At 43.9% G+C, this 106,974-nt stretch overlaps 1 protein-coding gene across 9 annotated transcripts; it reads right to left on the minus strand.

Annotated features, from left to right (window-relative positions):
• Window positions 1-10,951: 10,951 nt before the first annotated feature.
• On the minus strand, window positions 10,952-80,972 carry LOC144694842 (uncharacterized). Of its 9 annotated transcripts, none has more exons than XM_078565473.1 (24): window positions 79,469-79,726; window positions 71,534-71,643; window positions 60,612-60,737; window positions 59,119-59,247; window positions 56,316-56,445; window positions 52,973-54,267; window positions 51,413-51,561; window positions 47,662-49,454; window positions 43,109-43,316; window positions 41,816-42,033; window positions 40,036-40,197; window positions 38,044-38,139; window positions 36,185-36,312; window positions 35,456-35,639; window positions 34,943-35,133; window positions 33,339-33,584; window positions 32,732-32,903; window positions 30,602-30,692; window positions 29,570-29,700; window positions 28,874-28,993; window positions 27,422-27,561; window positions 11,840-12,016; window positions 11,552-11,680; window positions 10,952-11,082 (listed from the first exon to the last, which is right to left on the minus strand). In XM_078565473.1, exons 3-24 carry the CDS (start codon window positions 60,663-60,665, stop codon window positions 11,014-11,016), a joined length of 6,012 nt encoding a protein of 2,003 aa, XP_078421599.1. In that variant the 5' UTR covers window positions 60,666-60,737; window positions 71,534-71,643; window positions 79,469-79,726; the 3' UTR covers window positions 10,952-11,013. The 9 variants fall into 9 exon arrangements, 8 of the variants coding, with proteins under 8 accessions (XP_078421599.1, XP_078421597.1, XP_078421600.1 ...); XM_078565471.1 differs by having other exon boundaries at window positions 71,534-71,718; XM_078565474.1 differs by lacking the exons at window positions 71,534-71,643; window positions 79,469-79,726 and adding an exon at window positions 80,743-80,972.
• Window positions 80,973-106,974: the final 26,002 nt, after the last annotated feature.

The following is a 106,974-nucleotide window of genomic DNA, read 5'->3' on the forward strand; positions in this document are numbered from 1 at the left end:
GGTTGGGATTGTAAAGGGCAAGACTATGAACAAAGGTGCCCTTGGCCAATTGATCGATTGATCAGGGTTGTGATGAAGATGTTAATTGCCTGAGTGGGGTGTCAGTCAGGGCTAGTTGCAGATTGCACATGCTGGTGTTGCGCAACACATGACTGGTCTTGCTGAGCATTCATTAAAGAATAAAAATTGAAGCTTTTCTCCAATTCGGAGTCTGGAATGAAGTCAGGATTGTCAATGGAATATGTGTCAAGGTTGGAAAGAATTGATGAGGGAGATGGAATTGACTTCTGCCCCCTCCATGGTGACAAAAGCAGAGTGCTTGATCTCTGAGTACATCTGACCTGAAGGCATAGGTGTGATATAGAGTCCAGTAGACAGCTCTATAACTGATTTAATGAAGGGTACAAGGTTATCTCCTTTTCCTGGCCCATTCAGCCAGGGAGTCTGTTGCAAATTCAGTGCTGGCTCCTGGAAGGTTAAGTCTGGAGATGCAGGGTTAAGATGTTCTTGGGCTTTGCTGGGATTCCAAAGGTGGTTGGATGGCTAATCCAGCTGCTTGTTCTGTGGTTCGCGCTGGGTTGAGAAAACATGACAGATGCCCATGGAAACGTGCAACAGGAACCTTGGGAAAGGGGAGGTGTGAAAAGGGGAAAAGTAAGGTTAAAGGAAGCAATGCCAAGTGTGGTTTAGGAAGACGTTGCCCATTTTTTTGTCACCGTACTGACTGCCCAGGAATTTGGGCTCTAGAAGAATGGAATATAACTGAGAATATTTTGACAGTAGAATGCAGAGCTATCATGAAGATTGAAGTACAAAGTTGCCCATGAAACTTTGGAACCGGCTGCATACAAAATGACTCATGTCTGCTATTCTCAGGCTGTCACTCATAACCTGGGGTAACTGCAAGCAGCTGTTTGCCATTACACCATGATCCAAAAACCACTGGAGCCTGAGAAACTGTGGCCTCTCTAGTCTGTTATTTGCTCACTGTTCCCATTCTCTGTTTCACTGTCTTTCTCTGTGTATGTTTCTCTGTCTCTGTTTGTTTGTATAGCTCATGCTTTCTTGCCTGCTGTATTTTAATGTCCCTCTTTGGCAGTGTCTTTGCTTTTCAAATGTGACTCTCGTGTGCAGAACAGTGGTGAGTATGTATGATGGGAAGCTGGGGATGTCCTGGTGTGCTGAACCAGTGAAATCTGTGTGGGACAGCAGTTTATAAACTGTGCATAGGACTATTTGAAATGACAGCATAGAGCCATTGGCCACAGAGAGTTTTTGAGGTAGAGGCCATTTATGCAGAAGTGGATAATTAGAAGTAGGGTAGGATATAGACATGCTGGGAGGAGAGTGGGGTTGAAGAATTACTTGTGGATTGAACCAAAGGACCTCATTAGTTTACATCTCACAAGAACAGTTTCACTGTCGCATCGCTTCCCTGTGAATCTAACAAAGGTCAGGCTGAATGGCTTCCTGTGGTACAAGATATTCGCATGTTCTTCAGAATGGAGTGCAAGCGATTGATGTGCACAGATTATGTAAATGTGATCATTTCTGCACACCTTTCCATTCTCTGGGACTCCAGTGATGATAAGTGATGTTGTTTGTCTAAGATGAAATAGTTGTTAAATTATTAAACTGGCAAAGGTCAAGTTGGATAACTTTCTTGCAATCTAACCTGTCAAGGTCAGTTTTAAGAATGGTCCTGCAGTCCAAGTGGCTGATCTCATGACATTTGGGTGGTTATCAAGTAACAAATTGTGGTGGGTGTAAAGAGCAGTCAGAGAAATTTCAGTAAGTTGGTATCTTTCATATCGGTTTAGTCTAAGACAGATGTGCATAGCTAAAAAGGTGTATTTAGGAAATTTATCCATTTGGCCATAGGCAAGAGCGATGGAGAAGTTTGAAGTTTGCCTTGTATACAGTCTTTTAAGTCTTGATAAGTCAATAAAGGCGCCATTTATATACGGTGAATGTTGTCATGTAGGAAATGTGCACAGTCAGGTCTCAGAAACAGCAGAGTGATCATGATCAGATGATGTCGAATGACAGTGTGTCCCATTGTGTGATGTCACAAGCAGGATTTACATGTTTTCATACAAAACACACTGATCACGGGTAGTATGTGACGTCTGTGTGTTTTCTTACCCTTAGTGATTGTCCCAATTTAAATTAACCCAGCAGCAAGCTTTTTGTGAGTTCTTAAATAAAGGTTATTTATTATCACACACTTAGCCTGGAGGTTTAAAACGTCAAGTATCAGTCATTTGGCTCTCGCACACTATCTCACACATAAAGATCAGATCAAGACGATGGTAAAACAATACAATTAGAATGTACATAAAAGCAAAATACTGCGGTACTGAAGATCTGAAATAAAAACAGAAAGGACTGGAGAAACTCAGCAGGTCTCGCAGCACCTGTGGAGAGAAAAATAGAGTTAATGTTTCGAGTTCAATATGACTCTTCAGAACTAGAGAGAGGTAGAAATCTGTTGGATTTTATGCTGTTGAACAAAGAGGGGAGGGGCAGAATAGAAGATCAGGGATAAATTGGAGGGCAGAGGAGATTAAATGACAAAGATGTCATAGAACACAAAGGGAGTGGTAATGACAAAGTCAAAGGGAGTGGTAATGACAGTATTAAAGACCGAAGTCTTTTCCAAAATGAGCGTTAATAGCAGAATCAAGGACAGCACTATCTGCAGGCAAAATATGAGAACAAGATACAGACTGGCACTCGGGGTGGGGGGGGGGAACAAAATCAAAATGGAAGACAGAGTTCATGGTCTGAAGATGTTGAACTCAATGCCCACAGAAGACTGTGAAGTGCCTATTGGAAGATGAAGTGCTGTTCTTCCACTTTGCATTGGGCTTTACTGGGACATTGTAGCAGGCCGAGGGCAGAAACTTAAGCAAGATGGCGAATTAAAATGACAAGCGACAGGAAAGTCAGGGTCATGCTTGCAGACTGAGCGATGACATTGAGCTTCTTGAGTGTTGCTTGAGCTGCACTCATCCAGGCAAGAATTCCATCACACTCCTGACTTGTGCCTTGTAGATGGTGGGCAGGCTTAGGTGAGTTAATCTCTGCAGAATTATAGACACAGTGTTTCTGTGGCTGGCCTAGTTCAGTTTCTGGTCAATGATAATGCCTAGGATGTCGACAGTGGGGAATTCAGTGGTGGTAATGCCATTGAATGTCAAGGGGAGACGGTTATATTCTCTTTTGCTGGAGATGATCATTGCATGGCACTTGTGTGTAATGAATGTTACTTGACACTTATCAGCCAAAGCCTGGATATCATCCATGTCTTCCTGCTTATAGACACAGACTGCTTCAGTATCTGAGGAGTCACGAATAGTGCTGAACCTTGTGCAATCATCAGTAAACATCCCCACTTCTGACCTTATGATGTGGAGAAGGTTATTGATGAAATAGCTGACGATGGTTTGGCCTAGGACATGACCCTGAGGAACTCATGCAGTGACATCCTGGGATTGAGCTGATTGATCTCCAACAACCACAACCATCTTCCGTTGTGCTCGGAATGACTAATCAGCAGCGAGCTTTCTCTCTGATTCCCATTGACTCCAATTTTGCTGGGGCTCCTTGATACCACACACAGATGCCACCTTGATGTCATGCACAGTCATTCTTGCCTCGAGTTCAGCTGTTAGTCAATTTTTGAACTAAGTCTGTAATGAACTTGGCATCAGTGAACAGGTTATTGCTGTGTAAGTGTACTTAATATCTCTGTGGACGACATGTTCCATAACTTTGATGATCAAGAGTAGACTGACAGGGGGGGGACGGTATTTGGCCAGATTGGACTTCTCCTGGACAGGACTTAACTGGATAATTTTCTAGGTCTAGCAGGATTTGTGGAAAGAAAAACAGAGTTAATGTTTCGAGTCCATATGGCCCCTCTACAGAGCTCTGAAGAAGGGTCATACGGACTCGAAACGTTCATGCTGCTTCTCTCTCCACAGATGCTGCTAGAGCTGTAGAGTTTTTCCAGCATTTTCTGTTTTTGTTTCAGATTTCCAGCATCTGCAGTATTTTGCTTTTATCTATGGACAGTTTTTCATATTATTGGGTTGATGCCCGTGCTGTTGATGTGCTGGAACAGTTTGGCTAGTTCTGGAGCACAGGTTCAGTACTACTGTTGGAATGTTGTCAGGATCCATAGTCTTTGCCATATCTGGTGCCTTCAGACATTTCTTGATATCACGTGGAGCGAATTGAATTGTCCGAAGAGTGGAATCTGTGATGCTGGGGTCGTTCAGAGGACGCTGAGTTGGATCAACCACCCAGCACTTCTGGCTGAAAGTAGTTGCAAATGCTTCATCCTTGTCTTTCGCACTGACATGCTCAGTTCCCACATCATTGAGGATGGGGATATTTGTGGAGGCTCCTAGTCATGTTGGTTGATTAATTGTCCAAACCATTTATGATGTGGCAAGGCTGGAGTGCTTTGACCTAATCAAAGTTGTGGAATCGCTAAGCTCTATCTATCACATATTACTTCAGCTGTTTGGCACACAAGTAGCCTGGTGTTGTAGCTTCAGCAGGTTGACACCACATTTTTTGGTATGCCTGGTGCTGCTCGTGACATGTCCCCTGCACTATCCATTGAACCAGTGTTGACTTCCCAGCTTGATGATAATTGCAGACTGAGGGATATGCTGGGCCATGTAAGTACAGATTGTGGTTGAATACAATTCACTTATTGCTAATGACCCAAAAGTGCCTCATGGGTGTCCAATTTTGAGCTGCTAGATGTTTTTGAAATCTTTACCATTTAGCATGGTGGTTCCCTACACAAAAGGATGGAGGGTACACTCAATGTGAAGACTGGACTTCATCTTCACAAGGACTGTACAGTGGTCATTCCTACTTGTACTGTCCTGGGCAGATGCATCTGCCATGGGTAGATAGGTGAGGAGAAGGCCTGGTAGATTTTTCCCTCTTGTTGGTTCACCATCTGCCACTGGTTCATCTGCCATATATGTTCTTGAGGACTCGGCCAGCTTGGTCAGTAGTGGTGCGACCAGAGTACATTCTGTTCCCTTACAACCCTTGGTACTTATTCTAAGTGGTGTTCAACATAGAAGAGTACTGATTCATCAGCTGATAGAGCGTGGTATGTGGTAATCAGCAGGGGATTTCCTTCCCCATGATTGACCTGATACCATGAGACTTCATGGGGTCTGGACTCCATGTTGAGGACTCCCAGAACAACTTTCTGCTGACCCTAAACCACAGTGCTACTGCATCTGCTGGGTCTGTCCTGCAGGTGGGAGAGGATATAACCAGGGATGACGATAGTGGTGTCTGGGACATGGCCTATAATGTGTGATTCTGTGCGTATGACCATGTCAGGCTACTGCTTGACTAATTTGTGATCAGCTCTCTCTCAATTATTCCACAAGTCTCCAGATCGCATTTGACCCGTTCTCTGTATAACTGAAGTGTCAATTGCTGCCTTTTGACTTCTAGGCCCCTGTAGACAAGGGCCTGCAGCTTATTGCAGTGTTGGAGACCTGTCTATTAGTGCATTGACACAAATCATGAAAACTTTTGAAATCCTTCTCAACTGTTGAAGCCGAATGTTGTAGCGGTGCTGATGATTGGCTGTCAAGCAGGTAAGTGGGGTCTGGGGTTGGTGAGGTAGCAAGGTGGAGAATTGACATAACGAGTGACAGGAAATTCAGCATCATGCTTGTGGAGTGAATGCAGGTGCTCTGCAAAGTGGTCACTTGGACTGCATTTGGTCTTCGCAGTGTAGGGCAGACCACTTCATGAGCAGGCAATACAAATGGTCATAGAGTTATACAGCACAGAAACAGGCATTTTGCCCCATTGTCAGTGCCGGCCATCAAGCACCTATCTATTCTAATCCCATTTTCCAGCACTTGGCCCGTAGCATTGTATGCTATGGAGTTTCAAGTGCTCATCTAAATACTTCTTAAAGAGTTCCCGCCTGTACCACCCCCTCAGACATTTGTTCTAGATTCCAAACACCCTCTGGGTGAAAAATATTTTTCCTCAAATCCCCTCTCCTGCCCCTTAGTTTAAATCGATGCCCCCTGGTTACACCTCTGCAAAGGGGAAAAGTTTCTTTCTATCTACCCTATCTATGCCCCTCATAATTTTATATACCTCTATCAGGTCCCCCCTCAGCCTTCTCTGCTCTAAGGAAAACAACCCCAGCCTATCCAGTCTCTCTTCATAGCTGAAACACTCCAGCCCAGGCAACATTCTGGTGAATTTCCTCTGCACCCTCTCCAGTGCAATCACATCCTTTCTATGGTGTGGTGACCAGAACTGCACACAGTATTCCAGCTGTGGCCTAACTAGCATTTTATACAGCTCCAACATAACCTCCCTGCTCTTATATTCTATGCCTCTGCTAATGGTAAATTTTAACAAGTACAGGTCACTTTTTCACTGAGAAGGAGCGTTTGACGTCTTGGATGGTGAGAAAGAAGGAGGTGAAAGGGTAGGGGTTGCATCGCCTGTGTATGCGTGGAAAGGGAGGGGTGCTGGTCAGTTCTCCACTTGGCTCCCGCTGTGAGCTTTCTGTCCTTGGCGTACTAGAGGGTACCAGTTAAGCTTGATGAATAGCAGCTCATCCTTTGACTCACCAGTTCTACAGCCCTCTGGACTCAATATGGAGTTCAACAATTGAAGGTCATCAAGACTGCCTGCATTTTGTTTCATGTTTTTGTTGGCTGGCTGTTGTTCTGTGTGATTTTTTTTTCTCTTTATTCCATTACTTGATATTTGGATGACTGTTGTCCAGCTATTCACATCTCATCAGGATGGATTTCTTTCTTTGTTACCACACCCTTTGGTTCTTTCTCCTCGCTCTACCCTACCCTTTTCACTTCATCAGAGCCTGTGACTAAAGTTTCACATTTTTCATTTCTGAAGAAGGGTCAATAAAGCTGAAACATTAACTCACTTTCTCTCTCTACAGATGCTGCCTGGCCTGTTCACTATTCCCAACATTTTCTGTTGTTTCAGGTTTCCAGCATCTGCTGCAGTGTTTTGGTTTGGCATTAAACGCAACATGTTATTCCTGATGACTAATGTTCTGATCATATTCGCTGTTTTCACTTATTCCTCTGGTTGACGTCAAGTATCCATCTAACAAGTGTTCGATTACGTTATTGTTCCTTTTAATGTCTTCTGCATCTGTCCTGAATGGGTGCACATTTCACCCCCAACATTCTTTCTCTTGAGATAGCGGGGGTGTGGGGGAAGGAAATAAAAGTCTTCCTTAGCTTTGAAATCTCATATTTTTTTTATTGGCTGTTTGTGTTCAGCACCTCATTGCTTTTATGGTATTCCTTCATCTTATTTTTGTTGGTCTTGCAGTCCACTGCCTTTGGACTTCACTTGCATTTGTGTGAGAAGCTTTTGAGGTTGATGTGGCTTCTCAGCTGAATGGCTGGCCATGGTTTCTTAATACACTAGTGGAGTTTCTGTCTTATCAGCACATAAACATTTTGTATTCTAGTATAAATTGTTACTGGGTAAATGTAGAGACAAGCAGCGGCAAATGGTGTGACCAGATTATTGCGGTGGAATGATGCCTCATGGCTTTCAGGTGTAGTCTTTGTTAAATTGAAACCTTTTGTTTCCTATTCTTAAATGTGCGTCTTCAAGCTGCTGTCGCATTCACATAATTGTTCTGTTTCCAAGATGTGAACTTCAGGTCAGATGGTGACTAAGTTTGGTTCATGAGCCAAGATGAAATACAGCATGGGTCTGATCCCTTGTTCTTTATAAATAAATGGTTCTACAAACCTGTTCATCAATGTATTGTGGCAATTACTTGCGTGCATGAATCGAGCTGTTGTGTTTCTGCTTGTCTCTGAAGATTAAAATCTTGCTTTGCAATTTGATTCTTTTTGCATCTTGCCTAGGTACTCTGAGTTTAGACATTGCCCAACTCCATCACTGCCATCAGGAGGTATTTGGAGAACTGTAACTGAGGTATTGCATCATTGCCTGACAAGATAAATAATGAAGTTGATTAAACTAAATACAGAAAATGCAGGAAACATTGAATAGATCTGGCAACATCTGCAAAGAGGAATGGACTTGATATATCGTGTCAGACAGTAAACATGAGTTGAAATGTTAACTCTGTTGCTCTCCTTGCTGAGTGTTTGCATCATTTTCTGTTTTTATTTCATGTTTTCAGCCTCTGGAGTGTTTTGATGTTGGTAAAAAGACATACTGCTGAAGCTTTTTGTCTTGCACTCACCAGGACAAATGCAAGAATGCCAAATTTCAAATCATCACGACAGTTTAGACGACAGGAGGAAAAGGTGCAGATTGGTTGGCAAGTTCACTCTGGCTCAGGCATTGCCATGGAGAAACTTTAGGCTTCAACTATTGGTTATCTGTGCAGAGAGTGGGTACATGTGTATGAATATATGTTGATTCAATTGAGGGTCAATCAGACAAGTTATGAGCTTGACTGATTTATCTTAAATTGCAAGATATTAATTGAATGTTGTGGGACAATGGCTATCCTGATCAGATTATTGTTTGCTGTAAACTTGAAAATGGGCCAAAGGCTGCCAGTTCAGAGCAGAAAATTATGTTGTAAACACCAAGTTGTCAAAAAAATTTGAAGTTAAGCCAGTGTTTCATGCCGCAACTATGCAATGATTACCTGCGTGGTATTATCCACTAATAGGACGTTGCTGTCAGTCCAAAAAGACATTCTGCCTGCCACATAATTGAGCAACTAGGTGTGTAAGAATCTCATTACCGGTGTGGTGCCAGGTATGTAGGCCGTATGTACTGGCATGTTCCTTTGATTGTTTGTGATAGGCAGAGTAGACACCAGACTGAACCAGCCCACGCATGCAAACTGCGAAACAAAATGTTGACTGTTAGATGTGATTCAGTGCTTGGGCAGGATTTGTTGAACAATCCTGTGTGTATGTGTGTGTGACTAGTTCTAGTAACAACCAACTTAGGATAATCAGTTGAGCTGGTAACACAGCTCATCAACACTAGCGAGAAGTGATATTCTAATGCATGGATTCGTTCTCTGAAAACAGAAGGAAAAAGTTTAAAGCGTGTGCCTTTTTAAGAATTACCCCAGGAGCTGGGGGAAGTGTAGAATTTCTTGTTGAAATCTGAGCTGACTCGTCAACAAATCAGCATACCGTTTACCATGTAACATAAATTGTCATCTTCATTTGAAATTTGGCATTTTTGCCTTTGTCCTAAAGTGTGCAACATGAAAAGCTTTGGCAACATGTCTTTCTTTTCCCCAGTACATTGTTTTTGTATTGGATTTTTACTGTTTGCAACAGGATGAGACCATTCAGCACCTTGAGTCTGCTGTGTCATCTCGGTTAAAATACTCAAAAGAAATCTCTCATTTAGCTTTGATATAACAAATTGCGAGAGTCGTATGAGTGACAGCTCTAGAATTATTCTACAGTTAAGGGAAGAAGTGCTATGGTGGTGTTGTAATATCGGTAATAGTGCACATCTTATGAACTTACAGGTCCTTTTTCTGAAGGTGCTGGAGCCTAGATTGTTTGGCTCCTCATTTGAAGCTGTGTCCTCGCGATAGGTGCTGCAGTTTCACGTGTTGAAGTAAACTTGTGCTTCTAACGTACAACTTCAAATCAGGTGGATGCTGAGTGAGGGACACAGCACTGCCTGGGCCATAGTATGAAGTTACGCAAGGGATTGCTTCATTTCTACTCTACCAGATGTTGGTTGACTCACTGTGCAATTGGGCTTGTTAAGTGTGTTGTTTTGGTCATGAATATGGGATGCGGAGTTTGGAAACAAACTTGTCTTTATTAGCATCTGCACAGGCTATGATACAGCCAGCTTCTTTCGTAACCCCTGTGTCACCTCTTCAGATTTCTATTAGAAAGGTCTGCATAAGAATTATCTGCTCCCCCATTGTTGGAGCATGCATTTGGAGTGTATTTTTTGTCTGCCGGATTGACTGACGACATAGTTGAACATAGAAATGGTGTTCCAAACCCACTCCCCTCACCGATAAGCTTTTGAGCAGTTAAATTTGATTGTATGGTTGTGTGCTTCATTGTATGCCTGCCTTGTAAGGTGCAATCTGATTGCAACACAGAATCTTGCGTTTAGCTGGCAATTGTGAAGGACGTGAAGAGACTGGAGGGTTGTGCAGTTTGTAGCGGGCTTATGTTCAGATTAAATGGGATTGAGGTATTTCCAAGGTTGCGAGGTTAGAGAGGAGTCCAGAAGAAGAGGATGTTGCCTGACAAAGGAAAAGCAGGCAATAATGTGAAGTGCACCATGGAAATAATTTTTTGTGCTCTCTGAATGTATTTTGAAGTGCTTCCTAATTGCAGCAGTGAGGTCAGTGGAAATTAAGAGTAATGAAGTGACTGGAAGTAAGTTGATCATGTACTGTACAGGAAAGGCAAGATTTAATTGTATGGCCTAGTTGTGCTAGGTGCTAGACACCATCAAAGTAACATCAGAAAGCCCTTGTTGCTGAATGTGAGCCACAAGGAACACGGTGTTTGTAGCTCATGTACTTTGATTTGTGAGATAAGAACATTTCTGTGCGTTTTGCATTCCATTCACTGAGTCCTGAACACAAAGTAGTGGGCTGAGGAAAAGTGACTCAGTATTGATGGATCTGGCTGTTGCTTTTTAGCACCCTCTGGTGCTGAGGAGAAGTCATGGTACTTGCAGTGGTTGGATATTTGCACTGACAGATGATGTTACAATTGCCTTATGGCTCTGAGAATGGAGGTTTGGATTTTGTTGGGTTTGGGTGTTACGCAATGTGAACTGAGTTTCTTCGATGATGCTGTTTTGCACCGTAAATGTCGTAAACTAATTGTCAATTGGACTGTTGTCATGAAAACAGTGCCACATAAACTGTCCAGGAAGAAAGAAAATCTCAGTCATTGGATATTAGAAATGTACATAAATTTAATTTTTAAAGTCAGTCCAACAGAAGGGCTTCTTCCAGTTTCAGCTGACTGGTACAACGTGAAGAAAATGCACACAGTCCTTCACAGTGTTGTAGAGCAGAGTCTTCATCTGGAGAACGGGAGAGGAAAATTAGTGCATGGAGTGAGAGCGAGTGCTCCTTTGCCACAGGTGCCCTTCTGCTACCCCTATGCCTGAATGCCCTGTTCCCTCCCCTGCCTGTGTATCCTTCAGCCCCACTCCTGGTCCCAGGTGCCCCTCTGCCCAATTATTCCCCTCCGGTGCTCCAGGTGACGCTCTGTCTCAGTGCTCTCCTCTGCCCTGGGTGCCCCTGTCGCCCCTCTGCTTCTGGCACTCCTATAACCCCCTCTGCCCTTGTGCCGCTTTGCCAACCTTCCCTAGGTGTCACCCTGTCTGAGTGTCCCACCTGACCCCATTTGTCCCTCTGCCCTAGTGTCCCCCCACCCCTGGTGCCCTTCTGCCTGAGTGTCCCCCAACGCACCCCCCCCCCCCCAAACCCCAGCCCGTCCGTGTGCCCCACGTGTCCCCCCGTCCTGGGTTGCCCCTCTGCACCCCTCACCTGCAGCTTCTGCATCTCTGCTGTCCAAGATTCACGTTCTGATATTGGCTGCCTTTGCAAGGAACATCTGACATGCTCTGAAGAGACAAACGCTTTGGTCACAGTAATACAATTGGTGAAATAGTGTACCTGAGAATAAAACACATGGTTACATAGAATCCCCAAGCACAAAAACATAGAAACCAAAACACTCACATCAATTGCCCCTTTCCATGTGAATAAATATTCAGTGTATGTTAACAAGATGCTGAGTTGTCTGTTAGCCACCCTTTAGCATTAATTGCATACCTGATAACTAGTTGCTGCAGGAATGAGGACTGCATCACCCCCAAACTGTAACACAACTCTGCTCCGGATTCCACATTCTTCGAACAATCTTGTCCGTAGAACCTGGTCCAGGTAATACCTCTGTCTGCATATTTGATCCTGACCAGGAACAGCCTTGGTATCTCCCTCATCCGTCACCTAGTCACAACATAAGACATTGTATTTACAACTGTTCACCAATTCATCTACAGCCACACACACACACAGACACACACACACCCCCGCACGCACGGTCACTCGACACTTCCACTTGCAATACAATTCCACTGTCCCCACTTGACCAGGGTCAAGGGGACCACTGAACAGCTGGAGGAGGACAGTCATGACCTACCTCTGCACCAATAAAAGAGGGAGGTCGTGCAGCCCAAACTCCGGCAGCTAAAAAAAAAGGATTATGAAGCAGTACCAAAGGTTTCAATCTCTTGATTACTCCCAAATTAGTGTTGAGATGGTGTAGCTGGAGAGATAGGGCAGGAGGGAGGTCTTCAGATTCTTGGGACCTGAATCTGGTGGAAACAGTCCTGGTGGAAACGGGACCTGTACAGGCCAGATAGCTTGTGCCTAAACACAGCTGGGACCAGTGTCCGTGAAGGGCAATATGCGAATTGTATTGGTGATGGTTCCAAGTAAATTACAAGGCGTGGGAACCAAGAAGTAATATTGAAAAGGAAAACCAAGAAGCACATATCTTTTGCACTGATGTAGGAAAATTATTACAGGCAGCAGAATGTAACGTCATGTATTAAGATCTAAATTAGGGTCATGTTCTATGTGTATGAATGCATGGAGTGTGTGAAAGTTTCTTAACTCCAGCCTAGCTGCAAATATCATGTCACAATCAGAGATCTGGCTCAAAAAGGCACAGCTGGGTCCTAAATGTTCCAGCACACAATGAGTTCCAGAAATAGAGGGAAGAAAAGAAAGGCAAAGGAGTAGCTGAGTTAACTGAGGAGAATACTGTAATGCTGCAAACACAGGATGCCTGCCAGGAGCGGACTAGTGTATAATTGGCTGAACTTAAGTAACAATAAATAACAAAACATACACCACTATGTACTCTATTGACCACCAAGTGGAAATATGGAGAGGAATAAATTTGGGAGGAAATTACGGAAAAACACAACAATTATATATTAGTCATATACTGGAATTATACTACCACAGACTGGGAGAGTAATAGTGTAAAGGGCAGAGAGGGGTCAGAGTTCCAAGAATGTGTTGCGCTGTATTTTCTATATCATTATGGTTCCAGTTCAACAAGGAACATAGGAGCAGGAGTAGACCATGCAGCCCCTCGAACCTACTCTGCCATTCAACTAAATCATGATTGATCATCAACCTCAACACCATTTTCATTCACATCCCCTTTGATGTCACTAGTATCTAGAAACCTAATGATCTCTGTCTCGAACCTTCTCAGTGACTGCAGCCCTTTGGAGTAGAAAACGCCAAAGACTGACAGCCCTCCAGCTGAAGAAATTCCTCATCTCAGTCCTAAATGGCTTTCCCCTTATTCTTAGACTGTGTCAGTGACGGAGACACTGGTGGATGTGCCTCAAGCTCTGAGGTGGGTCACATGGATCCACTATCAGAGAGGTTAAGATTTAGTGGCCAGTGACCATGGTATCAATAGGTTGACATCATCCATGACAAAGACAAGGAGCAACCCGCAATAAAACTCATCAATTAGGAGAAAGCAAAATTCAGTTGGGTGACTGCAGATCTGTTAATGGTAAAATAAAAGCAAAATATTGTGGATGCTGGAAATCTGAAACAAATACAGAATAGGCTGGAAAAACACAGCAGGTCTGGCAGCATCTATGGAGAGATCTGTTTCTCTGCAGATGCTGCCAGACCTGCTGAGTTTTCCCAGCTGATTCTGTTTTTAAATCAAACAAGGTTTGGGTACAGTGAAGGTGGGGTGGCAGGGGTGGAGACACGTAGATCAACATCTCACAGTATTACAAAATAAATAGAGAGTAACCTGAGGCAGCGAAAGGAGTCTCAGAGCTGGATATTACAATTGACAATCAGGCTGCTTGTAGAAGGTTCACAGTACAAGTTAAAGAAAACAAATAATAAAGGCAAAACAAGAGTCTGAAAACATACCGCCATCTAACATAATACGGATTCCAGAAGTCTTCTGTCAGTGTATACATAGTAATAAGGTGTGAGACGAGGATTGAGCGAATGAGGGGTCTAAAAGGGGATTTATGCATGGAGGCACGGGCAAGGTACTAAATGTATACTTTGTATCTGTCTTTACCAAGGAAAGGTGATGCCCTAGTCATAATGCAAGAGGATCTACTGGAGACACTCAATAAGCTAACAATTTATAAAAATTAGCTAGTTGCCTGTACAAGTTGGTAAGTGGCAAGGCCAGATAAGATGCATCCAAGGAGACTGAGGGAAGGAATGGTGGAGGCATTGGCCATAATCATACCGTTTTCCTTAAATCCAAGCGTTTTGCATCCTTGTTCGAAAAAAGGTCCAACAAGAAGCCCAGCAACTACAGAACCAATCAGTTTAACTTCAGTGCTAGGAATGACGATAGAAATGATAATCCACATCTGGCCAAGAGCCGGTTACGTTTGTGCTGAATTAAGGAAAACCAGCATGACATTTTTGAGGACAAATCATTTTTAACATCACAGAGAGAGAAGTTCAGTTCATGTAGTGTACATGGGTTTGCAAAGGCTTTTGCTCAAGTTCCACACTATAAGCTTGACCATGAAGTTCGAGACCTTGGAATAAATGGGGCAGTATCAGCATAAGAAATTGGCTGGATGACAGGAAACGGAGTAGGAATAGATTTAGGAAGGTTTATGGTGGGTTTCCACAGGGGTCTGGTTTAGGATTCCCTACTTTTATTCATGTACATCAAAAAACTACACTTTGGCATGCAGGGCACAGTTACACAACTTGTGAAGGACACAAAACTTGGAGGCATTGTCAACTGTGAGGAGGAGGAGGAGCTTCATGGGGACATGGACAGGCTTGGGGCAAAGGTGGACAAGTCACTGATAAAATCTCTATCAGAGAACTGTTAAGTGATTCATTTTGGCAGGAAAAACACAAAGACATTAGAAATGTACACTTGATCTTACAAAGAGGGTTCTTGAGCAGAGGGACCTGGGGTAGATGTGCGCAACTCACTGAAGGTGGAAGGGCTGTTTTCAGAGCACTATGTATGAATGAAGCATACAGGATCATATATTTCATAAAGAAAGACAGAGTACAAAAGCAAGGAAGTTAATAACTTCTAAAACACTAATTCGGCCTCAATTGGCGTGTTCTTTCCAATTCTGGCCACCACACTTGGGATATGCAGGCATTCAAGAGGGTACAGATAATATTTCCATGACTAGTTTGCATTGATGACTACACACAAACATACAGGTTAGGGGGAGTAGGCCGTTCAGCCATTTGAGCATGGTTCATGCTCCACCATTTGATAACTTCATGGCTGCTTGTGGCCTAAACTTCCTGCATGATTGGCAAAGGAGTCAAAGGGTATAGGGGGCAATCAAAAATCTGTCTAACTCAGCCTTAACAATATTCAATGACCCTGCCTCCACTGCTCTTAGGGGAGGATAATTCCACAAACTAACAACACTCAAAAGATTTCTCTTCATTTCTGTCTTAAATGGCAGACCCCTTATTTTAAACTGTACCAGTTTCGTCCCTCCCACAAGGGGAAACAACAAGTCCCCTGAGGGTCTGTTTTCATCAGATCACCTCTCATTCCCTTCATGCCAGGAATCGGTGAAGTAAACCTCCTCTTAATGGCTTCTACTGCAATTGTATCCATCCTTAAGTAAGGAGACCGAAGTTGTATACGGTACTCCAGATGTGGTCTCAGCAACAATTGTATTAAAACTTCCCTACTTTATTCTTTCTGCTAAAGTGGATTATTTCACATTTTCTCACATTATACTCCATCTGCCAAAATTGTGTCTACTCACTCAACCTATTGATATCACTTTGCAGAGTCCTTATATCCTCTTCACAACTTAATTTCCTACCTATCTTTGTGTCATCAGCAAATTTAGCAAGCATACATTTGTTCCCTTCATCCAAGTCATTGATGCAGGCTGTAAATAGTTCAGCCCCATCACTGATCCCTGTGGCACTCCACTAGTTACACCTAGCCAACCTGAAAATGACTCATTTATACCTACTGCTTGCTTACTGTCAGCTCACCAATCCTCCATCCATACTAATATGTTAACCCCCACACCATGAGCTCTTATTTTCTGTGGTAACCTTTGATGTGCTGCCTTGTCAAATGCCTTGTGGAACTTCAAGTATACAAAATCTACAGGTTCCCATTATCCATGATGCTTGTTACTTCCTCACAGAAGTCAAATCAATTTGTTAAACATGATTTCCCTTCCACAAAGACCTTTTTGACTCTGTCTGATTGCACTGAGATTTTCTAAGTGCCCTGCCATAACCTCCTGAATAATAGATTCTAGCATTTTCCCCATGACTGATATTAGGCTGGCTGAGATGCAGTTTCTTGCTTTCTGTCTCCCTCCTTTCTTGAATAGAAAAGTTACAGTCACTATTTTCCAATCTGATGGGACCTTTTCAGAATCAAGGAAATTATGGAAAATTTCAAGCAATGCATCTCCTGTCTTTGCAGCCCCTTCTTGTATGACCCTAGGATGAAGTCCATCAGAGCCTAGGGACTTGGCGGCCTTTAGTACTAGTAGTTTTCTCGGTATCCTGGGGATTGTAATTGTTTGAGTTTCTCCCTCCCTTTCACCTGTTCATTTACAAATATTTCTAGGATGTTCTTTGTAGCCTCTACAGTGAAGACAGACACACAAAATGTCTGTTCACTGCATCCGCCATTTCCTTATTTCCCATTATCAATTCCCCAGACTTGATCACTAGAGGACCGATGCTCACTTTAGCTTGTTTTAAAAAAAAGTACCTGTAGAAAATCTTACTATCTGCTTTTATGGGCCATATCATCCGAGCTCCCCAGCATCGGATGCAGTGGGGGGTACCCCAAAGATATGCTGGGGAATCGCCTTCGGAAGTTGACAAGTAAGGTGCAAACTTCCCATGGGCAATTGCACTGCGCTGGGAACCATCTGGAAATGCGACTTAAATTGCAAACTTCAAATGATTCTGACTGGGTTACACTAGTAATTACACAGAAAAAGCTAGAAGAATTAAAACCACTTCTAACTTCTACCGTACAGACCCAGACAAACCCCTCACTGGGTTTCTCCACCTCCCCGACCCTCTAGGGGATCCTCCTAACCCCTGAGCATCCCCCCATGGGTCTCCCCCACCCACTCCCCCGACGACCCTCCCCACCCCAGGAGTCTCCCACTGCACACCCACCGCCCCACCTACAAATGAACAGGATTCCCAACATCCGCATGGGACTGCTCCTCCAGCTCCCCCTGCAGGCCGAACTCAAACCCACACGCTCCCCAGGCCTGACCTGACCAGAGGAGACGCGACACCCAAATCCCCCAACCCCAAGGCCCTCCCTGACACCCCCTCCCCCCAACACCGGCCAGGCCCAACCCAACCCGAAGCCTAACATTGTGACACCACCCCACCCCAACCTTCGATTCCCCCCATACCTCAAATCCTAGCCACCTACCTTAGACACTTATCTTCTCCCTAGCCTGTCATTGAAGCTTTAAATGTACCTAGTTTGCTAGTGCTGTAAAAAAAAAAACAAAGGGGTGTGGCCTCCTTCACTTTGACTCTGCTACACCTTGATGCTGGCACTCGAGGACTCACTGCACTGCCTGGCTCTCACCTGCTCTGAGTCTGAAGGTTGGGGAAGACAGGCTGGGAAAAACATCCATGTAAGTAATTGGGCACAACTGAGTACTGGACAGAATCTTTCTCTGTCGTTGGACTGAATAAAAGTAGTTGTGTACTGTTATAATGCTTATTTTCTGGTGGCAAATGCAGTGGAAAACACCTCTCTTCTTGTGTCACTGTGGACAAATTCAATGGTATCAGGAAATGTTCAGTGGGCAAATTTGTTTGGTCCTGTCTGAACTACCGTGGAGATTGTGGTCGTTGCCAAGTTCAGAGTCTGATGTGAACCACACTGAGGGTTTTTGGCTGTACCAGGCCAGTTGCCCCACTGTTCGTATGTCAGCACAATCTGTAGACATAGACACGCGAAGGCAGCAAAACGACAGTGGGCACCACTTTTGTCGTAGTTGCTGCTTTTACAATTTATAAGGTATAATGTTCACCGATATTGAGAGATAGGTGAACAGTTAGAGCAGGTAAGATCTTTGAGCGAGACTGGTCAACCTTGCTTCGGTTTCCTGAATGTTGCCAAGCCGTGTTCTGAAGCAGCAGTGTGTAAGAAAGAAGTGGACATTGTTCTGCTTGAGAGATGGAGTGCGAATCATGGTTTGTGTGTGATCTGTTTGATCATTGTTTCTTGTTAGATTTTGGGAGCTGCTGGACTCTCAAAGTGTACATAGTACCTGGCTTTAATCAGGTGTGTATGTGCATTGCAGGGATGGAAGCTTGAAGAGGCAAAAGGTGAAGGACACCTACAAAGAGGAGCAACAGAAACTCTACAGTAAGATGATAATGGGAAACCATAAAGACTGAAGCTGTTCATGAACTCTCCATGGGACTAACCATTGCACTGCCAGTGTGGGCATGTGAAAGGACACAGCATTGGTCGTGTTTCTGGCCTGTAATGAAATGAAGGGTACCAGATACTTCAGTTTTTCTCTCTCGCTGAGGAATAAAAAAACTCGACACAGCGGGAAAAACATCTGCCAAGGCTCAGACCAACCGCACCTGGAAATGGGAGAGTGTCTCACTAAAATGGCAAATGCATCTAGTAGTTGTAGGGATGAGGGATAAAAAATGGTACATGACTGATTGCAAGGAGGAAAGGAGTGGTGCAGCTGGTGTGGGTTATACCAAGCCCATTTCCAAATGGGACACTTAGCCATAGTCTGTCTATTTTTGTTCATTGGGTCTGTAGCATTTTATTTAGGGAGAGGGGCTGAGAAGAAGCAGAAGTACAAAACCTTTGGCAAACTGACAATACGCCCACTTAAGAGACCCTGCGATGCATGTTTTGACGGGTTTTATTTTATATCGACCCCTTTTTAAGATCTGTGCTTGCATGCTTAGTATGCGCAATTTCAAGAAAGACAAAGCTTTCATTGTAATCGGGAGAGAAGAGATTCTGCCACCTAAGCAGATATGAAAAGATTACCATTTCTTGTCATAAGTTTGCTTTACCTGAAAGGGTGTCAGGGTGAAGACTAGTGAGGAAGATTACTGGCAAATACTTATCAATTCAGTTCCTCAAAGTTTATTCCCCTGTTGAAAGACTTGGCTGCTCAGAATAGGCTATTTCAGAAAAAAGGTTTTCATTCCAGTTTGATGAAATGATGTTGTCTGTCTCCAGGTCAAAGCCCGAATGTCTCATTGTGTGAACCAGATTGGATGGCTTCAGAAGATGGCTGATGAGAATAAAATCACTTTTGGCTACAAACATTTCAGTGTGGTGTCTTGTAATTGTTTTGGACTGCTAGATTTGTTCATTGCACTGGACGTGGTGGAGGATGGCCTCATGATGGAGGCAAGAGTTGGTGTTTGGAAGAACTTTGCAGTGTTTAATGGGAAATGTGCAAATGGCAGAGGCTTTGAACAAGGCTTTTAAACTGTCTTCACCGTACAAGTCACAGAAACCATCTGAAGAATAGTAGAAAATCATGAAGCATAAGGCAGGGAGGAACTTAATCATGATCACTAGAGAAAAAGTATAGAGAATACTGAGGACTTGAGGCTGACAAATGCCCTGAAGCTGACGGCCTGCATCCTCGGGTCTTAAAGAAGTGGCTGCAGAAATGGATGCATTGGTTGTAAAGTCCCAGCAGAATGGAAAAGTGCAAATGTAATGCCTCTGTTCAAGAAAGGCAGGAGACAGAAAGCAGGAAAGTACAGGCCAGTTAGTCTCACGTCTGTCATTGGGGAAAATGCTAGAATCTATTATTGAATAGGTAGTAACAGGACATTCAGAAAATCATACAATCAGGCAGTCAACATGGTTTTGTGAAACAAAAATTGTGTTTGACAAATTTATTAGAGTTCTTTCAGGATGTAACAAGCAGGGTAGATAAAGGGAGACTATTAGATGTAGTGTACTTGGATTTCTAAAGGCATTCGATAAGGTGCCACATAAAAGGCTACTGCATAAGAGGTCATGATGTTGAGGGTGATGCACCAGCATGGATAGAGAACTGACTATCTAATAGGAGACAGAATCGTGATAAATGGGTGATTTTCAGGATGGCAAACTGTTACTAGTGGAGTCTTGCAGGGATCACTGCTGGGCCACAGCTATTTATGATCTATACTAATGAATTTGATATAGCCAAATTTGCTGACAATACAAAGATACTTTGGAAAGCAAGTTGTGAGTCAGATACAAAGAGTCTGCAAAGAGACTTAAACAAAGTGAGTGGGCGCAGATTTGGCAGATGGAGTGTAATTTGGGAAAATGTGATGTTTTCCACTTTGGCAGGAAGAACAGAAAAACAGAACATCATTACAATGGAGAGGCTGCAGAATGCTTCAATAAAGAGGGGTCGAGGTGTCCTTGTCCTTGATGCACAAAAAGTTAGCATTAAGGCACAGCAAGTAATTAAGACGGCAAACAGAACATTGGCTCTTATTGCAAGGAGGAATAGAGTATGAAAGCGAAGTCTTGCTGCAACTGCTCAGGGCATTGGTAAGACCACACCTGGGAGGACTGTGTACAGTTTTGGTCACCCTACTTAGAGAGACATAGTTGCATTGGAAGCAGTTCAGAGAAGATCCACTTGGCTGATTCCTGGGATGAGGGGGTCTGTCTTATGAGGAAAGGTTGAGCAGGTTAAGCCTGTACTTCGCGGAATTCTGAAGAATGAGAGCTGATCTTACTGAAACATGGAACATTCTGAGAAGATGTTTCTCCTAGTGGGGGAATCTAGAAGAGGGGACACTGTTTTGAAATGAGGGGACTCCCATTTAAGACAGAGGTGAGGAGGAATGTCTTCTCTCAAAGGGTCATTAGTCTATAGAATTATCTTCCCCAGATAAGAGTGGAGGCTGGATCATTGAATATATTCAAGGCTGTTAGATTTTTGATTGACAAGGTGGGGTCAAAGGTGATGTAGGGCAGGCAGGAAAGTGGAGTTAAGACAATGACAGAGCAGACCCAATGGGCCAAATGGTCTACTCCTCCTTACGCTTAGTGAGCCAGATGGCCAGCCCAAAAGAGTCACTTAGAGCTAGCATTTAGAAGAACATCTTTGTATTGGAGGGTCGTGTAGGGATGGGCGGCTCTCAAGGGATGACTGGGTTTCATGATGGCTGGCTGTTTAGGGGAGAATATGAGAATGCAATTGTGCTCAACATAAAATGGAACCCAAAAATCTTCGACTGGCCTACAAACGTTAAGAGGTGGAATGGGCCCTACGAGGGGCCAAGAAGGTGATTTATGCTTAGAGGTGCAGGACTAGGCTGGAACACTTAATGAGTTCTTAATACCTATGTTTATTAAGGAGGAGAAATCTGACAAAAGACAGAAGTGGAGATAGCAGAAGAAATGGTGTGAGATTGAATGGGAGGCAGGGTACTGTTAAGGCTGGCTATACTTAGGGTAAATAAGTCACCTGGTCCCGATGACTTGCATCCCAGGTTGCTAAAGGAAGTGGAAGGTGGTGATAGTGGAAGGGCTTGCCTTAATCTGTGGAGGTTCCTGAGGACAGAGAGTGGCAAATGTGACATCCTTATTCAAGAAAGGGTGTAAAGACAATCCTAGCAAGTACAGGCCAGGTAGTCTAACGTCACTAGTGGGTAAGATTTTGAAATCCTTAATCAGGGAAAACACCAACAGGCAGTTTGAGAGGTTTGAGTTAGAGAACCTGCATGGTTTTGTAAAAGGCAGATTGTGCTTGGCTAATCTAATTAAAATCTTTGATTAACTAAGGGGGGTGAAGGGAATGTGGTGGATGTTGTCTAATTGGATATTAAGTAAGTGTTTGAGTCTCTTGGCATGCACAGTAACTGATTTTTGTTTTTTTGATATGCAAATAAAACATTTGAAATCTAAAAAAAAAATAATAGGCTGTTGCCTTAAAAAAAAATAGGCTGATGCTACTCACCAGGTGGTGTAGTGGTATTGTCACTGAACTGGTAATTCAGAGATCCTAGGATCCCAGGGTAATACTCTGGGGACCTGAGTTCAAATCCCACCATGGCAGATGGTAGAATTTGAACTGTTAAAGAAAAAAAATAGGCTGATAAATAAAATTGAGGCTCATGGAATGAGAGGGTCAATGTCAGCTTGGATAAAAGATTAGCTTAAGGACAGAAAACGGAGTTTGGTAAGTAGTTATTTTTCAGACTGGAGGATGGTAGTAGACAGTGGTGTTTGCCAAGCATTCGTAAGAGGGTCACTTTTTTTTTGCTACTTGGATCTTGAAATATGTAGTAAAATTTATAAATTTACTGATGATACCAAACTTGGAAGAGTGGTAAACAGACAATGATCTGAATTGCCTGCAATAGGCTACCAGAATGGACAGAGAAGTGGCAGGTGGAATTTAATGTAGAGAAGTGTGAGTGATGCATTTTAGCAGAAGGGATGGGGAGAGGCAATACAGACTTAATAGCCCAGTTCTAAAGAGTGCGCAGGAACAAGATTGTTTGAAGCTGGCAGAATATTTTGAGAATGGTTAGAAAAGCATATGGGATCATGGGCTTCATAAATAGAGGTGTTGAGTACAAAAGCAAGGAACTTATACTGACCCTTTAAGACTCTGGTTAGGCCACAATGATATTGTGTCCAGTTCCCATCGCCACGCTTTGGGAAGAATGCGAGTGTGCTTGAGAGGGCCTGGATGAGATTTAGCAGAATGTTCCAGGGATGTGGAATTTTAATTAGAAGTTCAAGTTGGAAAAGCTGGGGTTGTTTTCCTTTGGAGCAAAGGAGATTAAGGGGAGATTTGGTGGAAGTGTAGAAAATTATGACCGGATTAGGTAAGGTATACAAGGAAAAGGTCTTCACAGCTGATGGTACGATGATGAGTGGGACACAGATTTAAGGTTTAGGGCAAGAGATACAGCCAGGGATTGGAGGAAGAACTTTTTGAATGCAGCAAGCAATAATGAACTGAAATTCACTGTCCACAAGAGTGGTGGATGTGGAAACCGTCCATGATTTTGAATGGAAATGGGATGGGAGCAAATGCCAGAAAGAAAGAAACTTGCAGGGCTATGGGGAACAAGTGGAGGTGGGGCAGGAGTGGAATTGCTGGATTGTTCTGCCTCCAGCCAGCAGGGACCAATGGGCCAAATGGCCGTTTTCTGTGCTGTAAATTACTGACTTTTTTTTTAAGCAAGCAAACAATGAGCTGTACTGTGCTCTGCCATCTCACAGTAGATGTCTGAATTTAAATAGAGCAGCCTGCTTTGGCTGCAGGTTTTTAGCCAGTCTGTCCTCATGTGGTCAGCAGCAGAATTACAGGGTTTTTTTTTGCTGAATCTGTGTCACTCACAGCTGTGTGAAAATGAATGATAACACACCAGGTAATTACTTCAAGCTAATGAGAATCAGCGGGTGATTGCCCCCTAGTCAACATCAGAGAGAGAAATATCAAGCCCTCGGACAATGTGTGTCCTTTAACTAAAAGTATTGTGTAGACACCTGCCCGTTGCATTTGGAAAGATGGGAAGCTTCCATGTGCAAGCCAAGCAGGCTGAGTCTGCCACTGCTATGATCCGAAGACTGTGAAAAATGTGAGTGAGTGCAAGTGTCCTGCTGATGAGACATGGCTGTGTTTCACTCACTCATGATGTCAGTGCATAAAGACGGAGTTGAAATTTGAAACAGATGTATCTCCACTGGAATAATTCCAGTTGTTTAGCTATCAATTTAATTGTAATAATTTATAATCAAATTCATTTCCAATTATAATTAATTAAAAAGTACATATTGTTCTTTGTGACAAGCAAAGATTTGAACCATCATCTCTGCAAGAAAGATGTTTGGAGCATTTTTGTAAATGCTTTACTCATTTAACCACTGGCTCTGGCCTGAGTCTGAGTATCTCCAAGTCTTTTCATCTTGTGATGAAACAGTTGTACTCAAATGCTAAGTTTAAGTTCCAAAAAATTATTAGTGTGAAAGCTTTGGTGGTAACATGTCAGAGCCATGGCTCTTAAGGAAAGGCAGGCTGAGTTCAAATCCCACAGCTGTTGTGAAATGGGATTTTAAAAATATTTTTTGTGGAGATGTGAATTCAAGTAAAGCCCAGCAGTCTCTGGTGACACTCCCTACAGTTATCATCGAGTTTGCACTTGATCTTACTCCGCACTGAATTCACTGACCCTCACCATTAAATTATTTAACCTAACCTCTCCTAGCTGAGCCTATGTCTAGGGCCCTAACTGGGACTTGAACCCAGCATTTTTCAGGTCATGTCTGACCTCTCTAACTGCATAGCCACCAGACACATGCCTGAAAGGAATACTTTTGGCAACTACTTATATGCTAGAATTTTCTTGTCAAGTTAAAAACTGAGTAACCTTCCACCACACACACTGAATTTTATCTTCAAGTCAAAATGTCACTTCTGCATACAAACAAGGGTAAGATCTGTCACTAGCCTTGGTTCCCCAGCACCATCAAGCACAGACACAATGCTTAGTTTTAAAAATTTATTTTTCTGAACCCCAAGTTTCTGTGTCATTTATTGTTTTTTCATCCCATGCACATGCCCTCATTCAGCCTCCTGGAAGATAACCTCACATTTCTAAATATTAAACTTTTCTGCCAGCTCCGATTGCACAACCTCTTCGGAAAGATGTGCAGTTATCTTGGGGTCAGGTCGTTCAACAGCAACTTCCAAACCCACAACCCCTGCCACCAAGAAGGACAAGGGCAGCAGATAGATGGGAACTCCACCACCTGGAAATTCCCTTCCCAGCCACTCTCCATTGTGACTTGGAAATATATTGCCGTTCCTTCACTGTCGCTGGGTCAAAATCCTGGAGCTCCCTCCCAAAATAGCACTGTGCGTGTACGTACACCACATAGACTGCAGCGGTTCAAGAAGGCAGCTCACCACCTTCTCAAGGGTAAGTAGGGAAGGGCAATAAATGCTGGCCCAACCCGTGATGCCCAATATATTTTACATTTAGAATACATTTTAAAAATCTCTGCTCCCAGTCCCTCCCTCGCCACCTACCTTTGATAGGAGAACATTGTACCTTTTAGTATTTGTGAATCAAAATCAACAGAGAAAATACACAAGTTCCAAACCTATTGCTGGTAATCATAATTTGTTAGAAATAAGTCTATCCTCCCACAAAAAATTATCCTTTTTAAATTTATGAAAGCATAAAAAGACTCTGGTCAGCTAAAATACTGTCAACATGTTTAAGCAAGCAACTGCACAAAAGCAGCACCAGTGAAAGCTTTCAACAACACCTCACCTTTACATTCTCTTATCACTACTGACTGATATGGGATTCAGGTGGGATGTGTGGTTTGTTTAGTATTGAGGCATTACAAAACATTACCTGCTGCAATGGAAACACCATGATGGGTGATGGAATGGACTTGTCTGCCTGAGCGAAGGTGAGAGTGTTGGAGAAAACAATTGCTAGAGCAGTATTATTGAGGACAGCACCAAGACTGGCTACATGGAACTTGATCCAGTTCTACACATTTCTAATGGAATCATGAGTCTGATAAATGACCTTCCTCTATTACACATTGTTCAAGATTGAAGGCTTTGTCTGGTGAAGTCTTAATACTCAAACCATCTTAAACAGGACACCATTTCTCACACTGGCCACCATTCTGAACTCTCTGTGCTGAGCTCAGGTCCTGGCCTGGAGTTTCAGATACCATGAAATGCATTCAATATACTACTGACCTGTTGCTTCATAAGACCTTGGGGAAACTTTCATTTCTTTCGTTTGGATTGGATTTATACGCAGTGAAGACATTTGAAAATCCACTGCACTGTCAACCGCTACCTTCCTTATCTGGTCTATAGGTCAAAAGATCAGGTTCCTATTCTAATCTGATGGACATTTCTATGAGGTACTCCTGCTGATAGATGTAGGGTTAGAAAACTATTTCTGGCTAGCTTTTTCTCATACTTTAATTTCTCCCTCATTTCTTCATTTTTTACCATTATTTGCTGGATTTTATATTCTGTCCAATCCTCTGACCTGCTATTAATCTACATGCAATTGTCTGTTTTTTTCAATTTGATACAATATTTAACTTCCCTTAACTACGAATGGTGCATCCTTCTCTGAGAGTCCATCTTTGCAGAGTGTTATGACATATCTCCTTAAATGTCTGCCACTGTATCTCTACTGACCTATCTCCTTAACCTATTTTCCTAGTTCACTTTAGCCAGCTCTATCTTCATACCCTTGTAATTTCCTTTATTTATGTTTAAAACACGAGTCTTCGACCCCACCCCACCTCAAACTGAATGCAAAATTCAATTATGTTATGATCACTGCCACCTGGAGGCTCTTTTACAATGAGGTCATTAATTAATCCAGTCTTATTGCACATTACCAGGTCTAGAAAAGCCTGTTTTCTGGCTTGCTCTTGCATGTGCTGCTCTAAGAAATTGTCCTGAAAACAGTCTATGAACTCACCTTCCAGGCTACCACTGCCAATCTGATTCATCCAGTCTATATGTAGATTAAAATCATCCATGATTATTGTTATGTCTTTCTTACGAGACCCTATTATTTATTTTGGAAAACCCTGTTCTGCAGTGCAGTTAATGTAAGGGGGCTTATAAACTACCCCCACAACTGACTTCCGAACTTGACTGTTTCTCATCTTTACCCAAACTGATTCCACATTTAGAACTTCAAAAGTAAGGTGATCTCACTATTGTCGAGTTCAACTCTGTGCACAGATTGGAGAAACTGATCTCCTTATAGAGGACAAGATTGAGAGATTTGAGAAAAATGTTCAAAATCAAGAGGGGTCTGGACAGAAAAAGTGGGGAGAAACTTTCCATTGGTGGATGGATTGAGGACCAAAGGGCTCCATTTTAATGTGATGGGGAAAGAAGCAATGGCGTGACGAAGCAAAAACACAGCGTGTGGTTAGGAAATGCAATGCTCTCTCTCATAGCAATGCAGGCAGTTCAATTGAGGCCTTCTCAAGATAATTGCATAATTATCTCGAGATAATTATTTCAAAGAAAAACATAAAACATTTGCGGGGTTCTAGCCAAAGAACAAGGGGGAGGGGGACCCAGTAAGTCACTGTTGCGCAGAGCTGGCATAGACAGTACAGGCCAAATGGCCTCCCTTGTGTTAGAAGCACCAGATGGTTTCATGATTCACCAACTGGTCCTCATCAGGGCAGACTCATGGCAGCCAAGTGTTCATTGTGGAATCACAACTAACTTTCAATATCCACCCTGACCTGCAGTGTCTCTAAGCCAATCAAGAATTCACATAGGAGTGCTCAAAATCCAAACTTACCTTCTGCAAAAACTTCCTTATCCTGTCAGTGTCCTGGGTGCTGTAAATATGCCAGAGGGCCCCAGGCCTCTCACTCGAGTCTCTCAATCTTCTCATTGCTGCATCATCCATTGTATCTCCCTCCATTCTGGTGAGAATCACTGCACAAAATACATGGCAGCTTTACCGACAGCAGGTCACACAAGAGCTGCCTTCCAAGCTTATTTCGATCCATTGCTTCTCAACAAGTACTCCTTGTCTACCTATACATATCTGCCCAAACTTCTGCTTGTCAGTTTTGGTCATGAGCAAACCCATAGTTATTGAGAAACTTGACTAACCATTACACTGTTGCCAACAGCATCGTTCCTCCATGCCAACTGCCCATCACCACTACCAATCCCAACTTCTCACTGCCCAGTACAGAAAGTAGGAATTTCCTCTGAGCTCACCCTGTTCTCCTGTTGTCAGTGCACTAGAAACTCAGCTTCCTTGCTCTATTATCACTTCTGTGTCATAGACTTCTCTACTGCATCAACACAACTCCCCATCCCTAATATCTCGAACTGTGGAATTCATTATGATCCCTTCAACCCCCATCACAACCCTACGCACCCCTCCCCATAACGCCCACCCTGCTGACCTCCAGTCAATTGGGAATAGCTTCAATAACGCAGTGGACTGTAGCTGCATATCTTGCCTCTGCCACTATGACCATCCCCTGAGCAACACAGTGAGGAAAGATCATCCAGCTGACATGCCTCAGTTTTAGTAACTGCTAACTACACCTGGGTGATGGCCCCATTCTGCTCAAACTAATCAGAGATAGCCCTGTGGCATAAAAATTGGAACAGCGCTAATCCTGAGCTGGGGTAGGAGGCATTTGGAGAGATCAGGATTACCCACTGATGCCTCCCAAAAACTGTGCCTCTGTGTCAAGCAGGAAGGCTTCCTGTGGTTAACCATTGCTTCTAGTTTTACAATCTTGGCTCAGGCTGAATTCCTTAGTACTCTGCATTGATTTGCAATGTCCTTCACTGAGTATCTGCCTTCCACTAAGTGTGAGAGAACAGGCTTGGATCCTCCTTGCAGTGCCATAACCAGCTGAGATTCCCTGGACATTCCCATGCACACAAGGCGTGCACGATAAAGCAGGGCAGCCATGGCAACACAGCGACCATAAGACATAATTTGCTGTAGAGCATTTGTGTATTTCCTGAGGTTGTGAAAGGCTTTGTAGAAATGCAAACCATATTTGGCATGGGTTTTCTCAGTTGTGATGAGAACATCACTTTTCTTAATACTTTGAGGTCAGATCAACGACGATCGACCTGCCAATAAACATGGATCCACTTCACATGACTCTGTGCCATCAAAAGACATGCTTCAGGGAATTCCCAACCCTTCATACTCCACACAGAGGTTCACACAAGTAACACGCACAGAAAAAGAGAAAGAGAGCTTTGAACGAACCTTTTTCGAGCGCATCCCGGTCTTCCTGCAGCGGCTCTGCATGGACCAGGACATGAATGGTGTCAGTCAGTTCCAGACGCAAGCTGGTGCTTCCTGCATTGCCATCATCCAGCCTGAGCCCTATGAAAGCAAGGCACTTTCCAATCAGAAAAATTACGAACAACAATGCAGTCCGAAACACAAATGCATTTCATTTTCAGTTCCACAATCAAAAAACAGCCATACTATTTCCCCTGATTATCAGACATTCAGGGCTCCAGGATCTCTCCTCCTGCTCTATACTATGTTTGCATGACATGAAACCAGGAATTTGTCTAGCCTTAAGCTAAGGAACAGCCAAGGGAAATCAGCATCAGTTAATCTTGGCTCCCAGTTTATAAACAGGGTATGATCCTCTACAAGGTGAGATTAAGCAGCTGAGATTCTCTGCGTACACACATCTACATTTAAGCCATGCCAACAGTCAATGAGACATGCACAACATTAGGATGAGGGGGTGGAACAGAATTGAGTTCTAATACCCATGGAATGTCCACCCCTCCCAAATGGTGGGCAGTGGGCAGCAGCAGGCAATGACATATCAAATAAAGCTTCTGCCATTCATATCTAAGTAGCAACAAACAGTCCTTGTGGGACTGATGCAAGGTGAGGGAAAAGGCATTGGAAAACTCTTGATAATCACAAGACATTGCTGACCGTATACACTGCACACCCTCAGTTCCAGCTGGGACTTCGCTGCCTCTTCTGGAAATCGGGATACAAGGTTCAGTTTTCCATCATTCCTGGTGTATTCCGGTAATGGCAAGTGTCTGTGAAGCTCATCAAACCTGCAATCAAACAGTGTCACAAATTCATCTCATGCCTCACATTGAAGACAACACCGAGACCCAAAGTTATGGGGGTTCAGAGCTTCAGAGGTTCCCTACTCTGAGCTTCACTAACAACATAAGCTCGTTTGTGTCACAATAGGGGGAAGAAAGTGGAACATGGTCTGCAGCTGTCAGCAGGACTGTGAAATTTGCCAGCTTTAAAACATTTCTACTTAAAGTGCAGACAAAGGCTGGGTGTGTAATGAGCAATCCTAAGCCACCATTACAACGTTTTTAATAACAGAATGAGGCCCTTTAGCCAGCATTTATGCTCCATATGACCTCCCTCCCACCCTTGCTCATACAACCCCATCAATCTAGTATAAGGGTCTGGCACAGGTAGGGTTAACGTGGGGCTGAGTACAGTCCCGCACTGTGATGTAAGAGAACATATGACACACACCTAGGGGGTCAGTGTTGGACAAAGCTACGTGCAAAGCATGCATGTAGACAGCTGCTCGCTTGAACCCTTCACTGTATTGTATGTGCATTGTTCTTGTAGTTAATAATACATAGTTAACCTTGCTAAGACTATGAAGGATTCATTAAGGCCGACCAAACGGTATCCACAACCCTACAACAATCAACATCTTCTCTTGCTTTTCTCCTTCATGTGCGTGGACAGCTTCTTCCTAAATGCATCGATACTATTTACTTCAACATTCTAACCACTGTCAGGGTAATGGCAGAAATTTCTTTTGAATTCCTGATGATGCATGACCTTATATTCAGGACTCTTTCCCTGCTCCACTGCATTGCAACAGATTATCACACCCTGTATTTACTGAACAACAAAACATGACTTCATTCCCTCTAATGTTCGTAGAAGCAGCCACCATTTTAGGTGGTCCAGACTTACTGAGCAGGCATCCGTTCATCGAATTCCTTCTCTGAAGTGCAATAATCTAACCGCAAAATCTTTGTGCCTCTAGATTTGGGCCTGTGGCAGTCTGCAGGAAAAACAGATTGTCTTCATAAATCTGTGTCTGACAGCAGGAGAGTCTGCAACTCACTTCCTCACAGCACCAGTTTCCTTAAGAGTTCATTGGATTCATTTCACAAGCAGAGAGCATCAGGAGTGAATGAAATGCTGGAATCAAATCGAGGACTTCAGAGGGTTTATATTTCTGTACTTATACTAACAGAAATCCAGGAATTAAAAACAGAAAATGCTGCAATTAATCAGCAGCTGTGACAGCATCCATAGAGAGAGAAACAGAGTTAATGTTTCAGGTTGATGGCCTTTTGTCCATGTTTCCAGCATTTTTTGTTTTCACTTAAGATTCCCAGCTTCTGTGAGTTACACACTGAAATCTAATGGGTGAGTTGAGACACTTCAAAAATAGAACAGTAATATACTCAGGTGAGCGTTAAAACTTGTAAAGAGCGGTAAATAAGGAGTAAAACTAATGAATACACAGTTCAGGATAGGATCAGGTATATTGGCATTGATCAAGTAATTTATCATTATATGCCTTGTTACATTAGATGTGAACTCTTGTCCATAAGACCATAAGACATAGGAGCAGAAATTAGGCCATTCGGCCCATCGAGTCTGCTCTGCCATTCAATCATGGCTGATAAGTTTCTCAACCCCATTCTCCTGCCTTCTCCCCGTAACCTTTCATCCCCTTACCAATCAAGAACCTATCTATCTCGGTCTTATATACACTCAATGACCTGGCTTCCACAGCCTTCTGTGGCAATGAATTCCATAGATTTACCACTCTCTGGCTAAAGAAGTTTCTCCTCATCTCTGTTCTAAAAGGTCTTCCCTTTACTCTGAGGCTGTGCCCTCGGGTCCTAGTCTCTCCTACTAATGGAAACATCTTCCCCACGTCCACTCTATCCAGGCCTTTCAGTATTCTGTAAGTTTCAATCAGATCCCCCCTCATTCTTATAAACTCCATGGAGTATAGACCCAGAGTCCTCAAATGTTCTTCATACGTTAAGCCTTTCATTCCTGTGATCATTCTCGTGAACCTCCTCTGGACCCTCTCCAGGGCCAGCACATCCTTCGCCCGGGGCCCAAAATTGCTCACAATATTCTAGATGTGGTCTGACCAGAGCCTTATAAAGCCTCAGCAGCACATCCCTGCTTTTATATTCTAGTCCTCTTGAAATAAATGCCAACTTTACATTTGCCTTCCTAACTACTGACTCAACCTGCAAGTTAACCTTAAGAGAATCCTGGACTAGGATTCCCAAGTCCCTTTGCACTCCAGATTTCTGAATTCTCTCCCCATTTAGAAAATAGTCTATGCCTCTATTCTTCCTACCAAAGTGCATGACCTCACACTTCCCCATGTTGTATTCCATCTGCCACTTCTTTGCCCATTCTCCTAACCTGTCTAAACCCTTCTTCAGCCTCCCCGCCTCCTCAATACTACCTGTCCCTCCACCTATCTTTGTATCATCTGCAAACTTAGCCAGAATGCCCTCAGTTCCTTCATCTAGATCATTAATGTATAAAGTGAAAAGTTGTGGTCCCAACACTGACCCTTGCGGAACTCCACTAGTCACCGGCCGCCATCCTGAGAAGGACCTCCTTATCCCTACTCTCTGCCTCCTGCCAGACAGCCAATCTTCTATCCATGCTAGTACCTTGCCTCTAACACCATGGGCTCTTATATTACTGAGCAGCCTCCAGTGCGGCACCTTGTCAAAGGCCTTCTGGAAGTCCAAGTAGATAACATCCATTGACTCTCCTTTGTCTAACCTGCTTGTTACCTCCTCAAAGAATTCTAACAGATTTGTCAGGCATGACCTCCCCTTGATGAAACCATGCTGACTTTGCCCTATTTTACCATGCACTTCCAAGTATTCTGAAATCTCATCCTTAATAATGGACTCTAAAATCTTACCAACGACCGAGGTCAGGCTAATCGGCCTGTAATTTCCCATCTATTGCCTCAATCCCTTCTTAAACAGGGGGGTTACATTAGCAATTTTCCAGTCCTCTGGGATCCTCCAGTACTGAGGCACTTACCAGAGTTGGTTTTGAATCCTTGCCAGAATTCCTTGCTCCTCGCCCTGGTCAGGACAGACTGGTCCCTGCAGTTAACCAAGCTGACACTCTGTTCTCCCAGCTTCTCCTTCAAGCATTCAGGTGTCCAGGAATTACTGTCAGATGCTGTCAGGACCCCTGATACCAACACAGGCTTCACAGGAAAACACAGGAGAAACGACAAGAGATTCATCAATTTTGATGGGGACAGTGTAAAGGGAACATTATCAGTATCAAACCTGCGTTATACCATCCTGACAGTGTTTGACAGGACAGTATCTGCTGTAGCAGTGACTGATATTATACTGCAGAGGGAAATTAATGTTAATTCATTCTGAAACCAGTTGGTGAAGTAAGAAACCAGACTTCAATCTTTTACTTCATACTAGATTTATTACAGAATGCAACATTACGTATTTCTGCGTCCTCCTTAACCCACATCCCGTGTCCCAGAAACCTCTCTTCAAGTTTTCAAGGTACTTCAATCAATCAAAACCCTCCACCTGTATTATCCTTAACCTTCATAATACAATGAATTTACCATTAACAATTTAATATCCTTTAGAAATTTCATAAGAACATGACTCACCAGGCCCTTTATCCAGTATTCCTGGAACAGCTTCCAGTTCTTCTTATTATTGGGGCTCTGAAACCAGGGACAAATCCCTTTGGAAAGCCATGAATGAGGACTCTTAGCATCCTCCTCTTGGGTCTGCTTTGGAACTGCACCTTCCTTGCTCTGCCTTGGTGATTTGGTGATTGGGATTTTCTGCTCCACCACCGACGCAATTATGTCATCCAGAATGTTTGGCATGCTCTGCTTTGCCATATTGCCCTGCCAATCCCCAGAAAACAATTCATTAGACAGTGACATATTGAACAGCTACAAGTTATGGAATAACATACTAGGAAAGTTCAGCAGACTTTGCGAGACAGGCACAGGTTAGACATGGATACTGGAGTTCAGATTCTCCAGGCATTGGCTTTAGCAAGGGGAGGCTAATCAAGTGCAAGGCCAGATTGCAATAAAGATGAAACTAATTTAAATGTACGCCTTCCACATCCGCAGGAGGCCTGGAAACTCCAAAATATTTTGGAATAACAGTCATGATTGGCATTATTATGCAGAGCAACTCAGCAGCCAATTTGCACACAGCAAGGTTCCATGAACAGCTATGAAATGAATAACTGGTTCATCTGTTTGGGTTGGAAGGAGTACACTGAGAATAGGAAGATAATCTTTCAGGAATTTTGATAAGGTTTTTGTCAAGATTGAAGAGGCACAAGGCTGAGCAGAAATGAAGGCGAAGGAGACGCAGAATTCAAGTATGAGTCACCCAGCCAGCATAAGTGCAGCCCAGTGTTAGTATAGCTATTGGAATACAGGAGGTATTGGATGAGCACACCCAGGCCTCTTTACCATTCCATACTACCATCCTCAGAGGTTAACTTTCCTGGTGGGACATGGAGTGAAATTTCAGGCTGCAGCTCACCACTACTGTTGCTGGATGTGCAAACCCCAAGCTACATGATTGCTGCAGAACGGCATTAGTTAGGACATTTCTGCATCTGGCTGTCTGCCACACTAACAGCTCTTTGTGACCATTGCCTGCTGTGAGCAACAGTGCTTGCTGGTGTCTGCAGCCCATCAGGCAATGATGCCGCTTGATCATCCCACTGTGTCTTCCATCAGGTTGTCAATGCTGCTGTCTGATATACTCCAGTACTGCTGCTTGCACAGCAGCATCCAATAGCACTAGTTGTCAAGCAGCATGCTATTTTAGCTGCCTTTCGGAGTGGGAACCTTCTCCTTCAAAATCAGGCTGCCCAAGTGAGCTGTGGCTTCTTCAATAGGCAGATGTAATGGCTGCAACCTGATATAAATGACAACCTTCAGTTGGTCTTCCACTTGTTGCACTGTGCCAGACACGGCAGTTCCCATTGGTACAGTCGTGATGGGGGGGGTAGAGGGAACAAGCCACAAGTTCTCATGGTCTTGATCAATGCATTGCGTGTTGACTCAGACCCGCCACCCACCACAGCTAATTGACATCTAATGGAGTTCAACACCATGCCTTTGTGCCCTGGCATGTTCCTGATCACCACACAACTATACTTTGACTTCTTTACTCTTATTCCACGTTTGCCGAACCTGCTGAGACCTCTCAATCCTTTGCCTACACCAAGACTTACATTGCTTAATGTTGTGTAGACCGGGGCAAATGCAATGCCAGCATCTGTGGATCCCAGGCGCAGTTTCCCTGCCGTAGTGGTGAGCAGATCACACAAGGTTGAGGATTGCTCCGTTGATCTTACTCTCTGGTCAGTCGGGCTGCTGCTCACTGGTGCATTTCTGTACCTGCGATATGGTGCCTCTTCTACTGCTGTGTGATTACCATGGAGACAATCAATTTCACAGCATTTTCAGCATTCATCAGCAAAATCACATTCTCAGTATCACTCTACACTGTCCCAGCAAACACTCCCAGGGCAGATACAAACTCAGGTTAGATACAGGGTAAAGATCCTGCTACACTGTCCCATTTAACACACCTAGGGCAGGTACAATACAGGTTTGAATTTCAATTGCAGAGAGTAAAAGCATGTGATTGCTTGAGTGTGGAGATAATGCCCATTGAGGATTTTAACCCACTGTCCCCTAGTAAATCCTCCCTGCTGGAAGTGTACTTTCATATAGTTACCTACCATTTGCTTCCTGTTTGGCTTTCTGTGAAGCTAATTCTGCCAGCCAGTGTAGTGGTGATTGGGAGCTGGAGCTGACGTGGTTGCTGCTTGACTCTTGGCTGAGTTCTGCTGTAGACGTGGATTTGGCAGACTCCTCTCTAGCAGTCAGGGAATGAGTCAGTTCCACATTGCTTTTAGCCTGTGACTGAAAGTCAGGACCATGGGAGAAACTGTTAATGCTTTACAGGTCTGTGAAATGAACAGTCAGGAAACAACTATCCCCAGTAATAACTTACCAAAAAATCATCACCATTTAACACTGTTGCACCATTATTTACTTGAAGGGCCACCTCCCACTTCCTTCCCCCTCCTCTCCTGAAGGACTTGTGAACCCTTGCAAACCGGTGTGAATACTATTCTTCACCCTTCAGCTCAGGCAACAAGTGTTGCAAAGCTGTCTGACCGTGGTGGGCCTGCAAGCCAGCCCCCAGTCCCTAACCTGGCACCGGTACAAATGTTCAACACAAGTCAGGAAGTAAGAATACTGTGGGAAGCTCACAGTCCATTGTGCTTGTGCTGGCTCTTCGTGAAGAGCTGAGAGAGTAACCAAGCCATGATTTTGCCTCCTTGGTGTTGTGGTCAACTCATTTTTCAGTGGGAGTGGGAGCGGGAGCGGGAGATGGATTGGTCAGATAATTGCAAGCTCACATGAGCAGGAATAAATAGCCTATGTTTGAGATAAGTCATTACCTTGGGACTGTTGCTCATGCCAGATGTTTTGCTCAGGCACTTCATATCTCCATCAATGCAAGTGCAGTTTGACTTGATGCCCAGTCTCTTCTTGCTGCTGTGCATCTTTTCACATAGGCTCATCAAGGCTGTGAAAGTAACCCAAGTAAATGGAGAGTGAGTGAAGGCATTTGCCCCTTCTCCCCTCCCCAAGGCGCTGGTTCTTCCTGCGGTATGATTCCATAAAGCAGAGCACTGTCTAATACCGCACTCGCTCATCCTTCTCCATGTGTCAACTTTGACTCCAAGAGGGTGAGTTTTCACTGGGTGGGGGGGTTCATGGCCCCACTTACAATCTTCAAACAAATACTGCAAAACCTCTACCCATGAACAAGAACACCTCTTCTGGCAAGCTAATAGCTGACAAGTGGGAAAGCAGGGTGGAAATAGGGGCCTGATCCAGCCCTCATCCCACTATTCAAGAGGACTCAGCTCCATCCTTCTTCCCGTGTCCACTGTCTGCAGACACTGAGGGGCCCCTGCACTTAACAGTCTGGCACTACTTGCCTTACTTGCTTACTAGCTCTGTGAACATGCTTCCCTGAACTACAGCTTGGTTTGATGAAGAGTCATCATGCTTCCCACACAAACATGTGGCAGAAATACAGCAGGCTGTGGAGAAATTACTAGGGACATACACACACACCAGTCAGCTGAAGTCACATTCAACAACAACTTACTTTTGTATCGTACCTTCAATCTCGTAAAAGATCCCAAGGCATCTCAGAGCAGCATTATCAAATACTATTTGACTTCCAGCTATGTAAGCACCTAAGAAGCAGATTTTAATGTTTTTAAAGAAGGAGAGGAGGGCAGAGGGGTTTTGAGAGAGAATTCCAAATGCTTGAGATGTCAGCAACTGAAGGCAAGGCTGCCAATGGTGCAGCAATTACAGTTAGGGGTGTGTAACTGTGCAGAATTGGACAAGTCACTCACCATCCTGACTTAGAAATATATCGCCATTCCTTCACTGTCATTGGGTCAAAATCCTGGAACTTCCTCCCGAACAGCACTGTGGGTGTACCTACACCACATGGACTGCAGAGTTTCTAGAAGGTAGCTCACAATCACCTTCTCAAGGGCAATTAGGGATGGGCAGTAAATGCTAGCCGAACCAGTGATGCCCACATCCCATGAATGAATTAAAAAAATATTGAAGGGTCATAGGGTTGGAGGGATTTACAAACAAGAATGCTAATTTTATAATCAAGGCATTGCTTAACTGCAGTCAATATTGGAAATATCACAAACATGATGGGCGAATGGCATGTGGTGCAAGCTTAGATATGGACAACACAGTTCTGGATTAACGTTGGTTTATGCACAACTTTGAACTGGGTCATGGCCATGGATCTGCTGATGCAGACTCACTTAATGCCAACTCCAGCAACTCATCCATCCCACCTCAACCACCAGAGTGACCAAGCCACTAAACATGAATGGAAACCAACTTGTCAGGCACAATGACTAGACTCAGATGTCTCACCGTCTGCAGATTCAGCTAAACCAAGAGCAAACGTGCTGCCTCACGCCAGACCCACACTCCTCCCAGTGCAAGCCCAGTGATGGCAAGAAGCACTGAATTTCCAATCCCACAAATGCCACACATTCAAAAACACCCCATGGCTTCAGAAACATGACCACATCTTCTTCTCATTCCACGACCAACAAAAACGCCACTATCAGTGAGTGTGACGCGACATGTAAAGAAGGACACAAGCTAGGACCTTCAAGGCAGCATGCTGCAATTTCAAGCAAACTTAAATTCCATTGTTGACTTGGGAATTTGTATCAACAAAAGTGCTCTGGGAAGCTCTTACCAGAATTAGGAACTAGCTGTGTCGGACACAGGCTTTTTATGTCGTGATTTTGTCCCTTAACACATTTAAGCCAGGCTGTCACATCCTCTCCTCGTTCTGAATGGAAATATTAATGCCATTAGAGTTTGCCAATGAAATTTACATCCTGTAACCACATGTATAAGAAAGCAACATTTGTCTAGTGACAGTCATGCATTCCATCCCTTTAAAAACCTGTTCATTTTTAACTGATTCATCAGCACCTCACAGATTTAACTTTTGCCAACTACTTAAAATAAATATTACAATGTACCAGCCTTGTAAATACTGTGGCTACAAAAACAGGTCAAAGGTGAGGAATCCTGCACTGAGCAATGTGCCAGCCATGTAAATACTGTGGCTACAAAAACAGGTCAAAAGTTAGGAATCCTGCACTGAGCAACTCACCTCCTGACTCCCAAAAGTCTGTTCACCATCAGATACATGGCAGAAGTGCGACTGAGTACCCTACACTGGCCTGGTTGAATGTGGCTCCACCGACACAGGAAGCTCAACACAATCCAGGTCAAAGGGACTCGCTTGATCGGAAACCCCATCCAACGTCTTCAACATTCATCCGTTTGCACTGGCACGCAGTGCAAGATGCACTGTGGCAGCTTGCCAGCAAGGTCAAAACAGCCCACTTGATTAGAATTCCAACCACCGCCTTCAACATTTACTCCCCCGTCACTGACACACAGTGGCAGCAGTGTATGCACTGCAGGAACTCACCAAGGCTCCTTAGACAGCACTTTCCAAACCCGCAACCTCTGTCACCAGGAATGACAGGGGCTGTGGGTGCGTGGGAACACCACCACCTGCAAACTCCCCTCCAACTCACACACTATCCTTACTTGGAACTATATTGCTGTTCCTTCACTGTCGCTGAAACTCCCAACATCCTGGAATTCCCTCCCTAACAGCATTGAGAGTGTCCCTACAAAAGATGGACAGTAACAGTTCAAGGCTGTTGACCACCACCACCTCGGGGGCAATTAGGGATGGGCAATAAATTTGGCCTTGCTCACATCCCATGAATGAATAAAAATCTCATCACCCACTCCCTCCGCTGTGGCCAAACATTTCAAACCAAACAAAATGCAAGTTTAATTCTAATTCCTGTAAATAAGAGGTTCAAAGTCTTGTGATTACAGATCACACTCTTGATGTGGATTCCATACAGTTACAAAATAGGAACAATGGGGCTCAATTCAAGTGAATGACTGGATTTTAAGATTTTTGCATGTTTTAAAACTGGAGGCAATCCTGTTTTGACTTTAAGCATGAGCCACAGACTTGCCCTATTTTGTTTATCATCCTCACAAGTACCAGGTGCCACATTTAAAAGTAGTGTCACAAAAATGAATACATTTTTTGCCCTATTCGACTCGAAACGTGAACTCTATTGCTCTCCATAGGTGTTGCCAGATCTCCTTAATGTTTCCAGCACTTTTAATTTCAAATTTCCAACGTCTGCAGTATTTTGCTTTTGCTTGGGGGTTTTCTTTGGCATTTTGGTTTACTGGCTGAGCCTTCAAATCAATTCAATAAAGCATGGGGCAAAACTCGCCAGCTTTGTGTCTACTGGTAGCAGAATGGGGAAAGCAGGTGCCAGGCGCACCCACGTCGGACCACAATTCCAGTTAAGAGCCACTAGAAGGTTTGGGATGGGCATCCGTCCAGATCTGATAGCAGGATGGGGCAGACTCCACTCATCCAGGGGTACATGGGGGCTCTCCAAGAGTGACCACCTCGATTCTGCCAATGATTTGGTGCCTGAAAAAGACTCTCGGGAAAAGGTGTACCAGCCGAGGTTTCACGCTCATGTCTCTGGAGAAGGACTTGAACCCCAATCTTCTGACTCTGAGGTGAGAGTGCTGCACACTGAGCTACAGCTTTGTTGCCGGTACACGTGCACACACGTGTGCTCACAATCACACATTTACATACATGTGAACACACATGCCGTCTCACCTTTTTCGTTCCTCACGCTTTTTTTATGCTTCAGGTCAAAACAGTCCATACAAACGAAGAAACCACACCTCGGGCAGATCCAGTGAAGGTTAAACACCACAGAGTGACAGCTGTCACAGGTTTCTTCCTTCTCTCCAAATGCAGCTTTACAGGCAATGGCCCCTGTGGAACAACAGTTGGTAATTGCACTGCCTGCAACCACACTAAAGACTTGATTTCATACAATATCTGCAGCACGGCAGGTCCTAAATTTAACCTCTGAAACCTGGAGGGAAATCCTGGCATTGCAACTCCTGATTGCTGGCCAGCCAGTCTGGCAAAGGAAGGCTTTATGTGACAACCATGGGTGAGGCTTACAATGAGCTTGCTGCCACTCACAGACTATACTCATGGACACGGAGTGAGCAGTTGGATGATTTACGGGAAGGTTGCAGTGGAACTGTATCCCAGAAGAGACAGTGCCTTGAGGAAGAGGGGCAGGACAAAATATGACAGGAGTACAAACCACAAAGCACTGAAGACCCGGAGAGCACCCCCCACCAACCATGTATATGGTTCACTGATTTGATTGGCACATCCACAAAAATAGGCTTGTCAGCAAACTTGAAGCCGTGGAATAAAAAGGGAAAATAAAATGGCAGTATGGATATGAAGTTGGCTGAGTGACAGCAAACAATCCTGATGCATGGTTGTCATTCAGACTGGAGGAAGGTATTCAATGGGGTTCCCAGGGATCAGTACTTGGACAGCTGCTTTTCTCGATTGATATTAATGGCCTAGGCTTGGGTGTGGAGGGCAGATGACACACGGCTTGTTAGTAATGTGAACAGTAAAGGGATAGTGATAGATCTCTTGAGGTCACATGTTAGTGGAATCGGCAGACATGTAGCAGATAAAATGTAATGTTAGGAAGAACGAAGAGAGGCAACAAAAAAATAAAGGATACAATTCTAAAAGGGGTACACAAAAACAGAGAGGCATGGGGGTATACCTGCACAAATTATTGAAGGCTGAGAGAGCAGTTAAAAAGTCATACAGGATCCTGGTCTTTATAAATAGGAGTATAGATTACAAAAGCAATCAGGTTATGATGAGCCTTCACAAAACACTGGTTTGGCCTCAAGTGGAATATAGTGCCCAATGCTGGACATCACATATTTGGAAGGATGTGCAGACTTTAGAGAGGGTGCAGAAAAGATTTATGAGGATGGTTCCGGGGATTAGGGATTTCAGTTACATGGATAGATTGGAGAAAGAGGGGTTGTTCTCCTTAGAGAACCAAAGCTTGAGAAGATAGACATGTTGAAAATAATGAGGATTCAAGACAGAGTGGATGGAGAGAAACTGTTCCCATTGGCAAAAGGGTCAAGAGCCATAGGACATCAATTAAACAACATTGACAAACTAACTAACAGCAACATGAGGAAAGCATTTTTATGCTGTGAATGGTAAGGATGTGGAATGCACTGCCTGAGAGTGTGGTGGAGCCAGATTCAATCAATGCCTTGACAAGAGAATCGGATCATGTTTTCAAAAGAAAAAATTAGTAGGGCTTTGGTGAAAGGGCAGGAGAGAAGGATGAGCTGAGTTCTTCTTGCACTGAGCTAGCATGACATGATGACCCAAATGGCTTCATTCTGTGTTTCATCATTCTGTGATTTCTAGGATCCCTCTACTACATATGACCCCTTTGAAGAGGAGAGATTTGGCTTAAGTTGCCACTCAGTGCAATCGTTCATAAAAGTCAGGAACCATTATTGTTCCTGACCAATACTCTTACCATCATAGCTTTCGCTGATCTGCTTGAGCAATCTTTGTTCGGCCAGCACAAGGTCACAGAATGGATCGCCCACATGTGTCAAGATATAGGCGGAGGTTTCAGGGTCCAAGACAGTCCCTGTGGCATGAGCCACTGGCTCCAGTGGAGCTTCTTCATTGACCTGGTCTTCTGTGGAGAATCCTTCAACCTTCAGACCTCCATTCCTGCTGACGGACAACCTGGCAAAAGAAACAGAGACAGACAGAGAGACATGTAAGAGGGGACAACTTCTTGGTTGCAAACAGTGAATATTTTTCCCTGAGGTTCTGGGCTAATGCTGGACTATTTCATTAGCAATCCATTCAAATCACATCCCAATATCCAGCACAGTGATATCCAGGGGGCTATTTCAGCACCAAATAACCAAACCTAAGTGTAAAAAAAAACACCAAAATTCCTCCAGTCAATAAATTTATCCAAGAAGTAAAAGAGTCTTGAACTAAACATGATGGAGCAGAAGTGGAAGGACCCAAATGGTTCACATTTGCTTCAACAAATTCTTTCAAATGATCATTGAGCAACAATCTGACTTTTTGCTTGTTAAGGCCTTGTCAAGGTTATTCATGATGAGCTTACAACAGCTACATGGTGAGCGACTCACTTCACCTCGGGTTTAGTCTTGGTCAGTTGCATAGATGGGACCATGTTGTGCTGCAGCTGTGGCACAAATCAAGCAGCACCCGTGTTCAATGAGCTCCATTAACTGCCAAAACAGCAATACCTCATTTTTAAAATCCTCATCCTTCTTTACAAATCCCTCCATGGCCTCTGCCCGCCCTATCTCTGTAACATCCTCCAGCCTCAAATCTGCCCACGATCCCACCAAGATATCTGCACTGCTCTAATTCTGGCCTCATAGGCACAGCCAATTTTCATCATCCACCATTGTTGTCCATCTTATTAATGCCAAGGTTCTGACCACCGGAACTCCATCCCTAAACTTGTATACACTCCTTCAAATCCACATTTTTGTCCAAGCTTTTGGTGAAATTTTCAAATATCTCCTACGTGGCTCAATGTCAAATTGAAAATGCTCCTGTGAAGCACCTTGGGACATTTGGGGACATTTTACAATGTGAAAGGTGCCTTATAAATACAAGGTTGTGTTCAGTGGAAAATATTTGTGCAAGGTAGCATGAGCGGCATGGGCAATGGCAGATACATTGCTGTATAGCTGAGGAACAGAATGGGTGTAGTGAGTAGCAATCATAATTGATAAAATTCTGACTGAAACTTATACAACTCTTTATGTACCTCATATTTCTTTGTGTGAAATACCTGCGGAGATGCATGAACCTGCAGGAAGAGGATAGTGGAGGGAAATCTTGTCCCTTTCTAGTGCGACTCGGCCAGCAATCACGGCAGCGAGGGATGTTGGTGAAAAGTTCAGTGCAGGGGACATCTTGGAGGAAGGAATCTCCTGCGCTCTTGATAAGCATGGGCAATGGCACATCCGATTGATCTACATAACACACGAGAAAAGGCAGTAACAGCAATGCTGGCAGTAGCAACATTTCTCACCATTCACAAATGAGTCCAGTTTCAAAAAAAATCAAGGTCAATTTCCAGGTGGATTCTCCACAATATCAGTGGAAACATGGTTTCTCTATCTTTTCTGTGGTTTCTGCACCAAGGTAAAGTTGGATGAATGAGGACAAACCCCTCAGCCCCATGGAAATGCTCTCTTCTCCTCCCCACAACCATTTGCTGTGATAAACAGACTAGCCCTCATGGTTCAATGGATTGAACTATCACCTGATGCAGCATTAGCCACAAGGAGCAGAGAGATGCCCATGTCTCCATCCCATGGACAGTCCGAATTCACGTCCACAGAACATGAAGCTAGATATGCCCTCAGCACCCCTGCACATCAGGTTGCCAACTCTCCAGGATTATCTGGGAGTCTTCAGCAATGAAAGATTCATCACCAGATCACTTCTGCAAGCAATTTTGTGGGTTAGGAAAATCACTCAAGTGTTTACCATAAAAAATAGCCGGTTTTCCATTTATTCTGAGAACTGTGGTGATATGTGTATATTTTATATTTTTGTGTTTATATATATATTTTGTGTAGGTAAGGGTAAGCTGTGCCTGTCTGTGTCCAGGGTTAATCAAAGGCCAGGTTGTTGGAGTCAGATTGTCTGTAGAATCTAAGGAATGAAAGACAAAAGGTGTCATCTTGCATTTTATAATAAGGCCTTATGGCGAGTGTTAACTTATATGGAAAAAGAGTAGATCTGAAATTAGCATTAGGGATAAGTTTTGAAATTGATTGGTAGCTGTTGCATTTCAAAGAAGTCTCAAAGGTTAAAAAAAGAACATTTGCATTTTACAGGAGATTTGTGAGTAAACAGGGACAGGCGTTTTAAATTTTATTGACCCGATACAGAGGTAAAATAGGAACGTGGAAAGTTTTGATATTTGAGAACCTGAGTTTTCAAAGAGGTATTTAAAGACAATGGGGAACTAAGATGAAAGGGGTGATAAGGTGTTTATGAAAGCGGGGTTTCAGCTGCCAAAGTTGCTGTGGGAGAAGTCCTACTGAAGGCCAAATCTGCTGTTTAGGAGTCTGCTGAAAAGCGGCGAAAATCTTTCAATTGAAGAAATCAACTCAGTTTTGGACCAGGAGAATATTTGTCCTGAGAAACGGTTTGTTTTAAATCTCCCTTTGGAAAACTCACATCAGCATGGATTTGTTCTGAGAAGTCGTGGATTATACTTCTGTTTAAAGTGAAAGCACTTTCTCAGTTTGGGTACGATTTCCTGGCTTTTATGGTTAAGAATCTATACGGGCTGTTGCCAAAGAGATAGTTTGATTGTATAACTTTAATAAAGCATTTTGGGGGTTATTTTGTAAGATTTCTTTATAACTGTGCATCTTTTAACTTGAGCAAAAACAAAAAAAGCTGGAAAAACTCAACAGGTCTGACAGCATCTGAGGAGAGGAATACAGTTAATGTTAATGTTTCGAGTCCGATGACTCTTCATCAGAACTAAGGAAATATAGAAATGAGGTGAAATATAAGCTGGTTGGGGGGGGAGGTGGAGGGGGGGGGTGGGACAGGTGGAGCTGGATAGAGGGCCAGTGATAGGTGGAGGCAAAGAAGAGATTGCCAAAGATGTCATAGACAAAAGGACAAAGAGGTGTTGATGGTTGGTGATATTATCTAAGAAATGTGCTAATAGGTGACATTAAGGGTAGAAAGCAGGACAAACAAGGTACAGATAGCCCTAGTGGAGGTGGGGTGGGGGGAAGGGATCGAAATGAGCTAAAAGGTGGAGATAAAACAATAGATCGAAATAAATTTAAAAATAGGTGGGAAAAGAAAAATATATTTTTAAAATTATAAATGATTGGAAAAAGGTGGATCAGAAAGGGGGTGGGGATGGAGGAGAGAGTTCATGATCTGAAGTTGTTGAACTCAATATTCAGTCCGGAAGGCTGTAAAGTGCCTAGTCGGAAGATGAGGTGCTGTTCCTCCAGTTTGCATTGAGCTTCACTGGAACATTGCAGCAGGCCAAGGATGGACATGTGGGCATGAGAGCAGGGTGGAGTGTTGAAATGGCAAGCGACAGGGAGGTCTGGGTCATGCTTGCGGACAGACCGAAGATGTTCTGCAAAGCGGTCACCCAGTCTGCGTTTGGTCTCTCCAATGTAGAGGAAACCGCATTGGGAGCAGCGAATGCAGTAGACTAAATTGAGGGAAATGCAAATGAAGTGCTGCTTCACTTGATAGGAGCGTTTGGGCCCTTGGATGGTGAGGAGGGGGAACTAAAGGGGCAGGTGTTACATCTTCTGCGGTTGCATGGGAAGGTGCCGTGGGAGGGGGTTGAGGTGTAGGGGGTGACGGAGGAGTGGACCAGGGTGTCCCGGAGAGAACGATTTTGTGTTCAGGTTTTATTTTTTTTTGCCTTTTCTTTCAATAAACATTTGAATTCTTCAGCCTTTAATAGTTATCACTGGAGTCCTGTGCTTCTCTGTTCAGAAGCTTTCCCTCCTCATTTACAAAAATAAATTACGATCAACTGAGACAGATTTCAGCCTGAGACCTGACTAGTTCAACCTTAACTTTAGCTGCAGTCGCTACAGAACCTCCATTTATTTAAGTAGTATCAGAGATGGGGGAAAGCAGCACCTGACTAAGAAGGTCATTTGATGCTGATGCAACCTCCAGGACTGTGTCCAACCAGAGTTGGCAATGATATTACTTAAATGAAGAACGGCTGTAGAATTCAGAAGGACAGAGGGGTCGAGGTGTTCTTGTGCATGAGGCACAAAAAGTTAGTATGCAGGTACAGCAAGTAATTAAGAAGGCTAATGGAATGTTATCCTTTATTATGAAAGGAATTGAACATAAAAGTAAGGATGTTATGCTTCAGTGGCACAGAGCATTGGTGAGGCCACATCTCGAATACTGTGTGCAGCTTTGGTCACCTTATTTAAGCAAGGATTTAACTGCATTGGAGGCGGTTCAGAGGAGGTTTACTATATTGATACGTGGAATGAGTGGGTTGTCTTATGAGGAAAGGTTGGACAGACTGGGCTTGTTTCCACTGGAGTTTAGAAGAGCGAGGGGTGACTTGATTGAAGAATACAAAATCCTGAACGGTACTGACAAGATGGATGTGGAAAGGATGTTTCCTTCCGTTGGTAAGTCCAGAACCAAAATTAGGGGCCGCCCTTTTAGGACAGAGATGATGAAAATATTTCTCTCTCAGAGGGTTGTGTGACTTTGGAACTCTGCCTCAGAAGGTGGTGGAGGCAGGGTCATGAATAATTTTAAGGCCAAGGTATATAGATTCTCGTTAGGCAAGGGAATCAAAAGTGATCATGGGTAGATGGGGATGTAGAACTTGAAACACAAACAGATCAGCCAGGATCTTATTAAATGGCGGAGCAGGCTCAAGGGCCAAATGGCCTACTTCTGCTCCTATCTCATATGCTCATATATACTGGACTAGAAGAGAGTAATCAATCAACATTCCCGTTCTCTATCCAGTGACAACTGTAGTAAAGTAAATATCCTGCAAAAACACACCAGTTCCTGAAGATACATGAAACCCTGATCCAACACAGGTTAGACAAAGACAGAGAGTGAAAAATAAACAGGAAAGACAATTTATTACATATTACACAAATCACTCAAAGCATCTTAGTAAGCCCATTAAAAAAAAACAAAGCCCTGGAGGTCCACTTTTCAAGGGATGAATTGAAAAGAAGAGGGTCGTGTTAAACTTGTCTTGGACCTTTCTGAAACTACACTGAAATGTGGTGCACAATTCTAGTCTTCACATCATAAAAAAGATATGGCGAAAATGCAAAAAAGTTCTATTTTACAAGATTGAGAGGTTATACCTATCAGGAACAATTGAACCTGCTGGGGCTTTATCTCCAGCAAAGAAATGACTGAGTGAATGACTAAATTGAGATCGTCAACAACCATTTTGATCGGGTAGATATGGAGAAGATAATTTTATTTGTCAAGACCAGAATGAGGGACCAAAATATCAGATTTTGAGTGCTAAATCCAATAGGGAATATTCTGGTGTTGGACCTTTGCCCAGAGAGTGGTGAGAATGTGGAACTCTACCACTGAGAGGGGTTGGGGTGAAAAGAAGCATTTCAGGGGAAGCTAAACATGAAGGAGAATGGAAGAACAAGTCGGTGAGTCAGATAAAGTAGGGTTGAACGAGGTGCATGTAGAGCACAAACACAGAAATGGACCAGTTGGCTGAATGGCCTGTCTTTTATGTAACTCGAAATCATAAAAACAAAAAATTCTCAACACCATACCATTGCAACATACCGTTCTGAACATGGCCATTTTCTTTGTCCAGCTTTCTGCTCAGAGTTCGATCTCCTCTCAGTTCTTCGTCCTCCTTGCTGCTGTTTTTCACCTTCTCCTCCAAGGCTTGACCTGACTTGTGCTGGTCTGCAAGCTTGCCTTCTCGCCTTGTCCTAAGCCAGTGTCTATTCTCTGCCAGGTCACTATACTCACTGTCACAGCTCATTTTGGCTGCTAGCCTCTTAATGCTTTCTTCCTTCTGATTTGAATTATTTAGCAAGGCAGCAGGTTCCATCTCTAGCCCTTTGGGAACAGTATGTCCTGAAAGTGTCTCATTTTCATCGCCATGACTTTCTTGTTGCTTCCTCGTGTTGTCTTGTGCTGAATGCCGGGTGAGCCACGCTTTCTTCAGCTTTGTGTGGCAATTGTGCAGGTTGGACCGCAAAGATGGCCCAGCACTCGAAGTATTCTGGCTGGACAGCTGCTTGACCAGAGAAACACTGGGTGGTAGTATTTCTGGTAAATTCATGTCCTTTTTTACACTATTGGTCCTCATCTCCAAAGCAGAATGCAAACACTCATTGGAGAGTTTCTTGGAACAGGGGGTTTCTGTTCTGGATGCCTTGTACTTTTTGGGTGTGTAGTAATCCATGGGACTGGTTACTTGACTAATTCTTTTGGTGTTTAAGGTATCACTTAAAGGAGATAAATTGTCTTTATAGCGTCCCAAACCTTGATTGCTTTGCATGGGGGTAGGGGTGGGTGAGCTGGAGAGACATTGGTTATTAAAAGAAGTGCAGCCAGTGTTTGCCTCCTGATGTATGTTCCTGTTAACCTCAGTCCTGGTGTACGTGCCTTTGTTTATCTTTGCACCTAATTCCATCTGTGGGACTAGTGTAATTTGTTTTGCAGATGGTTGAGGGCAGGGTGTAGTGGGTATTTGATTACAAACGTAAGTTTTGTTTGAAATACCAGAAAAGTCACTTGTTTCCTCAGGCTCCAGTCTTCCATGTTTGCAATTTTCATTGGAATCTATGTTCATATCATCTTTTGGAATTTTAGTTAATGTGGGAGCCTTCAACGTTGGCATTATCAATGAGTGCTGCCCGGGGTGATGTACCTCCACTGGTGCAGCAAGTAGAGGTAAAGCTTGGACTTTGGCCAGGTCACATTTATCTTCAAGGTAACCACAACTCAAGTCTTGAAAGGTCTCTTTACTGTCTAATGAATTCCGCTGAAGCATTGAAAGGGATGTTTTATATTGGACATCGTGATCTTTCATCTTCTGGGCAGTTTCTCTTGGCAGTCTACGCAAGGACGACTGTTGTAGAATGGTATCATCAGCTGCTGAATACAAGGAAGTTGCTTCTAAATTTAAATCTCTTTGCACTCCGTCATTGGCAAACAGTTGGTGTTGAGTGTTAAGTTCTACCTTGCTGGCAAAATTGGAAGTGTATTTCAACAATGTCAAGTCCAAAGCAGAAGTGGAGCACACTTTACTGTTCCAAGATGGCCTGGGATTTGGAGAGACTGAATGATGCTCTCCAGATTTGGTCTTCTGCTCATTCCTCAGGGCCAATGAGAGTGGCTTCATGTCTCTGGTCTCTGCCACCATAATTGAGTTGTCTCTCTTACCATTTCTCGCTTCCATTGGGTCATGAGAACCAAGGTTCTGTTTGAACAGGTATTTGTTACACAGCTGGACCTCTGATACTGGCTGAATGTCAGCTTTTGAACCTAGAGTACTTTGGACTTTCAGACTATGTGGAAAGGGATGTAAAAAATCCCCACACAACTTGGTGCCATTCATATCTCTAGAAGAGAAATTACATTGTTACTTCACAGATGACAACTTTCTTACAGTTACAGTGCTTAGTGCTGTTTTACAACTTCTATAAGGTGTGGTCTCTGTGACATAAGCGCATCATCAGCTTCTCTCCACTTTGCCCTGACTGGTACAAGGGTAGTGCAGGGATCAAAGCTGTAATACCCCTTGATTAAGTGGTTAATTTCCCCACTAACCCATTTGAGGAGCTGCCACTTTTGACTCTTGTTATTGTTTGGAAGCCAGTATACCTGACTCCATTTCTACCCCCAAGTCATTTTGCAAGAATATTTTGGTGTGGCAGTCTTTTTTATTCATTCATGGGATGTGGGCATTGCTGGCTAGGCCAGCATTTATTGCCCATCCCTAATTGCCCTTGCTCAAAGGGCATGTAAGAGTCAACCACATTGCTCTGGATTTGGAGTCACATCTAGACCAGACCAGGCAAAGACAGCAGGTTTCCTTCCCTAAAGAACATTAGTGAACCAGATAGATTTTTACAACAATCGATAATGGTTTCATGGCCATCATTAGACTTCAAATTCCACAATTTGCTGTGGTGGGATTCAAAACTAGGTCCCCAGAGCATTACCCTGGGTCCCTGGATTACTAGTCCAGTGAAAATACCACTAAGCCCTGTAAAGTCTTCTGCTTATTTTGATGCCTTTCACTGGACAGCAGATCACTAAAGGCTAATCCAGGATAGAATTCAAACCCTGAATACGAAGCAGATTTCCCCTCTCCCTGACAACCTCAGATAGCTACCTATCCATGGGTCCTATATTCTCTGGAGTTTAGAAGAATGAAAGGTGATGTCATTGAAAAGTAAATAATTCTTAGAGTCTTGACAGGCTAAATAATGGACAGTATAGAACTAGTGGTAAGAGTCTGAGAATGAGGGTTCAATCATTTAGGACTAAGATGACAAGGAATTTCTAACCACTTAAACATTTTCAGATGGCAGCTGTTGCTAATAATGCTGTAGTTCCCATTTACATCGCCTCCAGACCTATCTTTTGTTTTGTTTTTTGACTTATCCCACCACCATCTTCTTTTGCCTTGCACCAAAATCCCTTGTCATTCAATCTGCCGTGTCTTCCACTCTATAACAGACCTTTCCTTTTGTTCTTTCCTCCCCCTTCTCCTTTCCCTCCTTTTTTACTTGTTTAAAATCTGTTATCTCTCTATCTTGGTTCTGATGAAAGGTCATAGAGCTGAAACATTAATTTCAGACACCGCCTGATTTGCTGACCAAATCTAGCATTTTGTTTTTATGGTTCTTTTTTTTGGTGGAGGGCAGTTTCAAGAGGGAGTTGAGATCAGAAGATACAGCTGAGTGAATGCCTTTGATTTTCTACACAAGTCCATGAGCTCTGCCATTTACAGCCCAAAATGAGGATGAGCAGAGTGGAGCCAAGAGGGACCCAGTTTGGTGGCTTGTGAAGAAATGCTTATACAGCCTTGAAATAGCAGACTGCTTCAGCCAAGGAAAGGAAGCGACACAGCTTGAGGTATACTGACAAACAAACCAGCAGGCATACAGCTGGTCAATTGCCATGCTGATTCAGCCTGAGAACCTTCAAATAAGGCTTGAGGAAGTGGACGCTACAACAGAGTGAGTAATGGCAGACGCATTAGAGGGGGAAAAAAACACAATGTAGACTAAGTCCAATGAGGTATTGAGGATAATTTTGACTTTAAATGATAAAACCTACAATATCAGCTCAGACTTATTTAACAGCTTTCCCAATTGAAGTCAACAGAAACAAGGTTCAGCATATGTATTTAACAGGCTGATCAACCAATACATTGAACAAATAAATCAATGAAGACCCTAAGCATCATCCAAAGTCATAATTGAGTCTAAATATATGTAACGAAAAGGGAAGCTTGTGAAATAGATCAACTGGTCTGAACCAAGTTCCCTGAAACAAAAATTCTACTTACTCTTGGTAAAAATAAGTGGAACGTGCTTTTGAACTTGAAGCTGCCAAGAGCTCCTTACTGTTTGATTTGCTGGCAAACTGTCCACCAGCTGGTTGATTGTCAGCAATTTGATTCTGGTATTGATGGAAGTACCATGGGTTCAGAAGGCCCTGTTCAACAGATCACAGGCAAGCATGTCATCATTCATTTCCACTGAGTTTTGCAATGTAATGAATCAATCCATCAGTCAGTAGCAGGGTCAAAGTGCCTCATGGAACTTTTTTCAGCTTTTACTGAAGCACTTGATCTCATGTCAGCAAGAGTGTCTTACACAACATAAAATTACACAATGTACAGTCCATTCAACCCACCATTCTATGCTGGTATTCACGCTCCACTTGAGCCCCCTTCATCCTTCCTCATCCAACTCTCAGGATTGGAGTTGCCCTCATTTATTCATCCAGCTTCCACTTCTATGCATTGAAACTATTCAGCTTAACTCCATGCGGCAGCTCCACATTTTAACCACTCTCTGGGTGAAGATATTCCTCCTGAATTCCCTGCTGGATTTATGACTATCTTATATTTATGACCTTTGAACTCCCCTAAAGTAAAAATACTCAGTCTACTCTGTCAAAACTTTCTCTAATTCGACAAGACCACTACAGTATTAGGTCACCCCCACCGCCCCCACCCCCCCCCCAGCTTTCTCTTTTCTCTGCCCTGACAGATATAACGGCACAGAGTGACAATACGGTGACAAGGAACAATGTTTCATTTGAAGCCAGAGCAGTTTGTTTTTTCCACTGGTTTTCACTCCATGATCATGTATGCAAGCATCACTGGATAATGACCAGGAATGTGCTTTGACTAATTTCTCCCTTTCTAGCTGAGACTAATTGCATTGCGGCCGAATATCTTTGCAGCACAGTCAGTGAATTTAGCATAGGCTGCACATGGAAACTGGACCAGATAATTCATTCAACTGAAGCCCCGAGGCATCTGAGCTGGAAATGAGAGCGCCCTCAGGATTATTTGCAGAAAAGGCCAGTTCTTGTGTGTCCCAGCCAACATATATCCCTCAAACAACATGATTGAAAACACATTATCCAGTTATTTATTTCACTGCTGCATATGGGATCGTGCTGTACATACATTGGCTACCAAGTTTTCTCACATTATATAAGTGACTGCACTTCGACAAATACTTCATTGGTTATGATCTATTGTGTTCAAGGATGGTGCAACAGAAAGGAGGCTTCATTCCTTAATGTTGAGAGAATAGAGTATTGGGAATGTCATATGATTATTTTACCAAGTACACAGCCCCTTTAGACTTTGCTCCTGCATTCTAAAATCTGTTTACAAATGATTCCACCCACTAGTGATCTCTTTGTGACAGTGTTTTGCCTCCCTCTACTACCTGTTATTGCCTTCCTCCCTCCTTGTTTTCATTGTCATGTTGGGTTCCACCACAAATCTGATTTTGTCTGTCAGATCCTGACCGATTCTGTGCATTTCCAACATTTTGTTTTTTTTTCCCCCCAAATATATAAAAGTTGGCAGAGTACAAATACTAACCATATTGATAGTGCTTTGCTCATTCACATAACCCTGATGAGGGACTGGCAACCTTGGCTCCGAGTGGATGTCCATGTTCACATTTTGCCACATCATGGGATAGGGATTGAGCTGCCCATACGCTGTGGTGAGTTGGGCCTGGCTGGAGGCCTGGAGATGCTTTGGATGATAACAACTGTAAGCAGAAAGCTGAGGTCCAAGACTGCTGCTGTATGCGGAGTCCAACTGAGGTTTTATGGTAAACACGGAGGAGAGAGATGATGGATTTCCACTGGGTAGGTTGGCGCTTAAGTGTGGAAAATTAGTATTTAAATGTGAATAGCTGCTCGCTCCCATGCCCGTGCTCACATGCGAAGCAAGCATAGGGCTACAAACGGCACTGGATACAGCTGAAGAGTAAAGTGGATGCCATGTGCCCTCCAACACTCTGGATGCATTGTATGATGACAATGGATCATTCTTGTTCAACAATAATGTCTTCTCTGATGTATCAGCTGTGTTGGCTTCAGGTAAAGGGAGTTGCAAGTTCTGCTGGGAACTCAGTCTCAACTGCAGACTGTCAATGGAAGTTGTAGAAACTTTACAAAGTGCATCTCTGGCATTCCCCTCTTCTTGGCCAGGTGATTTATTACAACCTGAGTGACTCAGTAAACTCAACAATCCTTTTGATTCAACATTTGAACAGTGCAACACTTGACCTGCAAATGAAGATTGCAAAGGGCCTTTCATGATGTCCATTTTTTGATCATCTTGCCCAGTAATTAATGTATGACTATCTCTCCAGTTCTCATTCTTTGGATTATACATGGGCAATGTCACTGGTGACTTTTCAATGTCTTCCAGGTGGTTCCGAAATGTCATTGAGTTTTTATGAATGGACATGTTGTCATCACCTGTCCAAGAAGATTGCACCAATCTGTTTTCACTTCTGCAACAATTTGGCTTCAATTCCACTAGGCCATCATTATTCTTCTTTCCTGCAAACTCTTGGGATAATGATGCCATATTTTCCACAAATTGTTCTTCTTGTGGAGAAGTTTTAGACTGGTTTCTGTCATCACATAATACCCGTCCCATCTCCTCCATTTGTTTGTGGAGTTCATGTCGAGGCAATGGTATTTCCTTTCTATCCAGTTGCTTGGTGTCCAGCGGAACTTGCATGTTGCCATTTTCTAGTCTTGCATCAGAATTATGGCATGTTCTTGGCAGCTTTGCTAAGTTGATATCACTTCCCTCATTGTGGTTCAACTTCCTCTTGTGATTTTTCATCTCTGCTTCTTCAGAAGATATATTGCCTGGGAAAAGGAAAGTGAGTATTAAAACACGCAGTATCTTTACAGCTGTTCAAACACTTGGCACTCAACTGCTTCTGTATCTTAAAAGCAAAATACCGCAGATGCTGGGAATCTGAAACAAAAACACAGAATGCTGGAATAATTCAGCAGGACTAGCAGCACCTGTGGAGAGAGAAACAGGGTTGATGTTTCAAGTCCGTGTGACCCTTCTTCAGCTCTGAAGAAGGGTCATTCAGACTCGAAATGTCAACTCTGTTTCTCTCTTCACAGATGCTGCTAGACCTGCTGAGTTTTTCTAGCATTTTCTGTTTTTACCTCTGTACCTTGGCAGGTAAATGAATTGTGCTATCATCCCAGCCAGGATTCCATGCTTCATCGAAGCAGTTTCGGCTTAGCCAACCTCAGGCAGGTTATTAGCCTCGTGCACATCCCTGATTTTTATTTTTCAACCATTAGCGACCATGTCTTCAGCTCTAAACTCTGAATGCCCTCGCTCAGCCATGATCTTATTGAATGGCAGGGCTTGAGGGGCTGAATGGCCTATTCCTGCTCCTATTTCTTATGTTCTTATGTCACCTTCTCCACCTCTTTCTGCTCCTTTTAAGATGATCCTTGAAACGTATCTCTTGGACCAAGCTTTTGCAATATCTCTTTCTGTGGCACAGTGTCAAATTTTGACAGACAATTGTTATTGTGAATCACCTTGGTTTTACTGTCTGGAATGCAATGCCTCAAATTAAAAGTTCTCATTCTTGGTGTTCAAATCCCTCCACGGCCTTGGCCTTTCATGTCTCAGTAACCTTCTCCAGCCCTACAACTCTGAGTTCTCTGCGCACCTCCAATTCTGGCCACTTGTGCATCTGCAATTTTCATCACGCCACCATTGGAAGCTAGCTATACCTTCAGTTGCTTAGGTCCCAAGCTCTGGAATTCCCTCCTTATACCTCTCTGCCTCTCTACTTTTCTTTCTTCTTTAAGGGCATGCCTTAAAACCTACCTCTTTGACCAAGCTTTTAGTCATCTGCCCTAATATCTCCTTATGTGGCTCGGTGTCAAATTTAATTTGATGACAATCTGCAGTGTGCCTTGGTCATTTTATTGTGACACTACATAAATGCAACTTGTTGATAAGATAACATGTTATTGATTCACAATGGCTCCTATGTTGTTGGGAATGTGAAGAAGGTGGCGGGGAGCAGCATTTTCCCTCCTTAGATTCACGTTCTGGAATTTGATCCATTACCTTTGGGAATCAAATGTTTACAAAGCACCTGCCCTCAGGATATTGAATTTGTGAGGTACCTTGATTGAATTGTTTGGACATGGCCTGTGGAAGGAATGGGCTTGAGGTCTCAGATCTTTTGTTTTGGCAATTCTTCTGAACAGTCTTTGCAGGCACTTCAAAGCGTTAATTCCCAAATGGGTCAACGTCTCCGGACAGTTCTCAGTAAGGGAAACTCAGATAAATTTCCTTTTCTCCATTCATGTAATGGAGCATTTGCATCAAATGCACCGTCAAGATGACACACAATATTACATTATTGTAGCTTTCACCAGCATGCTTCCTTATCTTCAGTAGACATCCACTATCAAGTTCACCACTAGTGCACTTTACATTTAACCGTTGCCCCATGTGCCACCCCCGGCTCATGCGGACCATACATCAGTTTCAGAGTAAAGCTCCCTCAACTCAGGTTTAATGCGTCTCAGTTTCAAATCTCACAGGTGCAACAGTGGGAGATCTTTCCCATATCTCATACCAGCCACTCTGTGGCATTGGAGGGAGATTGCCAATTGAATGCAGAGTTACTTTAATTTGGCAACTTATGTGCTCCATGTCCAAAAAGAGCTCGATTGACATTGCCTAAATGAGCAACATCTTTAATGTTGGGCTACATTTAGACTCTTTGGATTTTAGATAGGTAGAGGGCAGGGGTTAATCCAATGTACCATCCTGTCTCCTTGGGATCTTTCACTTGTTCATTAAAAATCTAAGTGACTGCAAAATCTTTTTTTCTTTGGCAAAGATGTCAGTTCTCTCGTCATACCCTCTCTGCTGTGCTTTGCTGAATCCTCACAGGCAAGGGAGCCTTTTCTGTTCTTAGGAGCGCTGTATTGGTCCTGCGCTCGCCTTGGAAATGTGGACTGACAGTTCATGGGCAGACTTGTGAATTGTCTCTGAAAACACAGAACATAGAATCATAGAATGATACTGCAAGGAGGAGACCATTTGACACATTATGCCTGTGCTGGCTCTTAGGTAGAATTTTGCAACTAATCTCACTCCCCTGCTCTTTCCCCATAATTTCCCCTTCAATTATATTTTCAGTTGCCTTCTGGAAGTTGTGACTGATCCTGCCTTCACCAAAATCCAGGCAGTGCATTCCAGATCCCTTTAACTCACTGTGTAAAAAATGTTTCATGTGATGTCTCCTATGGTTCTTTTGCCAATTGCCTTGTGTTTTCTGATTACTGACCTTTATGCGATTGGAAACAGTTTCTCCAACCGACTCGATCAAAACCATTCATTGTTTTGAACACCTCTATGACATCTCCTCCTTATCTACACTGTTCCAGGGAGAACAACCCCGGTTAGAACAATCTGAGTGGCTGCTTACACAGACTCGAAGGGGCACAGGAAAAGGTCCTTATTTCCCCAATCTCACCCATATGTGGTTTTTCATATTTTACTGGATTTCCATGAGAAACCTGCGATTCACAAGTCGACGCAATTTCCAATCGCCATGGAAATGGCTGCTGAGGTAATCATCTACTCCAGGAATTCAGGCGGCTATTACGTTTAGGCTCAGCTTCTTCAGCAACAAGAACATGGTGAAAGGCCAAGGAATGAAGACCAAAGAGAGAAAAACAGCAGAATGAGGAAAAGAAATAGAAGCCACAATACAGAAAGATTGAAGAGAGAAGCAAGGGAATTGTGTAGTAATGGAAGAGGAAACATTAAATTTGACACTGAGCCACATTAGGATATATTTGTCAGGTAACGTCGACATGAGTTGATGACAGTGCTATCACGTGGCACTTACTCAGCAATAACCTGCTCACTGATGCACTGTTTGGGTTCTGCCAGGGCCATTCAGCTCCTGACCTTATTACAGCCTTGATCCAAACATGACAAAAGAGCTGAACTCAAGAAGTGAGGTGAGAGTAACTGCCCTTGACATCAAGGCAGCATTTCATCAAGTGTGGCATCAGGGAGCCCTAGTAAAACTGGAGTCAATGGGAGTCAATGGGGGGAAAATCCTCCACTGGTTGGAGGCATACCGAGCACAAAGGAAGATGGTTGTGTTTGTTGGAGGTCAATCATCTAAGTACCAGCCGTATAAATACTGTGGCTACAAGAGCATGTCAGAGGCTGGGAATTCTACAGAGAGTAGAACGTTCTGATTCCCCCCAAAGACTGTCCACCATCTACAAGGCAAAAGTTAGGAGTGTGATGGAAGACTCTCCACTTGCCTGGATGAGTGCAGCTCCATCAACACTCAAGAAGCTCGACACCATCCAGGACAAAGCAGCCCGCTTGATTGGCATCCCACCCATCACCTTCAACATTCACTCCCTCCACCACCAACTCACAATGGTAGCAGTGACTGCACGATGCACTGCAGGAACTCACCAAGGCTTCCTTGACAGCACCTTCCAAAGCCACAACCTCTACTATCTTGAGGGGCAAGGGCAGAAGATGCATGGGAACACCACTGCCTGCAAGTTCCCCTCCAAGCCACATACCCTCCTGACTTATAATTATATTGTTGTTCCTTCACTGTCGCTGGGTCATAATCCTGGAGCTCTCTTCCTAATGGCACTGTGGATATACCTACACACATGGACTGCAGTGGTTCAAGAAGGCAGCTCACCACCACCTTCTCAAGGGCAGTTAGGGATGGGCAATAAATGCTGACCTAGCCAGCGATGCTCACATCCTGTGAATGAATTTTTAAAAAACTCAGTCCAAGAAGTAGGATTTTAGGAACAGCTTCAAGGAAGACAGAGAAGTAGAGAAGTGAAGAGATTTAGGAACAGAATTCCCAAGCTTAGGTCCATGCAACTTAAGACATGGCTGACAATGGAGGAGCGAGAGGCCAGAATTGGAGCTGTGCAAGGATCTTGGGAGAGTTGTAAAGCTGGAGCGATGGGGGTGGTCAAGGTCATGGAGGTCTGAAAACCTCCACACGCAAACAATTTGATTCTTTCATCACATCTTCCAATTGCAATCAGGTCTAAGTATACAAAGAGCTACTGCTCACCAGATCCCATTTGTTAACTGAAAGTGACTGCACTCCAAAGTCACTGATTTGATGTCAAGTCTTTCCGTGTATTTGAAATACAGTAAGATATTAGATAAATAAGTTTTTTTTCATTATTCCAACTTCCTTAACCTTTCTTTCTAGGTTGAATGATCTTTTCCGAATAATCTACTTCCTCTATTTGGTAAATTAAACTGCGTGCAGTGCTTTGGATACAATCTAATCCCTGTTTATTTGCAGCACCAAGATGACTTTTCCCACCTCTGACTCTGTCCTGCCACCAATCAGCTCAGAATCTTATTTCTCTTTTGTTAACTGATGCCCTGAACTGGGCTGATGGTTTTATATCTCGATCCACACACCTTGATCCTGATCTACACGTTGCTCTACTCTCATATATACACATACACATGTTGTACCTGGAACCCGTTGGCTTGCCAGCCAGAAAATTCTGAACCTGATTGCATTGCTTGCTAGGCTCTATGCCTGGGGATTCATAACTTTTGTTTGGAAAAATTAACTTGGAAAATAAGATCCAAGAGTACTGAGTAACCAGAAACTAAGTAAAGAGTAACCAGATACTCACATGGCTGTTGTCTGGGCTGCCTTGATGAGGTGGTGTTCTGAAGCTGCTTCCTTCACACTGAGATGGGCCCTCATCTCCACGCACAGTCACGCGAATCAGAGTGGGTTCCACACTGTGAGCATCGAGAATCTGAACACAAGAATACCAAGCTCTCCACTAAATTACCAAGTACTCACAGCACAGAGACAGGCCACTCAGCGCTATTGTCCATGTTCCAGCCTCCTCCCATCTTTTTTATTTAACCCCATCTTTCTACTCCTTCATGTACTTAACTAGCTCATCTGCAAACTGACTGAAGCGCTGCTGATGAATAGCTTGACCAGGCTTCACTCACACTCACTTTCCAGAAGGTAATGAACCTAGTCACACAAATAGCCAGTGAATTCCTACTTCAGTGTTACCATGCAGCACTCAGTGCAAGGTGACTGGGATGACCAAATATTGTTTTCTGCTTCTCTTCACTATCTGCACCTGCCCAACAGCACTGCATTGATGCATAATATGGCGCCCAAGGCACGGTTGTAGCCTGCCTTCCCATCACTGACAACCAACAACTGCTCAAGGTACCTCTGGACCAGCACTCACACCCTATCCAGGACTTCGGTAGAGGTGGAACTCAGCCCTGTTCCTGTCTCTCCAATAAAGAAAGGATATACCAGTCCATGGACAGGAATGAAAGGGCCGATTACAATAAAACTGTTGAACTGAATATAATGAAGCTGATTATATTGTACATGTGCATAGGTGACTGGCTTTGGTCCAATTAATTAGTGAAACAGGTTTGAGTGGCACAATGGTTCCTCCTTTTTTCATATTCATCTCCTTCTCATATTCATCTGCTTGACACTGCCCCAACAAGTGAAGGATCTCAGGCCATTCACTGTGCTATAACATCCTGGGGAGTGATCCTCAAACAACACATTGATTGGTCATGTGCTCCTTACCAGGAGTTTACTGAGTAACACAACACTGAGTGAGCCATCCCTAAAGACACAGCTCATTAACCGAATATTTCCAAATTAAAAGAAAAAGAATGTTTTGTCTCATGCATTGACGATCTTGCATCCCAAAGTGCTTCAGAGCAAATTAATTACTTGAAGTGTAGTTAATGTTGTAATGTAGGAAACACAGCAGCCAATCTTCACCCAGCAAGCTCCAACAAATGACAATGAGATAATAACCAGATAATAACAATCTTTTGGTGATTTAGTGCGGGATAAATATTGGCCAGGACATCAGAGAGAACACCGCTGCTTTTGTTCAAAATGGCAGATTGGGATCTTTAACCTGAGAGAGAGCAGACAGGACCTCTGTTTTGTGCCTCATTCAAAAGACAACATCTCTGGCAATGCAGCACTCCCTCAGTGCTGCACTGGAGTGTCAGTCTGAGTATTTGTGCTCAAGTCTCTGGAGCGTGACTCACACCCACCACCTTGTGACTCAGAGGTGACAGTTCCACCCACTGAATCATGTCAAGCATAATACTCCCTCACCTTATCATTCATCACGATCATCACGCTGCTGATACTGGGTACAAGGTCATGCATCCAATGTGACCACTAGATGGTGCTGTCTTTCTGACTCAGTGAAGTTCCTTCAACAACTGAAAAGTTGCAGACCTGTGGAAAGATCACACACAAAGGTGAACACAACCTCCAGTGAACAGGCCAGGGGATTCCTCAACTGCACTGAATTGTGCAGACCAGATTCTATCACTAGTCAGCACTGACTTGAATTAACTTGGTAGGATGGCGGCAGGAATGCTTCAGTTGGCCCTCTGGAAGGAGAGTGGGTGGGGGAGGGGAACAGGTCACCTGCAGCTAGGAACTAGCAAGCAGTAAGGCCTGTGTGAGATAAAAACAAAAAGCTAAAAGCTACTGCGGACGCTGGAAATCCAAAACAAAAACAGAATTACCTGGAAAAACTCAGCAGGTCTGGCAGCATCGGTGGAGAAGAAAAGAGTTGACGTTTCGAGTCCTCATGACCCTTCGGCAGAACTGAGTATAGTTAGGACAGAAGTGAAATATAAGCTGGTTTAAGGTGGGGGGCGGGGGGAGAGAGAAGTTGAGGGTGGGGTGATTGTGGGGATAAGCAAGCAGTGATAGGAGCAGATAATCAAAAGATGTCACAGACAAAAGGATCAAAGAGGTGTTGAAGGTGGTGATATTGTCTAAGAAAAGTGCTAATTAAGAATGGATGGCAGGACACTCAAGGTACAGCTCTAGTGGGGGTGGGGTGGAAAGACTAACAAGGTATTAGTTGTAGATTTAAAAATAATGGAAATAGGTGGGAAAAGAAGAATCTATATAAATTATTGAAAAAAAAAGGGAGGGGGAGAAACGGGGTGGGGATGGGGGGAGGGGGAGTTTAAGATCTAAAGTTGTTGAATTCAATATTCAGTCCGGAAGGCTGTAAAGTGCCTAGTCGGAAGATGAGGTGCTGTTCCTCCAGTTTATGTTGGGCTTCACTGGAACAATGCAGCAAGCCAAGGACAGACATGTGGGCAAGAGAACAGGGTGGAGTGTTAAAATGGCAAGCGACAGGGAGGTTTGGGTCTTTCTTGCGGACAGACCGCAGGTGTGAGGTTGGCTGGGGTAGTAACACAGCATCCACTGCTCTGCACAGGCAAAGAGCATACCTTAGTGCTGGTGGCATTCACACTTCTCACCCCTGCTCTCACAACCACTACTGCCGAGAATCAGAAGCTTCGGCAAAGAAAGGCTTACATTTCTATAGCACCTTTCACACCCTCAGGTCATCCCAAGTGCTTCACAGCCAATGAAGCACTTTTTTGAAGTGTAGTCATTGCTGTCACGTGGGGCACCCAGCATGCCGAGTTACAAATAGCAGGCTCCCGCAAAAAGTAATATGATAACAATCAGGTTATCTGTTTTTAGTCACGTTGATTCGGGGATAGGTACTGGAGGGGAGACTGGGAATAACTCCCCAGCTCTTTTCAGAAATATTTTCATGGAATCTTGAGGGCAAATGGGGGTCTTGGTTTAACGTCTGTCCAAAAGATGGCAGCACCTCTGACAGTGCATCACTCCCTCAGTTAGTGCATCACTCCCTCAGTTAGTGCATCACTCCCTCAGTTTTGCACTGAAGTGCCAGCCTAAATTTGTTTGTATTGGGACTTGAACCCACAACCTTGTAATTCATTGACCAGCTGAGCCGACAGAGGAGATGGGGGCCCAGGGCTTAAACAAACAGCAGTTACCCTGCATTCATTGAACTACTGACTCATTCTCATCTTGCCATGGTGCTTTGCTGGACAGGAGTTCAGCTTGGACACAGCGCTGCTTCTCCACAGTGAAGGAAAATTCCCAGGAGACAAGCAAATATTGAAAAATGGTGACATGCACCAAGTGACTAATTTTTGTATTTATATAACCACCCCATTTTTTATATGTTGTGTTGAGCTGTGGCCAACACATAGCTTTGCAACCAAAATTTGTTGGTAGTGCTTAGGGGATGCTTTCAGGACCAAATCAACACACCTGTATATCCATGAGAGTCTTGCAAGGGAATTTGCAATTATCCCACCCAACGATTGTGATATCAGCCATTACCTTCCAATATTGCTCTGACAGAAAAATGAAAGAAACTAAGGAAATGCCATAGCTCAGCATTCAGTCATTACCAAAGGTCTCTGCTAAAAATATAGCCCGATACCATGGCTGTGTCTCTTGCTCTTTACTGGGAGAACTCAAGAAAAAAATACTTGGAAATCCCACTGCCAGATGAGCTGTGGAGAAAGAGAGGGGGAAATGAATGTCTAAAAGTCACAAAGGGGTGAAGTGCAAGTGTGAGAGAAAAGGGAGGTCAGGAACATTTCCAAGTGATTTCAGGCCAGTGTCCCACGTGGTCGACACAGCTTGCTATTTCCAACTGCGTGTGCAGAGCGACATGTAAGGTCCAAAGCTGCCGACTGAATCTCACGCCTGGCATTTGCCCAGTGTTGACTGCTGTGCTCAGATATGCTGAACTCTGATAGAAGCTTCCTCACTGACCAGTAAAACATGTTTTTACAGAGGTGATCGAGTAGCAATGAAATTTTCTTGCAGTATGTGCCATGCACATCAACAGAGAAACCGGACCGATTGCAAACACAAGGCCCAACAGAGAGAGAGCGAGATAGAGGGGGAGAGAGAGAGCGAGGAGAGAGATAGAACACACACAGTACAGGGTTGGGATTATCACCCTGAATTTTGGGTAAAACTTTTCATTGAGATTAAAAAGGGCATCAGATTGTCTATCAACGCCTTCTTGTTTCAAGAAAAAAACAATCTTACCTCAGCATTATGCTCTCAGCGAAACAAAGAAAACCCTCTGAGACAGTCTACGTTCTGTTGCTTGCAATACGTGTCTGGAAAGCCTGGGAGTCCAGGGGGCATGGCAGGACAGCAGTTCCCAGCCTGCAGCCAACTTTCAGAACTCTAGGCCCAAAGCCGAATTGTCTTGGCAGCCTTTCAAGTCCTAGCACAATCAAGGGCCAGTTCCATCTCATTGAGACACAGTCTTCCAATGGGCAGACAGTTGTGGAGTCTGTCAGCTCTGAGATTTACAGTCATCTCCTAACTGAACTGCAAGAATTAGCTGTTTCTTCATAACATTCCCATTCATGTTAAAGGGGGTTAACATGGGCAGAAGTCCTCTTATATGGGACTTTTGTGTCAAAGAATTATTTGCAGTCCCCCCCACACTTAATGCATGGCACATCGACTGGTGAAGGCATTGCCCCTGTTATGCTTTTGGAAAGTCGAAGGCCCAGTTTATGCTCAATTTGCTGCTTTGAGTCAGGGAGATAATCATATCCTAGGTGACCCCTGTAAGTACTTGGGACTCTTGCTCCTGGTGACCGTTTCACAAGGCCAGAAGGCTGCTGGTGGTTGTGAACTTGAACCCCAGTAAAAGCCAGAAACTTCAGTGTGCAGCAGGTGAACATACTCCCTTTGCTCCACTCCCTCATCCGCCTCCTACACCCTTCAATTCCTTTCAGTGTTTCTTCATGGGTGTAGGTTGAAATGGAAAATTCCACAAATACATTTAACCAAGGAACCTCTTCAACAACGTCCACTTTGCTTTCTGTTTAGTGGAGGAGGAGTGAAAAATTGAAACCAATTTCCAGTTTCACCCTTTCTTCTGTGTCCCTGCTTTCATCCAAGCCCTGCTCCCCAGAAAACCTGGTATTAAGGACATTGGAAATAGGGGCAAGATTAAGCCATTCAGCCCTTCAAGCCCACTCTGCCATTCAATGAGATAATGGCTGATCTTCAACTTCAACACCATTTTCCTGCACTATCCTTGTGTCCCTGATGTTTTTAGTATTTAGAAATCTATTATCTATAGAATCTATTGATCTCAGTCTTGAACATACTCAATGACTGATCCTCCACAGCCCTCTGGGGCAGAGAATTCCAATGATTCACCTACCTCTGAGTGAAGAAATTCCTCCTCATCTCAGTCCTAAATGGCCTGCTCCTTATTCTGAGACTGTGTCCTCTGGTTCTAGACACTCCAGCCAGGGGAAACATCCTTCATGTATGTAGCCTGTTGAGTCTTGTAAGAATTTTCTGTTTGAATGAGGTCACCTCTCTTTCTTCTAAACTCCAGACAATAAAGGCCCAATCTATTTAATCTTTCCTCATAGAACAATCCCTCCTTCTCAGGAATTAGTTTAGTGGACCTTTGTTGCACTCCCTCTATGGCAAGTATATCTTTCTATGGTAAGTAGACCAAAACTGCGCACAATACTCCAGGTGTGGTCTCACCAAGGCTCTATATAATTGCAGTAAGACATCTTTATTCCTATACTCCGTTCCTCTTAAATAAAAGGCCACCATAACACGTTCCTACTGAATTGCTTGCTCTAACTGCATGTTAGCTTTCAGTGACTCATGAAGGACACCCAAGTCCCTTGGAAGTTCAACACTTCCCAGCCTCTCACCATTTAAGAAATACTCTGTATTTCTGTTTTTCCTACCAAAGTGGATAACATCACATTTCTCCACATTGTATTCCATCTGTCAAATTTCTGTCTATTCGCTGAGCCTCTCCAAATCCCCTTGAAGCGTCTTTGCTGCATCCTCATAACTCACGCTTCCACTGGTTATTGTATTTTCTTTTCTGATAACACATGTCCATGCCACATGACTGCTTCCTTCTGCTCAACCTCTTTTACAGTCCCATTCTTCCCATGAGTTAGCATGAAATATTTGCTGTTGACATAGAATGCAAGAAAACTCAACACTGGGCAATCTCTCCGACATCTTCGATCTTCAACCTGTCCCTGACCCTTGCAATCTCACCAGTCTGTTAGCAGGAACCGAGGGTCATGCAATTGGTGCACTATGCTCCTGTAACCAGATTCAAACTTGCACCTGTGGTGACGCCCCCATTGTACAATTCACAGCTGAAAATCACCCAGTGGTTGGCCAGGGATTAGAGGTTGATAGTGGACAATCACATGAAGCACTTATCAGTTCAGGGAGTACCAACTTCTTTCTTAGATATCTGGGTGAGAACCTCTCTCTCCCACCTTGGTGTCTCACTGAGGTTCTGCCATGAGGAAAAGTTGACTTACATGGAAGACAGCATCCCAAAGCATCTCAAAGAGGGGAAGAATTACGGGAGGAATTAGAGGAACCACTGCCCACCCTTCTTAAGGCCAATTAGAGATGGGCAATAAGTACTGACATCATCAGCAATGCCCACATCCCAAGAACAACTCAAGATAAAAAAGACATGATGGGAGGCTTGCTAAGTTTTGAAGATCACTATAAAGGCGGAGGTTGAGGAGTTGAAACTGACAGAGCTACAAAAAGAATTCTATCAGGCCTGTGACACTTCTAATGGAACACAACAGGCCAGTGTCAGAGGAAGGGATGAAGATGAGACGGTGGGGCAAGGCCATGGAGGGATGGTAAATGAAAAGGAGAATGTCCAAGTCCATGTGCTGGGTGAAAATGAATACTTAGGATTGGGGCAATGAGCTTCAGGTTGAGTTGAAGGACCTCAATCACAGAAGCATTTGCTACTGTAATATACAATGGCCAGAATGCTTGGAGGGACTGAAGCACCAGTTTAGTCATAATCTGCATAGTTTTGGGAATAAGTGAAGCCTCAGCCGCACATTCGCACATTACGTCTTTTAGAGTCCCATTCTTGCTATGAGTTAGTACGAACTTTTTGTCGTCTGCCTGGAAAAAGAAAAAGAACCTGCAGGAAAGCAGGTTGGAACTTGTAATCAAGTGTGAGATGATTCATGAGAAGCAATACATACTAGAGTGGTACGCAGCCACAGGCTACACTATATGAAGATACTTCAGAATCCAGGATTTGCCTAAGATTGTGTGCTGTTTTAAGCACCCTACAGAGCCTACTGGGTCCATAGAGTGCCGGTCGAAGTTACTGAGAGGACAGAGCAGGAAGGTCAGTGCTTTGAGAACCAGAGGGAGACTAAAATTTGCCACAGAGAGGAAAACCATTCATACAGGTCCTCTTGCTGCTCATGACAGTGGCTGGTAGCAAGGGAAAAAGATGGCTTCATTCTCTTCACCTGCCTAAAGGTTTGACTGACTGATTAATGTTAATCATGCATCTGGCAACGCAGAGAAGTCGAGCCTGAAGTGGTGAAGGGGTACAGCTGGGTGTTATAGGTATAGATTTGGGATCTGAGTAAATGCCTGGATAATGTCATTGTGTGAATGTAGATGGGGAAGTGGGAGGGTAAAAGTACTTATATTGAGGGGCGCAGGAGGAATTAAACAGATAACAGTACAATGCGTGTGAAACAAAGTTCTTTCAAGCTACCATTTGAGATCTAAGAAGTATACCCAATAGCACAGTGTCTACTATAGAACACATGTTAGCTATTCCATAATATATTACTTAGAAATGGAATCTCCAAAGACACATTAAACACCACTCTGAAGGAGATTAGAGAGGCATGGCAAGGGTTAAGTTGTAGTTAGAAGGGACCCTAAGATTTAGTCGGCTTCTGAAGTGTGCAGTGATGGCGGTTTGAAAGAAAGACTTGCATTTATATAACGCTTCTCATGACCACTGGACATCTCAAAGCCCTTTACAGCCATTGAATTATTTCTGAAATGTCCCTTTTGCACTGAGAGAAACATAGCAGCTAATTTGTGCACAGAAAGCTGCCACAAACAGCAGTGTGATAGCAACTAGATAATGAGTGCTTGTGATGTGGATTGAGAGGTTAATGTTCGCCAGGACATCAGGGGAAACTCAGGAGATACAGATCTATTTTCTCCCACAAATCTTTCCTAAAATTCCAAGATTATCCCAGTGGTCAAACACAGCCCATTACTCGTTTTCTCCACAGTTACCCATCTTCTCAAACCTCCCCCTCCCCACTTCTCACCTCCTACACAATGACAGCTGATCTGAGAAGAGTACATGGGTCCTTTCATCACCATGAAATAAATAGGTGATCTTTGGGGACAAGAGTTGGGTGAGGAGCCAGTCAAGGGTGAGGGAGAAGGAGACATCTGCACTCAAGAAATAACCTCGGAAAAGGCAACTGAGGAGGCAGGGTCTGGGCTAGGTTTGATGGCAAAGAAAGTACAGTATGACAGGAGACTGGGCTATCAAGGGCAGCAGGGGAAAACAGGGTCAGCAGCAAAGGGAATTGCATGGATGGACTCTATCTCAGAGATAAAGAAACCAACTCTTTCACTTAGCGTTTGAAATGGAATGAAAGGCAGAGGGGTGTGGAAGAGAAAAGAAGTGGCTGACTATGAGTAAAAGAATGGTTGTGTTTATTTAGGAGCAGGGAAATCTTGGCTGGAGGAAAGGAAGGCGGGGTGCAGTTTAATGTGGTCAGATTGAATTGGAGGCGTGGTGCAGTTTAATGTGGTCAGATTGAATTGGAGGTGTGGTGCAGTTTAATGTGGCCAGGTATGATCTGGAAATGACTGATCAGGTTGACTCCATGCCAAGTGGTTGTTGTTTTCACAAGCCTTGGCAGACTGGTAATCTCCAATCTCATAGCCACAGTCACATGGTAGAACAGCAAACTTGGGCTCACTGCACTACATCCCAAACCAAAACCATGGCAGGAGAAAGGCTGAAAAGAGCAGCAGGAAGGAGCAAATCAGAAAGTTGAGAGGCCATGCTTGGGGACTGGAGGTGGAAGGAAGAGGAAGGGATCAAGAGAAGGTCAAAGAGAATGGGATGGTGAGGGGGGGAGATGGGGGGAGGGAAGAGGCTGAAAAGAGGGAAGGGAGAGGTTGTGAAGAGGGGAGGAAGGGGGGAAGCCCAACGAAGGCAGGAGAGGATCGAAGAGAGGGGTTGGGGAGGGGAGACACAAGAGGAGGGGCTGAGAAGAGGGGGTGGGAGGGAGAATGGAAGCCCAATGGAGGGGAGGAGTTCCACAGCTTTTAGCTACTAGGAAGGAACAAGGTCTAAGAGGCCATAATGTCCTGATCTGGACCAGCATTGTTAGGGTGTAGGGAGGAAAGAAGGGTGCGGCATCTGGAGTGTTGGATCAATGAGGAAAGTTCAATGGAGCCCTGACTATTGTTGCAGCACAAAAATCATGAAGAAATGAGTTCTGAGGGAAACTAAGATAGTCAGGGACAAGAGGCAAGTTCAAAACATGAATTAGACAATCCGCTTTTCCTTTTCTAACACTTCCAGGAATGAGGCACAGGCCTAAGAAATCTCTCCTTGGCTCTCCAACGCCAATTTGTTTAAAGCCTGAAATACATTCTCTCAGTGTTGGAATCTTAGCAAGAGCTGTGAATTGCTGGGGTGATTTATACCCTAATTCTAAAGTGGAGCATTCAGCACACCCCTGTCTCTGCTTTTGTCCAACACCATTCACTGTTGGGTACACCGTTACAGTATACAGTACGCCATAACACACCTGTGATTCCTGAGTAGAATTCTCCAATTTGTACTGCATAATAATATACTACATACACAAACATGACTGTATATGTCATGACTCTATATGACTGTATATATACTGGATAACAACACTCTTACTCAGTTTAAGACTGTTGTATTTCTCATTAATTGACTCACAAAGCATCAGTAAGGGAAACCATTCTAGTATACAACACACTACATGTTACTTGCACAGTGACCATTAATATATTATGGAATAGCCAACAGGTATTAGGAGAGTTCGATATCCTTTAAACACACTCTAAAGCAGACACTGTGCTACTGAGTAAAGTACTTGTTAGATTCATACAATCACAAAATGATAGAGCACAGGAGGCCATTCGGCCCTTTGTACTCAAGCCAGTTCTTCAAAAGAGATAAGTCCCAACGCTCTTTCCACAGCATCTTGTGAATACCGATCCCGCACCTCCACCCACCCCAACCTCCACTGCTGCCAACAGCCACTGACAACCCCAACATGCAAGAACTGCTGGATATCCTGCTGCATTGCTCATGAGCGGCCTACCAGAGGGCTGAACTAGCCCTTTTCTTTAATGCACTGCTTGGCAAGTTACTCTGGCAAAATGAATCTGAAGAGGCAGGCCTGAGGAATTCTAGTTGTTTAGAAACTATTGCTAACAACTGGGGCCAACTGTAACCACTTCAGGCTCCAGGTCCAGGCTGTTTATTTTTTTTAAGATTGGTGCACTTTCAAGCATGGTGTCTGGAATAAAATACTTGCACTTGGATGTCTGGAGTGTGACTGACATTTGCTTACTGTAAACCTTTTATATCAAAGGAAGAAAGGTCACATATTGATGGCTGATAGGTAATTAGATACCGTGTTATCGGGTTGTGACAGTTGGATGTACATAACACAAAAAATGTTAGTAGGTATAATATTCTGAAATATATTGTACATAACCTGTTAGTGATTTATACATATTATACAATAATATGCACAACATTAACCAACTGTGCATTTGATAAGCCAGTTTTATACAATATATCATACAATATTAATTGGTTCATTCATGAACCCTCAGTAAACATCATGTGTTTGCTATATAATAATGAATATTATACATAACCCACCATGCAATACGTTCTGATCCTGTTCTTATATTCTGCTGGCAGTTAGGTTATACCAGAGCTGTGTGTTTAACAGTGCTCTGAAAGGGTTAATCAGCAGAGCAGCTGAAATACTTGAAGCAGAAATTGAGTAAGCCTTGGCTCCTGGATGTGACTCTGCCCAGCACTGCCTCAGGATATTCCAACACTTTTCCCATTGTTTCTAGACACCAAACTATTTCCACAACAGAAACACATAGGGTAGTGTTTGCTGCTTTGGAGTAGCGCGCCACCCGAACCACCCTTACAGACTCAGCCACCCCCACGGACACACACAAACACATGCACACTGAGAGACACCACACACAGACACCACACATGCACACACCACCATCCTCCCACAGTCCGCCACTTCCCATAGATACTCCCCCACCCGACCATACTCCCACTCCAACATATAACCACCCCCCCTCCACCCCACTCACCACACACCCCGCCCCCAAGGCACCCACAGAACTCAAGCCAAACCCTTACTGTGGGATCAGCATCGGTGAGATTTTAACACAGCGTTGCTGTGAATCCACGTCACAACAAAGTGTGAGGAATTAGCTGGATTAACAGTGTTCCCTCCCTCAGCGTTTATTCAATGCTGGCTTTTTTTTTTTATAACTCAACCTACTCCAACAATAAACTCATACAATTATGGAGGTCACGGATTCAAATTCTGCTCAAATGTAAAACAAGATAATATTCCGGCTTCCATAATGTAATCTGAAAGGGCTACACTTCAATGCTCACATCCCCTACACAGTGTACCCACCCTGGCAAAAGCCGACATCTACCAGTGACAGATAATCTTAGTCCACAATGGGCTGTATTGTATCAGGAGCACACTAGTGAGACTTAGAAGGAGATTTTCTCCACTTGGTTAAATGACCTTGAGAGGGTTTGACAGAGGAGCACTCAACCAGCAGTACCTTTGGAGATCTCTTTAGGACTGAGGCTTTTAAAATTAAGGGAGGTAGCACTCGCGCCACAGCCCTGCTGTGATTAGCCCTGTCAAAACAAGCAGCAACTGCAGAGACGTCCAGATAACAATGAAAGCTGAGATAAAGTGTCTAGTCTGGCTGAGTTGTGGGATGGAGGGGTTCTTTGGTGGGGTGGCTTCGGTCAAAGATCACAAGGTTATGGGTTCAAGCTGTACACTAAGACATGAGTACATATGTCTGCATTGCAGGACTCAAGAGAACACAACACCCTTTGATGAGCCTGAAGTTCTGTCTGCCTTCTGTGGTGGTCTTTTTAAAACATTTGTCTGAAGATGAGATAGTTTGTATGGTCGAAAGAGGGAGTTAACAGGCATATCCTTACCAAAAAACAAGTTTTAAAATGAATTAAATACAAGTCAAGGCACTTATACACTCACCTTCAAGCTCTAGAAGATCTTTTCACTCAGGCAAGGATCTATTAACAAATCTGGCTACTCTCCAGAGTTTCGACTCCTCAGTGTCTTGTTCCGAGTGTTCTGGAGAAATCCTGGTATTGAAGGCAGTTAAAATCTCAGCTTTTTTAACAATGTCGAGCAGTGATTTTCAGCTACTGTTCGCACCACTTGGGAGACAGAAAAGGCAAGCTTAATTGCTTGTGGCACAGCCCTCATTAAGTGCTTGATGCAAGCACAGGCGTGGTGGTATAGGATCTCCTCTGAACGTCCTCTCTCTCTCTTCCCCTGGGAAGAGGCATGTGCAGCCGACTTCACATGCACAATCGAGCTCAGTGAGTGACTCACAAGAAAAGGAATGACATCAGCCATGAAGAGGGCAGGCTGCCATCTGCTGCTGCCAGGAGTTACTGAGCTGGGAGAGCCAGCCCCTTAGCAAGCATAGCTGTGCTGTCACAACTGGGAGGAGAAGAATAGCAATACGGGGCCACTCCGCTCTGACAGTTAGCTATGCAGAGAATGTGCTGATAATGGGCGAGGCCACAAACATACCAACGGCTGGACAACAGATGCCAGATGGATGCCGGGGGGGGTGGTGGGGGAAGAGAGGTGCTTTGACAGTCATTTGCTTCAATATGAAGATACACTGCCTTGTTTGGATGACATGCCACTCAAATGTGGGCTTCAGTTTTGTTCCCTCCTTGCCCCCATCAAAACGCTATCATCCCTATCACTCCAAGGGCTCTTATTGTTACTGCCCTGGGGGGTGGGCTGGGGTTGGGAGAGAGCAGGTATCCCTCTAGTGCCTCTTCTGAACAACTATTCAACCTCAGCAGGCATCACAGTCTTGTGCAATCCTCCCAACCTGCACACCCTTCACACCAGCCAGGCGTCAATGGATAATCTTCAGCTGAGAGGCTGCTGCTTCCCTTCTCTCATACAGGACTGCGGAGACTGGGTCAAATACACTGCCAGACTGAGATGAGTAAACTCTGTACTGTCTGGTGACGGGTTGGGGATGTCATCTCGGTCCTCACATGTCAGCCTGGCTCTGTGCCATGTCAGATGCAGCCTTCAGGCTACCGCCATTTAGCCCAAGCAAATTGATTGTATCCAGCTATGGGTCTCAGGCGACCCCTGATTAAAACCATCTCACCCACTGTTATCAGCAATTATACTTCACACTGTCTTTACCTTTCCTTCAAGAGGTAAATGTGCCACTTGGCAGTTTTACTGAGCCTCACAGGCCAGATGGTCCCAAATATGGGAGCTGTGCGAGAGATTATTATTCTCCAGACAAAACACTGGATCCAATCAGTCGTTGCGAATAAATAACAGTTCTGAAGCCAAGCCATTGACCTGAAATGTTAACTTGATTTCTCTCTCCACAAATGCTATCTGACCCCCTCAGTATTTCCAACATTGTGTTTATTTCAGCAATTATTAATATTTGACTTGATGATGGGGGAAGGGTGTAGAGACATGCAACACATTTTTCAGGTAAAACCTAATTTAATGTCTGTCTTTGGGTTGCATTTGCAGGTGTCTCTGATTTTTTTACCCCCTTCTAATCCTAACTTTCAGACATGTCAAGAGTGGAATTTGCAGATTGAGCAGCTGTGATCTTAGATGTAACTTGTGTAATCACGAGTAAGTGTCTGGTCTGCCTGCACTATTCCCTAGCCAAGTATCTTGAGTGCTGTTACCTCTGGGTCAGTTGTGGCTAGCTTTGCTGGGTGAAACTACAAATTGCAATGAGATTGATGCAGGATCTTACTGGGTGGCAATGTTCAAATTCCAAGTTTCTTTTGACAGGACTTGGAGTGGGGTTGGAATTGAATCCATGTTTTCCAATTTGTGGATCTTTCCAAAACTCCTTCAATTTCTTTCTGTCTCTTTTCACCAGTTCTTTTTGACAAACAACTCACCTTGGCTGTCAGTTTTCCTGGAAGCTAAGAGGGCAGGAGGCTTTGTTGGCAGGCCATTCCAATCTGGGGGAAGGTCACAGATGAGCTAAATCCTGGCCTCACCTGCTGGGCACAGTCCTGCTGTTTACAATTGGGGTTGGCTCTGGATGGCAATCTGGTGTATTTTATTCCCTGTTGTCTATTCGGGGAAAATGAGGCCACTCACCGTCCACTGGGGTACTGCCCTGGCTGAGTCCATCTCATTTAAGCAAGCCAAGATCCTCGCTTATCTAGAGGGTGCAGAACCACAGCAGCCTGTGCATTACGCACCCAAGCTACCCACCCTACATTAATATAGGAACAGGATAGCGGCCATTCAGCATCTCAAGTCTGTTCTGCCATTCAATAAGAACATGGTTGATCTGGATCTTAAATCGCATAGATCCACCTTGGCTCTTTCTGTACTTTACAATTTTAACTGTGTTTACACCTTTGGCACCAGGCAACTCAAGAACACAAAAAATAGGAGGAGGAGGCCATATGGCTCATCAAGCCTGCTCTGAATTCACTTTGATTATGGCTGAGTTTAGGCTTCAACTCCACTTTCCCACCCACTCCCCATATCCCTCGATTCCCTGAGAGACCAAAAATCTGTCTGTCCCAGCCTTAAATACATTTAATTCCAGAACCAAATGGCTCACAACTGAATATTTTACCTAAACCGAACAAAAACCTCTCTCCCTTTGTTAAGTTTTCAGTTGACTCCTAGCCTCTAGAGTGTTTTGGGAGAGTTCCAGATTTCCACTACCCTTTTTGCTTCCTGGAATAATTCCCTGAAGGGCCTAGCTCTAATTTCACAGTTACAGCTCCTCATTCCAGACTCTGCTATTGCACATCTCCATTCCAATCTCCTTCATGTGACAGCGCCTGCAGCTTTATCTAGATGTCTGCCACTTAAAGGTTCATTAGACATATTAAAAAAAAACAAGCAGAATGAACCCTTGGCTTCTTTTACATTGTGTGCTGCAGTGAACTCATGCCATCACAGAATACACATTCAGAACATTACCTACTATGACTCAGGCCTCAAAGCCTCTCCCATGAGGTGGGAGTCTCATGTGGGGCATTAAAACCTTGGGAGTCTCACTTCCAATTCTTGCCATTCCTTTCATTCTTCCCATGAGACAGTGACAATCCACAAAAGCACGCTTTGGTGGCAAGGGCGTCTGGCCAACTGTAAGGTTATGGTAAGATCTCTTCTGATATCGGGCCTGCACTTGACTAGAGCACTTGTAATGCAAACAATGGATGCTGGGACAACTCAGTCTCCACTGTTTATTCTCCAATAAGAGAGAAGTCAAACTGACCACTGTAAGCACTGAGGAGAGTAATGGGTAAACAGCGACGGAGAGCGGCAGTGAAAATGTAATAAAAAGAAAAAGAATACATAATTGGCAGTCCTTGAAGTATCCAGGTTTAACTTGCCAAATTTAAACATGTTTACACCATAGACACAAGGCAAAACCACCAGAATAAGGCTTGCAACTTAATATTTTACAACAACACGCGTTCATATAGCACCTTTAAAGCAAAACACCAAAGGCACTTGAGAGGAGTGATCACCAGGCAAAAATTCTGAGCCATTTAAGGACACATTAGGTTAGAGGACCAAAGGCTTGGTCAAAGTTTTGAGGAGCGCCTTAAAGGAGGAGAGAGGTATGGAAGTAAAGACCTTAGGGAGGAAACTCTGGAGCACAGGGCAATGACATGGCTGCCAAAGCCGCATGAGATTAAAAGTGGGGATGCACAAGAGGCCATAATTGGCGAGCATAGAACATTTTACATCTGGCATTGGCCTACAGTTCAGTTTTGAGCTTTAACTTTATTTACATAATGTGCTCCCTTCACACTGTACAAACAAAGGTGAGTTAGCTGTATCGTCTGAAGGGAGCCCAGTCCATCCTACAAGGAGGTGGCCGACCCAGAGTTGACTGACGTTACAGCCAAACACAAGGGCTTATCTACACTGGATAAACATGACTGAAAACCAATGACCCATAAAGCATGTTCCTGATCGGCAATGATTTCCTCCATCCAAACTTCTGACGTTATGCCTGTCACCTTCACTCTGCTGCATTGAACACAACAACAATCGTGAGAGGAGACCTCAAACAAAACCCTACTGATCCCTGGGGCTCAAAACTGAGGAGTCTGGAGTAATTCGACCCAAAATGATTTGGCAGACCATGAACCATGCCTTCTGGGAGCCAGGGGAATAATTTAGAAGTAGTTCACTATTAGGTGTTTACGACTATTGTTCAGGAATTTCAGTAGAATATATTCTCCAGGCAAGGAAACATTACAAGAAAAAAATATCAATTTTCAAGCTGACAGAGAGAAGTTTCTATGAATTCTGGTCCTTAGCTTCCAATGTAAGACTATAATCTGCTGGTGACAACACATGATCAACTGCACTCTATGAAACTACTTCCACCTGAGCGGCTGTGCCTCTAGTTGCAACAACTTGAATTTGTAGAGCGCTTTTGGAGTAAAGTATCATAAGGTGCTTCACAGAAGCTTTAACAAACAAAATTTTACACAGCCCCAAAAGGAGATACTAGGAGAGGAACCTTGGTCCTCGAGGTAGGTTTTAAAGCGTGTCTTAAAAGAGGTGGTTTAGGGAGGAAATTGCAGGTTAAATATGGCCTTGTCAACTCAAGGCATGGCCACCAATGGTGGAGCAACTAAAATCAGGGATGCACAAGAGGTCAGAATTATAACAGTGCAGTGATTCATCCAACATGAGAAATATTCATTGGCGAATAACAGTACATGTTTTTCTGTATATTCAGTTACTTTATGTTGCAGGTGCAATTGAGCATAATTTGAACTCACTGTGGGTCATTTAAAGCAGAAATGCACCAGCCAAAAATGAGAAAAGATGATGAGCTGAGGATAAAGCTAAACAACCTTTTGTGGTACTGACCAACTTAGGTGAGGAAGGTTAAAGATCTGTGCTGTGCCTGCTGACCTCTGCAGTAGGAATGTTATGTGTCCTCAGCACATCAGGGTTCAACCAGTCTTCCTGCTCTAATCTCTGTGCAGTAATCCCACCCGGAACCTGTTTGATCCCGGAACCTGTTTGATCCCAAACTGAGCTTCCGCCCTCACATGAAGATCACTTGGTCCACCTCTATCAGCAATCTCCTCTTTTTCTTGGCTATCTGTTGCTGAAATCCTCATCCATGACTCGGTCAGCTCAAGACACTAATCTTCCTATACTCTGCTTGTCAGCCTCCCATCCTCCACCCTCAAATAGGGTCAATTCTTCGAAAAGACTGGTCTACAACTTAACACGCCAAGTCCCACTCACCTATCACTCATTCCTTTACCAACCTATTTTGGTTCCTGACCCCCAAAGAAATGGAGGACACAGGGCAGACAATGACTGGGGTATAAGGTTGATGGGATTCAGTGGCTATGTTGCATGGAAGAGGTTGCGATCGAGGGAAAGGTGGAGGAATGATGGAGTGGGCACAGTAATGATGAGTGAAAATACAAGGCTCCCACTGGTCCATAGCCCTTCATAAAGAATAAAATAAGTGACAGAAGCAGAACAAGAGATCGAGAGATACTCATACACAGAGAAGTGAGAGAAATTAAACAAGACACAAGGAACTATAAAGAATGTAGAGAGAGGCAAGAGAGACAATTCTTCATTTCACTGTGAGCAGTGCCAGGTGAGGACCATGTTCAGAATTTTGCACTTAACTCTTAGACTTCCTTCAGTGTAATTTTCAAATCCCGGAATACTTTACATGTCACAATGTGTTGCTACCACTCATTGCAGAGCTCGTTCCCCTGTTCACTCAGTGCAACATCACAGGAAAGGTGCTAGATTTGATCAATAAGACTTAATCATTTTTTGCAATGTCAATCTTCAGTGACAGCACGGTACTATGAATTGTAGAGCAGCACAGAAAGATTGTTCCCTCTCCCTGCCCAGTGCCACATATGTGATCTGTCTGCTTGCAAGTTGCCACCCATTGCCACTTTTCGGAGTGCGCAGCTGCCCACCCGACCTGCCCAGCAATGTGACTGATTGAGAGAGACAGCTGTGCTGTCAGCCTTGCAATGTAAAGAGGCGAGTCTCTCGCAACATTACACCACGTCCACCTCTCTCAGAATTTAGGACACAAAAGAAGGCAATAAAATAGCTTTCCCAGTGAGCTGCTGTCAGCCCAGCAAATTACAGCTTCCACTAAATGGTACTGAACCCTGAATGAGGCTACAAGCCAGCAAGGTATCAAAGCAAGGTGCTGCAATGACAGACATCTCACTGTGGCTTAGAAACTCTCCAGTTCAACCAGGGCAGGCTGGCTTCGTGAGATGATGACTATTCTTCATAACAGAAGCTAAATGCTGCCGATGCCCGAAATCTGAAATTAAAAACCGAAAATGCTCCCAAGGTCAGGTAGCATCTGTGGAGAGAGAAACAGAGGTAGCATTTCAGGTTGATGGCCTTTCAGGGTAAGCTTAAACCCTTGATTTTCTCTACACGGATGCTGCCTGATTTGAAGAGTTTCTAGCTCACACTTTTTAATCTCAAAGCCTTGTAATCTTCAAGGCTCACAACATTTCCCTATGTCAGTGTTGTTGTTGCCTTCTACAAATGTGACTCAGTCATGGTTCAGTGCATTGCAGATTTGCACATAAGGTTAGTTCCCTTGAGACCTGAGCACAACCTAGGCTGACACTGCACAGTACTGAAGTGTTGTAAGTGACTGGTTTCAGCCAATATCTCCCTGGCACTATTTTCGAGACTAGCAGGTGAATTCACCCCGATATCCTGGCTAATGTTTATGCCGCAACTAACATCACTAAACAGGCTGCCTGGTCGTTTATCACATTGCTGCTTTTGGAAACTTGCTGTTTGCAAATTGGCTGCTGTTTCCAGCATTATAACACTGACTACACTTCACAAGCCCTCTACACTTCAGAATTGGGGAACCATTTACATTGGCTGCAGCTGTGGAAGGCACTATGTGTTCAGTACCATTCACGATTCCTGTGATACTGAAGCAGTCCATGTCCAAATGTAGCAAGACCTGGACAATATCCAGGCTAGGGCTGACAAGTGGCAAGTAACATTCACGCCACACAAGTGCCAGGCAATGATCATCTCCAACAAGAGAGAATCTAACCATCACCCCTTGACATTCAATGGTATTACCATGGCTGAATTCCCAACTATCCACATCTTGGGGGGGTGACCATGAACCAGAAACTGAACTGGACTAGCCATATAAATACTGTGGCTACAAGAGCAGGACAGATGCAAGTAATCCTGCGACGAGTAACTCACCACCTGACTCCCCATAGCCTGTCCACCATCTACAAGGCACAAGTCAGTAGTATGATGGAATACCAGCCACTTGCCTGGATGATTGCAGCTCCAACAATACTCTAAAAGCTTGACACCATCCAGGACAAAGCATCCCGCTTGATTGGCACCATATCCACAAACATTCACTCCCTCCACCACCGACGCACAGTGGCAACAGTGTGTACCATTTCCAAGATGCACTGCAGGAACTCACCAAGTTTCCTCTTCCAGCACCTTCCAAATCTATGACAGCTACCATCTAGAAGGACAAGGGCAGCAGACACAAGGGAATATCATCATCTGGAAGTTCCCCTTTAAGCCACTCACCATCCCGACTTGGAAATATATCGCCATTTCTTCACTGTCGCTGGGTCAAAATCCTGGAACTCCCTCCCTAATAGCACTGTGGGTGTGCCTATAACACATGGACTGCAGCGGTTCAAGACTGCAGATCACCACCACCTTCGCAAGGGCAATTAGGGATGGGCAATAAATGCTGGCCTAGCCAGCAACACCCACATACCATGAATAAACATTAAAAAACTATGTAAATGCAAGACTGACTTTCTCTGAGAAGTGACACAAATGATAATAGAAACCAGCTGCATTAAGTACGACACTGCCTACCTTAACATGACATTCTGAAATGAAATAGTGCCGGAGATTCCCAGAGCTCCCACCCCTGATCATGAGGGACCGGAGAGGGGTCGAGAACAGCATCACAGTGCATGGCTGTGAAGGGTGTTATGAAGCTGCTTTAGTCATATCCAGCATTGATATTCAGAACTAATGTTCAAACAAAGGAATTACAGATGCCAGTACTCAGCCTGTGTTTTAAATTGCTTAAAAGGTTCAATTACTCCTCCTCATCCTGTTCCATTCAGTGAACTCTGGTCTGCTGTGTACACAGACACACAAACACAGACACAGCCAGCAGGCCAAAGCAAAGAGGAAGGACATAAGAATTATTTTAGTTACAAGAAAAATTAAGTTAATAGATCAAACTGATCTTTTCCACAGCTCCACATCAGTCAGAGAGATTCAGGATTCTTGACTGGAGAAGGTACAAGCTGATTTCAAAGTCCAAGGCGCATCTGCCTGCCTGCGTGCATCCATCTCTGTCTGTCTGTGCACGTCTGTCTGCCTGCTTGTGTATGTATGGACATTGATTTACAACTCCTGCACACTAGTACTGCACTGCCAGGGAACCAGATAGCCCAGAAAAGGGGACAGTATGAGGGACTGATAAATTAATTTCCACTTTGAATTTCAATGCATCAATACCCCCTTTTGGCAGAGTGGGTAAATTAACCAGCCAGTGTGGGCCTGACTCTCAGCCCAGAGCATCCAAAATATCATCCCTTGTCTGTGGTGAATGAACTGATCAACAGAGTCAAGACAGTAGGGTTACTTCAACTGACCTCAGCTTCTTCCCTCCCCCAATCCTAACCTTAATGCTCCAAGTTTCTAAGCAGTGACTGTTGCACACGTGCAAATGTTTGGCTGTGACGTACCTCAGAGTCAGAGAGCTAGGTAATGGTTCTGGGCCCCATTAGGGATTCAATGAAAAAACCAAGAGCATGAGCAACATCCATGGTGCCAGGCTACAGCACAAGGAGAGGAGGAGAAAATGAGAAAGAAAAGAAACTTTGTCCTTTTAAACAGCGCAGAGACACACTGCTGCTCTTGTCTGCTGACTAAACTCATGCAGTTGCAATGGAATGATCGATGCTCCCTATGTTTAATTAACAGATAAAATCAAATCAGGGAAATAAACTCACAACCTTTGAAAACCTTTCACGTTTCTCCAAAGAAGCTGGTCTGTAAATATAAACACAAGCTCGCCAATGTGGTGAGAGACTGGCTTTAGAAAGAGACAGGCCCAAGTGCTGCATCCTTACCTCCTTTCTGTGAATGGCTTAAAAATTAACTACTGAACTCCATTGGCCTGTGGTGTGTGTGCTTTACATCCCAGATCCTCTAGATAGCACCTTCAGAAGCGTGGGTCACCAAGGTTGAGAGTCAGCTGTGGGACAAAATCCTCGGATTTCACAGGCTTTGAAACTCAAAGCCGCGTGAGCAACAAGTGGAGTGAGCAGATGGAAGGGAAGTGTGTCGCTGGCACAGGTTCCTGAGTGCCTGTTTCCCCACTGCTATCCTGTGCTTGGCAACCGCTGCAAATGTCTCGATGTGCGAACAGGCCGATAAACCGGATTTCTGATTCATGTCTGGCAGGGTGTTGTGCAACCAGTCAGATGCTCTTGTTCTGATCAGCCAAGGTTACACTGCAATAAAGGGATCTTTGAAAACAGTGCAGGGGAGATGACCTTTTGCAGAGTTTAAAGTTGTACAGATACTCTGTGTTGTTTGTTGGCGCTCTGCCAGCCCACAGCAGCAACTGCAGAGCTTCTTGACGAGTTGCCAAGCAGCCACACACACGCACACTCAGAGTTAACCCCTAACTGGCCCACACCTGCTACCCACAGACAAGCTGACCTCATTGCACGGCGGCTCCGTTCAACCTCTTCCAAGCACTTGTTTCCATTCTGGAGTTCACAGGCCAAATGTACAAAGATTAAAAGAGTAGGAGGCCTTTTGCGGGGTGCGGGGTGCAGGGTGCGGGGTGGGCAGGAAGGCAGTGTATGGTTTTTGTGACATTTAACCACATTTCCAACCATGAGCCCCAGATCAGAAAAATAAAACAAAGTTTGCATTAATATGGTTTATGTTGCCAATTTGCACACAGCAAGCTCCCACTCACAGCAATGATCAGATGATCCGTTTCAGTGATGCTGCTTGAGGGATAAACATTGAGGGATAAATATTGAGGGATAAATATTGGTCAGGACAACAGGGAGAACACCACTCCCCTTCTCCATCACATTCAAAAGGCAGCACTCCCCTCAATAATATACTGACATGCCTATCTAGGTTTTTGGCTCAAGTTTCTGGAGTGGGGATTAAACTCACATCCTTCCCCCTCAGGGGCTGCACAAGTGCTTCCAACTGAGCCACAGATGCCACTATGGCCATTTCCATCATGGCATCTGGCAAGAGGTTGATGGTCCAATGGCAGATCTATGGTGAGGGTCTAGGTGCAGAGCACAGGGAGGGGAGATCATCTACCCAACCTGTCAAAATTACAGCAACTGATATTAGCTAAAGGCTGGACTATTCTAATGTTCTCCTGTCCACCCTCCCATTCTCCACCGTCCATAAACTTCAGCTCATCCAAAACTCTGCTGTCAAATTCTAACTCGGTCCACCCATCACCCCTGTGCTCGCTAACCTGTAGTGGCTCCCTGTGCAGTAGTGTCTTGATTTTGAACTTCTCCTCCTTGTTCTTCATTTCCATCATGGCTTTGCCCCTCTTTATCTCCATAATCTTCCCCAGCCCTGCATCTCTTGAAGGTCTCCGCGCTCCTCCAATTCAAGCCTCTTGCACATCCCCGATTTACATCATGCACTACAGGTGGCCACGTTCTCAGCTCAACAATTCCCTCCCTAAACTCCTTTGCCGAACTTCTCCTCTACTTTTAAGACAATCCTTAAGACCTACTTCTTTGACCAAGATTTTAATCGTCTCTCCTGCTATCTCCTTCTGTGCATCAGTGGCAAATTTTGTTTGATAATGCTCCTGTGACTCTGATTGGGATGTTTTAATGTGTTAAGGGCACCATATAAATGTAAGTTATTTGTTGTTGTTCCAGCTTCAGTAGTGCTGCACCTGGAGTATCCAATGAGTACATGGGTCCCTCAGGCAAGGTTTCCTTTTAAACGGCTAACATCTTATTTTCCTCTTGGTTTTGTTTTGCCTCCTCATCTCCAGAGCCACGGACTCCCACTAGGATTAAGTTGCACAACTATGGCCCACTAGCACCCACGGAACTTCATTGCAACAATAATCAACAACCAGGCGAAAAAAGGGAGGCACGCAGAGGCTTAATGAGAAAATCGTCTTGCCAAGATCAGGCACATTTCAACCATGTGCCTTCAATCATGAATGGCTCTGTCAGTCTGCCACGTAGAGGGCCTGTACCCAGCTGCGAATGCGCTGCACTCCACGTGCGCACAAGGCTCGAATGTCCATTCTTAAGTAGTGGCTGCAAATTAGCAATGCCCATAATCTCTTGTTGGATTTGATGTTTTTATTATGGTGAGCACACCCTTGTTGCCCAGCAACCAGTCGCACTCTGCTTCCGCTATTGACAGTTTTACACCTATATTCTGAGGATCAAGTGATTAATCCTCTATTCACTCATCTCCCAGCGCACAAAATCAGACAGTCCTTAACTCTCTCCTTACCTTCCTGCTTCACTCACTGGATTTTCATCCTCCACCTCCCCTTGTCACAATCCCTGGGGACCCTGCACCTCCCTCCAAACTCAAGAATCCTGTAACTTCTTCAATCAGCCCATGGCTTAAACATAGACAGTCCAAGCACTGCTTCCTGACCTATCCACATCATCCGTTAGCCTTGCTGGTGTCTGTTACCAGGGTCTTTTACTTTCAGCTTCTCAGCAACATGACTATTAAAACCCACTGGTGCCACGAGTGAACTTGCAGTGAAAGTGGAAATTTATTCTGGCGTAAGCTGGACCCATCTCTGGTCACTCAAGCCATACCATTTAACTGACTCATAAATAACTAAGAATTCAACGGCACTGACAATAACACTTTAAGTTGACATTAATCAATAAGAGATCAAATGTAGGAACATGTGGTAAATCAAAGAGTAAAGACAAGGTAAGAGAGGAAGGTATTAATATGGGAAATGATAAACAGACCATGACAGGAAGGGACAGAGAGTACAAATCTATGAGTAAATCAACAGGTAAGGTTAGAGGTTACAAAAATAATAAAAGGACAAAACTTAAGGCTCTGTATCTGAATGTGCATCGCGTTCGAAACAAAACAGATGAACTGACAGTGCAAATAGAGATAAATAAGTACAATCTAATTGCCATTTCAGAGGCATAGCTGCAGGATGATAGATTGGGACCTGACTATTGAAGGGTGTGTGATATTTAGGAAGAATAGAAAGTTAGCAAAAGGTGGAGGGATAGCTCTGTTAATTAAAGATGACATTAGCACAATAGAGAGGAATGACCCAGGTTCAGGAAACCAGGATATAGAAGCGGTTGGGTAGAGATGAGGAATGATAAAGACAAGTCAATTGTTGCAGTGGTGTACAGGCCCCCTAACAGTAATCACATGGTAGGACAAGGTATCAAAGATGAAAAAATGGGAACTTGTCAGAAAGGTATGGGGATTATCATGGTGGATTTTAATCCACATATAGACTGGAAAAGTCAGATGGGGAAAGGTAGACTACATAAGGAATGTGTAAAATGTTTTCAGGATAGTTTCTTAGAACAGCACGTGCTGGAGCCAACCAGACAGCAGACTTACTAGACCTGGTATTGTGCAATGAGATAGGATTAATTTGACAAGGAAGTATTCAATGAATGGCATGGCACTAGGAAGTTCTGAGGAACAAGGGGACCTTGGTGTGTGTGTCCATAGATCTCTGAAGGCAGAGGGGCATGTTAGTGGGGTGGTGAAAAAGGCATATGGGACACTTGCCTTTATCAATCGAGGCATAGATTACAAAAGTGGGGAGGTCATGTTGGAGTTGTATAGAACCTTGGTGAGGCCACAGCTGGAGTACTGTGTGCAGTTCTGGTCGCCACATTATAGGAAGGATGTGATTGTACTGGAGGGGGTGCAGAGGAGATTCACCAGGATGTTGCCTGGGATGAAACATTTAAGTTATGAAGAGAGGTTGTATAGACTTGGGTTGTTTTCGTTGGAGCAGAGAAGACTGAAGGGCGACCTGATCGAGGTGTACAAGATTATGAGGGGCACGGACAGGGTGGATAGGGAGCAGCTGTTCCCCTTAGTTGAAGGGTCAGTCACAAAGGGGCATAAGTTCAAGGTGAGGGGCAGGAGGTTTAGGGGGGATGTGAGGAAAAACCTTTTTACCCAGAGGGTGGTGACGGTCTGGAATGCACTGTCTGGGAGGGTGGTGGAGGCAGGTTGCCTCACATCCTTTAAAAAGTACCTGGATGAGCACTTGGCATGTCATAATATTCAAGGCTATGGGCCAAGTGCTGGTAAGTGGGATTAGGTAGGTAGGTCAGGTGTTTCTCACATGTCGGTGCAGACTCGATGGGCCGAAGGGCCTCTTCTGCCCTGTGATTCTGTGATTCTGTGATTACCCGAATAAGCACCCCTAGGTAGCAGTGATCATAACATGAATGAGTTCTACATTAAACTGAGGGAGAGAACGGTGGGTCTATGGCAAGTATTTCAGACTTAAATAAAGGCAATTATGCAGATATGAAAGTAGAGCTAGTGAGAATGAACTGGCAATTTAGGTTAAGGGATAGGTCAATAGAAATGCAGTGGCAGACATTTAAGGGGATATTTCATAGTACACAGAATAGATACATTCCAACAGCAAAGAAAAAGGAAGAACCCACCTTCTGTGGTTAACTAAAAATGTTAAAGATAGTATCAAACTTAAAGAAAAAGCATATAATTGCACAAAGATGGCAGGTCAGAAAACTGGAAGACTATAAAAAGCAGCAAAGAATAATTAAAAGATTAATAAGGAAGGAAAAATTAGAGTATGAGAGAAAGCTAGCTAGAAATATAAAGAGTTTCCATAGGTATTTAAAAAAGAAAAGAGTTAACAAAGTGAGTGTTGGTCCGATAGAAATTGACTCTGGGGAATTAATAATGGAAAATAAGGAGATGGCAGACGAATTGAACAAGTGTCTTGTATCTGTCTCACTATACAGGATCCAAGTAACATCCCAGAAATAGATGTAAATCAGCAATTGGAAGGGAGAAAGGAACTCAAGAAAATTACAATCACCGGGGAAGTGGTACTTAGCAAATTGCTGGAACTGCAGGGTTACAAGTTCCCAGGTCCTGATGGATTTCAGCCTAGGGTCTTAAAAAGAAGTAGCTAGTGAGGCAGTTGAAGTGTTAGTTTTAATTTTCCAAAATTCACTAGATTCAGGGAAGGTTCTATTAGATTGGAAAATAGCTAATGTAACTCCTTTAATAAAAAATGGAGGGAGACAGAAAGCAAGAAACTGTAGGCCAGATAGCTTAACATTTGTCATAGGGAAGATGTTAGAAGCTATTATTAGATACATTATCACAAGGCACTTAAATTCAAGGTAATCAGGAAGAGTCAACATGGTTTTGTGAAAGGAAAATCATGTTTAAGTTCTTTGAAGAGGTAACATGTGTTGTGGATAGAGGGAAACTGGTGATGTATTGTACTTAGATTTTCAGAATGCATTTGATAAGATGCCACATCAAAGATTATTGTGGAAAATAAAAGCTCATGGTGTAGAGGTAACATATTGGCATGGATAGAAGATTGGCTAGCAAACAGGATACAGAGAGTAGGCATAAATGGGTCATTCTTTGGTTGGCAGGATGTGACAAGTGGTTATCTACAGGGATCAGTGCTAAGCCCTCAACGCTTTACAATTTATATATATGATTTGGATGAAAGGACCAATGGGATGGTTGCTAAATTTGCTGATGACACAAAGATAGATAGGAAAGTAAGTTGTGAAGAGAACATAAGGAGGCTATAAAATATCTGGCAAATGGAGTATACTGAATGAAAATGTGAGGTTGTCCATTTTGACAGGACAAATGAAATGGTGAGAGATTGCAGAGCTTTGAAATGCAGAGGGATCTGGGTGTCCTAGTGCATGAATCGCAAAAGCTAAGTATGCAGGTACAGCAAGTAATGAGCAAAGCTAATAGAATGTTATCGTTTATTGCAAGGGGAGTTGAGTACAGAAGTAGGGAGCTATGTTTCAGTTATACATGGCATTGGTGAGACTGCGTACAGTATTGGTCTGCTTATTTAAGGAAGGATGTAAATGCATCAGAAGCAGTTCAGAGAAGATTTATTAGATTAATACCTGGAATGGGAGGGTTGTCTTAAGGACAGGTTAGGCTTGTATCTGCTGGAATTTAGAACATTAAGAGGCGATTTGATTAAAATCTTTAAGCTCCTGAGGGGTCTTGGCAGGGTGGATGTGGAGAGGACGTTTCCTCTTGCGGGAGAACCTAGAACCAGGTGTCACTGTTTAAAAAATAAGGGGTTGCCCATTTAAGGCAGAAATGAGCAGAAATGTTTTCTCTCAGAGGGTTGTGAGAATTTGGAATTCTCTTCCTCAAAAGAAGGGTGAGGGAGAGACTTTGAATATCTTTAAGGCAGAGGTAGATAGATTCTTGATAAGCGATGGGGTGAAAGGTTATCGGGGATAGGCAGGAATGTGGAGTTGAGGTTAAAATTAGATCAACCATGACCTTATTGGACAGCAGAGCAGGCTCGAGGGGCCAAGTGGTCTACTCCTGCTCCTAATTCGTATGTTCGGAATAAATCAGTCAGGCAGGTCCCATTGTTATAAATTTCCACCTGAAACCATTAGCCACCAAAATACACTTGCATTTGATGTTTTCTTGTTTCAACCAAAATTAATGCTGGCATCCCACTGGATTGTCAGGGAAGCTACTGGCCTCTCTCTTGTCCCTCTGCCCTGGCACAGGCTGGAATCCACAGGCACCTGCCCTTGTCTGATATTTCAGACTATTTGGCTGTGGGGACATCATAAGTGAACAAGCTCAGATCAAGGGTATCAGCTGCAAGGCACTTTTCTGTTTCTGAGCCACGGAAACCAATTTTTCCTCTTTGTGGCTTCAGTGGATACAATTAAATTAGGGCAGAATAAGGTTGGATCACAGACCCGTGAATAAACTTGACTCACCAAGCTTTGGATTATCATTACCTTTTACTTTTCAACTGACCCAAAAATATTCCCGTCTATCCTCATTAGTGAAATGCAGACCCACGATACTATCTGGCCTTACTCGTTCTTTTCCAGACCTTTGAACTCAGCTGTCCCCTCACTATCTCCTCAAATTATTATCTTTGAGCTGGTCGTGTAAGCTGCCTTCTTGAATCGCTGCAGTCCATGTGGTGTAGGTACACCCACAGCACTGTTGGGAGTTCCAGGATTTTGACCCAGCCACAGTGAAGGAACGGTGATATAGTTTCAAGTCAGGGTGATGTGTAGCTTGGAGGGGAACTTGCAGGTGACGGTGTTCCCATGGGTCTGCTGCCCTCATCCTTCTAGGTAGCAGAGGTTGCATGTTTGGAAGGTGCTGAGGAAGGACCCAAGGGTTGAATTGCTGCAGTTCATCTCCTATATGGTACGCACTGCTGACACTATGCATGGATGGTGGAGGGAGAGAATGTTTAAGGTTGGGGGGGTGGGGTGGGGTGAGGTCACTACTGTCACTCTCTGATATTGCTCATTACTTTGACTCTTTCCAGCTCTGCTGGTGCTCTGCGCTTTGGGACCTCGCCCAGATACATGGGTTTCCAAAAGCAAAGTTGGAGAGTGACACATGGTAATTTTAATGTTAGAATAAACCTGACCGTCACAGAGACCTGGTCAATTCTTGGCATGCAGCTGTTAAAAAAAAAGGCACATTTTCCAACTGAAGAATCTTACTCTTTTCCATTAGGCCACTATCGTAAGCGGCGTCAGCCACTAAGTTGGTCGCACTTTTGCCTCCGAGCTGGAAGCTTGTGGATTCAAGCCCCGCTCAGGGAAATGAGCAGAATAATTTTAGCCAATATTCCAGGGTACAGTCCTGAGGGATTGCTGCACTGTTGAACAGGCTGTCCTTCAGGTGAGACATGCAACTAAGGACTTGTCTGCTCTCTAGGGTGGGCATAAACGTTCCCTTGGCACGATTCAAAGGAAAGCAGAATCGCTGTTAACCCTCGTATACCCCTCAATCAACAATCACCAAAACCGATTAACTGGTCATGATCACACTGCTGTTTGTGGGAGCTTGCTGAGTGCAATGGGATCTTTAACAGCCTGATAGCATCATGGAAAGAGATTTTCAAAAGGGAACTGCGGAAATCCTTGAAAGAGAAAATAATGTGGGCAGACGGCGAAAGATCAGAGTGTGAGTGAAGCTACAATACTCTTTGAAAAATCTTGTGCAATATCGATGGGCCTAATGGCCTCCTCCTGTGCTGTGCCATTGTATGCTGCTATAGCTTATTTCTTGCAACTGGCAGGCAGCAATCACTCAGCAAATCAGCCACGATCCCACTGAATGGTGAAACTGGCCCCAGGCGTTGAATGATCCTACAAGGACAGTGTCTCCGATAGTACAGCACTCCCTCGGCACTACACTGGAGGTGTCAGCCTAGATTTAGGAGCTCACATTCCCTGGTACAAGATTCAAAGCCAAACTCCCAAACCATCGACTGAGTCATGCTGACTTGCCAGTGCTCAGTTCCAGCAAATGATCCCTGTTAACTTTCTTGCCAACATGAGAAGGATTCAAAATTCTTGTCAAAAGTGCAAACCGTTTAAATCACAGGTTTAAGGCAGGCTTGAGTGAGGCACAATGGGGTGTTGGACTGCTGCTGGATCAGTCCCAAGCTTCTTCGTTACTCTGCTGAGTGGCTTCATACTCCAATCACACTGTAGAGGTTGTGTAAATATCAAAGAATAGATGCAAGATGATCCATGCAATGTTTCATACAAGCTGCATGTAGCTGTCCTACAGTTAGTCAGAGGTGGTAAATGCATACCCGACTGACAATAATGTTGGAATCCATTTCGCAGTTATGAGTCTCCCTGACAAGTGAATGTCTTTTGGTTTCTATTTCTCTGCTTTCCTCCTCCACCTAACACTGAACTTGCCAAGAGAAGGAAGGCAGATTCTAGACTTCCAACTGTGACTCCCAGACAAAATATTGTGGGTTTGCAGGTTTTTAAATTTGGATGCAAGTTCAGCTTTGGGACCATCACTTGCGTTTATATAGTGCCTGGAACATAGCAAAACTTTCCAAGGCACTTCATAGGAATGATCCAACAAGCTGTGACACCTAGTCACAGAAAGAGTTATTAGGACAGGTCAAACAAGTCTGAAAAGGGAAGGGAGGTAGATGTGGAGAGGTTCAGGGAACAAATTCCAATGCTTAGGGGATAAACTGCGTACGGAATGTGGGAGGTTGGCAAGAAATCATTACAAAGTGAGGAAAAAAAACTCTCTCAACCATTCCTCCAGCTGCTGTCATTGGGGACCCACATTCATCCTTTCTGGCACACAGGCTCCTGGAAAGAAGTTACACGAACACAGGCAAAAAAGATTGAAACAAGACAGGGAATGAAGCACTGAAGTATGATGAGGCTGAATGAGCAGAAAAGTCCAAGTTCAGGCCCGCAAGTCAGTTGAATGCTTAAACATCGGTTGCAAGCCCCAAGTATAACACAGGAGATCCTGAGGGGGTTTTGACAGGGTGGATGTGGAGAGGACGTTTCCTCTTGTGGAAGAATCTGTAACTAGGGGGTCACTGTTTAAAACTAAGGGGTCGCCAGTTTAGGACAGAGATGAGAGAAATTTTTTTCTCTGAGGGTTGCGAGTCTTTGGAACTCTGTTCCTCAAAAGGCGGTGGAAGCAGAGTCTTTGAATATTGTTAAGGCAGAGGTAGATGGATTCTTGATAAGCAAAGGGGTGAAAGGTTATTGGGGTAGGCGGGAATGTGGAGTTGAAGTTACAATCAGATCAGCCATGATTTTATTGAATGGTGGTACAGGCCCTCATCCTGCTTTCTATGTTCGAGTGACATTCACCCAAGTTCCTGCTCCTAACAGCAATCAATCACTAACCAGAAGAAGCCTGTGGACAGACTGTTGAGGGGTGGCGGTGGGGGTGGGTTGGGGTAGAGGGGCGTGGTGTCGGGGGCAGGGGGAAAACAAGGAGAATTGTGGCAAGACGCTGCAATGGTCAATAACCCACACACCCTTCAAGTACAAGTGAGCTACAGGCCTTCTCCGAACCTGCACCCAACTCCATAGAGCCCTACTCCAGGCAAATACCAGGGAGACAGGGAAGGATTTAAAAAAGAAGTTTATTTCTTTCGAGGTCTGCCAGGTTTCATTAGTTTATTGATATTTTTGCTTGAGTAGTCATTGCAGCTGGTGCAAAATGCAAGCCAAGTTGGAGAGACAGCTGCTGAAAGCTGCCTGCCAATTGCAGGTCAGGGTTCACATTAATTTCACACATTCAAATGGAGGGCCATATATTGCTTCGAATATATTTTCAAGTTGCTTGTTGGTTAGTCTTGCCTTTCAAGGGTACTTTAAGTGTACTACTTTCTCCTGTGTTCAATCTCAGATCCTACAATTTGAGCTTGGCTACTATCTGCCCTCTATGGCACATTGCATTTCCTGCACACAGTGTACCACAGAATAGCCTTCATCAGCCACCATCAGACAGAGTCAAGGCAGGGCCAGTCCTTCACACCCAGACTTCATTCAGTGCCTTGATATTCAGCTTTTCAATCAAACCCCTCCCTCACCCCTTTCACCTTCTGCTTCTTGCTCACTCTATTGTAATCTCTCATTTCCATCAATAACCCTTGGAACTTGCTGTTCCTCTGCCATTGAAAACATGTCAACCAGCATGGCCTTCCTCTTCCTCAAATGAATTCAAGCCTTTCTTACCATCTCTGACACCATCTCATTGTTCCTGACGACCTTGAAAAAAATCATCAGTCCTTACCTCCTGCAGACTTCCTTTTCTCTTGCAATCTCCAGGCTGCTGAGTGGCTTCTTATTTTGCTCCAAGGTGGCTCCAAATTACTTACATTTCTCTACGTTAAAAGCTTGGAACCAAATCAAGCCCTGAGGGCAGCTCCAGTAATCCAAAAACTGACCCAACAGATCTGCAGTGCTCCAGGGTAGTGTTAATGATGGACCAACATCAGTCGAATTGAATCTGGGGACAGCCATACTTCCCACTTTGCTCCAGGTAACGCTGTAAGGAAGATTATCTTTGGACAAGTAGCACTTTTATCGAGCTTTGTGCTGGTGATCTGTATGGGTTCAGCTGGTTCAGCCTCAGCAGCTCCCTCTGCACACACGTGGGCGTCCCTAACACTACCCACTGCACCTTAAGTTTCTGTTCCGGGCTAAATATGATCTATGCTTGAGTAGAGTATGCACATGGCTGAACACACATAATACACCTGTAGATTTCACAATAGTTTGCATTATAGGCTTTCTAATGTGTTGCTTGGTTTCCCTGCTGGTCAGAAATCAGGCCAAACAAAAAAAATAAAAATAAGGCTACTGGCTTTTCAAATCCAAATCACCCAATTTTTCTCCCCAAGTTTAATGGTCTTAAAATGGTAACCTGTCCAATTGACCATGGGCCTTCACAGAGTCACAGAATTGTTACAGTGTAGAAGGAGGCCATTTGACCCATCGTGTCTGCACCAACTCTCTGAGCATACAATATCCTGCCATGGGCCTTCACCACGTCTTTCAGAAGTAGTTAGGCCGGAAGACAAGCACTAAATCAGGGTTCCTTGGCAAAGTCACATTGGGTGACATGAAGTCATGAACCCCTTTGAAGATGTTGATGATTGCAGATTGCAATCTCCAAATTTATGACAGCATTGTCTGCAAGGAATTTGGCTGGCAAACCTTATCCATCTGGTAATGTACAAGTACTCAACTCCCATGACATCAACAATATCAACCCCAGTAACTAGAATCTTTGGCAGGACTTCAAAAAATAATGCATTTAAGGCTGCAAGCTAAAATGGGGGGTCTGTAAATTAAGGTTTGCAATGTGTTTAAGACTATGGACTTGAAGCACAGGACGGTTCTATACTAATTTCACTCCTGCAGATGGTGAATGTTCTTGAACAGGTAATTCAGATATACTCCAGTGTCCGGTGAAACTCAGTTCACTGATTAGTTTATAAAATTCCAAGGATCTGCTTCCAACCCATCACAATTACACACTATTGCTTGGTCTGATATGACTCACCCACTCTCCATAATCAGTTCTACGTCTGCTGTCACACCACTGCCACACAAAAACAAAGGCATGACTATCTCTGGAATGGAACTTTGATCAGATCAGCACCATCTCAACTCATTTTACTGGTAAGACTCCATTCCAGGAATGCAATCATGGTGAGGATGGCCCAACATGAGCAATGCATTCACCTCCAATTTTTCCGCAGTTCTTGGGTGTGTGGTTGGTCGCAAGGTCACCTTGCTTTGTAATTGCAATTCCTCACCTCCAGATTAATTTATCAACATGTCACAAAAGTCAAGTGAGCTCCCTCCACTCTCATACTTTAAGGCCAGCCCTTGCTTCTCCTGCAGTACACAATCTGCAAACAAAGGGTAGGAAGAAAATTGCAGTGTTCAAGTGCAGGAGGGCAGTAGAACAGAATGAAGACGAGCATGCAAAAAAAAAAAAAAATCTGTTGTCTTTCTCCTTTCACATCACCACACACCACCAGCAAAAGGAACAAGCTTACCTCCTATCCCTGCTACATCCTGCCCCTTGGCGAGGTTATCACAAACATAACACCAGAGTCCACATAGATGCCAAGGACACTCAGTTCCACGTCACGGCTACTTCTCTCAACCTTTCCCTTATTTCTAATTGATCAAGCTGCTCGCCTGACATCCAGATTAAGAAGATGGAAATGACCATCTCTGGTCCCTGCCACAACCACCAGTGCCTAGGCACTGACCCCATCACTCTCCCTGGTCAGTGTCTGAACAGCCTATTTGCAATCTTTATGTGAGCTTATCCCCTTAATTGGAAAGTATGCCTATTCCCTTGCCATAATAGCACTTGTCTTAATCCCTGTTTGTGCTCATCTGCTCATTTTGAACGGGGTGCAGTATAGAACCATCCTGTGCTTCAAGTCCATAGTCTTAAACACATTGCAAACCTTAATTTACAGACCCCCATTTTAGCTTGCAGCCTTAAATGCATTATTTTTTGAAGTCCTGCCAAAGATTCTAGTTATTGGGGTTGATATTGTTGATGTCATGGGAGTTGAGTACTTGTACATTACCAGATGGATAGGGTTTGCCAGCCAGAGACACCTGAGATATACAAATCTTCAAGATTGGCAGGAGGCCTTAAGAATGCTGTTAAACAGCCATACAGGATGCTTGGCTTCATGAACTTTACAGCTAAGAAAGTAACTCATGCCTGCATATAGCAGGACTGAAACAACATTGAAGCTTGGGCTGAAAAGCGGCAAGTCACATTTGTGCCACTCAAGTGCACGGCAATGACCATCTTCAACAAAAGGGTTGCAGGGTTGTGGAAAATTATTACAGCGGAGAAGGTGCCAGATGGTTAAGGACGAAGGCATTTCAAAACGAGGACGGGAATTTCAAAATTGAAATGTTGCTGTACCAGCAGTCCTGGAACTCCCTTCCTAACAGCAGTGTGGGCGTACCTGCACCACACGGACTGCAATGGTGGAACAAGGTAACTCACCACCACTTACTCAAGGACAATTAGCAATGGGCAAGAAATGCTGGCATAGTCAGCGACACCCACATCCCGTGAAAGAATAACAAAAGGAGTCAGCGTAGGTAACGGGGCATAGGGATCATCGGGGAAGGAGACTTGAGACGAATTGTGTCACAGGCATACCAGTTTTCTCTGAGCTTGAGTTTAGAGGGTGGGAAATGGGAAGTGGTGAGCAGAGGGTTGGAATAGTCTATTTTGAAGTTAACCAAGGCATGGATGAGGGGTTCAGTAGCTGAGGCAAGAGGGGAGACAAGTGATGTTTTGGAGATAGAAGTAGGTGATCTTTGTAATTGAGATGGTATGGGCCCTAGGCAGCTGAGTGAATGGAAATGGGTGGCTAAAGAACAACATTTTTGGTGGCCAAAGGAATGGCATCGTTCCTCCAAATGGCTAATTGAAAGAAGAGAAAACAGAAGAACCAAATCAATTTAGGGACCTGCTTGGCTGAATCAGATGCAACCTCTTCATCCGATCTCCTGCCCAGGCTGATTGAGCTCCCTGCGGCATGTTCTTAGATTGTACTTTACTGTGAATTAGACTGATTAAAGCCCAGTGCACAGTGAACAGCACAGTGATGGTCTGCATCTGTTCACCATTCTTCACTATCAGCTGCTCAGGGGAAATGGTGGCATAGTGGTAATGTCACTGGACTAGTAATCCAGAGGCCCAGGCTAATTCTCTGGGGACATGGGTTCAAATCCCACCACAGCAGCTGGTGGAATTTGAATTCAATTAATAAAATCTGGAATTAAAAGCTTGTATCAGGAATGGTGACCATGAAACTATCATTGATTGTCATAAAAACTCATCTGGTTCACTAATGCCCTTCAGGGAAAGAAATCTGCCATTCTTACCTGGTCTGACCTACCTGTAACTCCAATGTGGTTGACTCCTAAGTGCCCTCTGAAATGGTCTAGCAAGACACTCAGATGGGCAACAAATGCTGGCCTTGTCAGTGAGGCCCACGTCCCATTGAAGAATAAATAATAAAAAAAAAATTTCAATCAATGGTGGGTCATTGGCAAGGGAAAGCCAGTGTCTCGTCAAAATGACAAGCTTGCCAAAGAGGCATTACACATCCAATATTGAAAGGATAATAGGATGCAAAAAAATTACTTTCAGAAACAATCAACATGTGTTAATATAGTCATCCTCTACCTCAGCATGTCACAAAGTGCTTTTACTGAAATGTGTTCACTACTGTAATGTAGGGAACGCCACACCATATAGCACACAGCAAGCTCCCACAAACACTGAAGTGATAGTGACCTATGTGATGAACTGTTTTCATGATGCCATTTAAGGGCATGCTGGGAACTCTTCTTTTTCGAAATAGCACCATGGGATCTTTAAAATACATTTTTAACAGTGCTGCACTCAACTATCAAAAAGTGACAATAAAAAGGACTGAATCTCAACCCAGCAATGTTCAACAGCTTGCATAAGATAGCAACACAAGGTGGTTCAGGCACTGGGTGAAGGTCGAAATGCAAACCAACAGCACTTAAGATGAAATCTGCACACCATTGATTCATTAAAACGGTCCAACGGGTTCATTTGTGGTTTAAAGAAGCAAAAGAGGCACTTTGAGAGGTTTTTCAAAATACCCTAATAAATGCGAGGAATCAGGGTCATGTTTTAAGAACATACGAAACAGGGGCAGAAGTAGGCCATTTGGCCCATTGAACCTGCTCCGCCATTCAATAAGATAATGGCTGCATTACTAATTCCATATTCCCATCTACCCCCGATAACCTTTGATTCCCTAGCCTAACAAGAATCTATCTACCTCCACTTTAAAAATATCCAATGACCCCACCTCCACCACCTTCTGAGGCAGAGTTCCAAAATCACACGACCCTCTGAGAAAAAAATTTCTCCTCATCTCTGTCATAAAAAGGCGACCTCTAATTTTAAAAACAATTTCCCACATTATACCCCATCTGTCAGATTTTTGCCCACTTAACCTATCTATATCTGTCCGCAACCACCTTATGTCTTCTTTACAACCTACTTTTCTACCTATCTTTGTGTCATCTGCAATTTTAGCTGCCTTGCCTTTGCTCCCCTGATCTGAATCATTGATGTAAATTGTAAAAAGTTCAGGCCTCAGCACAGACCCCTTGGGACTCTGCTCATCACATTCTGCCAATCAGACAAAGACCCTTTTATGCATACTCTCTATTTTCTGCCAGCCAGCCAATCTTATATCCATGCTAATATGTTGCCCGCTACACCACGAGCTTTTATTTTTTGTAATAACCTTTGATCTGACAGCTTATCAAATGCCTTCTAGAAATCCAAGTACAGTACGCCTACAGGTTCCCCTTTGTCCAGAGCACATATCACTCTTTCAAAGAACTCTAACAAATTGGCTAACCATGATTTCCCTTTTACAAAACCACGTTGGCTCTTCCCGATTACCTTGAGCTTTTCTAAGTGCCTCTTTAATGGTCGACTCTAACACCTTCCCCAAGACAGAGGTCAAGTTAACTGGCCTGTAGTTTCCTTGAAACTTTGTCTCCAGTGAACTTGAAACCTGAACCAGCACTTCAACCTGAGCCAACACTTGAATAGCTTTGTAACACAGGCCTTCAAGTAACAAGGATCCACTCCTAGTGGCATCCCATCTTTGCAGGTTGCTGGAAATTGCAGCATTATAATTGAAAATGGCTTGTCGTCCCCTAAATTTACCAACTGCAACTATCAATTTTAAATCTGTGGACTATTTTTCAAGTATTATTCAGTGTGAAAGCAAATATTATTAGCAAGTTTTGTTATTTTTTTACCATTCATTTGTCCTCTTACTCTGGATATTTTTGGCTTTTCAGTTTCCAACAACTCCCACAGTGCTTTCACTTACCCTGGTTTCTTGGTTTTATCAGTAATGCAATGAGAACAAACTGAGAACCCTCTTCAATGTGTTACTTATTTTATCACCCACATGGTCCCCCCACATCACTGCATCTTCAGAAGGTAGGAGCACATTTTTACATTGGACGGAGACTCTGGCTTTAACCAAACATATTTGTTAGATGGTTAGAGAACAAAATAAGTAAGAGCAACAAACTATATAAAAATTGAGCTATTAAACTTAACTACCTTCAAGCAGAAAATAAAACATTTTGAAAAGATGTTAATCTGCCATAAGCAAAGGATGCAAGACACAACACTAGGGACATAGCCCCTGCTCTTATTGGGACTGTGGGATCTTCTACATCCACCTGAGGCAACAGACAGGGTTTCAATTTAACGTCTCATCTGAAAGAAAGCATCTCAAACAGTGCAGCACTTTCTCATTACTGCACTGCAGACTCAGCCTACATTACATACTCAAGTTCCTTAGAGTGACTTGGCCCACAATGGTCCGATTCCAAAGCAAGAGTGCGACCCGCTGAGCCAAGGCTGACGCTGAAGACATAAAAAGAAAACATGCTGGAAATACTCAGCAACTCAAGTTCTGATGAAACATCGTCAACCTGAAATGTTAAACTCTTTTTCTCCACAGATTATCAGCCTGATTATCAGCATTTTTTTTTTGGTTTCAAATTTCCAGCATCTGCAATATTTTGCTTTTGTGACACTTAAGACAGTCTGTGAATTATCTTGAAAAAGTGACCAGGAGCAGTACATTTAAAATAAGCAAACCATTGCTAATTCAGTATGCATTTGAACAAATTGGCAAGTTGCTTGTATTCGAATTGTGAATGCCTTGGTACTTCTCAGGCCCACGAAGTACTGAACCAATCTTAAAGCTATGAAAAATAAGTGAGAGCAAACTCCTGCAAAGTGAAGTTGGTTTTAAAATCAGCTCATATGTAACTGAATCATCAACAAAAATGCTAAAGAGTCTAACATGTTTTGCTAATTGTTAAGGTCATTCAATAATTAAAAAGGCCAAAGGCAGAAAGCACAGGATTTGAGATGACCGTTTGAAGCACCCTTGAGCTCCAGCTATGGATCAAGGGGAAAAGTACAACCCAGAGATCAACTACCGCCAAATTCAGATTTGTGCTGAGTTACCTGACTGGGTGGCGACAAGTTGCTCCAAATTTCAAAACTCAACCTGTAATAGAGTGGAATAAAACATGACTTTGTGCTTCAGGGCAGTTGCTGCAAAGCATTTGTGTGTAAGTATGGTGCAACCACCTGAATCAGAGCCAGCTACGATGCTCGACTTGGTCAAGTAACATGGAATATCTGGGTTCACATGAAGAATGATGACTTGGAAGAGACACCAAAGGGCAGCTGGTGAATCAAGCCCTTTAGTTGAGGAATAGTGGGCAGGAAGACATGTAACGAATTTATAAAGTCATTTCAATGTGTAAAAGCACCTGTGCAAGGTGTAGGCAATTCCATGTTCTTCTCGTGCAGCTGTCCAGAATCTACTCGTGCAGTTATCCAGAATCCACGTGAAAGTCCAGAGTCCTTGAGAATCATCTACCCCCAGAAGTACAAAAGAAAAATGCCTTCGCTTCATTTTACTTCTCCACAACCTGCAATGTAACATGGCTCATTTACGGGCACAGACATAAGTCGTCTCTCCCAACTTGTGTACTCATCAGGAAGAAACGATATGTCATTCTCAATGGGCTCCGGGCGCTGATGTATCAACCTGCCAGGGCTGGTGCCAGTGCAGAATGAAGCATTAATAAATGTCAAACACCTCGACCCCAAAGGTGGGGGACAGGATGAGAGTTTGAAGTTACAAGCCAAACTTATTAATGGTATGTAGGATTAAGGTAGTTTCAAAGAGACGGAGTGTGACAGAATAATACCACAATGTTAAGAGATAAAAACAGTTTTTATCTCTGTGTTTAATTGACTGCCACTTCTCTTCAAGAAATGCCTTCCTTGAAGAAGTATTGCTCTGTTCTCCGACAGGATTTCCGCCCATCTCTTCTGCCTTGTTCACCTTCATTGCTTTCCATTTCTCTCCTGGTGTTTGACAAGGTGTTTACTAAAACCCACTTTCACAGCCATATCTCCTTTCTCAGTGACTGTCTCCGTCTCTGACTCACCCCACGTGGATTTCAACTGAAATTCCATCCCGCTTGTTTCGAACCCACCCAGGATTACAGGTATCTCCGGGACATGAAATGTTTCTCAGACTGCTGTTCCCGTCGCATTCTGAGATCCACACTCAGTGCCATGCACCGACATATGAACACACTCGACCTCTCCCTCCAGCAGCACCGCCGCACCCTTTTTCAAAGCTGCGCGTGCCCCCAGTTTCATTTTATTCTTCGTCTCATCCGACGCCTCAACAAGAAACTTTTTCTCTTTCTCTCAAGTGCTAAGGAACGCAAGCTCCAACAACTCATCGACACCAACACCCATCTGGGACCCTCCACCCCTGCTTGTCCCTCCGTCCCCACCCCATCTTCCAATCCCAGCCCCAGCCGCGTATTCGCTATACCCCCTGACCTTCCCCTCTCCGATGCTGAACGTTCAGTGCTCAGCAAAGGACTGTCGCTTCCCACCTACATCTGTGATTCCTCTGACACCTTACGTCACATCAATAATTTCCAGTTCCCTGGCCCCAACCGCTTCCTCTTCACCATGGACGTCCAATCCCTCTACACCTCCATCCCCCACCAGGATGGTCTGAGGGCCCTTAGCTTCTTCCTTGAACAGAGGCCTGAACAATCCCCATCCACCACTACTCTCCTCCGTCTGGCTGAACTTGTTCTCACACTGAACAATTTCCCCTTGAACTCCTCTCACTTCCTCCAAATAAAAGGTGTGGCTATGGGTACCCGCATGGGCCCCAGCTATGCCTGTCTCTTTTTGGGGTATGTGGAACATTCCTTGTTCCAGTCCTACTCCGGCCCCCTCCCACAACTCTTTCTCCGGTACATCGATGATTACTTCGGTGCTGCTTCATGCTCTCGTCTGGACTTGGAAAAATTTATTAATTTTGATTCCAATCTCCACCCCTCCATCATTTTCACATGGTCCATCTCTGACACTTCCCTTCCCTTCCTTGACCTCTCTGTCTCAATTTCTGATGATAGACTGTCCACCAATATCCATTACAAGCCTACTGACTCCCGCAGCTACCTCGACTACAGCTCTTCACACCCCGCCTCCTGTAAGGACTCCATCCCATTCTCTCAGTTCCTTCGCCTCCGTCGCATCTGTTCTGATGACGCTACCTTCAAAAACAGTTCCTCTGACATGTCCTCCTTCTTCCTTAACCGAGGTTTTCCACCCACGGTCGTTGACAGGGCCCTCAACCGTGCCCGGCCCATCTCCTGCGCATCCGCCCTCACGCCTTCTCCTCCTCCCAGAAACATGATAGGGTCCCCCTTGTCCTCACTTATCACCCCACCAGCCTCCGCATTCAAAGGATCATCCTCCGCCATTTCCTCCAACTCCAGTATGATGCCACCACCAAACACATCTTCCCTTCACCCCCCCTGGCGGTATTCCATAGGGATCGTTCCCTCTGTGACACTCTGGTCCACTCCTCCATCACCCCCTACTCCTCAACCCCCACCTATGGCACCTCCCCATGCCCACGCAGAAGATGCAACACCTGCCCCTTCACTTCCTCTCTCCTCACCGTCCAAGGGCCCAAACACTCCTTTCAAGTGAAGCAGCATTTCACTTGCATTTCCCCTAACTTAGTCTACTGCATTCGTTGCTCCCAATGCGGTCTCCTCTACATTGGAGAGACCAAACGCAAACTGGGCGACCGCTTTGCAGAACATCTGCGGTCTGTCCGCAAGAAAGACCCAAACCTCCCTGTCGCTTGCCATTTTAACAATCCACCCTGCTCTCTTGCCCACATGTCTGTCCTTGGCTTGCTGCATTGTTCCAGTGAAGCCCAATGCAAACTGGAGGAACAGCACCTCATCTTCCGACTAGGCACTTTACAGCCTTCTGGGCTGAATATTGAATTCAACAACTTTAGATCTTAAACTCACTCCCCCCATCCCCACCCCATTTCTTCCCCCTCCCTTTTGTTTTTTTCAATAATTTATGTAGATTTTTCTTTTCCCACCTATTTCCATTATTTTTAAATCTACAACTAATACCTTTTCAGTCTTTCCACCCCACTCCCACTAGAGCTGTACCTTGAGTGTCCTGCCATCCATTCTCAATTAGCACATTTTCTTAGATAATATCACCACCTTCAACACCTCTTTGATCCTTTTGTTTGTGACATCTTTTGATTATCTGCTCCTATCACTGCTTGCTTGTCCCTACAACCACCCAGCCCCCCAACTTCTCTCCCCACCCCCGCCCCCACCTTAAACCAGCTTATATTTCACCCCTCTCCTAACTATACTCAGTTCTGTTGAAGGGTCATGAGGACTCGAAACGTCGACTCTTTTCTTCTCCGCCGATGTTGCCAGACCTGCTGAGTTTTTCCAGGTAATTCTGTTTTTGTTCCACAATGTTAAGATCTTACTTCAAGCCTTCCAAAGTGCTGTGACAACCTACCATATTCAGATTGTTGCAACAATCTTTGCACTGCTTTGAAATTGCCTCTCTTCCTTCTAAGCTCCAAGTGCACCAGAGCATAGATCGGATACCACAACACTAAGCAGCCCTATACCATTCATTGTCTACAACAATGATGAAGGGTAACTACATAGAGTATCTGCAATGTAGAGTATGAGCTGGAATAAAAGCTACAGAAACCATGGTGAAGGCAGGGTTGGGAAGTATGATGGAAGAAGGGACATGACTCTGCGAGTCCAATTCTCTATTTTCCAAAATCTTAACATTTTGGGATGACTTGCTTCCTAGCCTTACCTTACTGCTACAATTGATAGGTTTTTACAACTTTCACTTGCTATTGCCTGATGACAATTTCATTCATTTCACTTCCAATGGAGGAAGTTCACTGCAGTGGAATGACCTTCATTTTCTAGGGTTCCACATGCAACTGTCAAGCCTCATGTCCACGAGCATAGAATAATGTTCACATAGTGTTGCGTAAAAGGTAATGCACAAATTTAAGTTGTTGGTTGAAGAAGCCAATTGTCAACTTCAAGTTGATACTTCATCCCAGACAATCTTGATTTTTTCTGTTATGGTGCCATCTACAGGCCCAAAGTACCACATAAAAACTCAACAATTTGAAGTGAAAATGTCTGAGAGTGACAACCAATCTTGGAACTTCAATTCACACAGTAAAGCAAAGACATTAAGGTTCTTTCAATTGTTCTTTCACGGGAAGTGGGTGACACTGGCTAGGCCAACGTTTATTGCTCATCCCTAATTGCCCTTGAGAAGGTGGTTTTGAGCAACTTTAATGACTGCAGTGCACAAGGGACTTCCAAGATTTTGACCCAGTTGTAGAGGAATGACAAAAGAGTTACAAATCAGGATGGTGTGTGGCTTGGAAGGGAACTTGAAGGTGGTCATGTTCCCATGCATCTGCTGGTTTACCTGTGTAGGTTTGGAAGATGTTGTCAAAGGTGCTTTGACAAGTTGCTGCAACGCATCTTGTATATGGTACTGTTCTGGACACAAGGGCAAGATGAATTGAATTATTATTATAAAAACAAAAAACTATTGTGGATGCTGGAAATCCAAAACAAAAACAGAATTACCTGGAAAAACTCAGCAGGTCTGGCAGCATCTGTGGAGAAGAAGAGTCGACGTTTCGAGTCCTCACGAGTTCTGTTGAAGGGTTGTGAGGACTCGAAACGTCGACTCTTTTCTTCTCCACCGATGCTGCCAGACCTGCTGAGTTTTTCCAGGTAATTCTGAATTATTATTATGTTCCCCTCTTCCGCCTGTGACAGTGATAGCTACTGATGGCTCGAATGAGTTAATGAATTAAGGACCTTCATTAAAACCCATTGTATTTTGAGCAGGTAACTGTGGAATTATGAGCATAATGTTGGAAATGAGGAGTAACAAATAACTCTGCCTTTGTCCAGAGCAGGCTGGGGCAGACATCTCGTCTCGCCCTTTGTGCTGGCTTGGCAGGAATGTTCATACAACGCAAAGTGGGCATTGCATTCCAGAAGGATGATGAGTGAGCCTTTGTTCATTCGAACGACTTAGAATCTTCCATAACTACCAGTGTGTGGCCAGCTGCAGCCATTTTATCAGCCCAGCAATTGTCCATTTTAAAATTAAATAGGAGAACATATAAGAGAAACAAATAAAGGTTCTTTTTTCTTCATGCCTTCTTGGCACGACTACACACTGCTGCCATTGTGTGTCAGTGGTGGATGGGGTGCCAATCTTCAGCAGGCCGCTTTGTCTTGGATGGTTGCGAGCTTCTTCAGTGTTGTGGGAGCTGCACTCATCCAGGCAAGTGGAGAGCGTTCCATCATACCCCTGAATTGTGCCTTGTAGGTGGTGGATAGGCTTTAGGGAGGCACGTTACTCTCTACAGAATTCTCAGCCTCAGGCATGCTCTTGTAAGCACAGTATTTATAGGGCTGGTCCAGTTCAGTTTCTGGTTAATGATGACCCCAGATGTTGATGATGGAGAATTCAGCAACAGTAGTGTCATGAAATGTCAAGGGGAGGTGCTTAGATTCTCTCTTGTTGGAGATGATCATTGCCTGGCACACAAATACAAATTGCCACTTACCAGCCCAAGCTTAAATGTTATCCATATGCAAGAACTAGATACTGACATGAACAGGCCAGTTAGCTTAACATGCATCACAGGGAAAATGTTAGAAGCTATTGTTAAAGGCATTATAGAGGGCACTTAGGAAAATTCAGGGTAATCAGGCAGAGTCAACATGGATTTGTGAAAGGGAAATCATGTTAACCGATTTATTGGAGATCTTTGAAGAAGTAATATGTGCTATGGATAAATGGGAACCGGTGGATGTACTATATTTCAATTTCCAGAAGGCATTTGATAAGATGCCACATCAAAGGTTAATGCAAAAAATAAAAGCTTATGCTGCAGGGGGTAACATTGGCATGGATAGAAGATTGGCTAGCTAACAGGAAACGGGGGCTAGGCATAAAAATGTCTCTTTCTAGTTGGCAAGGTGTAATGAGTGGTGTGCCACAGGGATGAGGGCTGGAACCTCAATTATTCACAATTTATATAAATGACTTGGATGAAATGACTGAAGGTATGGTTGCTAAATTTGCTGATGACACAAAGATAGGAAGGAACTAAGTTGTGAAGAGGACAGGACAAAGGGATATAGACAGGTTAAGTGAGGGAGCAAAGACCTGGTAACTGGAGTATAATGTGGAAAAGTGTGAAATTGCCAAATTTGGCTGGAAAAAATAAAAAAGCATATTGTCTATATGGTGAGACTGCAGAGCCCAGATGCAGAGGGATCTCAGAATCTGAGTACATGAATCGCAAAAGGCTACTATGCAGGGACAGCAAGTAACTAGGAAAGCTAATAGAAGGCTATCATTTATTGCAAGGGGAATTGAATGCAAAAGTAGGGAGGTTATGCTTCAGTTATACAGTGTATTGGCAAAACCACATTTGGAGTACTATGTACAATATTGGTTTCCTTGTTTAAAAAAGGGTGCAAATGCGATGGAAGCAGTTCAGAGAAGGCTGACTTAACTGATACCTGGATTGAGCAGGTTGGCTTATGAGGAAAGGTTGGGCAGGCTAGGCTTGTATCCTTTGGGGTTTATAAGAATAAGAGGCTTCTTAATTGAAACCTACAAGACTTGAGGGGTATTGACAGGGTGGTTGTGGAGAGGATGTTTTTTCTTGTGGGAGAATCTAGAACTTGGGGGTCACTGTTTAAAAATAAGGGGTCACCCATTCAAGACAGAGATGAGGAGAAATGTTTTCTATCAGAAGGTAGAGTGTCTTTGGAATTCTCTTTCTCAAAAGGCAGTGGAAACAGTCTTTGAATATTTTCAAGACTGAGATAGGTAGATTGATTCTTGATAAGCAAAGGAATGCAAGGTTATTGGAGGTAGGCGGGAATGTGGAGTTGAGGTTACAATCAGATCAGCCATGATCTCATTGAATGGCAGAGTAGGCACGAAGAGTCGAGTGGCCTACTCCTAATTAGTATGTTCATTACCTGAGGATGCATGAGTGGTGCTAAAAATTGTGCATTCAAAAACATACCCACTCCTGACCAGAGAGAAGGTTATTAATGAGGGTCATGAGTTGGGCCTAGGACACCATCCTGAGTAACTCCTGCATTGATATCCTGGAACTTAGATGAGTGGCCTCCTAACAATCATCTTCCTTTGTGCTAGGTATAACTACAACCAGTGGAGAGTTTTCCCCAATTGCCATTGACTACAGTTATGGCAGACTTTGTCAAATGCTGCCTTGATGTCAAGGGGAATTGCACTTACCTCACCAAGTCCAGCTCTTTGTCCATGATTGGACCAAGGCTGTAATGAGGTCAGGAGCTGAGTGGCCTTGGTGGAACCCAACTGGGACATGAGCAGGTTATTGCTGTCTCAGTGCCACTTGATAGCATGGTCAACATGTTCCATGATTTTGTTCATGATCATAATGGGGGTAGTAATTGGCCGGGTTGGATTTGTTCTGTTTTTCGTGGACAGGAAATACCTGGAAACATTTCCAAAACGATGGGGCAGATCAGAGTATTGTAGCGAAACTAGAACTGCTTAGCTAGGGCCTTGCTAGTTGTGGAGCACAAGTCTTCAGTAATATTGCTGGAATATTGTCAGGGCCCATAGCCTTTGCAGTATCCAGTGACTTAAGCCCTTTCTTGACATCACATGGAGCGAATCGAATTAGCTCAAGACCTGTGATGCCAAGGACCTCAGGAAAAGGCCAAGATGGATATCCACTCGGCACTCTGGCTGAAAATGCTTCAGCCTTGTCTTTTGCACTGATGTGCTAGGCTCCCCCATCATTGAGGATAGGGATATTTAGGGATCCCCCTCCTCCAGTTAAATGTTTTAATTGTCTATCACCATTCATGACTGAATGTAGCAGAATTGCAGAGCTTTGATTCAATCTATAGATTTTGGATTGTCTGTCTGTCACATGCCGCTTGTACTGTTTGACATGCAAATAGATCTGTGTTGTAGCTTCACCAGGTAGACATTTTGAGGTATGCATTTCTGCACTTATTGAAACAGAGTTGATACCTCGGCTTGATGGCAATGTAAACTAAGGGATATGCCAGGTCATGAGGTTAAGATTGTTGTTGAATGCAACTCCGCTGCTGGTGCCCCCAAGTGCCTCATGGATGCCCAGCTTAAAGTTGCTCGGTCAGTTCAAAACCTGTCCCATTGTGCAGGTTGGTAGTGCCATACAATACAATGGAGGGTATCCTCAATGTGAAGATGTGTCTTTGTCCTACAAGGACTGTGCCATGGTCACTCCACTCAATACTATATAGATACATCTGCAACAGGTAGATTGGTGAGGACGAGGTCAAGTAGGTTTTGCCCTCACCACCTGAAAGTCGAGTAATTCAGGACTCAACCAGCTCAAGTAATAGTGGTGCTTCTGAGCCACTGGTGATGGATATTGACGTTCCTACCCAGAATACATTCTGTGCCTTGCAACCCTCAGTGCTTCTTCTAATTGATCTTCAACTTCGAGTACCACTGATTCATCATCTGGAAGGGGGCAGATGTTACTCAGGAGGTTTCCTTACCCATATTTGACTTGATGCCATGAGACTTCATGGGGTGTGGAGACAATGTTGAGTACTCCCAGATCAACTCCCGCCTGACTGTATACCAGAGCCGCCACCTCTGGCGGTCCATCCTACCTGTGGGACAATATCTGT

This window comes from Cetorhinus maximus, chromosome 20, assembly GCF_964194155.1.
Source record: "Cetorhinus maximus chromosome 20, sCetMax3.hap1.1, whole genome shotgun sequence".
NCBI classification, from domain to species: domain Eukaryota; kingdom Metazoa; phylum Chordata; class Chondrichthyes; order Lamniformes; family Cetorhinidae; genus Cetorhinus; species Cetorhinus maximus.

What these genes read in the sequence shown, in the direction of transcription:
- LOC144694842 (XM_078565474.1), bottom strand. Translation starts at nt 60,665, where the DNA reads ATGCATGACCTTGTACCCAGTATCAGCAGCGTGATGATCGTGATGAAT. An exon ending in AGCAAAGCACAGCAGAGAGG is followed by an intron (nt 54,268 to 56,315) that starts GTATGACGAGAG and finishes TCCTTTTCCCAG; the next exon opens with GCAATATATCTTCTGAAGAA. An exon ending in AAGCGTGAGGAACGAAAAAG is followed by an intron (nt 38,140 to 40,035) that starts GTGAGACGGCAT and finishes ATTTCCATTCAG; the next exon opens with AACGAGGAGAGGATGTGACA.